The 130,933-nt window shown below is 37.6% G+C and overlaps 1 protein-coding gene across 1 annotated transcript; it reads left to right on the top strand.

Annotated features, from left to right (window-relative positions):
* The first annotated feature begins 25,900 nt into the window (after nt 1–25,900).
* On the top strand, nt 25,901–102,116 carry TWSG1 (twisted gastrulation BMP signaling modulator 1). The gene is made up of 5 exons (XM_036880701.2): nt 25,901–26,125; nt 27,789–27,943; nt 55,212–55,311; nt 95,810–96,076; nt 99,165–102,116. Exons 2-5 carry the CDS (start codon nt 27,821–27,823, stop codon nt 99,344–99,346), a joined length of 672 nt encoding a protein of 223 aa, XP_036736596.1. The 5' UTR covers nt 25,901–26,125; nt 27,789–27,820; the 3' UTR covers nt 99,347–102,116.
* The last annotated feature ends 28,817 nt before the right edge of the window (nt 102,117–130,933 follow it).

The raw sequence follows: 130,933 nt of genomic DNA, 5'->3' as shown, positions 1-130,933 counted from the left end.
CCCGAATAGCCAAAGCAATCCTGAGAAAGAAGAATAAAGTAGGGCGGATCTCACTCCCCAACTTCAAGCTCTACCAGAAAGCCATAGTAATCAAGACAATTTGGTACTGGCACAAGAGCAGAGCCACAGACCAATGGAACAGACTAGAGAATCCAGACATTAACCCAGACATATATGGTCAATTAATATTTGATAAAGGAGCCATGGACATACAATGGCGAAATGACAGTCTCTTCAACAGGTGGTGCTGGCACAACTGGACAGCTACATGTAGGAGAATGAAACTGGACCATTGTCTAACCCCATATACAAAAGTAAACTCAAAATGGATCAAAGACCTGAATGTAAGCTATGAAACCATTAAACTCTTGGAAGAAAACATAGGCGAAAACCTCTTAGACATAAACATGAGTGACCACTTCTTGAACATATCTCCCCTGGCAAGGAAAACAACAGCAAAAATGAACAAGTGGGACTATATTAAGCTGAAAAGCTTCTGTGCAGCAAAAGACACCATCAATAGAACAAGAAGGATCCCTACAGTATGGGAGAATATATTTGAAAATGACACATCCGATAAAGGCTTGATGTCCAGAATATATAAAGAGCTCACACGCCTCAACAAACAAAAAACAAATAACCCAATTAAAAAATGGGCAGAGGAACTGAACAGACAGTTCTCCAAAAAAGAAATACAGATGGCCAACAGACACATGAAAAGATGCTCCACATCGCTAATTATCAGAGAAATGCAAACTAAAACTACAATGAGGTATCACCTCACACCAGTAAGGATGGCTGCCATCCAAAAGACAAACAACAACAAATGTTGGCGAGGCTGTGGAGAAAGGGGAACCCTCCTACACTGCTGGTGGGAATGTAAGTTAGTTCAACCATTGTGGAAAGCAGTATGGAGGTACATCAAAATGCTCAAAACATACTTACCATTTGACCCAGGAATTCCACTCCTAGGAATTTACGCTAAGAATGCAGCAATCACGTTTGAGAGAGACAGATGCACCCCTATGTTTATTGCAGCACTATTTACAATAGCCAAGAATTGGAAGCAACCTAAATGTCCATCAATAGATGAATGGATAAAGAAGATGTGGTACATATAAACAATGGAATACTACTCAGCCATAAGAAAAGGGCAAATCCAATCATTTGCAGCAACATGGATGGAGCTGGAGGGTATTATGCTCAGTGAAACAAGCCAAGTGGAGAAAGAGAAATACCAAATGATTTCACTTATCTGTGGAATATAAGAACAAAGGAAAAACTGAAGGAACAAAACAGCAGCAGAATCACAGAACTCAAGAATGGACTAACAGGTACCAAAGGGAAAGGGACTGGGGAGGATGGGTGGGTAGGGAGGGATAAGGGGGGGAGAAGTAGGGGGGTATTAAGATTAACATGCATGGGGGGGTAGGAGAAAATGGAGGGCTGTACAACACAGAGAAGGCAAGTAGTGATTCTACAACATTTTGCTATGCTGATGGAGAGTGACTGTAAAGGGGTTTATAGGGGAGACCTGGTATAGAGGAGAGCCTAGTAAACATAATATTCGTCATGTAAGTGTAGATTAGTGATAAAAAAAAAAAAGGGCAGTTCCTGTGTGGTAACCTCCAATGAGTTCTACACAAGGGTATAAAGGGCATATAAAAGTGTAGGCAAAGGGTCTGTTTGCGTCTATACAGAAGATCAAAGCCTAATTTGGCTATCCCAAAAATGAACTAAGATACGATATGAAAGAGAACTTCCAACATCAGCACTCTCTGGAAGACTCATGCCAGAAGATGATCATCAAAAAACCCCAACAAAGATCCACGCACTGCTGTAGCTGTAGATGCACTCATCCCACCAGTTCCTGGACTTGCCATGGGAATGAGGAAGGAGATATCCAAGCTGGCCTGTGCATACAGTAAAAGAACAAATTTGACTGGATCTATACTGTTGGAACTCAACCAAGAATTAGGAGAAGTGCAAATTGTAGCGCTCCAAAATCTTACAACTACAGACTATTTACTGTTAAAAGAACATAAGGGATGTGAACATTCCCCAGGAATGGGTTGTTTTAATTTGTCTGATTTCTCTCAGACTGTTCAAGTTCAGTTGGACAATATCCACCATATCATAGATAAGTTTTCACAAATGCCTAAGGTGCCTAACTGGTTTTCTAGGTTTCACTGGAGATGGCTGGTAATTACAGGTATGCTTTGGTTATGTAACTATACTCCTATTATGTTAATGTGTGTGCGCAATTTAAGTAGTTGCTTAAAACCTATACATGCTGAAGTACACTACAAGAAGATATGTCAAAGAAATAATCAATCTTCCCATGTTTTCTTCCACCTGCTACTTCTATAGCTTTTCTTCTTCCTTCCTAATTACAACCCTTAAATAGAATTCATATCAAATTTACCGAGTATCATAATTCTTCCAAGTGGTAAAGATACCTCAAGAGAAATGCTGGGCATAGAAGCCACAGGGCATAAATATGCAAAGAAGTAAAAAGCTAACCTTTTCAAACAATAAGGCTTCCCTCTCACTTACCAACTTCACATTTCCCTGTATGGCCCCGGAAGATGACTGGTTAGCCAGAGACGGGTAAGATTCCTCAAGGGAGGAACAACCTAAGACAGGCACAGTCGCAGGGGGACCATCAGGTGAGAAATTGGGGATCAACAGAGGTGAGGCTTAGAACCTCACGCCCCTGTTCTGAGAGAAATCTTCTGCATACGTGGATGTTTTAATGCCCTTGTCTAGCTTGGATTAACACATAGTCTACAGGCACACACCTGATCATCTACATTTGCTCTCTTACAACACTAAACTATGTTTTCTACCTTTATCTTGTATCTACCTACCACTTCAGCATTTTATTAAAAATAATAATAATAAAGAGAGAAATGTGGTATCCACATATAAATCAAGTATCAAAACCAAATGAGTATTCATATTTGAACTGACTGTTTATAGTTCATAGTGCATGAGCAAAACCGAAAGTTTCTGTGATGACTGCCCTTGTACTGTTCACTATGTAACTTATTCATTATGTAAGAATTTGTTCTAAATGTAAGAACTTGTTTGTTATGCCTCAGAATATTGGAGACTGACGAAAATTAGGCTTGGGGTGGATTAATGATTGTGCATTGAGCATTGACTCCCCTATACAGAATTTTATTGTCGTTAACAACCATTTGATCAATAAATATGAGAGATGCCCTCACAAAAAAAAAAAAAAAAAAAGGACAGACTTCCAATGGTAAAATAAATAAGTAACCAGGATGTAATGTATAGCATAAGGAATATAGTTAAGATATTGTAACAGCTTGGTAGGGTGATAGCTGGAACCTAGAATTATGTATATAAATGTTTTATCACTGTGTTGTACACTTGAAACTAATGTAATGTAATACTGTGCGTCAACTACCCTTCAATAAAAAATAATTATTTGTAAAAAAAAAAAAAAAAAACCACAATGAGATATCACCTCACACCAGTAAGGACAGCCACCATCCAAAAGACAAACAACAACAAATGCTGGTGAGACTGTGGAGAAAGGGGAACCCTCCTGCACTGCTGGTGGGAATGTAAATTAGTTCAAACATTCTGGAAAGCTGTATGGAGGTTCCTCAGAAAACTAAAAATAGAAATACCATTTGACCCAGGAATTCCACTCCTAGGAATTTACCCTAAGAATACAGCATCCCAGATTCAAAAAGACATATGCACCCCTATGTTTATTGCAGCACTATTTACAATAGCCAAGAAATGGAAGCAACCTAAGTCTCCATCAGTAGGTGAATGGATAAAGAAGATGTGGTACATATACACAATGGAATATTATTCAGCCATAAGAAGAAAACAAATCCTACCATTTGCAGCAATATGGATGGAGATAGAGAGTATTATGCTCAGTGAAATAAGCCAGGCAGAGAAAGACAAATACCAAATGATTTCACTCATATGTGGAGTATAACAACAAAGCAAAAATTGAAGGAACAATGCAGCAGCACACTCACAGAACTCAAGAATGTACTAACAGTTACCAAAAGGAAAGGGACTGGTGAGGGTGGGTGGGACGGGAGGGATAAGGGGATTAAGGGGCATTATGATAAGCATACATAATATAGGGGGAGTATGGGGAGGGCAGTATAGCACAAGAAGTGACTATAGCATCTTACTATGCTGATAGACAGTGACTCTAATGGGGTATGTAGTGGGGACTTGATAATAGTGTTAATGTAGGAACCACAATGTTGCTCATGTGAAACTTTCATAAGATTGTATATCCATGATACCTTAATAAAAAAAAGAAAGGGAAGTATTTCAGAACTGTGAGAAATAAATGCCTTCTTTATGAGCTACTCCTTTTATATATTCTGTTATACCACTTGAGCTAAGACAATGTTCTTTAGAAGTTAAATCATCCTTTGCCTTCAGTATAGCATTATGAATAAAATATGTCTCTTTGGATCACCAAGAAAAAAGGTAAGAAAATTGAGTAAAACAAGAAGTTCCACAAGAAAATTGTGTTACAAATACTGAGAAAGCTGGTGAAACTTCAAGATGGTTGAATATAAGAAATAGTGATTTCTGAAACAAAGTCAAATCTTTTAGTCGAGTAATTAATTTGTGGAGGAAAAGAAGACAATGATTCTTCAAATTCATGAATACTCCTCTTAAAGTTTATAATATTGCTGCTTATAATTATTTGCTCTTAGTGCAATTTTTTTCTTATTTTTTCCTCATAGCAGAAGAGACAAGGAAGCTCCCTGGGACCTCTTATAAGGGAACTAATCCCATTCATGAGGGTTTTGCTATCCTGACCTAATCCCAAAGGCTGACCTCCTAATTGCACCAGAGTGGGAGTTATTTAAAACATATGAATCTTGGGAGAACACAAATATTCAGTCTATATGAGAAGTAGAAAAACAAAAACAAACTCAGGTTTATTTATGCTCATTGTCATCAGTTTGTTGCTTTTATCTCATTGACACAAAATGATTGCTGCACTCCCAGGCACTCTTTCATTTTTCTTTTGTAAAACCTTCCCAGAAGCCCAACCCAGTGACTTTTGCTTTTATTTCATTGGTCACAACTGGGTGACTTGGCACCTTAGCTGCAAGAGAGTCTGAGAAAGCACATACTTCCAGCTAAGTACCTCAAGCAACATCAAGGGTTATGTCAGTAAGAGAGTAGTGGGGAATATATGCTGGGTACTAAACTAGTAATATTTGATACACACACACACGCACACTTAACAGAATTAAATTAGAAGTAAGGAACAGAAAGAATCAAAATTCTGACAGTTGAAAACTAAACAACACTCTTCTAAATGATCCTTATGTCAGAGAAGAAATCATGAAGGGAAATTAGAAATGTGAAGTGGATGAAATGAAAGCTTGATATATCAAAATGTGAGGACAGCTAATATATTTCTTCAAGGAAAATTTATAACATTAAACATCTTATTAGAAAAGATGAAAGTACTCAAGCCAATTTTCTAAGTTTGCACCTTAAGAAACTAGGAAAACAAGAGCAAATTAAACACCAAGTAGGCAGAAGAAATGAAACAGTAAGAGCCAAGATCAATGAAAGTAGAAAACTGGAAAACAATGGAGAAAAATCAGTGAAACCAAAACGTAATTCTTTCAAAAAGATAAATGAAATTGATAAGCCTCTAGTCAGTGATCAGGGGAAAAAAATGAGAAAATATACAAATTTTTAATATTATAAATGAATGAGTAGACATGACTACAGACTACAGACATTGGAAGGCCAATGAGAGAATAATACAAATAATTTTATTCCAATAAATTCTTCAGTTTTAATTAAAAGGACAAATTCCTTGAAAGACACAATGTACAACCCCTCACTTGAGAAGAAACAGATAACCTGAATAACCCTATATATATCTAAGAAATTGCATTTCATTAATGGTCCTTCCCACAAAGAAAACTCTAGGTTCCAATAGCTTCACTGGTTAATTCTACCAAACAAAGGAAAAAATAATATCAGCTGTACATAAATTCTTTCAGAAAATAGAAGAAAAGAAAATGTTTCCCAGGTCATGTTACAAGGCCAGAAATTCTATGCAAAAAACACAATAAAACAAACAAAAAACCAAGAAAAGAACATTACAAGAAGACTGCAGACTAGCATCCTCATGAACTTATTCACAAAAATCCTTACCAAGAATTTAGGAAACCAAATCCAGCAATGCATGAAGACAATAATACATTATGACCAAGTGGGGCTTATCTCAGGAATGAAAGGCTGGTTTATCATTTGAAAGTTAATAATTGTAGTTCATCAAACTAAGAGACAAAACGATATAAATATCTCAGTAAGCGCAGGAAAGTAGGTGATAGAACATAACACTCATTTGTTGTAAAATCCTCAGCAAACTAGAAATACAAGGGAACTTCCTCAACTGACAAAAGACATCTATGAATAACTTAGTGCTAATATCATAATTGGTAGTGAACAATACTTTCCCCCTAAGATAAGAAAAAAGGCAAGGATGTCTGCACTCACAAGATCTATTCAACACCAGATTGGAGGTCTTAATCAATACATAGGCAATAGGAAGAAATAAAAGGCAGACAGATGACCTAAGTGTCCATCAGTAGATGAATGGATAAAGAAGAGGTGGTACATATACACAATGGAATACTATCCAACCATAAAAAGAAAACAAATCCTACAATTTGCAACAACATGGATGGAGCTGGAAGGTATTATGCTCAGGCAAATAAGCAAGGCAGAGAAAGACAAGTACCAAATGATTTCACTCATCTGTGGAGTATAACAACAAAGCAAAACTGAAGAAACTAAACAACAGCAGACTCACAGACTCCAAGAAGGAGCTAGTGGTTACCAAAGGGAAGGGGGTGTGGAGGGTGGGTGGGCAGGGAGGGAGAAGAGGATTAGGGGGCATTATAATTAGCACTCGCAACATAGGTAGGTCACAGGGAAGGCATTATAGCAGGAAAAGACATGTAGTGACTCTATAGCATCTTACTATACCATGGACGGTGATCACAATGGGGTTGGAGGGACTTGATAATATGGGTGAATGTTGAAACCATAATGTTGTTCATGTGAAATCTTTGTAAGATTATATTCAATGACATCTTAATTTTTTTTTAAAGAAAGGCAGATTGAAAATAAGGGAAAAAATTATATTTATTCAAAGCTAACATGATCCTCATATAGAAAATCCTAAGAAATATACCCCCAAAAAGCTACTAGAACTAATTGAGCTAAACAGGTTCACAGCATACAAGATTAACGTACAAAACTCAATTGTGTCTCTTTAATGGCAAGAAACTATTGGAAATTGAACGTGAAAATAGAATCAAGAATATGAAGGTTTAGGGATAGATTCAACAAAATTTGTGCAAGTCTTGTATGTACCTTAAAAACTACACAATATTGCTGAGAGAAATTAAGTAATTAAAGATATGTATTGTGAAAATTGATAATGGGAAACCTCACTGACATGGATCCGAAAGGCCTGCAGGGGGAGTTCTCACACCCACTACTCCTCGTCTATCGCAGACCCAGCAGAAAGAAGAGATGGATACCTTGCAAGTCATAATATTTTGACTACTTTACCACCCAGTAGGGGTAGGACAGGGTTTCTACCTCCCATAGCAACAGTGGGGCCAATGAGACTGTTACAACTCTGCCAATGAACGGACATGACACTGGGACTCCCAGTTTCCTCCAATGGACTTTTTACTTAGCACAGTCTCCCCAGCCCTCCCCACCTTTCCCGTATAAAAGAGCCTCCTTTCCCTTGTTATCCAGACAAGCCTGTGGTCTGCCGTAGCTTGTTTGTCCAGGATTGCAGCTCTCCGTTGTTCCTGAATAAACCCGTTTTGCCAGTAAAATAACTGACAATTTTACTTTTAAGGTGAACAATACTACTTGGATTTAAGTATTCATAGTAGGTATTCAGTACATTTCTAATCAGTGAAAAAACAATGGTTTGAGAAGGAACGGAAGTAAAAGATTTATCAAAGAGGAAGGAACTTAATTACATAAGGTCTTGACTTTTGCAAACATGAAATGGAGACAGAAGCAGTATTACGGTTATTAAACACTATGTACATTCATGTACATTATCTTATTGAAACCTGAGAAATCACAAAAAGAAATACTCAGAGACAGCATAACTTTTTGGTAAAAGGACTCAGTGAACACCAACACAAACATACCTTAAAATGTTGGAGTCAAGTTTTGAAAAATTTAGTGATACCTGGTGTCATTTACCTAAAAGCCAGAGAAATGGGAGTGGAGGAGAGCAGCCTCTGTGTGCGCCATACTTTACTAACTTCCATAAGAATTTAAGGGATGTATGAATATCCACACATTTAGGTTTTAGTGAAAAACAGATCAGAGGCAAAGATTCTATCGTGAACATTCTTAATATAAACAGTGTTTAATACATTATAGTAATGTATTCTTAAATGTATGTTCTAAATACTTTAATTAAACTGCTCATGTAACTGTCCTAATTGGAACATTTGGGGAATACAAAGACTGTTTTCCTGAAAGGGAAAGAGAATCACAGGAACATACTTTGTTAAATGGGAGCTGTATTTAAAAACTAAAGAGATGAATGTGACATCCACATTTTAATAAGTGTAAGAAGAAATAAAAATCTCAGAAGTTGGACATCTCACAGACAAAGACAAAAAGCTGAAGTCATTGATGAAGGGCAAAAGAATAGAAAATATAAACAGGTACAGCCTGATCAGGTATATTTAAAATGGATTTAGGCAAAAGGGAAGATGTGTTTAAACCATCAGACTTCTATATTAATGCCGCAGAAGGCTGGGGATAGCGAAAGCAGCAATTTGTCCTAAAGAAAGCCTCCAAAAGCTGAAGCTATCTGAAATAAGTTAATACCAGTGGTGAAATTTTAATGAGTAGGCATTCTGTGAGCAAAATGAAACTCTCCGCATAGAGGCAAACAGAGATTAAGTCCAAAGCAACACTTGCTACTTCAGCAGGAGCTAACAAGTGGACAAGGGCTAACAGGGAAAGTATAAACTTTCTTCCTGTGATTATTTGTTTGTAGTTTTGTTGTCTTTAGTTCTCCCAACCCAATTCTGAAATAACTCTTGCTTCAAAATTGCTCTTCTTTCTTGGAAAGACCTGTCTCCACATGAGACAAAGTATCAACACTGCTTGGCCATAGTTTCGTGTACTGGTTTAGCTGGCCTGCAGTCTCTCCCCTTTCAGTTCACACCCATGAAAGTTTATGACTGAGTGAGGAAGCCCACTCACAGGTGCATGTTCCCAGGCAGGTTTGCTTCTTAGACTTCCTAATGCCTTAGGATCTGCATGACAAAAGTTGTGCTGGACTCCACCCCTGGAGCCATCAGGCACAGACCCGGGTCTCCCAGGAGCTTCAGCCTGTGAGGACAGTGGTGTGCACCCAGAAACAGCGGCCCAGAGTAGACGTGGCAGAGGGAGCATACACAGGGTGGGAAGAACCGAACGCACACCCTGGAGTGTAGGCAGGAGATGCAGCACAGGCTTTGTGGAGGGGTGGACAGGGGTGTGGGCCCTCCAGGTGAGGTACAGAAATAAAGAGGAGACTGAGAATGGCATAGGCCCTGAGGCAGATGGGGACTCAGATCTAACTGAGCAGACGATTCATATGGGTGTGGGGGGAGCTCAGGAGGATGGGACCCAATTTCAGAAAGCTTCAAATACAAAGCAGAAAAGGATGAAGGCTTCTTAGAAAGTAACTACCACAGCTTGGATTCCTCTACCAGGTAACTTCCATGAGATCAGAAAGTTGGGTTTGCTGCTCAAACTCCATGCCCGGAACAATGCCCTCATACTCATAAAGACACTCGGCTTTATTTTTTAAATGAAGTTGATGAAAGATAAAAAGAAAGTAATGTGGCAATGTGAGATAGCTGGAACGTCTTATTTTAAATAGGTTTTTTTTTTTCCTTTTTAAAAATTTTCCTTCTTGGCCCTTATAAAGAAACCATTAAAAGTCGAGTTTTTAAAATCAGTGTATCTTGAAAGGATTAAAGAAGGCGGTGTGAGAGGTGAGACAAAGACCTACCCACAAAACAACATATACTATGAAAATATAATTAATAAAACTAATCCAAAAATAGCAACAGGAAAAAAGGCTGTGCCTGACTACATACACCTGGAGAAAAGAACAGACCTCACCGAACAGGGTAATGTACCAAAACTGTGATCTGACAGGACCCAAGCCCTTCCCCTACCCCTGCTTATGGGTGGAAGGAAGAGAAACAGAGCAGGGAGGGGGTGGAAGCCTAGAACTGCTGAACACCCAGCCATGGAGATCTGCTCTGGGAGCACGAACCTACACTGCATGGTGCTCTGTAGATTAGTGGGGTTAGAAAGCTAAGACAGGTAGAATACTTGGAGAGACTGTGATTCCAGCTGCTTATGGAAAAAAGGGATCCACATCAGGCTTCTGTGGGACAAAAGAAAGGTGGGTAGTCTGAGAGACATCCTAACAGTGATAGGGATGCTAAAGGTGCAAGGATTGCACAGAGCTTGCTGCTCAGGAGGAGAAAGGACAGGTGGGTAAAACTGTCCAAGCGTACTCTGCCCAGCAGGTTGGGAACTTTGATGACCTTCAGGTGCTCCATCCTCCTGGCTGGCTATGCAGCTCCGAGGGCCCCAATCATGATATGCAGCCTGCAATGCCATCCTCCTAGCTGGCACTGGCTAGCAAATCAGGAGCCCCTGATCTGATGTCAGGCCAGCCAGAGGGAGGCCCTGCCTACAGCAACTACAAATACAAAGCATAGAGGCTTACACCTGTGTGCTTGACCCACTGATTCTGGCAGTAAAGGCACAGCAGCCAGGAAGCAGGAAAGAGCTGCTTCCTTCCCCCAGGCACCAGCACCACTCCCCTGCAACCCCTGATATCACTTCAGGGTCGGAGCAGCTCCAGAGAGTAGAGCTTCTGGGCACTAGAGGGCGCCACCTACAAATATGAAATGCCAAAGGAACCTGGTTCAAACCAAAATCCTACAAACACCAGAAAAAGGGCCAAGTGAAACTAAACTCACCAATCTCAATCTTCCTGAAAGAGAGTTCAAAATAAAAATCATAAACATGCTCCTGGAGGTACAGAAAAATATTCAAGATTTCAGGGACGTATTCAGGGCTGAGATTCAATCATTAAGGAATTCAATATCTGAAATGAAGCATACCATGGAGGGATTTCAAAGAAAATTAGATGTAGTAGAGGAGACGATAAATGGAATAGAAATTAAAGAAGGGGAATACAAAGAAGCTGAGGCAGAGAGAGAAAAAAGGATCCCTAGGTATGAAAGAATATTCAGAGAACTGTGTGGCCAATCCAAACCAAAAGATATTTGCATTACATGGCTGCCAGGAGAAGAAGAGAGGAAAAAAAGAGATAGAAAGTGTCCTTGAGAAGGTAATTGCTGAAAAGGTCCCCAATCTGGGGAAGGAGATAATCTCTCAGGCCATGGATGTGCACAGATCACCCAACACAAGAGACCCAAGAAAGACAACACCAAGATATATAAAAACTAAAATGGCAAACATCAAGGATAAGAACAGACTATAAAAGGCAGCCAGACAGAGAAAAAAGATCACATACAAAGGAAAGCCCAAAAGGCTATCATTAGACTTCTCAACAGAAACCTTACTGGCCAGAAGGGAGTGGCATGATATATTTAATGCAATGAAGCAGAAGGGTCTTCAACCAAAAACACTGTATCCAGCAAGATTATCATTTAAATTTGAAGGAGGGATTAAACAATTTCCAGATAAGCTAAAGCTGAGAGAATTTACCTCCTAGAAACTGTTTCTACAGTGAATTTTGGACATGCTGTTATAGATGGAAGTGTTCAAAGGCTAAATAGCTGACACCAGAGGAAATAAAATCACAGTAAAGAAAATATAACACTTAATTACTAAGCAGATGCAAAATCAAATCAACTCCCCCAAAGTCAGCCAAAAAGTACAGAATATGATACCACCATAAAGAACGGAGGAGAAAGAAAAAAGAGGAAAACAAAAAAAAAGAACATTTAGATTGTATTTGTAATAGCATTCTAAGTCAGTCAAACTAGACTGTTAGATAGTAAAGAAGTTACCCTCGAAACTTTGGTAATCACAAATTCAAAGCCTGCAATTGCAATAACTACATACCTATTGATAATCATCCTAAAGGTAAATGGAATGAATGCACCAATCAAAAGACAACACAGGGATGCCCCCTCTCCCCACTTTTATTCAACATAGTACTGGAGGTCCTAGCCTTGGTAATCAGACAAAACAAAGAAATATGAGGCATCCAGATTGGTCAAGGGAAGAAGTCAAACTGTCACTGTTTGCAGAGAACATGATATTGTACATAAAAAAACCCTAAAGAATCCATTCCAAACTATTAGAACTAATATCTGAATTCAGCAAAGTTGCAGAATACAAAACTAATGCACAGAAATCTGTTGCTTTCCTATACACTAAGATGAACTAGCAGAAAGAGAAATCAGGAAAACAATTCCATTCACAACTACATCAAAAAGAATAAAATACCTAGGAATAAACCCAACCAAGGAAGTGAAAGACCTATACCCTGAAAACTACAAGATACTCTTAAGAAAAATTAAAGAGGACACTAACAAGTGGAAACTCATCCCGTGCTCTTGGCTAGGAAGAATTAATATTGTCAAAATGGCCATCCTGCCTAAATCAATCTACACATTAAATGCAATCCCTATCAAAATACCAACAGCATTCTTCAACAAACTGGAACAAATAGTTCTAAAATTCATATGGAACCACAAAAGATGCAGAGTAGCCAAAGCAATGCTGAGAATAAAGAATTAAGCAGAGAGAATCTCATTCTCCAACTTCAAGTTTTAATACAGAGCCACAGTAATCAGGAAAATTTGGTACTGACACAAAAACAGACCCATAGACGAGTGGAACAGAACAGAGTCCAGATATAAACCCAAATATATATGGTCAATTAATATACGATAAAGGAGCCATGGATATACAATGGGGAAATGACAGCCTCTTCAACAGCTGTTGTTGCCAAAACTGGACAGCTACATGTAAGAGAATGAACTGGATCACTGTCTAACCCCATAAACAAAAGTAAACTCAAAATGGATCAAAGTCCTGAATGTAAGTCATGAAACCATAAAACTCTTAGTAGAAAACATAGGCAAAAACCTCTGCAACATAAACATGAGCAACTTCTTCATGAACATATCTCCCTGGACAAGGGAGACAGAAGGAAAAAAAGAAACTATATCAAGCTGAAAAGCTACTGTATAGCAAAGGACACCATCAGTAAAGCAAAAAGCATCCTACAGTATGGGAGAATATATTCATAAATGACAGAATGGATAAAGGGCTGCCATCCAAAATATATAAAGAGCTCACCCACCTGAATAAACAAACAGCAAATAATCCATTTAAAACATGGGCAGGGGATCTGAACAGACACTTCTCCAGAGAAGAAATTCGGATGACCAAAGGCACATGAAAAGATGCTCCACATCACTATCATCAGAGAAATGTAAATTAAAACCATAATGAGATATCACCTCACACCAGTTAGGATGATCACCATCCAAAAGACAAACAACAACAAATACTGGCGAGGATGTGGAGAAAGGGCAACCCTCCTACACTGCTGGTGGGAATGTAAATTAGTTCAACCATTGTGGAAAGCAGTATGGAGGTTCCTCAGAAAATTAAAAATAGAAATACCAGTTGACCCAGGAATTCCACTCCTAGGAATTTACCCTAAGAATGCAGCAGCCCAGTTTGAAAGACATATACATCCTTATGTCCATCTCAGCACTATTTACAATAGCCAAGAAATGAAGCAACCTAAGTGTCCATCAGTAGATGAATGGAGAAAGAAGAGGTGGTACATATACACAATGGAATATTATTCAATCATAAGAAGAAAACAAATCCTACCATTTGAAACAACATGGATGGAGCTACTGGGTGTAATGCTCAGTAAAATAAGCCAGGCAGAGAAAGGCAGGTATGAAATTATTTCACTCATCTGTGGAGTATAAGAACAAAGAAAAAACTAAAGGAACAAAACAGCAGCAGACTCACAGAACCCAGGAATGGACTAACCATTACCAAAGAGAAGGGAACTGGGGAGGATGGGTAGGAAAGGAGGAATAAGGGGGAAAGGGGGGCATTAGGATTAGCACAAATAATGTAGGTGGGGCATGGTGAAATCAGTACAACACAGAAAATACAAGTAGTGATTCTATAGCATCTTACTATGCTGATGGACAGTGACTGCAATGGGGAATGTGGTGGGGACTTGATAATGGGAGTAGTCTTGAAACCATAATGTTGCTCATGTAATCGTACATTAATGATACCAAAAGAAAATAGTTGCTTATGTTTCCATTCAGGAGATTTTTGCCTATTTTGTCTTCTAAGAGTTTTATGGTTTCATGACTTACATTCAGGTCCTTGATTCATTTTGAGTTTACTTTCATATATAGGGATAGACAATAATCCAGTTTCATTCTCCTTCATGTAGCTGCCCAGCTTTTCCAACACCAGTTGTTGAAGAGGCTGTCATTTCCCCATTGTATGTCCATGGCTCCTTTATTGTATATTTATTGACCATATATGCTTGGGTTTATATCTGGACTCTCTAGTCTGTTCGATTAGTCTATGGGTCTGTTCTTGTGCCAGTACCAAATTGTCTTGATTACTGTGGCTTTGTAGAGCTTTAAGTCTGGGAGCATAATTCCCCCAGATTCATTCTCCCTTCTCAGAACTGCTTTGGCTATTCGGGCCTTTTGTGGTTCTGTATGAATTTAAGACTATTTTCTCCAGTTTGTTGAAAATTGCTGTTGGTATCTTCATAGGGATTGCATTGAATCTTAGGTGCTTCAGGCAGGATGGCCATTTTGACAATATTAATTCTTACTATCCATGAGCAGGGGATATGTTTCCGTTTAATGGTATCTTCTTCAATTTCTCTCATGAGTGTCTTGTAGTTTTCAGGGTATAGGTCTTTCACGTCCTTCGTTAGGTTTATTCCTAGGTATTTTATTCTTTTTGATGCAGTTATGTATGGAACTGTTTTCATGATTTCTCTTTCTGCTGGTTCATCGTCAGTGTATAGGAATGCAACAGATTTCTGTGTATTCATTTTGTATCCTGCAACTTTGCTGAATTCAGATATTAGTTCTAGTAGTTTTGGAGTGGATTCTTTATGGTTTTTTATGTACAATATCATGTCCTCTGCAAACAGTGACAGTTTAACTTCTTCTTTACCAATCTGGATTCCTTTTATTTCTTTGTGTTGTCTGATTGTCTTGGCTAGGACCTCCAGAACTATGTTGAATAAAAGTGGGGAGAGTAGGCATCCCTGTCTTCTTCCCCATCTTAGAGGAAAAGCATTCAGTTTCTCGCTGTTAAGTATGATGTTGGCTGTGGGTGTGTCATATATGGCCTTTACTATGTTGAGGTACTTGCCCTCTATACCCATTTTGCTGAGAGTTTTTATCATGAATGGATGTTGAATTTTGTCGAACGCTTTTCCAGCATCTATGGAGATGATCATGTGGTTTTTGTCCTTCTTTTTGTTGATGTGGTGGATGATGTTGATGGATTTTCAAATGTTGTACCATCCTTGCATCCCTGAAATGAATCCTACTTGATCATGGTGTATGATCCTCTTGATGTATTTTTGAATTCGGTTTGCTAATATTTTGTTGAGTATTTTTCCAACTATCTTCATCAGGGATATTTGTCTGTAATTTTCTTTTTTGGTGGTGTCTTTGCCTGGTTTTGGTATTAGAGTGATGCTGGCTTCATAGAATGAGTTTGGAAGTACTCTCTCCTCTTCTATTTTTTGGAAAACTTTAAGGAGAATGGATATTATGTCTTCTCTGTATGTCTGATGAAATTCTGTGGTAAATCCATCTGGCCCCAGGATTTTGCTCTTGTGTAGTTTTTTGATTACTGATTCAATTTCATTGCTAGTAATTAGTTTGTTAAGATTTTCTGTTTCTTCCTGGGTCAGTCTTGGAAGGTTGTAGTTTTCTAGGAAGTTGTCCATTTCTTCTAGGTTTTTCTGTTTGTTAGCATATAGACTTTCATAGTATACTCTAATAATTTTTTGTATTTCTGTGAGGTCCATCATGATTTTTCCTTTCTCATTTCTGGTACTGTTGATATGTGTAGATTCTCTTTTTCTCTTAATAAATCTGGCTTAGGGTTTGTCTATTTTGTTTATTTTCTTGAAGAACAAGCTCTTGGTTTCATTAATTCTTTCTATTTTATTCTTCTCAATTTTATTTATTTATTCTCTGAATTTATTATGTCCCTCCTTCTGCTGACTTTAGGCCTCATTTGTTCTTCTTTTTCCAATTTCAATAATTGTGACCTTAGACTATTCATTTGGGATTGTTCTTCCTTCTTCAAGTAGGCCTGGATTACTATATACTTTCCTCTTAGAACTGCCTTCGCTGCATCCCACAGAAGTTGGGGCTTTGTGCTGTTGTTGTCATTTGTTGCCATATATTGCTTGATCTCTATTTTAATTTGGTCATTGTTCCATTGATTATTTAGGAGCATGTTGTTAAGCCTCCATGTGTTTGTGAGCCTTTTTGTTTTCTTTGTACAATTTATTTCTAGTTTTATACCTCTGTGGTCTGAGAAGTTGGTTGGTAGAATTTCAATCTTTTTTAGTTTACTGAGGGTCTTTTTGTGGCCTAGTATGTGGTCTATTCTGGAAAATGTTCCATGTGCACTTGAGAAGAATGTGTATCCTGCTGCTTTTGGGTGTAGAGTCTGTAGATGGCTATTAGGTCCATCTGTTCTAATGTGTTGTACAGTGCCTCTGTGTCCTTACTTATTTTCTGGTGGATTTGTCCTTGGAATGGTGTGCTGAAGTCTTCTGAAATGAATACATTTCATTCTATTTCCTCCTTTAGTTCTGTTAGTATTTGTTTCACATATGTTGGTGCTCCTGTATTGGGTGCATATATATTTATAATGGTTACATCCTCTTGTTAGACTGACCCCTTTATCATTATGTAATGTTCTTCTTTATCTGTTACTTTCTTTGTTTTGAAGTCTATTTGGTCTGATACTAGTACTGCAACACCTGCTTTTTTCTCCCTATTGTTTGCATGAAATACCTTTTTCCATCCCCTCTCTTTTAGTCTGTGTATGTCTTTCGGTTTGAGGTGAGTCTCTTGTAAGCAGCATATTGATGGGTCTTGCTTTTTTGTCCATTCTATTACTCTGTGTCTTTTGATTGGTGCATTCAGTACATTTACACTTAGGGTGATTATTGAAAGACATGTACTTATTGCCATTGCAGGCTTCATATTCGTGGTTACCAAAGGTTCTAGGTAGCTTCTTTACTGTTTAACTGTCTAACTTAACTTGCTTATTACACTATTATAAACACAGTCTGATGATTCTTTATTTCTCTCCCTTCTTATTCCTCCTCCTCCATTCTTTATATGTTAGGTGTTTTATTCTGTACTCTTTTGTGTTTCCTTTCACTGCTTTTTGTGAGTAGTTGATTTTAGTTTTTGCCTTTAGTTTGTATTTGTTTGGTCTGCTTTCTTTGCTGTGATTTTATTTCCTCTCGTGACATCTATTTAGCCTTAGGAGTGCTTCCATCTAGAGTAGTTCCTTAAAAATATCCTGTAGAGGTGGTTTATGGGAGGCAAATTCCCTCAACTTTTGCTTGTCTGGGAATTGTTTAATCCCTCCTTCATATTTAAATGATAATCGTGCTGGATACAGTATTCTTGGTTCGAGGCCCTTCTGTTTCATTGCATTAAATATATCATGCCATTCTTTTCTGGCCTGTAAGGTTTCTGTTGAGAAGTCTGATGATAGCCTGATGGGTTTTCCTTTGTAGGTGGCTTTTTTTCTCTCTCTGGCTGCCTTTAATACTCTGTCCTTGTCCTTGATCTTTGCCATTTTAATTATCATGTGTCTTAGTGTTGTCCTCTTTGGGTCCCTTCTATTGAGAGTTCTGTGAGCTCCATGGTCTGAGAGAAAATTTCCTCCCCCAGTTTGGGGAAGTTTTCAGCAATTATTTCTTCAATGACACTTTCTATCCTTTTTTCTCTCTCTTCTCCTTCTGGTACCCCTATAATGTGGATATTGTTCCGTTTGGATTGGTCACTCAGTTCTTAATATTTTTTCATTCCTGGAGATCCTTTTATCTCTCTCTGCCTCAGCTTTTCTGTGTTCCTGTTTTCTGGTTTCTATTCCATTAACAGCCTCCTGTACGTCATCCAGTCTACTCTTAAGTCCTTCTAGAGATTGTTTTATTTCTGTATTCTCCCTCCCAAATTGATCCTTTAGCTCTTGCATATTTCTCTGAAGATCCATCAGCATGGTTATGACCTTCATTTTGCATTCTTTTCAGGAATATTGGTTAAATATATGTCCCCAGGCTCTGTCTCAGGGTTTCTTTGGGTAATTATGGACTGGATCAAATTCTTCTGCCTTTTCATGGCAATAGACATAGTCGTGGGCAGTTGGCGCATGTGTCAGCTGGGCGAACAACATCCCGGACACCTGGAGCAGCTTCCGGTTTTATTTCCTGAGCTACTGCAGGCGGGGCAGCCGTCAGAGCATCCCAGTGCCCTGCGGCGAGAGGCAGGCATGCCGGGTGTGCTCTCCTGTGAGATAAGCGACCCTTCACATCCTGTCCTGGCTTCCTCTGTCTGTGCTGTGCTGCCATGTGCTCGCAGAACCTCTGAGTCTAGCCTGGATGGCTGTGAAGGAGGATCTGGGCAGTTGCTGTGGGTGCAGCAGCTCTCAGGCTGCTCCCCTGCTATGGCAGGCCTGCACTGGAGGGGGAATGGACTGGAGGCTGTTTATCACCATGAGGGGCTTCAGAGATGCCCTGTCACCCAGGGGGTTAGGGCACCTGGAGTTCCCTGGGATTCCCAGCTGCTGGGCTGAGTGTGATGGGACGCTGCCATCCAGTTTTGAGACCCCTGTCCCTTTAAGACTTTCAAAAAGCCCTCACTTTTCTTTTGTCCCAGGGGCACTGGCTGCTGGGACCCGCTCGCAGATTTTAGTGTTCCATTTCCCTAATATCCAGCCCGCCACTCAATGTGTGTCTGCCCTCCCAGTGCAGATGACTAGGGCTGGGTACTTAGCAGTCCTGTGCTCTCCCTCCCTCCCTGCTCTGACTCCTCTCCTCCCACTGGTGGGCTGGGGTGGAACACTCAGGTCCCACCGGCCGTGGCTTGTATCTTACCCTCTTCATGAGGTGCTGAGTTCTCACAGATGTAGTTGTAACCTGGCCGTTGTACTGTATCTTCTGGTCTTTTAGAATTGGTTGTATTTGTTGTATTTTCAAAAATATATATGGTTTTGGGAGGAGATTTCCACTGCCCTACTTATGCTGCCATCTTGGCTCCTCCTGGGTCTTGTTTTTTAATCCATTCAGTATCTCTATGTCTTTTAATGTGCATTCATACCATTTACATTTAGTGTGATTATCGACTGGTATGTAGTTATTGCCATTACAGGTGGCTTTAGATTTGTGGTTACCAGAGGTTCAAGGGTAACTTCCTTCCTATCTAAGAGTCTACCTTAACTCTCTTAGTTTGCTATTAGAAACAGAATCTAAATGTTCTTTTTTTCCCATCCTTTTCTTCCTCTTCCATTGTTTATATATTACATATCATATTCTGTAGTCTTTTTCTATCCCTTTTTATTGCCTCAGTGACAACTATTTAACCTTAGGAATGTTTCCATCTATAGCAGTCCCTCTAAAATATACTGTAGAGATGGTTTTTGGGAGGTAAATTCTCTCAGCTTTTGCTTATCTCGAAATTGTTTAATCCCTCCTTCACATTTAAATGTAATCTTGCCATATAATTATTCATGGTTCAAGGCCCTTCTGCTCCATTGCATTACATATATCATGCCACTCCCTTCTGCCCTGTAAGGTTTCTGCTGAGAAGCCTGATGACAGCCTAATGGGCTTTCCTTTGTATGTGATCTTTTTTCTCTTTCTGTCTGCTTTTAATAGTGTATCCTTATCCTTGATGTTTGTGATTATAATTATATTATGGCTTTTTTGTCCTCCTTAGGTCCCTTGTGTTTGGAGATCTGTGCACCTCCATGACCTTAGAGACTATCTCCTTCCCCAGATTGGGGAACTTTTCAGTAATTACTTCCTCTAAGTCACTTTCTCTCTCTTTTTCTTCTCTTCATCTTCTGGTATCCCTATAATACAAATATTGTTCCACTTGGTTTGGTCACACAGTTCTCTCAGTATTATTTTATTCCTAGGGATCCATTTTTCTCTCTGTGCCTTGGCTTCTTTGTATTCCTCTTCTCTAATTTCTATTTTGTTTGTCGTCTCCTCCACCATATCTAATCTGCTTTTAATACACTCCATTTTGTTCCTCAATGATTGGATCTCTGTCCTAAATTTGTTCCTGAGTTCTTGAATATTTTTCTGTCCCTCCCAGAGCATGTTTATGATTTTTAATTGAAATCTCTTTCAGGAAGATTTATTAGTTCAGTCTCACTCAATCCTTTTTCTGTTGTTGTTGAGATTTTGCTTTGAGCCAGGTTCCTTTGATGTTTCATATTTGCTTGTGGCACACTCTAGTGCCCAGAAGCTCTACCCTGTGGAGCTGCTCAGCCCCTGTAGTGATGTTGTGGTTCACAGGGGTGTGTTGCTGGTGTCTGGAAGGAGGAAAGAGCTGTTTCCTGCTCCCTGGCTGCTATGCTTGTCTCCACTGCCAGAACTAGTGAGCCAAACATATAGGTGTAAGCTTCTGTGTTTTTCGTTTGTAGCTGCTGCAGGCAGTGCTTTCCTCTGGCTGGCCTGACGCCAGGGTAGGGTTTTCCAGTTTGCTAGCCTGGTGCAGGATGGCCAGGAGGAAGGTGTGGCAGGCTGTGTATCACAGTGAGGGGTCTTGGAGCTCTGTAGCCAGTCAGGGGGATGGAGCACCTGAAGATCTTGAAAATTCCCAACCTGCTGGGAAGAGTGCATCTGGACAATTTTGTTTACCTGTCCTTTCTCCTGAGCAGTAAGGTCTTTGCAATCCTTGCCCCTTTAGCAGCCCTCTTTCTTTTTGGAAGTCTCTCAGACTGCCTACCCAGATCAGCCAGGTATGGATCCCTGTTGTCCACAAGCAGACAGTATCTCAGTCTCTCCAGGTATTCTACCTGTTTTAGCTTTCCAACTCCACTAATCACAAGAGCACCATGCAATGTATGTTCATGCTCCCAGAACAGATCTCCAAGGCTAGTTGTTCAGCAGTCCCAGGACTCCATTCCCTCCCTGCCCCGTTTCTCTTCCTCCTGCCGGTGAGCTGGGGTGGGGGAAAGGTTTTGGTCCCACTGGGTCATGACTTTGGTATGTTACCCTGTTCCATGAGGTCTGTTCTTTCTCCAGGTGTATGCAGTCTGGCACAGCCTTTTTACTGTTGCTCTTTCAGGATTAGTTGTATTAATTATATTTTCGTATTATATGTGGTTTTAGGAGGAGGTCTGTGTCTCACCTCTCACACTGCCATCTTTAATACCTCTTCTAAATTTTCTTTTAAGCTGACTTACAACACTTTAGTAAATGACAATACCTTTTAAGCAGAATTGAAACATTTACCTTTCTCTCTACCTGATCCCTCCAAAATGTAAAAGCTCTCAGCAAGTATTTTTTTTATGGCAGTATGTTTATTTGCATAAGCTCAATAAGAATCTGCTTTCCTTGTAACAGGACCAATTAAAAACACAGGCTTTGACTGGAATGTCATACCTAAGAGTCACGTGTGTAAACTCAGATATAAAAAAGACAGCTTTAAGGAACTAAGCTTCACTTTATAGAGCCAACAAAGTCCCTTGGAAGAAGTGGCCTGGTACCTTGCTTAGAATGTTCACAGCAAACTTACCAGGTGAGTAAGGAAGGTCATTTCCTGTCAGGTATTGGAACCTCAGAATGCCTTGGGGACCTCAAGAAGAGAGGAATTCACCCAAATCCACAGGTACTGCAGGCAAAACCTGATGGCAAGTCTGGCTTGGCTTTCTGGCCTCGAGGCCTTTAAAAATCCAATCCGAAATTCTTTATAAAAAGTACCAGCAAAGCACATTTAAAAGAACCTATATAATCAATTGCTCTTCTTGCTGTACTTATGCAAATAATAAAGCCAAGAGTTAATTATTTTCTTAATCTGGATACCTATAATAAAAATGAGGGTGACTTTAGAGAAAAGAATTATTTCAATAATGCAGGCTTGTCTATACTGAATCCTAATACTAGTCATTGGGACATAGACTAGATCCAGAATTCTAGTTTCCCCAAAATATCTGGCTGTGATTCTCCAGATGTGTTAGTTTTCTCCCATCATTTTGATGCTGGGGTTCTTGTTTGCAGAGTTGAAGAATGAACTTAGTAAACACCCAATGTAGGAAAGCCAGGAAGAGGCTTTTATTGAGAGATATAGTGAGAGGACAGAGATCCTGGCTCACGCCAGGGGACAAGACAGCCCAGGGTTGTGTGTTGTCTAGGGGATTTATATGTGGTTGAGGATTTTTGGGAACTGAAAAAGGGCTTAGGGTGTGGACTTGTACCACCTGCCCTTCCCCCAAGGTGGCCTGGGTTGTTGTCTGTTTGCTAGGGCTGTTTACAGTGCAGTCCCGGGTTATGCTGAGATACCCTTCTTTATTTGTGGAATATTCACATTCTAGGCCAAGTTGTTCCTGACCTTTTGAGCTTTAACTTCTCTCTGAAGATGTCTATATTCCTAGTCTGGTATTTTTACCCTAGAGAATTAGTGTGACCTTGACTTTCCATAGACTTCTTTGTTTCCATAGAGATAGAGTTTCCATAGAGACTTCTTTGCACATTGTTACATTGTTCTGTCTGTAATTATCTTGCTTTGCTTTTTTTTCTGGAGCTCTCACCCTACTCTGACTACACCCATTAGTTAAGGTCGCACTAATTCTCCAGGGTAAAGATACCAGACTAGGAATATAGACATCTTCAGTGAGATCAGTTAAAGCCCTTTTTCAGTTCCCCAAAATCCTCAACTGCCTGTAAATCCCCTAGACAACGTACCACCTGGGCTCTCCTGTGAGCTCTGTCCTCTCACTGTATCTCTCAATAAAAGCCTCTCCCTGGCTCTTCTACCTTGGGTGTTTGCAAAGCTCATTCTTCGACTCCAGAAACAAGAACCTTGGCATCACTAACACCATGGTTCTCTTTCCAGGCCTTCTTAAATAACTGCACACAATTTTTAATATTGATCATTTGAAAAATATATACCAGTTGACCTTTGGACAACATGAATCTGAATTGCATGGGTCCACTTACATGTGGATTTTTAAAAATACATACATTACTGTAAATGTATTTTCTCTTCCTCATGATTTTCATAACATTTTCTTTTCTCTTTCTTTATTTTTAGAATACAGTATATAATTATATACATATATTATAAATTATACATATACAAGTATATATTTTATACATATACAAAATATGTGTTAATTGTTTATATTATCAGTAATGCTTCTGGTCAACAGTAGGCTATTAATAGTTAAGTTTTTGGGGAATCAAAAGTTATACTCAAATGTTCAACTGTGTAGGGGTTGGTGCCCCTAAGCCCCATGTTGTTCAAGGGTCAACTTTACACTACTTTAAAATGTTGATATATTATGAATATCTTTCCATGTCAACAATATTCATCTGTAATACTAGTTTTCAAAGTGTTGAATTGGGGACCTTAGAAGTCCTAAGACCTTTACAGCATGTTCATGATCTCAAAACTGTTTTTAGTTTAACTCTAATACATTATTTGCCTTTTTTATTCTCTTTTAACAAGTATAGAGTAGCTTCCTGGAGGCTACATATGATATTACAACACTTTGAATTCAGGAGCAGATATGAAAATCCATTTGTCATCTATTATGTTGGACAATGAAGAAAATAACACAAATGTGAAACAATGCCACACTTCTCACTAAGTTTTTTTATGTTTAGGAATATATACTTATTTTTCATAAAATAAGTTGTTTATGTTACTATATAATGGACTCATTTATTTATGTTTATTAAAGTATCATTGATAAACAATCTTATGAAGGTTTCACATGAGCAACATTGTGGTTTCAATATTCACTCATATTATCAAGTCCCTCCCAGCCCACCCCATTGCAGTCACTGTCCATCAGCATAGTAAGATGCTATAGTCATTACTTGTCTTCTCCATGCTGTACTGCCTTCCCTGTGACCTACCTATATTGTGTGTGCTAATTACAATGCCCCATAATCCCCTTCTCCCTCTCTCCCTACCAACTCTCCGCAACTCCTTCTCTTTGGTAACCACTAGTCCCTTCTCAGGTACTCTGTTATTTTTAAATGAATAATGGGTAAGTATTTCTTAAGTTTCTCTGTTTTAATTTCGAAAGTTTTGATAAATGCAGCAGTAGCACATACAAACAAACCTCTTGGGAGTAATTTTCAGGAGTATAATGAGGTCCTGAGACCAAAAAGTTTGAGAACTTTTGATCTACAATATTATTTTTTAATAACTGATTTAGTCCATTGCACTGGAGTATCATAATTCATTTAACCAGTAAATAATACCAAGAATGAGTTGCTTAAAATTAAGTTTGTGTACATTCTTAGTTATTTCTTTAGGGTAATTTTCAGGTTTGATTTTTAAAATACATACTTATTTACTGTACAACAGTGGACTAACATCAATAAAGCAATCCACCCCCTCAGCCAATCAACTTTTCCCACTCTTTCTTCCAGTCAAAGGGGAATGTAAGCATTTAAAACTTCTACCAATTTAAGGCTATCACTAGGGAAAAGTACCTTGTGGATCATTTATCCCAGTGGGCTTTATTTCCAAGGGAAAAGTACCTTGTGGATCATCTATCCCAGTGGATTTCAACCTAATCACTCTGGAATCTTTTTAAAAAGGTAAGTGTCAGGGTTGTGGGAAAGAACTGAGTGCAATTCTCAATTGCTTTTATCCACATGCTGACTGTTGGTGGAATGAATTCATTTTTCTAAAGTACAGGCTGAAATGAGAGCTGGCGTCATGCGTGCTCTGACATCCCGATCTTCCCGAGGCGTTGGCGGGACGGCGTGCGCTGTAGCCATTTGTCCGCCTTCGATCCCCTCTACTGGCCCGTAACCTGCTTCTTGGCCAGCACCCTGGCGCCTCCTCCCCGCTAACGTCATGCTAAGCGCAGAGCCAGGCCCTCACTAAGGGAGCAGCAAATTTTAGTGAACTGCTGAAGGAAGGCAGGCTCTATCTACCCTTGGAGATACTTATTCAGTAGGTTTGAGGCAGATTCTAGAAACCTGAATTTTTAATAAGTCCTGCCTCCAACGTCAGATAACAAGGTTCCAGTGTCAGCTGCACTGGGTAACGGGGCTGGGCTGTTTCACCAGTCGGTGCTACGGTCTTGCATCCCCATAACGGGCCAATAATGGCTTCCTCAGAGGCTTGTGTGAGGATTCAGTGAGCTCTACACTTCACATTCTCAGCTCCGCAACCGGTACCAGTAAGCCCAGAGAATGGGCCTGACAGAAGGGTCTGCAGGAGCGCGAGGCGGCTGACAAAGGAACTGGAGACCGCGGCCGAGAAAGCGCGCGTGGGCGCCGGGGTGGGTGTGTCCCTGAAGGCGGGACGGAGAGCGGCCAGGGGCGGGGCCTCGGTGGGTGGGACCCTGGGCGAGACGAAGCTGGTCCTGGGCGGAGCTTCGTGTGGGCGGTCCTGGGCGGGGCAATGGGCGTGGCGAGGCCGCGGTCCTGGGCGGGCATTCCGGCGGCCGGGGGCTGACAGGGTCCCCCGGGAGTGAGAGACGCCTCTTGGCAGGAGCTGGCGGCGGCGGGGAGCTGACGAGGGCGGACGAAAGGGGGAGCGGGGGACGCGGGGTGGGCTGCGGGCTGTCCTGTCTCTTTAAGCGGCCCGAGGCTCGCGGGCGCTGCGCGGAGGGACGGCACGGAGGCGCAGCCTGCCTCCCTAGCACAGCCGGCGGCGCGCCCCGGGCTCGGCGGACCTGCCGGGAACCAGGGCCAGGCGACCTCACAGCGCCGCGGCGCACGGTGAGCAGGCGCGGGATGGGGCGGCCTCTGCGGCTGTGGAGGGGCCGGGCCCCGCGCTCGGCTCTCTGCAGGCCGAGGCCGCGATGGGCTTGCTAGGGGCCGGGAGGAGCCGAGCCGCTCCCGCGCGGCCTGGGCCCCGCCTGCGCCGAGGACGGAGTGGGGGTGCGGCGGCCGGTGTATGCGGGGCGCGGCTGCCGGCGGGCGGCCCCTCCCCTGCCTCGCTCGAGGTGCCGACCTCCTGGGCGTCCCGCGGCACAAAGGCTACTGTCAGTGCCATCCCCTTTGGGGACCAAACACAGGTCGTCGAGCCTGAGAAACTGGTCACGAGGTTTGAAAACAGTTGTGATGGGGTTTGTTCCGAACTCCCTAGAAAGAAAGAAGCCCTTTAATTGTTTATGTTACCCGTTTTGTACATGCCCTTATTCACTTACTTTTTCCAGTAAAATTTTTGGGAGTAGGATGAAGACAATCGTAATAGATAAGGGTGGAAATGCCACTTTTAGTGGTTATAGGATGAAAACTAGTTCTGGAATAATGTTTTCAAATGACCTCTTTGGCCTTAAATATGTACTAGCGGTTACGGAAATCATCCGATTTGGTACGTGTTGTTAAGTTGCAAAATTGGGTTGCTAACGGTCTTCAGGAATACTTTGTGGGCCTCAGTAACAATCACCAGGGCTTTCTCTTTCAAAACGAGGCATACCGTGTGCAAAGTCCTTTATTCTTTTCGCCTTTTTACTGCTTTTGCTTTATTGTACTTAGTATAAATAAAATAAAAAACTAAAGTTTCTAACTTAATCATAAAGGCCCCATAAGTGCACCTTTATCCCTCTTACATCAGTAGTCATGTATTTTAAAATAAATGATTCTATTTTCAGGGTGTGTTATAAAGCCAAAAAGTTATATCTTCTCTTTTTTAAAGGTTTAATAGCCATGCTGATTATTATTACTGTCAATTTGAATTTGTGCTGGTCTTTTTTTCCCCCCTTTTTCTTTTTGGTCTATACTATCTTATTAATAACTTTGAAGACTGTGGTAACTGTGGTACAGAATTAAAGTAATATCTTCCCATTTTAATAAATTACTCAGTTCTTAATGCAGTTAACAATTTGCTATCCCCTTTGTTATTTACTAAATTATTAAAGGAATGACTGTCCACTCCTTCTTTGAGCTGCTTCATTCTGGCTAGTTATGTTAAAGACAAAGAGTGAGATAGTGATAAATAATCACTAGAATCCTTTGGAGTTTTAAAATTTGTTTTCTAAGAATAACATACTGTTAAGTGTTTTAAAATTATAATACAATATTAGTTTTTATATGGGCCTAATGTTGAAAAGTAACAGTGCAGTACTGAGCCTAGTTACTTGTTTTAGATATTCTCAGGTTACTTACTGATGGCTTTATAGGGTAGTTTGAGGAATTTCTGTATTCTAGGTCTTTGAAGATGGCTAACAAGACATCACTACATAAAGTTGTATTTTATTTATTTTGACTTAAGTCTTTCATTGAGAATGATCTTTAAATGATCACTCAAAAGCCTTTTAACACAAACATGAAATCTTGGTTTATTTGTTTTGTTTTTCATTTTTGTATTTATTTTTAATCTGCACTTGCCTTTGAATTAAAGTTTGGTTTCTGCCTATTTTTTTTTCTTTTTGTTTAGCTTCCTGGGAGATACTGTGTCTTTGAAGAAACATGAAGTCACCCTCTGTTGTTATGCTTACTCTAGCCATCCTTGTGTTTCTGACATGGATCCCTGTATCACTGAATTGTAACAAAGCACTCTGTGCTAGTGATGTGAGCAAATGCCTCATTCAGGTAGGACTAAGCATATTTTTTATTTATATTAAAATGTATTATAGAGCAGATACAGTACACATATATTGATGTATAGTGTATATAGTACAGTGTATGGACCTGAGGTGCTGAACCATGGCATGCTCGTCTGGGTTTTTGCCCCCATACCTCTCTTGCATACAAACAAGATCAGATTCAGAAGTTCAGTACCGAAAATAATTTCCAGCTTTTTTATAAACACACCATTACAAGGTGATGAGCACTCTGTTCAGTTGAATTAAAGGGGTCCCCTGTATAATCTAGTTTACACAGCAGAGAGGCTCAATTACTTTATTTAGAAAAAAATTTAGCTAGTCAGATAATAGACAAATTGTACCCTTAATGTAGTGTATTATCTATTCTGTGTAACAGTTTAAACCTAGTGTAGCAACTTCATGCAGTAAACATTTATTATTTCAAGCAGTTTGCAGGGTTGGAATCTGGGAGCAGTTGAGCTGCATGGTTCTGGCTCAGGGTCCCTCACAAGGTTGCCGGCACGTTGTCGGCTGGAATTGGAGAATCTGCTTCCAAGACACTTGACAGTTATCTTTTTCAGTTATTCATACAGCTAGTAAGTGGCTATGGAAGAAGGTCTGTGTTTGACTCCAAAGCCTGTGGCCTGCTAAGCATACTGCTTATTACTGTCCGTAAAGTTGCATTAATTAGTGGTGAGCTTGTCTCACAGAGCTGTTTTCTCTTTTCCCATCCTATTAGACCATCCACTGACCTTTTGTGTGTCTGTATTTATTAGCCTCCCTTCTAGTTACTGGCTGTGGGCTAAGAAATTCAGTAACCACATATATTAGAATTCTATGTAAAGTATGAGTCAGCTACCTCTTGGCTCTCGACTGTGATCCTAACATGAGAGCAATTGTGTGTATGTACTAGAAGTGATAATGACTTTTTATAGATCAGAGGCATTTTGTGCTTATTTCTGACATTTGCTCCTAGTTGAAATTCTAGGGGCCTAGCCTTTCTGTGAGTGTAGTTTGTCACCTTCTCATATTCTGTAACCCTTACATTGCATTTCAAACCAAAACATTTAACTAGAGAAGTTGGTTGGTTGTTTGGTTTTTAATTTTTTTAGTATGAATGTTTTCAAGCATAAATAGAAGAGAAGAATGTAATGAGCAGCAGTTACTATCAGCAGCCACAGCCCTCATCAACTCATGGCTATCCTTATTTCATCTGTATTCCACCCCAGCTGTTTTAATTTAAAGCAAATCCTTGATATTACTTTATCATAATTCTAATATCTATTCCCTAAAGGGAAGAACTCTTTAAAACTAGCTATTAGCAATTTAAAAATTAACAGTAATTAATATCTAATTTTATACATGTAAGTTTTGATATGGCGCATATCAAACTTAGACTTGTACTAGCAGAAAATTTTGTAGTCTGCACATGAAGTCCAGCTTTATTCTGTGATCAGATGGGAAAGCGGTGCCATTTTCCAGGGTGTTTCAGTGTAGCTTCATTATTTATTATTAGAAATAATGTAACAATTACTATATTTTAATGTTTATGGGGAAATTCATTTAAATACCCAATTATTTTTTCATCCACCAAGTCTTTAATTTCCATTCATTCAAATAATTAAAAATTGGATTATTTGAAATACCTTGCCTGGAAAGGAAGTATTTTAAAAAGAACACTTTTTGGTTAATATTGATAAACACTCTGAAAGGTTTTTTGTTTTGTTTTGCTTTTTATTAAAACATATGTAATACAAACTACTTCAAAAAAGAAAGTAAAACTGGAAAATCAAGTGAAGCTTCACCTGTTAAATATTTAATTCTAGTAAACTCATTGGAAAGAAACTAGAACTTGTTTTTTTTTACTACTAATTCACTGATGCTAACATTTCTCAGGTTCCTGTTGTTCCTTCAGAGCCAGGAATCATCAAATCTTTTTCTGGTGTAGTAGAGGCAGTGCTTCTACTGGCAGGATATTTAAAGTTAAAAGTATTGAGAATTTTCTTATTCATTTATTTAAAAACACACCTTAGACATTGAAATGAAATGTGATTAGTTCCATCATTTGACTGATTTTGTGGACTTCAGCAGATTATTTCACATTCTGAGCTTTACTTTCCTTATATTCCTCTTACTACAGCTGTGTAACAAGCAACCTGCAAAATCAGTGGCTGAACACAACATTAATTTTGCCCATCAATTTACATTCTGAGCTCAGGACAGTGGGATAACTCATCTTTACATCACACAGTGTGAGCTGGAGTGGCTTGAAAGCTGGAATTATCTGAAGCAAGTGCTGTCCGCTAGAACTTTCTACAGCGATAGAAATGGTCTACATCTGCCCTGTTGCAGTAGAAACTAGCCACTTGGAGCTATTGAGCATTTGAAATATTACTAGTGTGATTGAAAAATAAAGTTTAAAATTTTATTTAATTTTAATTAAATTTAAAAAGCTACATGTGACTAGTGACACCATATTGGACATCACAAATCTGAAGTCTAACATGTGGACTGGGAATATTGTTCAGCGGTGTTCACACTTTTTCTTTCTCACTCAGTAGTCTCTCCATATGACCTCTCAAGTGTGCTAGCTGAAGACTGGCCAGACTCACATGTTAGCTCCGGGCTTCCAAGATACATGTCTCATGGCAGAGAGCTGGGAGAAGCTGTATTGTTTTTTATGGCCTCACATGAGAGTTTACAGTGTTCCTCCCACCACAGTTAGAAGCCCACCTGGATCTAAGTGGAGGGAACATAGGCCCACCTCTGATGGAGGAGCATAAGGAGGGCATGTGGATGTGATATAGTATCATGGCCATTTTTGGAAAATATAATCTGCCCCATCATAACTGTAAAATAAATTGGCTACCTAGTGATCTTAAAGTTTCTCTCTTGTTCTAGGCAGTTCTAAAAAAAGAAACCAACTATTATGTGTTAAGTATTTTTTTTAATCAGAGTAATAAAGAACTCTGAGAAGTCACATTGTTAGAAGGATATACATAATGAGAAAAAAATCCCTTGACTAATTTTCCCTACTCCTCATCTATTATCCAGGGAGAACTACTTTTTCTAGTAACTGCTTTCATTTTTACTTTCTTTAAGTGATTTTTTTAACCATATGGCCATTTGGCTAAATAATAAACAGTTGACACTTGAACAACACGGGGATTTGGAACACTGACCCCCACCCTCAACCCTTCACAGTTGAAAATCTGTGTGTAACTTTTGACTCCCACAAAACTTAACTACTAATAGCCTACTGGGTTTTTTCATTCAAGTATAGTTGATATACAACATTATATTGGTTTCAGGTATACAATGTAGTGATTTGACAACTATATGTATTACCAAATGCTCATAACAGTAAGTGTAGTTACTGTCTGTCATCATACATAGCTATTATAATATTTTGACTGTATTCTCTCCTGTATTTTCATCCCCATGACTAATATATTTTATATGTAGAAGTTTGTACTTCTTTATTCCTTTCACCTATTTCACCCATCCCTTGTACACCTCTCTTATGACAACCCCTAGTCTGTTCTCTGTGTTTTTTAGTCTGTTTTGGTGTTGTTTGTTTGCTTGCTTTTTTAGATTCTGCATATAAGTGAAATCATATGGTATTTGTCTTTCACTCTCTGACTTTGCAGTAGCCTACTATTGATTGGAAGCCTTATTCATAATATAAACAGTTGATTAACATTTTGTATGTTATATGTATTGCATACTATATTATGGTAAAGTAAGCTAGAAAAAATGTTTTTTTCAAATTATCACAAATCTTCAAAATGTTTTCCAACATATTTATTGAGTAAAATCCACATGTAAGTGGATCCGCGCTGGTCAAACCCTTGTTCAAAGGTCAGCTATACTTCTATTTCTTAATTTGTCAATTCTGGTATTATATCTCTAAGATTAGGACATAGCTCACTTACCATCCTCTCTTCCTCCACCCATGCCCTGCCATAATTGTTTCACTGTTTTTAGTTTCTCTCTTGGGTACCCTTTCAATTTCTACAATATAGGTAAACCTTTCTGTTCTGTTCTATCAATTAGAAATACTATCTTTTAATTTGTGATATAAGAGGAGAATATTAGTAACCTTATTTCTTTTAAAATTTTTATTTTTTTAAAAAGGTTTTAGCAGTAGGTAGAATATAATTCAGTTAAGAAGAATTGTGAATTCCTTTAGGGACCTAGAAAAAGGAGGGCTCATTAGGGCTCCAAAGTCTTGGAATATCATGTGGCTCTACCACTGATCACCACACTTTCCATCACAGACAGCAGATCATGTGAATCTACCATTGTTTGCCACAGAGGCAGCAAGGAAAGCAGTTGCCTTGCATTTGTGAGTACTGCTCTTAGAATTTTCTGTTTTCAAAATCATTTCTTTGAGCTATATCAAAGTCTGTGGGAAATGGGGTATTGCCTATGCTATTGCTTCTATATGATCAAGCTTGATAACATCAATACTCTGAGGGACAGTATAGTGTAATGGTTAAGAGCATGAACTCTGGAACAAGACTGAATTTGAAGCTGGTTCTACCAAGTACTAGCTGCATGACATGGACAATTTAGTTAATCCTTCAGTGCCTCAGTTTTGTCATCTATAAAATAGGGATAATAACCATACCTACCATTTATAGTTATTGTGAGGATTAGGTATAAATACTTAGATCAGCTCCTAGCACTTAAGTGCTCTGTCAATAAATATTATTAACCTTATTTCTCTGTTTTGTAACTATATTTTAATCTTCCATGCTTTACTTACAGGTATATCCTAAAATTGAAGTAAAAAAATTATATTTATATTGTAATGATTATGTAAATATTGTTGACAGTATAGTCACATAAGGTGCTATGATTATATCTCCTCTCTTGAATGACTTTGTTTGTCTTGAGTTTCTAATTGCCTTTCTTGATTTTGCATCATCAGTCATTTACTTCTTACATTGTTTTAAATTAAGAAATTTGTTTTTCCCCCAGTGGAGCCTTCAGTCTTGTTTTGAGACTTAACTGATCGCTCAAGCTGTCATATGGTATATTCCCATTGTTGATTGATTCCTAAGTTAGTTCCACTATTTCTTTGATTCCATGTCTTATTCTTAATTTACTCTCATTTTGTTGTAATATGCCCCAAAGTATCTTCTAAAAAGAGCAGTCCTGTAAGTAAACTTTCTGGGTCCTGCGTATTTTTTTTTTATTAATTTTTTAAAATTTTGGTATCATTAATCTACAATTACATGAGGAACATTATGTTTACTAGACTCTCCCCATCACCAAGTCCCCCCCCACAAACCCCATTACAGTCACTGTCCATCAGTGTAGTAAGATGCTGTACAATCACTACTTGTCTTCTCTGTGTTGCATAGCCATCCCCGTGTACCCCACCCACACTATACATGCTAATCATAATGCCCCCTTTCTTTTTCCACCCCCCCTTATCCCTCCCTTTCCACCCATCCTCCCCAGTCCCTTTCCCTTTGGTAACTGTTAGTCCATTCTTGGTTCTGTGATTCTGCTGCTGTTTTGTTCCTTCAGTTTTTTTCTTTGTTCTTATACTCCACAGATGAGTGAAATCATTTGGTACTTGTCTTTCTCTGCCTGGCTTATTTCACTGAGCATAATACCCTCTAGCTCCATCCATGTTGTTGCAAATGGTAGGATTTGTTTTCTTCTTATGGCTGAATAATATTCCATTGTGTATATGTACCACCTCTTCTTTCTCCATTCATCTACTGATGGACACTTAGGTTGCTTCCATTTCTTGGCTATTGTAAATAGTGCTGCAATAAACATAGGGGTGCATATGTCTTTTTCAAACTGGGCTGCTGCATTCTTAGGGTAAATTCCTAGGAGTGGAATTCCTGGGTCAAATGGTATATTTTGAGCTTTTTGAGGAACCTCCATACAGCTTTCCAGAATGTTTGAACTAATTTACATTCCCACCAGCAGTGTAGGAGGGTTCCCCTTTCTCCACAACCTCGCCAACATTTGTTGTTGTTTGTCTTTTGGATGGTGGTGATGCTTACTGGTGTGAGGTGATATCTCATTGTGATTTTAATTTGCATTTCTCTGATGACTAGCAATGTGGAGCATCTTTTCCTGTGTCTGTTGGCCATGTGAATTTCTTCTTTGGAGAACTGTCTGTTTAGCTCCTCTGCCCATTTTTTCATTGGATTATTTGCTTTTTGTTTGTTGAGGTGCATGAGCATTGTTTTGGATGTCATGGGTCCTGAATATTTTGAAAATGTGTTCTAACGCTATACCTGATCAGTGATTTTCCTGAATATAGAATTCTCTGTTTTTAAATTCTTTTTCCTGGGAACTTTGAAGATATTTCTCAAATGTCTTCATGGTACTAGCATTCCATATTACTGGTAAGAAGTCTGATGCCAGTCAGTTTTTTATTCTCTGTAGATGATGGTGTTAGTTTGTTTCTTCTCTCTGGAAACTTTTAGTTTCATCTCATCTGTGGTGTGTGTCTTTTAGTGTGGGCACTGAGTTGGGCACCTTGTGACTCTTTTTTGAGAGGAGGAGGTTTATTTTGAGCTCAAGACTGGAATATTCCTTGTCTTGGATGGTGGAGCCTTACTTATATCAGACAAAATAGACTTTAAAGACAAGACTAACAAAGAAGGGCATTACATAGCAATAGTGGATCAATCCAACAAGGGATGTAACTATTGCAAATATTTATGCAACCAACATTAGATCACCTAAACATATAAAGCAAATATGAACAAAACATTAAGGGGGAACTAGTAATACATAATGGTAAGGGACTTTAACACCTCAGCTTACATCAGTGAATAGAGCATTCAACCAAAAAATCAATAAGGGCACAGTGGTCTTAACCAGCACATTATTAGACCAGATGAACTTAACAGATATATACAGAACATTATATCCAAATACAGCAGAGTGCACATTCTTTGCAGGTGCACATGGAATATTCTCCACAAAAGATTACATATTAGGCCACAAAGCAAGTCTCAATAAATTTAAGAAGACTGAATTCATGTCAAGCATGTTTTCCAACCATAACAGTATGAAACTAGAAATCATTACAAGAAAAAAATGGAAAAAACACAAACGTGTGGCAGCTAAACAACATGCTATAATCAACTAATGGGTCAGTGAAGAAATCAAAGAAGAAATAAAATACCTAAAGAAAAATGAATATGGAAATACTGTGTTCCAAAATCTATGTAACATAGCAAAAACAGTTCTGAGAAGGAAGTTTATAGTGATAAAGTCCTACTTCAAAAAACAAGAAATATCTCAAGCAATCTTACCTTATACCTAAGGAACTAGATGAATGAGAGCAAAGTCCAAAATTAGTAGAAGGAAGGACATAATGAAAGAGCAGAAACAAATGAAATAGAGACTAAAAAGAAAATGTGAAAAATCAATAAAACTAAGAGCTGGTTCTTTGAAAAGATAAACAAAAATGATAAACCTTTAGTCAGGCTCATCAAGAAAAAGAGAGGACTCAAAAATATAAAATCAGAAATGAAAGAAAATTACAAACACCCCAGAAGTACAAATGATTATAAGAAACTAGTACAGTTACACTCCAACAAATGGTACATTTCTAGAAACATACAGTCTTCTAAGACTGAATCAGGAGGAAATAGAAAATCTAAACAGACTGACTATTAATGATGAAATTGAATCAGTAATCAAAAAACTCCCCAAAAAACAAAAGTCCAGGACCAAATGGCTTCACAGGAAACCTTTAAAGAAGAGTTCATCTCTGTCCTTCTCGAACTATCCGACAAATTGAAAAGGAAGGAATGCTTCCAAATTCATTCTATGAGGCCAGATTTACACTGATATGAAAATCAAAGACACCACCATAAAAAAGAAAATTATAGGCCACTATCTCTGATGGACATAGATGCATAAATCCTCAACAAAATGTTAGCAAACCAAATTAAAAAATATATTAAAAAGATTATAACGTATAAAAAATATGTTAAAAAGATGATCAAGAGGGATTTATTCTGTGTATGCAAGGAAAGTTCAGTATCCTTAAATCAATCACTATGATGAACCACATTAACAGAAGGAGGGATAAAAATCAATTCATCTCAGTAGATGCAGGAAAAGCATTTGAGAAAACTCAACATCAATTTATGATAAAAAATCTTTACAAAGTAATATAGAAGGAATATACCTCAATGTAATAAAGGCCGTATTTGCACAACTAAAATCACAGTCAATCGTGAAAAGCTGAAAGCTTTTCCTCTAAAGGAAATAAGACAAGGAATAAGACAAGGATGCCCATTCTCACTACATTTATTCAACCCATAGTATCAGAAATTCTAGTCTTAGTGATCAGATGAAAAGAAAAGGCATTCAAATTGGTAGGAAGGAGTAAAACTATCACTATTAGTAGATGACATGACCCTGTATTCAGAAAACCCTGAAGATTGCACCAAAAAATGATCAGCACTAATAAATGAGTTCAGTAAAGTTGCAGGATAAAAGTTAAGATACAGAAATTTGTGTGCTTCTGTACACTAATAAAAAACTAGCAGAAAGAGAAATTAAGAAAATCCCATTTACAGTTGCATCAAAAAGAATAAAATACTTAGGAATACATTTAACCAAGGAGGTAAAAGACCTATACTGTGAAAACTGTAAGCACTCATGAATGAAATTGATGATACAAATAAATGAAAAGCTGTAGCATGCTCATGAATTAGAAGAATTAATATTGTTAAAATGGCCATACTACCAAAAGCAATCTACAGATTCAATGTAATCCCTATCAAAGTACCAATGACATTTTTCATAGAAGTAGAGCAAATAATTTAAAAATTTGTATGGAACCACAAAAGACCCTGAATAGCGAAAGCAATCTTGAGAAAGAAGAACAAAGCTAGAGTTATCAATTTCCCAGATTTCAAACTATATTACAAACTATAGTAATCAAAATACTATGTTATTGGCACAAAAACAGTCACATCGATCAATAGAACAGACTAGAGAGCCTAGAAATAAACTCATGCTTATATGGCCAATTAATCTACAACAAAGGAGATGAGAATAAACAATGGGGAAATGGCAGTCTCTTCAATAAATGGTGTTGGTAAAGCAGTACAGCTACATGCAAAAGAATGAAACTGGACCACTTTCTTACACTGAGTAGAAAAGTACACTCAAAATGGATTACAGTCCTAAATGTAAGACCTGAAACCATTAAACTCCTAAAAGAAAACTTAGGCAATGAACTCTTGAGCATTGGTCTTAGAAATACTTTTTATTACATTTGTCTTGTCAGTCAAGGGCAACAAAAGCAAAAATGAACAATTGGGATTCATGAAACTAATAAGCTTTTGCACAGCAAAAGAAACCAGTAAAATGAAAGGGCAACTTACTGAACGGGAGAAGATATTTGCAAACTGTATATCCAATTATCCAAAATATATAAAGAACTCATACAACTCAACACAAAAAAAAACCAATCTGATTTAAAAATGGGCAGAGGGCCTGAATAGACAATTTTCAAAGGAGACACAGAGATAGCCAAAAGATGCATGAAAAGATGTTCATCATCACTAATCATCAGGGAAATGCAAATCAAAACCAAAATGAGATATTACCTCATACCTGACAGAATAGCTACTATCAAAAAGACAGTAACAAATGTTGGTGAGAATGTAAATTGTTGCAGCCATATGGAAAACTGTGTGGAGGTTCCCAAAAAGTTAAAAAAAAGAGCTACCATACATTCTAGCGATTCCAAAGAAAATGAAAACATTAATTTGGTGTTTATCCAAAGAACGTGAAGCATTAATTCAAAAGACATCAAAAAGATGTTATGCTTCCTCATGTTTATTGAAGCAGATTTACAGTAGCCAAGTTATGGAAGTAACCCAAATGTCCATCTATTGATGACTGGATAAAGAAGATGTGGCATATATATATATATATATATACATATACATATATATATATTTATTTATTTATTCACACACACACACATATACACACACACACTGGAATATTAACCATAAAAAAAAAGAAATATCACCATATGCAACAACATGGATGGACTTGGGCAGTATTATGCTAAGTAAAATAAGTCAGAGAAAGACAAATACCTTATGATTTCACTTATATGTGGAAACAAAAACAAAAACAAGGCTGGAATATTCCCTTTTATTATTATTTTTATATGTATAATATTCTCTTTTCTGTAACTGTGTGTGTTTGTTTTGACTGGCTGATTTTCTTGCTGTGATTGGGGTGTTTGGGTGGTTGGTAGATGCCTGGTTCTTGTCTTTTTGCTCTAGGGTCTGAGGGTAGTCTGACTGGTCTGTAGAAATGAATTTTAATGCCCTCTTTTATACCTGTTCTCTTTAGTTGAAGAACAGATGGGCTATTCATGTTTCACATGCCAAGAATTGTTAATGGGTCTTTCCTTGGTCCACTTAAAAGCTTCAGAGGATCCCCAGAATTACATTCAAAATCGTATATGCACAGTTTTCTGGGAAAAAACATCTGTAGCTTTCTCAAAGTAGTTGCCCTAAAAAGGTTAAGAATTGCTGGGGCTTTGCTTTTCATTGCACATACTAAGTTATAAGTTGTTAAAATTCTGCTTTCAGTAAGATTGTATATCAATGATACCTTAATAAAAAATATAAATAAATAAAAATAATTCTGCTTTCATTTTCAAGAATGAACGAGGCACCTTGACATTTTAGATGACAATAATAGCTTTTCTTCTTAAACATACAGAAGAAGAACATGTACAGAAACGAAGGTCGGAGATAAGTACTTTAAGAAACATAGTGATACAGAAGTTTAAAAAAAGATATTACTTCCCTCTTAGAGGGAATTTAGATTTCCTTTTTGTTATTTTGGTTTGATTTAAACAACATCTGTAGTGTTGAAATGATGTACTGTGAGGATAAGTTAGAACATTTGTTTATGTTGAGCTTTCTGCAACTCATAACTAAGTAGAAAAATTTTCCCTGGAAGCTCATAGTTATGTAAATATTTTTTACCAGCATGGTCACAAGGCAGCACAGTCATCCTTGCCACTCCTACCCGTTGCTATGCATAAGGGTGGTCCCTATATAAATATTTATCTTGTGCTTCTGACAGAAAAGAAATCTAACTTTAAACATTAAAGTAAATTGTCATCCTGGTGTATTCCCTTGTTCATATAAGTGGGTTAGATGACCTTTTTCAGAAAAAAAAATGATGATATAGGATTTTGCCTCTAACAAGATCCTTACTAGTTTTTTTTCTCTTCTGTGAAAAGAAGGTTTAAAATCTGGACCAATATTATGCTCCTACCCCAAGAATCTCAAGACCCGTTTTGTATTAAGAACTGCAAAACCCCTTATTGACTTGTGAGTACTTTTGGCTAATACTTATGGGCATATTTAGGATGGTAAAAACATTATATTACATGAAAATATTCAAACTTAGATTCAAAGATCATTGATGTGTTATTTTAGCATTTACTGGTTATTTGAATATTTGCCACTTTTATGTGATAATTGAGTCTTTTTATTCTAAAAATATTGTGATTAGATTTTCTGAAATAAGTTGGGGTTTCAAAATAGATGTTATTAATAAGTCCAGTTTTTTAAAAGTATATTTTGTTTTAAGTTAGAAATATAAATAGTTCAGATGACTTCAGGGCTTTCTTAATCATAAAAAGCTAAAAAATTAACTTTCTGCTCCTTTTATATTAATCAATGCTAATTGAATTCCACATTAATCGCTTGTTATAGTTGTCTTGATATGTTACTATACTAGTAATGTTTTTGTTTACAATATACAATGTTTCTTCTTTCCTTTTGTAAACATTACCTATTTTCCTATTGTTTTTTCCCCTTCATTCTACTTCTCTGCTCTTAAAAGTTGCTCTAACCCATTTTTGTCCCTTTGTTTAGTTTATTAACAAATTAACAATTAACAAATCATCAATTAACACTTCATGAAAATAATTGAAATTCATGCCCAGAAGTAATGAGTTAGACCTGATATCATGTAAGGGCCGATAAGGCATTGTTTTCCTGCAAATGTTAAATGCAATGAGAAGAGCTGCTAAAATTTATAAGTGAGGACTAAAACTTATTTTCACTGGCTATTTCACCTGTTGAATTATTACATTAAAACAAAGATGAGGGTTTCATTGTGACACTTGAAAATTTTCAAATATATGTCATATAGGTAGAGTAGTAAAATAGCCCATTTGCCCCTCTAGGCTGCAGTTTACCACCGTGTGGCAGTCCAGTCTTACCTGTACCTACCCCACCTCATCCCACCCTGATTATTTTATGGAAATGCATTGGGGACTTCCAAAGTAAGTAGGATTAAAATTTTTTTACTAGGTTTATATAAAAAATGGGTGCCAGTTAATATATTTTGGTAGTTCATGTATAAATGTGCACTTATATGCCGATTTATTTAGCCAGAAGAGTAAATTCTGTTTTCAGTAGTGTTTCACTAAAGTTTATATTATTTTCAGGGCAAAGTTTACCAGTCAGTTAGAATTTGTAAAGGACAAGATATTAAGGTTTGATTAGGTATTCCATTTCTGAGTTTGAAGTTTGAGGTCCTTCTTAAAAAGTATTAATATGTTCAGACAAATTTGTTCTTACCTAACATAATTATAATTATGTTTATTCTTTTGAGTAAATGCAAACTGTTTAGGACATTTTCCTTCATATCTTTGTTTTTAAATACCCATTTGATTAGGTAAAGGTTGTAAAAGTAGTATCAGCAAAGGTACAATCTAATGCTCTGTTGATTACTGGTGCATAGAATATGCACTGACGGATTTAGCTTTGTTCTTATATTCCTGGGTTCTTTTTTACATCCAGATATTACAAATACTTAGAGTTTGCTTAACTTCATCTTTAAGAACCTTAGTTTCTGTTTTTATCTTACTATTATTTTTTTTTGTAGATAATTATTTTTATTGAAGGGTAGTTGACACACAGTATTACATTAGTTTCAGGTGTACAACACAATGATTCAACATTTTATACATGATAATTCTAGGTACCAGCTATCACCATACCAAGTTGTTACAATATTTTGACTATATTCCTTATGCTATACATTACATCCCGGTTACTTATTTATTTTACAATTGGAAGTGTGTACTTTTTTTTTTTTCTTCTTGTGAGGGCATCTCTCATATTTATTGATCAAATGGTTGTTAACAACAATAAAATTCTGTATAGGGGAGTCAATGCTCAATGCACAATCATTAATCCACCCCAAGCCTAATTTTCATCAGTCTCCAATCTTCTGAAGCATAACGAACAAGTTCTTACATGGAAAACAAATTCTTGCATAGTGAATAAGTTCTTACATGGTGAACAGTACAAGGGCAGTCATCACAGAAACTTTCGGTTTTGCTCATGCATTATGAACTATAAACAGTCAGTTCAAATATGAATATTCATTTGATTTTTATACTTGATTTATATGTGGATACCACATTTCTCTCTTTATTATTATTTTTAATAAAATGCTGAAGTGGTAGGTAGATACAAGATAAAGGTAGAAAACATAGTTTAGTGTTGTAAGAGAGCACATGTAGATGATCAGGTGTGTGCCTATAGACTATGTGTTAATCCAAGCTAGACCAGGGCAATAAAACATCCACGTATGCAGAAGATTTCTCTCAGAACGGGGGGGTGAGGTTCTAAGCCTCACCTCTGTTGATCCCCAATTTCTCACCTGATGGCCCCCCTGCGACTGTGCCTGTCTTAGGTTGTTCCTCCCTTGGGGAATCTTACCGTCTCTGCTAACCAGTCATCTTCCGGGGCCATACAGGGAAATGCAAAGTTGGTAAGTGAGAGAGAAGCCTTATTGTTTGAAAAGGTTAGCTTTTTACTTCTTTGCATATTTATGCCCTGTGGCTTCTATGCCCAGCATTTGTCTTGAGGTATCTTTACCACTAGGAAGAATTATGATACTCGGTAAATTCGATATGAGGCACGAATTCTATTTCAGGGTTGTAATTAGGAAGGAAGAAGAAAAATGATAGAAGTAGCAGGCGGAAGAAAACATGGGAAGATTGATTATTTCTTTGACATATCTTCTTGTAGAGTAACTTCAGCATGTATAGGTTTTAAACTACTAATTAAATTGTGCACACACAATAACATAATAGGAGTACAGTTACATAACCAAAGCACACCTGTAATTACCAGCCAACTCCAGTGAAACCAAGAAAACCAGTTAGGCACCTTAGGCATTTGTAAAAATTTATCTATGATATGGTGGCTATTGTCCAACTGAACTTGAACAGTCTGAGAGAAATCAGACAAATTAAAACAACCCATTCCTGGGGACTGTTCACATCCCATATGTTCTTTTAACAGTAAATAGTCTGTAGTTGTAAGATTTTGGAGCACTACAATTTGCACTTCTCCTAATTCTTGGTTGAGTTCCAACAGTATAGATTCAGTCAAATTTGTTGTTTTACTGTATGCACAGGCCAGCTTAGATATCTCCTCCTTCATTCCCATGGCAAGTCCAGGAACTGGTGGGATGAGTGCATCTACAGCTGTACCAGTGCGTGGATCTTTGTTGGGTTTTTTTGATGATCATCTTCTGGCATGAGTCTTCCAAAGAGTGCTGATGTTGGAAGTTCTTTTTCATATCGTATCTTAGTTCATTTTTGGGGTAGCCAAATTAGGCTTTGATCCTCTGTATAAACACAAACAGACCCTTTGCCTACACTTTTATATGCCCTTTATATCATTGTGTAGAACTCATTGGAGGTCACCACACAGGAACTGCTTTTTTTTTTGTTGTTGTTGTTATCATTAATCCACACTTACATGATGAATATTATGTTTACTAGGCTCTCCCGTATACCAGGTCCTCCCTATAAACCCCTTTACAGTTACTGTCCATCAGTATAGCAAAATGTTGTAGAATCACTACTTGTCTTCTCTGTGTTGTACAGCCGTCCCCTTTCTCCCACCCCCCCATGCATGCTGATCTTAATACCCCCCTTCTTCTCCCCCCCCTTATCCCTCCCTACCCACCCATCCTCCCCAGTCCTTTCCCTTTGGTACCTGTTAGTCCATTCTTGAGTTCTGTGATTCTGCTGCTGTTTTGTTCCTTCAGTTTTTCCTTTGTTCTTATACTCCACAGATGAGTGAAATCATTTGGTATTTCTCTTTTTCTGCTTGGCTTGTTTCACTGAGCATAATACCCTCCAGCTCCATCCAAGTTGCTGCAAATGGTAGGATTTGCCCTTTTCTTATGGCTGAGTGGTATTCCATTGTGTATATGTACCACATTTTCTTTATCCATTCATCTATCGATGGACATTTAGGTTGCTTCCAATTCTTGGCTATTGTAAATAGTGCTGCGATAAACATATGGGTGCATTGGTCTTTCCCAAACTTGATTGCTGCATTCTTAGGGTAAATTCCTAGGAGTTCAATTCCTGGTTCAAATGGTATGTCTGTTCTGAGCATTTTGATGTACCTCCATACTGCTTTCCACAGTGGTTGAACTAATTTACATTCCCACCATCAGTGTAGGAGGGTTCCCTTTTCTCCACAGCCTCACCAACATTTGTTGTTGTTTGTCTTTTGGATGGCAGCCATCCTTACTGGTGTGAGGTGATACCTCATTGTAGTTTTAATTTGCATTTCTCTGATAATTAGTGATGTGGAGCATCTTTTCATGTGTCTGTTGGCCATCTGTATTTCTTTTTTGGAGAACTGTCTGTTCAGTTCCTCTGCCCATTTTTTAATTGGGTTATTTGTTTTTTGTTTGTTGAGGCGTGTGAGCTCTTTATATATTCTGGACGTCAAGCCTTTATCGGATCTGTCATTTTCAAATATATTCTCCCATACTGTAGGGTTCCTTTTTGTTCTATTGATGGTGTCTTTTGCTGTACAGAAGCTTTTCAGCTTAATATAGTCCCACTTGTTCATTTTTGCTGTTGTTTTCCTTGCCAGGGGAGATATGTTCAAGAAGTGGTCTCTCATGTTTATGTCTAAGAGGTTTTTGCCTATGTTTTTTTCCAAGAGGTTAATGGTTTCATGACTTACATTCAGGTCTTTGATCCATTTTGAGTTTACTTTTGTATATGGGGTTAGACAATGGTCCAGTTTCATTCTCCTACATGTAGCTGTCCAGTTTTGCCAGCACCATCTGTTGAAGAGACTGTCGTTTCACCATTGTATGTCCATGGCTCCTTTATCAAATATTAATTGACCATATATGTCTGGATTAATGTCTGGATTCTCTAGTCTGTTCCATTGGTCTGTGGCTCTGTTCTTATGCCAGTACCAAATTGTCTTGATTACTATGGCTTTATAGTAGAGCTTGAAGTTGGGGAGTGAGATCCCCCCTACTTTATTCTTCTTTCTCAGGATTGCTTTGGCTATTTGGGGACTTTGGTGTTTCCATATGAATTTTTGAATTATTTGTTCCAGTTCATTGAAGAATGTTGCTGGTAGTTTCATAGGGATTGCATCAAATCTGTATATTGCTTTGGGCAGGATGGCCATTTTGACGATATTAATTCTTCCTAGCCACGAGCATGGGATAAGTTTCCATCTGTTAGTGTCCCCTTTAGTTTCTCTTAAGGGTGACTTGTAGTTTTTGGAGTATAAGTCTTTCACTTCTTTGGTTAGGTTTATTCCTAGGTTTTTTTTTTTTAATGCAATTGTGAATGGAATTGTTTTCCTGATTTCTCTTTCTATTAGTTCATTGTTAGTGTATAGGAAAGCTACAGATTTCTGTGTATTCATTTTGTATCCTGCAACTTTGCTGAATTCTGATATTAGTTCTAATAGTTTTGCAGTGGAATCTTTAGGGTTTTTTATGTACAATATCATGTCATCTGCAAATAGTGACAGTTTGACTTCTTGTTTACCAGTCTGGATTCCTTGTATTTCTTTGTTTTGTCTGAGTGCCATGGCTAGGACCTCCAGTACTATGGTGAATTAACAGTGGGGAGAGTGGGCATCCGTGTCTTGTTCCCGATCTCAGAGGAAAAGCTTTCAGCCTCTCGCTGTTCAGTATGATGTTAGCTGTGGGTTTATGATATATGGCCTTTATTATGTTGAGGTACTTCCTCTCTAAGCCCATTTTGTTGAGAGTTTTTATCATGAATGGATGTTGAATTTGTCGAATGCTTTTTCAGCATATATGGAGATTATCATTTGGTTTTTGTCCTTCTTTTTGTTGATGTGGTGGATGATGTTGATGGATTTTTGAATGTTGTACCATCCTTGCATCCCTGGGATGAATCCCACTTGGTCATTGTGTATGGTCCTCTTGATGTATTGTTGAATTCAGTTTGCTAAAATTTTGTTGAGTATTTTTGCATCTACATTCATCAGGGATATTGGTCTGTAAATTTCTTTTTTGGTGGGGTCTTTACCTGGTTTTGGTATTAGGGTGATGTTGGCTTCATGGAATGAGTTTGGGAGTATTCCCTTCTTTTCTATTTTTTGGAAAACTTTAAGGAGAATGGGTATTATGTCTTCTCTCTATGTCTGATAAAATTCTGAGGTAAATCCATCTGGCCCGGGGGTTTTGTTCTTGGGTAGTTTTTTGATTACTGATACAATTTCGTTGCTGGTAATTGGTCTGTTTAGATTTTCTGTTTCTTTCTGGGTCAGTCTTGGAAGGTTGTATTTTTCTAGGAAGTTGTCCATTTCTTCTAGGTTTTCCATCTTTTTAGCATATAGGTTTTCATAGTATTCTCTAATAATTCTTTGTATTTCTGTGGGGTCCGTCGTGATTTTTCCTTTCTCGTTTCTGATACTGTTGATTTCTGTTGACTCTCTTTTCCTCTTACTAAGTCTGGCTAGAGGCTTATCTATTTTGTTTATTTTCTCAAAGAACCAGCTCTTGGTTTCATTGATTTTTGCTATTGTTTTATTCTTCTCAATTTTATTTATTTCTTCTCTGATCTTTATTATGTCCCTCCTTCTGCTGACCTTAGGCCTCATTTGTTCTTCTTTTTCCAGTTTCGATAATTGTGACATTAGACCATTCATTTGGGATTGTTCTTCCTTTTTTAAATATGCTTGGATTGCTATATACTTTCCTCTTAAGACTACTTTTGCTGTGTGCCACAGAAGTTGGGGCTTAGTGTTGTTGTTGTCATTTGTTTCCATATATTGCTGGATCTCCGTTTTGATTTGGTCATTGATCCATTGATTATTTAGGAGCATGTTGTTAAGCCTCCATGTGTTTGTGAGCCTTTTTGCTTTCTTTGTACAGTTTATTTCTAGTTTTATGCCTTTGTGGTCTGAAAAGTTGGTTGGTAGGATTTCAATCTTTTGGAATTTTCTGAGGCTCTTTTTGTGGCCTAGTATGTGGTCTATTCTGGAGAATGTTCCATGTGCACTTGAGAAGAATGTGTATCCTGTTGCTTTTGGATGTAGAGTTCTGTAGATGTCTATTAGGTCCATCTGTTCTAGTGTGTTGTTCAGTGCCTCTGTGTCCTTACTTATTTTCTGTCTGGTGGATCTGTCCTTTGGAGTGAATGGTGTGTTGAAGTCTCCTAAAATGAATGCATTGCAGTCTATTTCCTCCTTTAGTTCTGTTAGTATTTGTTTCACATGTGTTGGTGCTCCAGTGTTGGGTGCATATATATTTATAATGGTTATATCCTCTTGTTGGACTGAGCCCTTTATGATTATGTAATGTCCTTCTTTATCTCTTGTTAGTTAGTTTCTTTGTTTTGAAGTCTATTTTGTCTGATACTAGTACTGCATCACCTGCTTTTTTATCCCTATCGTTTGCATGAAATATCTTTTTCCATCCCTTGACTTTAAGTCTGTGCATGTCTTTGGGTCTGAGGAGAGTCTCTTGTAAGTAGCATATAGATGGGTCTTGCTTTTTTGTCCATTCTATTACTCTGTGTCTTTTGATTGGTGCATTCAGTCCATTTACATCTAGGGTGATTATTGAAAGGTATGAACTTATTGCCATTGCAGGCTTTAAGTTTGTGGTTACCAAAGGTTCAGGGTTAGCTTCTTTACTATCTTACTGTCTAACTTTACTCGCTTGTTGAGCTATTATAAATGCGGTCTGGTGATTCTTTATTTCTCTCCCTTCTTATTCCTCCTTCTGCCTTCTTCATATGTTGGGTGTTTTGTTCTGTGCTCTTTTTAGGAGTGCTCCCATCTAGAGCAGTCCCTGTACAATGCCCTGTAGAGGTGGTTTGTGGGAAGTAAATTCCCTCAACTTTTGCTTGTCTGGGAATTGTTTAATCCCTCCTTCATATTTAAATGATATTCGTGCTGGATACAGTAGACTTGGTTCAAGGCCGTTCTGTTTCATTGCATTAAGTATATCATGCTATTCTCTTCTGGCCTGTAGGGTTTCTGTTGAGAAGTCTGATGATAGCCTGATGGGTTTTCCTTTGTAGGTAACCTTCTTTTTCTCTCTGGCTGCCTTTAATACTTTGTCCTTGTCTTTGATCTTTGCCATTTTAATTATTATGTGTCTTGGTGTTGCCCTCCTTGGATCCCTTGTCATGGAAGTTCTGTGTACCTCTGTGGTCTGAGAGGCTATTTCTCCCCCTAGTTTGGGGAATTTTTTGGCAATTATTTCTTCAAAGACACTTTCTATCCCTTTTTCTCTCTTCTTCTTCTTCTGGTACCCCTATAATGTGGATATTGTTCCATTTCGATTGGTCACTCAGCTCTCTTAAAATTCTTTCATTCCTGGAGATCCTTTTATCTCTCTCTGCATCAGCTTCTCTGCGTTCCTGTTCTCTATTTTCTAGTCCATTAGTGGTCTCTTGCATCTCGTCCATTCTGTTTTGAAGTCCTTCCAGAGCTTGTTTTATTTCTGTATTCTCCTTCCTTAGTTCTTGCATATTTCTCTGCAAGTCCATCAGCATGGTTATGACTTTTGTTTTGAATTCTTTTTCTGGAAGACTGGCTAAATCTATCTCCCCAGGTTCCTTCTCAGGGGAAGATGTAGCAGATGCTGAAGCTGTCTGGGTTAGTCTTGTCTGGATCATATTTTTTTGCCTTTTCATGTTGACAGGTGCTATTGACTGTCAGCTGGGAGGGCCAAAATTTTCACTTGCTACTGGCCTTTCTTTACTGGGACAACTGCAACCCCTAGTGGCTTGTGTTGGGTAATTGCATGTAGGCTGGGTCTTTGTGTCTTGCTCGGCCGATATGGAGTGATCTCCCTTTCTGTGGGCATGGTTTGCCTTAGGCTGTTTCTCTGCTTTCGCAGCGCCCGGAGGGGTAATGGACAGGAGCTGTTTGGCTGTTTACCTCCATGAGGGGTCTCAGAGCTGTTGCCCAGGGGGTTAGTGCGCCCGGTTTTCCCTGTAATTTTCAGCCACTGCTCTGTGACCTGTGTTGTTTCCATCTAGCTGTTAAGTCCCTGTCCCTTTAAGACTTTCAAAAAGCACTCGCTTTTCTTTGTCACAGGGGCATCAGCTTCGGAACCCGCTCAGAGGTCTTGCTGCCCTATTTCCCTATTTTCCTCCCTCCACGCATGCACTGTGTCTGTGCTCTGGTGCGGGTGGCTGGGTCTGGGTGTTTAGCAGTCCTGGGCTCCCTCTCCCTCCCGCCGGGAGCTTGCAGGAGGTGTGCTCGGGTCCCACCAGGCCGGGGGTTGTATCTTACCCCTTTCACCAGGCGCTGGGCTCTCGCACGTGTGGATGTAGTCTGGCTCTTGTCCTGTGTCTTCTGGTCTCTCTTTTAGGATTAGTTGTATTTGTTGTATTTTCAAAAATATATACGTTTTTGGGAGGAGATTCCCACTGTCCTACTCACGCCGCCATGTTGGCTCCACCCCCTGTTTTTATCTTATTTTTTTGAACAAATATTAAAATTGGATCTTAAGAAGTCATGCTACCCAAATAAATGTTTCTTTGATATTATAAAAATATTTCATTCAAAGGAAATTCATAAGATAGAAGTAGAATAAGGGAAGTAAATCATTCATAGTCCTCTTTTCCAAGTATGGACTACTCGGTATTTTGAGAGTCCTGTCTAGGTTTTTATTCTACGTTTAGGTGATTTTTAATAATTACATTGTATATACAAGTTTTGTGTTCTGCATTTTCCACTAGCATTGTTTTATGTTTCTATGTAAAAAAAAAGTATGTATTCATAGTTATGAGAGCTATGTTCTATGTTGCTTTCTTTAAAACCAGCTTTCATTTATATAATACTCTGTGTTTTTCAACTCAGGTTTATTAAAATAATAAGCTTATGGACCAGAATGTACCATATAGTCTTTCAAAGATGAAATAAAGGATTCCCAGATCTCCCAAAGCACTTTTCTGGGTCAGATGTATTGAAGTGTAATTAACATACAATATAGTTCACTCGTTTTTAGGTATACAGTTCTATGATTTTTGACAAGCATGCTCATGTAACCACTACCACAATCAAGACAGGGCATATTTTCATCATCTTCAAAAGTCCCCTTGTGTCCCTTTGTTGTTAAAACTAGCCTCCTCTTCTATCTTAGCACCTGTCAACCACTGATTTTTGACCCTTGATTTTGCCTTTTCCAGAATGTCTTATGAACAGACTCATGCAATATGAAGCCATTTGTGTTCGCCTGGCTTCTTTCATTAAGTGTAATGCTTTTAAGATTGATCCATGTTGTAGCATGTTATCAGGTAGTTCTTTCTTTTGTATTGCTGAATAGTATTCCATGGTGTAAAAGCTCCACATTTGTTTATCCATTTACTAGCTAATGGACATTAGGTTGTTTCCATTTCTTGGTGATTATAAATACACTTGATATTTATACTTTCATGTACAGATATTTGTGTGGACATATTTGTTTCTTTCTGTTGAGTAAATAGCTGGGAGTGGTGTTGCTAGGTCACCAAAGCATTTTGATAGCCATTATCCCAGTTGGATGCAAAAGTCTGAAAGAGAAAATAGCCTTTCAGGAATACCATCCCTGTTATGACTGAAAAACTGAGATTTGATGTTACATGCTGCAGCCTGTGGGCTAGGACTTGAATCCAGATCTTGTAAATCCAAGTCATTTGCTGTCCACTAGACTACTGTATAATGTTTTCAATGATGACGTTTCCTGTTTTAACAATGGTGCTAACAGATCTCTCAGATCGTGGCAAAATTAGAGAATGGAAATACTTATCAGTAACTGAACAGCAAAAATATAATAAGATCCTTCTTCAATTTCAAAGTTTCCTTTTCTGGCCTGGAAATTTGGAAGTCTGTAAAATAAATTTAACTCTAAAGTCTAGTTTTAGTCTTAGATGAGTAATAACCCCCCCCCCCACTTATTTCACATAGAGGATTAAGATCTCAGTTATAAAGAGAATAAGATTTTCCATTAAAGTAGATTGAATAATTACCTAAAATCTGTCTTCTGGCATTCAAAAGTTTAAAATGCTCTGTGATGTTCAAGATTTTTGCTAACATAAATGTAGCAAAACACATTTTAAATGATTAGATTCTTCCCCAAAACTTTGTCTTGCCAGGTTTTTATTTCATAAAAGCTTTTAAGCAGTTTGTCAAGTTCTCTCCAGATATCAAAGTAGGATAGCCCAAATGTTTAAAGTTTTGTTTTCCCTTTAGAATAAAGTTTCACTTTTCCATCATAAGTTTATTGAACAACATGATTAGCAAACTTTAAGAACATTTTGCATAGTACTTCATGCAGATAACAGATGTCTTATTCCTTATTATTCTGGCTCTAACATAACATGCAAGAGCATGGTGGTAGGTACAGCCTCAAGTGAGAAGACCTGATGTCAAAGTTCCAGTTTTGGGAACTGAGACGAATCATCATCTCACTCCTCAGCCTTCTTTGTACCATGAGCAACACCTACACTTTCTCTGAGACTTGCAGAGCTGGCCAAAGCAACAAAGGATTTAAGTATTAAATTCTAACTCACTGGTTTTGCAGCTCTTAGCCAATGATGCTTATTTTACCTTTACAAACAATGATTAAACTTGGGCAACAGCACTTCTAATTGTATTCAGGTACTGAGAGTGGAAGATAAAATAACGCCTTTGATCAAACAACCCAAAGGATTATCTAAATTTAATTATGGGCTCATTCTCTCTAAGAAAGTAATAACTATAATTATTGAGATCATAAGTTGTTAAGAAATGAACTTTATATTTCTCATTCTGGTGTTTAAAAAGCAGGAAAATCTAACCCAAACTGGGGTCAAATCTCTGCTACTTATTAACTCAATGATACACAAATTTCCGTAAATTTGGAATTTTATTTATGGTAACTGCTTTGATAGGGGCTTTATGAGATTGAAGATAATGCATATAAAACGCTTTACACAGTGCCTGTTAGTGTTAAATAAAACCTACTTCGGAACTTTGGAGGAGGTGGTGACAGTAAATAAGTGGAAGCATTGAATCTTGGACTTCTGTGGACTTTGTGTTCGGTTGTTATCACATGTTCCACTCAACTAAGCAGTAGTCAAGTTTAGTCATAGTGAAGTTAGTAAAATGTATAAATAGCCAGTCCAAACAGAAAATTCCACATCTTAACCCAACCGTATTTTCTATTTAAGAAATGGAGACTTCGAAATAATAGTAAAATGGAAGATAATGAAATTTTTGAAGGTGGTGTTAAAGAATGAGAAAGTAGACAAAATGTGGAAGGAATCAAGAATTTAAGGGCTATTTCTGCATTTTAGTACATAGTATATACTATTATGCAGCTATTAAATTATGTTGACAGATTTTTTACAAAAGGGAAATGCTTATTTTTTTTTAGATAAGGAGAGTATACAATCATTTTGTTAGAAATCTGTAGAAATTTGAGTATTTTTCTTTCTACTAGATATTTTTCAGTCTTTTACAATTAAAACATTATTTAAAAAAATATTAAAGCATTTATTTTATCTTGACGCTAGCCTCTTTGGCAGAGCCTTTCTGATTATAGAAGATTCATTTATGTCCTCATAACTAAAACAGCTACAGGTAAAGATCTCTTTTTAAGTGTCATGAAGAAAATGCTCTGCTCAATTTAAAAGAGCAATTTTGAAATGCTTTTTCTGTGACCTTTGATTCATCACAGAGTTACATTTGAGGGTTTTCTTCTTTTGTATTTCAATACTTAGGTTCAAAGTACTTTAGAGATGTTTTTTATACTTAGAAACATTCATAGTGAACACAGTGTGCTTGCTGTCAAATTAAGTTATACATTTCTAAATGTGTTTATGACCAAACATTGTTCAGTAATGTGATTTTGAAGGACATGGAAAGTGAATAGAAAAGAATTAATTACTTGGGGAGCTATATGTGATTGTTATTCGTAATTATTAACACATGAAAATTCATTGTTTCTAATTTTTCCTTGACTTAACAATAGTCATAAAACAAGTGATTCCCATATATTTTTGCTCTCTTGATTTGCAGTGAGGTTTTTGAGATTCTAAATGCCATGTATTAAATTTGCCTGGAATTTTTCCCTGGAAAGTGAAAAGTTAAGTGTGTTTTTGAAAATTGAGAAGGCAAAAATGCTGACTGAAAGGTTGGTTTGAGCATCTCATTTTCCTTATTTCCCAGTCTCCTGAAAAGAATAGCTGACATGAGTCATCAAAAAATAGAGATTATTCTATCTATTTTGAGGCTTATTTACTCTGTAAAATTTCTTAATTTATATGGTTAAAATCAGTTTGTTTTATTAAGACAGATATTTTTCAACGTTTTATTACTTGACATTCAACCAGTTTTAGCAGTAATTTTTACCAATAAAGTCTTAACCTGGATTTTCATCTTTAAATAGTATAGCAGTAAAGCTTGTCTTTAAGTCATTTCCCCTATGTCATGGCTTCCTGTAGCTTCTCACTTTGTGTTGTATCAGTAAATTATAAATCAGTATGTATGTTACTACAGTACATTACTCTATCACAGTGACATGTAAAAGTATAGGCATCTACTAAAAGGGTGTGAAGTAGATTTAATCTTAAGAGCTAGATAATCCAGGCAAGTTCATGCAATTTAAATAGTTTTAGGTTTAACCTTCCATTAATTAGCAGTAATCTTAGGGTATCATGTACCCTGTCATTCTAATTAAAAGCATTGTACAGACTCAGACTTTAAAGACTCAGATATCTCTAATAGAAGCACTAAATTTACATTCATTTTTAAATAATTTGTAATATACAGTAATTCATTTAACAAGCTACCATTTGGAAGCTGCAATAGACAGAAAAAGGAGAGCCATATTCTTTGAATAAATTTATTGCTTTTCTAATTTGTTTCTCCTGAGCTAAATAGTAAGTGTAAATATAAGCAACTAAGATAGGAAAGGGATATTTTCTATGTGTAATGTAAAATGTAAAAGAAGCCTTATTTCTTGTGACAAAGTGACAACCTTTAATAAACTAAAAGACTTAAAAGTATCAATATTCTTAATTCCAATGGTGTTTTAAAAAATGTGTACTCAGAAAATGTTCTCTAACTTCAGACAGGGCAGACAGGTTTTTATGGTGAAACAAGTCACAAAATATATGTTTGGCAACTCTGGTTTTCTAGATTTCCAAGTAAGTTTGAGTTTTTCTGAATCAAGCATGATAAGTTTTAGATGAAGCATCTGTATTTCTCAGGAAGTCTCCCTCTTTCTGTCAGACCTTAGCAAAGTCAACTAAGGTCTGCTTTACATGAATGCAGAATTCCACAGTACTGACATATTAAACTTGTGTATACATAGATCACAGATATATGCTAACATCAAACTAATGAATTAGTTAGAAAATAACATGTGTTGATTCTTGAAAGTGCTGTGTAATAGCTAGGAGACTTCTGAAGAAGAAAAAAACAAGGAATTAAACATTAACATTGCAAAAGGTCGTATTAGAATGATGGAGTAACTCCAGTAGTCTAGAAATCTAATGAGATGAATTGAATAGTGATAAAAATGTGCCATGTTTAAGTTTTTAAAAATATGTATGGTATCTCGTAACCTAGGGAAAGGCAAGTAGGCAATGTGGCAATAGAATTTTGCTTAAGTTGGATTTGTTTAGCAGTGGCTGCCTGGTGCTATGGGCCAAAGGAATTTACCTTGAAGCTTCAAAGCAAGCTGTGTTAGCTTTCATGGAGTAACAAACCACCCCAAAGTTGAGTAGCTTTAAACAATAACCATTTATTTAGTTCTTGTTTCTGTGCGTTGGCAATTTGGGCCTTTATCAGCTGGGTGGTTTTTCTAGGCTCATTCCTGTGTCTGTCGTCAGCAAGCATGGCTTCAGGTGGACTGCCTTGCCCACGTGGCCTTCTCCGAGGCACCTGCAGCTCCCTGGCCCAGTTCTAAGAGAAAGAGTGGAAGTCCTCAGTGCTCTTGAGACCTAGAATCAGCACCAATACAATGTTTCTTCCACTGAATTCTGCTAATCTAAGCAAGGGTGAAGATCACTGTCTTGCCAGTGGGTTTCAGCCCCAGGCAAGTTCTCTATGGATTCAATGTGACCAAAAAAATGACAGTAGAATGTTCTTGGGGTAAAAGGGTTTATTACCCGGCTTGTTCTCCTGGCGATAGGATCAAGCACTAGCATCTCTGCCTCCACCCAGAGCACTGGGCCGAGCTGTTTGCATAGTGAATAGCTTATTGCGTAGGGGTGTGGAAGCAGTAGCCTAGCAACAGGCCAATTACATCATCAAGTGCTTTAGGTTCAGTGAGGATCCTGGCCATAGGAACCCCAACTTACCCCACAATCACCCCTCAACCAGCTGGTCTAGAAATAGACCCCATCCCTTGATTGGAGGACCTGCAAAGTTATATTGTGAAGAGAGTGGACATAGGCAGGGGAATAATTGCTTCTTTCTTTGTAAACAATCTACCACACCAAGCATACTGTTTTAATATGTTATAGATCAATAAAAAGAACAGTTTTTAAAAGATGTTTTTATTCACACTCTACTTGTTGCGAAACTGTAGCTCCCACTGCAAGTTGGCTATTCATGTAGATGAATTTGGACAATGAACGTAATAGCTGAAAGGCAGATTTTCTACTTAGACTGAATTATTTTTCAAGGCGATGTGGGGGTACAGTAATGGGTTACAAAGTAAAATATTTTGTTTCAAAATAATATAAAAACATCCACAATGTGTTCACTGAATGTGTCCAAAGAAAATATAAATCTTCTTGACATTGTAGATAGTTATGTTTCTATAAATAGTTAATGATCTTTGGTAAAAAAATTGTGTTAAGAATAAATCACTATAAATGCAAACATCGTGGAGTTTTTTGCTGCAAAAAATTAACAATTTTAAAGACAGTGATTTGAAACTTCAAAGTTGAACATCTTTTTTATTTCTAGGAGCTCTGCCAGTGCCGACCTGGGGAAGGAAATTGTTCCTGTTGCAAAGAGTGTATGCTGTGTCTTGGGACCCTTTGGGATGAGTGCTGTGATTGTGTTGGTGAGTTGACAGGCAGTATAGTTTCTTAATATTTCTTATCACAGAATCCTTGACTTTAAGAGACTTTAGAGAATATAAATGTATTTTGTGCGTAGATACTACTGTGTATATAGGACATGTGTTATAACATTTGCTTGTATTGAATAATATTTACATTTTTGTGTATTTTTTTAATAGAAAAAGGTTTGGGAGGAAATTAAAAGTGCATATTCTTGGGAAGATGGAGTAGAGGAACAATGGGAAATGTACTTTTTAAATGTTTTGTACTGTTCAATTTATAATAAGCATGTATTATAGTTGCAAATAAAAAATAGGTACTTGGCATATTAAAAAATAGATTGTCTTCCTTTATGTAAGACTTCACTAAAAGTTCTTGAGAAACTAAAACTATTGTTAAGAGTTTTCTGAGGAACAGCCTCCAAGACATAGTAAGTAAAAAAAAAACAAGGTGCTGCAAAAGAATTTTATAGAATGTTACATTTGTATGTTACATTTGTGTTTTAGAAAGAAAACGTCCTAGAAGAAACACTCATTGTCCTCTGTCTGACCAGTTAACTTTTCCATCTTTTAATGCAGTTCAAGTGTCCCCTTGTCTCAGAAATCTTCCTCTTTTGACTGAGAAAGGCTCCCCAGTGCTTCAGATTGTCTGTCTCTAGGAGGTCATGTTTTACATGTTATTGTAATTGTTTTGCATGTCTCTTCCAATAGAGTTTAAACTCCTTGAGAACAAGGATGATGATAAACGACGTTAGTTTAATTTCTCTAGAATATAACCTTCTATTTAAATCTCATTTTTATCAAAGTGGTATATATATATGCACATACTTCAGTTATATGCTCACAAAGGATCTTCCCAATCCTTTGACCTTGAGACAACCACTCTCAACTCTTTGTCACTGTATTATTTCTATAATTCTAGATAATATCCTTGTACTCTTCCCCTGATTCTTTGATTTTAGAAACTATATGTTACTTCTTATATGGTAGATGATGAGTTAGCTTTCTTCTCTTATCTTCCCCATGTAGTTTTATTGCTGCTTCTAGTTTAATCAATAATTACTTTAACAATCCACTGAGTAAATTAATGTTACATACTAGTTTGATTCACAATCGTGTAAACACTAATTTATTAAATGAATAATACTATTATATGTCTTTTTGTTTTAGAGTTTGCTTCCTGAGAGATTTCCTAATCTTCTAGCCTCTATACCAATGTTTAAAGTTTTGACTTTCAATTTAATTTCCAAGAGCCTTCTCTGATTGTCCGTTTTGGGGAACACACTGTTTTTGTTTTATAAATAAAATATTTTTCTTCTCTTTCTGGGACTGTTCATTGTAGAGTTTGGTTGTTGAAGTTTTTCGTTCTGCTCTGCCCTGTTTCCATTTCCTCAAATGTCTGGTGATCCTTGGCCATCTATTCATCTGTAAAAGTTGGGCACTGACTGGGAGCCCTGTGTGTTTGGACAAGGCCTGGGATCAAGTTTGCCTCATGTGGGTGATTGGTGAGTGAACTGGCTTTTTCACTGAGGCCCTCTATCTCAGTGTCTGTAGGTCTTTCCCTTTGGTCTTGTACAGCTTTTTCAGAGAAGGATCTCTGAGTGTGTTGCCTGGGGTTGGGTAGCAGAGCTGGTTGCAGATGTTCTGAGATCCTGAGGCACAATGTCAATATCCAGTAATACTGTCACTTGCTTTCCTTGTTTCTTTCCATCTGTATCTCCATCTTTTACAGTTTTTGGTATTCCCAGCACAGGGTCTCTTCAGTTTAATTTCTCTAGAGAATAATCCTCTTGTCTCTGACAGTTGTGGAAGAAGAGAGACAGGGACCTGGAGGCATAACTATCCAATATAGCTTGCTTCTGCAATACATGGTGTCCCCACCTCTCACATCCTCCCAGATTTGGGTGGTGCACGTCTTCCTATGTGGGAGCCTGCTTAGTTGTTACATTTAGCTCTTAGCTTCTTCCAAGGTGGAGTTAGTGTTTCAGTTTCCTGCTTTTCTATATTGTTTGTAGTGAATTCTGAGAGAACCAGGACAGAAATGTCTTTCCCTCTGTCATCTTAGATATTCTTGGTATTGCTAACTGCTAGTGTAGTGTTCAGTATACAGTAGGTGCTCCAGTGTTTTATGACTGTCAAATAAATGAGTTCTTACTGCATTATTCTCCCAATGTGGATAGTTTATACCCTTGATGGCTATAATTGTTTTATTATGTCAGCTGAAATGAAAGAAGCTTTGAATTATTTTGGAGCATTAAATATAAGTTAATACATACGATGAAAGTAAAAAGAAAGTAAACATATTAACCCCTGATATACATACAAGCATGTTTCATTTAATTATGATGCCAAATACACAAATACACCTTTAGCGTTAACTAAATAATGTGTGTGTATATTCGAGTGTGTGTGTGTGTGTGTGTGTGTGTGTGTGTGTGTGTGTTCAGTATTACATGACAGTACTGTGCCATTCTGCTTCTTACAGGAAAAATTTGTGCAGTTCTTCTACTAAGAAAGAATATTTATACATGTTCATATCTCTACAATTTTAGAAGCAACTGATGTGCTTCTGGCTTGTTCCTATTTTAAAAATATATATTATTTACCTTGAGGGATTTAATCAGTTTTAAACTTTGAATTCATAATGTAACTTTATCTTTCATTTTAAATGCAGTTAATCTCTCTACTTTCTAGGATATAATTTAGATATCCCAGGTCTTTTTGTACAGCAGTACTCTTTTTTGCAGGCAGTCCTCTTTTACATTAGGTGCTCTGCACATCCTTTGGGAACATGTGGCCGCTCCTCCCCTCTAAGTTGAAACATTCCCCATACTTTTCATGGGTGGGGCACAGACCGCAGAGAGAACCCAAATTAGAGAGCAGCTTTCCCTTCCTGTTTCAGTCTGTAGACTGTTCGCACATGCTGTTTCTAGCAAGCTTTCTCTTCCAGTCACTTTGTGTAAAAGAATCGGTTTCTCTTAACTCATTTTCTCTTAGCGTAACAGTAACCACCATGACTTATTTCATCCTTGCTGTCCAAGGTGTTCCTCAAAGCCTGTGGTTTTGGATCCTAGATCCCTATCTACAGGGTTCTGTTGTTGGCTGTTTGTTTATTTTGCTTTTGTTTTTCCAAATATATGCAGAAATAGCACAGTGAATGGCTGTGTACCAGCTCTATTACATACTTGTTTTTTCCATTTGTCTGTCTTGTCTTTCTTCCCCACAACTTTTTTGTTAGAGTATTACAAAATAAATAATTTCACTACATCTCCAAAGTACCTTAGTTATACATCTCAAAAAAGAATAAATTTTCTTACATAATACAGTATCATTACCATACCTAAAATAATTAACAGTACTTCCTTAACATCTAATACCCAGTCCATCTCAGATTGCCCTCATTGGCTAAATGTTGGTTATAGCTATTATAGTCTAATCAAGATCCCACAGAGTCCACGTACTGTATTTGGGCATTAGGTTCCATAAGTTGCTTTTATTCTAAAACAATTCCTCCTCCCCTCAACACCTTTTAAAATTCCATTGACTTGTTGCAGAAATTAGTGAATTATGATGGAAAATATACCACATTCTGGATTTGGCTGATTGAGTCCTTTTTAGCTTGTTTCTCTGTCCTATTTCCTATAGACTGTAAGTTAGGTCTAAAGGCTCATTAAATTCGGATTCAGTTCTAGCGCCATGGGTACAGTGGTATAATGTACACATTAATAACATCTAGTTGTCCTGCCTTTAGTGATTCTAAATTTGATCAGTGGGTTCAGATGGTGAAAGTCTGATTCCTTTGGTGTAAATCTGGTTCCAGTCTTTCACCTGTGTGGTTTCATCCTTCATTGCTGACCATTCAATTTAATTAAATAACAATCTTCCAATTTTTATCACTCCTTCTGCATTCATAAGCGGAAATATTCTGTATAGAAGAGCTTTCCTACAGGTACTAGAGCTGTTCGGTTACCCTGAAATAAAGGATAAATAACAAGATGTAAGATAAATACTTAATTTTTTCTCTGAGTATTGACTTTATACCTTAGCAAATTCTAGTAGGGTTCAATACATTTTTACTTTGGTTTTTGGTGTATGTGTGTGTTTTAAGTACCATTGTGGACTAACAGCTTTTTTATATATTTAGTGTTTTAATCAGTTGCTGTCGTTATTCTTTTTGCTCAAATTTTCCCATCTTTGTTTCATAGAAGCCAGTTCAACTTGGCTCTTGAGTCCTTTTGACATGCCTTCTGGCATCTTTGTTAGCTTTAGACAGGTTGTCTGAGGCTCATCTTACATAGATGCCTCACATCTGGAATTAGCCGTTTCTCCAGCAAGCTTTGGTTCCCTTTAGAAGAAAATAGTGGTGAGAGACCATAATCTCTACATTAGAGGTACTTGCTGTTACTGTTGGGTTATCTTTTCTTCTAGCCCCTTTAAGTGGGCAGAACTCATAGTTACAGGGGAAGAACTTTTGAGTTTGTACTAATACTGTCGATTCAAATTTAAGGTTACAGGGTCTTTGCTCCTTTTGATTTTGTATCTGTAACTTCATTTATGCTGAAATTTTTGGTTCCTAACAACATTAATATAATTACTTACATACTTTATAATACATCAAGAAGACTATTAAATGACAGTTAAGATTGCTTTGTCTTTGAATATGTACTGAAGATGTAAGGCCAAATACTGTCTTCCAAGGTCAGTTGGAGTCATTTTCTATGAGTGGGTTATGTGATTAACGGGACATAAAATTAGGTTCACATGTGTTAGCTTGTTTCCAATTTTGGGGCATTGTTTCCTTTTTTACTTATTTTTGTGTTTTGATTATATAAAATAGTTACATGATCAGAAAGACAAATGTACATAACTATAAAGCAGATAGTTCCTTTCCATCCCTGTCACCTCTACTGTAGATAAAGTGACCATGTAAGTTATTATCTGAACTAGGACACCTGAGAGGGAAACCAGGTCAGTAGGACAGAGCTGAACCTGAACCGACTGAATTGGCTCAGAACACTGGGACAAATGGTTGCATCCTACTGATAGCCATATTTTAAAACTTTAATAAGTTTTTATATTTGTTATACAAAACATATTTGTTATGTAAAGCATTATGCCTCTTGCTTTGTCTTTCTTTTTTTTTTTTTACTTGAAAGTCCTGGAACTTCTTCCATGTTAATATTGTTTTCTTGATAGCTACATAGAAAGTCTTTGTTAGCTGTACCACTTTATGTATTCATTTATCCATAGATGGACATCTGGGTTATTTCCAATCTTTTACCATTACAAATACTACAAGAATGAATAACCTTGTGTAGATAGTCAGTTCTATGCAATATTGCTATATACTATCAAAATCTTCTCCAAAAGGGTTGCATCTCTTGCATTTCCATCAATGCAGTGTAGCAGTACCTGTTCTCCTACATTACCAAAAAATTATGTTGCCAAATTTTTGGATTTCTGTTAATCTGAAAGGTAAGAAATGGTATAGTTTTAATTTTCATTTATTTTCTTACAAGTGAGATCAAGCATCTGTTCCTATATTTAAGGACTATTTATATTTACTTTTCGTGAATTGTTTGTTTGTATCTTTTGCCCAGTTTTTTCTACTGGATTACGGTTTTTTTAATTCATTATTTAGAAGTTTAAAAATACATATATTAGGGATATAACCCCAACATCTGTGTTGTAAATTACACATCTTTTCCCAGGTGGTCATTTGTGTTTGTTATTTTTTATATTTTTTATTTTTTGGTATCATTAATCCAGAATGACAGGAGCAACATTATAGTTACTAGACTCCGACCATTATCAAGTCTCCACCACATACCCCATGACAGTCACTGTCCATCAGCGTAGTAAGATGCTACAGAATCACTACTTGTCTTCTCTGTGTTGTACAGCCTTCCCTGAGCCCCCCTCCACATTATGTCTGCTCATCATAATGCCCCCTTTTCTCCCCCTTATCCATCCCTTCCCACCCACCCTCCCCAGTCTCTTTCCCTTTGGTAACTGTTAGTCCATTCTTGGGTTCTGTGAGTCTGCTGCTGTTTTGTTCCTTCAGTTTTTTCTTTGTTCTTATACTCCATGTATGAGTGAAATCATTTGATACTTGTCTTTTTCCACCTGGCTTATTTCACTGGCTTAATACCCTCTAGCTCCGTCCATGTTGTTGCAAATGGTAGGATTTGTTTTCTTCTTATGGCTGAATAATATTCCATTGTGTATATGTACCACATCTTCTTTATCCATTCATCTACTGATGGACACTTAGGTTGCTTCCATTCCTTGGCTATTGTAAATGGTGCTGTGATAAACATAGGGGTGCATATGTCTTTTTCAAACTGAGCTACTGCATTCTTAGGGTAAATTCCTGGGAGTGGAATTCCTGGGTCAAATGGTATTTCTATTTTGAGTTTTCTGAACAACCTCCATACTGCTTTCTACAATGTTTGAACTAATTTACATTCCCACCAGCAGTGTAGGAGGATTCCCCTTTCTCCACATCCTCACCAACAATTGTTGTTTGTCTTTTGGATGGTGGCCATCCTAACTGGTGTGAAGTGATATCTCATTGTGATTTTAATTTGCATATCTCTGATAACGAGCAATGTGGAGCATCTTTTCATGTGTCTGTTGGCCATCTGAATTTCTTCCTTGGAGAACTGTCTGTTGGGATCCTCTGCCCATTTTTTAATTGGATTATTTGCTTTTTGTTTGTTGAGGTGTGTGAGCTCTTTATATATTTTGGATGTCAACCCTTTATCGGTTCTGTCATTTATGAATATATTCTCCCATATTGTAGAATGCCTTTTTGTTCTATTGATGGTGTCCTTTGCTGTACAGAAGCTTTTAGCTTGATATAGTCCCACTTGTTCATTTTTGCTTCTGTTTGCCTTGTCTGGGCGATGTGTTCATGAAGAATCTGCTCATGTTTATGTCCAAGAGATTTTTGCCTTGTTTTTTTCTAAGAGTTTTATGATTTCATGACTTACATTAAGGACTTTGATCCATTTCAAATTTACTTTTGTGTATGGGGTTAGACAATGATCCAGTTTCATTGTCTTACATGTAGCTGTTCAGTTTTACCAACACCAGCTGTTGAGGAGGATGTCATTTCCCCATTGTATATCCATGGCTCCTTTATCATATATAAATTGACGATATATGTTTGGGTTAATATCTGGACTCTCTATTCTGTTCCACTGGTCTGTGGGTCTGTTCCTGTGCCAGTACCAAATTGTCTTGATTACTGTGGCTTTGTAGTAGAGCTTGAAGTTGGGAAGCGAGATCCCCCCTGCTTTATTCTTCCTTCTCAGGATTGCTTTGGCTATTCGGCGTCTTTTGTGGTTCCATATGAATTTTAGAACCATTTGTGCTAGTTCATTGAAGAATGCTGTTGGTATTTTGATAGGGATTGCATTGAATCTGTAGATTGCTTTAGGCAGGATGGCCATTTTAACAGTATTAATTCTTCCTAGCCAAGAGCATGGGGTGAGTTTCCATTTGTTAGTGTCCTCATTAATTTCTCTTAAGAGTGTCTTGTAGTTTTCAGGGTATAGGTCTTTCACTTCCTTGGTTAGGTTTATTCCTAGGTATTTTATTCTTTTTGATGCAGTTGTGAATGGAATTGTTTCCCTGATTTCTCTTTCTGGTAGTTCATTATTAGTGTATAGGAAAGCAACAGATTTCTGTGTATTAATTTTGTATCCTGCAACTTTGATGTATTCCGATATTTGTTCTAGTAGTTTTGGAGTAGAGTCTTTAGGTTTTTTATGTACAATATCATGTCATCTGCAAATAGCAACAGATTGACTTCTTCTTTACCAATCTGGATGCCTTTTATTTCTTTGTTTTGTCTGATTGCCGAGGCTAGGACCTCTAGTACTATGTTGAATAAAAGTAGGGAGAGTGGGCATCCCTGTCTTGTTGCTGATCTTAGGTGAAAAGCTTTCAGCTTCTCGCTGTTAAGTATGATATTGGCTGTGGGTTTCTCATATATGGCCTTTATTATGTTGAGGTACTTGTACTCTATACCCATTTTGTTGAGAGTTTTTATCATGAATGGATGTTGAATTTTGTCGAATCCTTTTTCAGCATCTATGGAGATGATCTTGTGGTTTTTTCCTTCTTTTTGTTGATGTAGTGGATGATGTTGATGAATTTTCGAATATTGTACCATCCTTGCATCCCTGAGATGAATCCCACTTGATCATGGTGTATGATCCTCTTGATGTATTTTTGAATTCGGTGTGCTAATAATTTGTTGAGTATTTTTCCCTCTATGTTCATCAGGGATATTGGTCTGTAATTTTCTTTTTTTGTCATGTCTTTGCCTGGTTTTGGTATTAGAGTGATGCTGGCTTCATAGAATGAGTTTGGAAGTATTCCCTCCTCTTCTCTTTTTGGAAAACTTTAAGGAGAATGGGTATTATGTCTTCTCTAAATGTCTGATAAAACTCAGCAGTGAAACTTTCTGGTCCGGTGGTTTTGTTCTTGGGTACTTTTTTGATTACCAATTGAATTTTGTTGCTGGTAATTGGTCTGTTTAGATTTTCTCTTTCTTCCTGGGTCAGCCTTGTAAGGTTGTATTTTTCTACAAAGTTGTCCATTTCTTCTAGGTTTTCAGTTTGTTAGCATATAGATTTTCATAGTATTCTCTAATAATTCTTTGTATTTCTTTGGTGTCTGTCGTGATTTTTCCTTTCTCATTTCTGATTCTGTTTATGTGTGTAGATTCTTTTTCTCTTACGTCTGGCTAGGGGTTTATCTATTTTGTTTATTTTCTCAAAGAATCAGCTCTTGGTTTCATTGATCTTTTTCTCTTGTTTTATTCTTCCCAGTTTTATTTATTTCTTCTCTAATCTTTATTATGTCCCTCCTTCTGCTGACTTTGGGCCTCATTTGTTCTTCTTTTTCCAGTTTCAATAATTGTGACTTTAGACTATTCATTTGGGATTGTTCTTCCTTCTTCAAGTAGGCCTGGATTGCTATGTACTTTCCTCTTAGAACTGCCTTTGCTGCATCCCACAGAAGTTGGGGCATTGTGCTATTGTTGTCATTTGTTTCCATATATTGCTTGATCTCTGTTTTGATTTGGTCATTGATCCATTGATTATTTAGGAGCATGTTGTTAAGCCTCCATGTGTTTGTGAGCCTTCTTGTTTTCTTTGTACAATTTATTTCTGGTTTTATACCTTTGTGGTCTGAGAAGTTGGTAGAATTTCAATCTTTTTGAGTTTACTGAGGCTCTTTTTGTGGCCTAGTATATGGTCTATTCTGGAAAATATTCCATGTGCACTTGAGAAGAATGTGTATCCTGCTGCTTTTGGGTGTTGAGTTCTGTAGATGTCTGTTAGGTCCATCTGTTCTAGTGTGTTGTTCAGTGCCTCTGTGTCCTTACTTATTTTCTGTCTGGTTGATCTGTCCTTTGGAGTGAGTGGTGTGTTGAAGTCTCCTAAAATGAATGCATTGCATTCTATTTCCTCCTTTAATTCTGTTAGTATTTTGTTTCACATATGTTGGTGCTCCTGTGTTGGGTGTATATATATTTATAATGGTTATATCCTTTTGTTGGACTGACCCCTGTGTTTGTTATTTTTTATCCTGAAAAGTTCTTTCCATAGTCAACTTTACTAGTATTTTCTTTCATTACTTCTGGATTTCAAGTCATACCCCCAGACCCTTCCCACTCATAGATAGTACTTGTGTGGGTTTGTTTGTTTGTTTATTTGTTTATATAGTAGCTCTCCAATACATTTATAATATATTCTGGTTTATGTGTGAACTGTGAATCAATTTTTTTTGTTTTTCAAAGAACTACCACTTCTCATTTAAATATTATTTATAAAGTCCTAAAGCTATTTACAAGTCTAGCTTCCTTCACTGATTTGAAAAACTACCTTTGTCATATTCAATTTGCTTTATTTCTGGGTGCTCTTTTATATCCCATTGGTCTGTGTGTCTATTCATGTATCAATACTACAGTTTTATTTATAGAAGCCTTATAAAATTTTAATATCTAGTAGGACTTGACCTCCCCCCCACATTGCTCTTCTGCCCAGAGTATATTAATTTCAAGTGTATGTACCATAAGCACATACAAGGGTCATTAAAAGGATCCTTTTTTTTACTTTGGGTTTGCATGTGTTCTTTGTAAAGGACTTCCCAAATAGGCATAGCTCTTAAAATCTGAGCATCCTAAAAGTTGTTAGTATATTAAACAAAAAGAACACTGATTTCAGTTTTCTTAATTCAGCTGTTTTATCCTGAGATTTTCTGTCCTAAAGGACAGAAACAGACTATTGATTATGTTAAGTTTTTGTGTAATTGAAATGCTCTTTTTTGTATTCTGGGTTAAGCGTTAGACTGCACTTTTAGAGTGACACGCAACAAAAACAACTGGGCCTGACCTTTTAAAAAGAGCCCTAGCCAGAACAACGACTTGATCCACATAAACTAAACCTAACATAAACTAAACGAGCTTCCTGTTTGGCTTCCAATCTTGTTTACTTGCCTGTTTTGTAGTTTCTGGTCTTTTCCCATTTTATGACTACTGTTCTGATTTTAACCCATTAGATTAGTTTTGCCTATTCTGTAATCTCATTTAAATGGAATTATATAGCACCACATAGAGGCTTAAAATGCATTTTAGAAAAACATGAAATGATACATGATTTAATAATAGGCTCTTTACTTTAAGAAATTATAACTTTAGTACGTGTTTAATGTGCATTTAAAGCTTAAATTATGGCAAATATTAAATTATAAGAAAATATGAGTAACTTTAATGAAGGAAAAACATAGCAACAATCAACTTTTTCATCTGTGAACACTTGTTTAGTGTCTCATGGAACAGTAGAATTCAGTGGTGTACTGCTTAGATAATGATGATTTGAATGTACTAGATTCTTTCTCATACCAATATTTAATGAAGGTATTATAGGCTTCAACACTAGTCTGGGAAGCTGCTGAAAACCTGCTTAGCAACAACCTGTTGACCCATTTTGCCTCACCACCTCACAGATTGCATATCTCACCCTTTTGAGTGGAGAATAAGGGCCTATGAAAAGGGCCAAAGAAGGTGGGAGGTGTCAGGTAATGGGCAGTGGCAGTGGGCAGGAAAATAAGATCAGACAGTGATGCAAGTGGTACTTGGAACACAACCCTGAGCCTTAGATAGGCTCTGCTACCCTGTTGATCAAATGTTTTTTTCTCTAATCCTGCTCCTTTGCATTGCAAATTCCTTAAATTCTGACTTTCAATACATGGCTACAGTTCTAGTACCTTCTTGATTGACTCTTGGCATCTTCCTTTTGGGACTACCTGACTTTTTATTATGACTTTGTCCTTGTATCATAGATCATATGTGGGTATATCCATTGGTTCCTGAATAGAATTGGTTTCTTCTTACTTCATACCAGCATGTTACTTTCTAATATTTAAGGATAAATACATGCTAGGAGTTCAACCAAACGACTAGCATGGCAAATGTTTATTGTTAAGTCCTTAATGACAAATGTAATTTTCCATTTAAAATACTGGTAGTTCTTTCTTTAAGAAAACTATGCAAATTATTTGGATACATCATTGTCTCCCCCAAATTCAACCATGTTATAAATGTTGCATATGCCAGGATTGATATGCCAAAGGATATATATATGCTTTTCTTATTGGGTTTTATTTTGCTAATGATGTTTGATTGGTCCATATGTTTATAATTTTTACCTAACAAGTACTTATGGACACTGAAGACTACTTCATAAGTGCCTATTCAGAGTTCACTTTTAAAGCTGATGCATTGATTTAGAAAGCTGATAAACAAAACTGAGTTTAATTTATCCACTGGGAACCCAGTTACAATATTTTTAACAGTAGCTTCTTCTTCAGAGTGAATTTTCTTCAAAGATTGTCATTAAATACCTTTTTTCTCTTTTTTTTTCTTTGAGCCCTCTAGAATCTATTATATCAAATAAGAGTCCTAGCATAATTTTAGGGAGTAATTTCAATAACCTTTTCTTCCCCAAAATAAGCTATGTTAAGTAATTATGTTTTTTAATTAAGCTGATTTTTTTTAAGTAGCCAAAACAAAATAGGTATCACCCAACTCTGAGGTGTTTCTCTGAGAAATTGAATATCAGTACCTTTACTCCAAATTAACCTTTAAAAAGAAGGATTACCATTGGGCCATTAGATTGATTTAACTTTTCTGATTCTTAGAAATGAGTCACACACATTCCTAAAGTAAATTGTTTATTATTTAGAAGTCCTTTGAGTTGTCATAAAAACAGGATTGGGGTTTGCGTTTTAAATATTTGAAGTTATTTTGCTTTTATTTGTATGTGACTCCAAATGTAAGTCCCAGCTAAAGCAAGGGGCCTGCTTTGATAAAGGATTTGAAAAATCACTCATATGCATAGTTCATCTTCCTTATCTAAGAAAGAACTTTTGAGTTTGCTTATAGTATATATCCTATATATCTTTGGACTTTTAAAAAGACACTTTAAAAGAGATCCTACCCTAGTAACAATGAGCACACCTCACAGACCCAGATCTTGGTTTCTAATACCATTCTCCAATAAGAGGAGCCAGAGCTTCTTGGAGAAGTGGCTTGTTCTAACCATGAGGCAGGAAATATACAAAACAAGCCTGGAATATAGTAACAAAAAGTAAGGAAATGCTAAAGAAAAGGAAAGAAAACAAAAACCCTAACTTGGTGTGTGTGCGTAAAATTTACACAGGAGCCAACTGAAAGAGCTCCTAGTGGCCAAAGCTGGAAAAATTAAGCAATGAAATAAAATACTGTGATCTAAAGTATGAATGAATATTCATAAGTCCATAGTGATATAAAAAATGTATAAATAGATTAATTAGTGGAGAAGAAGAGACAAATCTCCCATGCAGAAGATTTTGAAATAGCTTATGTAGTTACTCTGCCCTTAAGGATGGGAGTATAACTCCATACTTGTTAGGTGTGGGCTGCTCTTCATGACTTTCTTCTAAAGGGTACAGTATAGAAAGGGGAGAAAAGAGTAACTTTGCAATGGAGAAATCTGACTTAAACTGTTTTAGCCAGGTGACCAAAGTTAATATCAGTAGTCATCAGTCTTATTGATAGTACCTACCCCTGATCTGATGTGATGAAAACAGCATTTCACCTTTGTGGTCTTCCTCCCAATAACCCATAACCCACATTTTATCATGAGAGAAATATCAGGCAAATTGCAAAACTGGGGCACACTACAAAAGCCTGACCATTACTATCAAAATCAACAAGGTCTTCAAAAACTAGGAAGGTTTGAGAAATTGCCACAGCCAATAGGAGCCTGAAGAATCATGACAAAATAAACACAGTGTGACATCCTAACTAGGATCCTAGAAAAGAAAAAGGAGATTAGTAAATATTATAGAAATCTGAGTAAAGTATGGACTTTAATAATAATGTTAATAACAATGTACCAGTATTGGTTCATTAATTGTAACAAATGTACCATACTATATAAGATGTTAATAATAAGGGAAACTGGGTGTTGGGGTATAGGAGAACTCTCTGTACTATCTTTCCCATTTTTCTGCAAAGGAATTATAAAAAGCCTATTAAAAATAGATTATAACTCAAATCACATAATCATCACAGTAAATGGTGAAAAACCATATGACAAAATTCAACATCCATTCATAATAAAAACTCTCAACAAAATAGCTATAGAGGGTAAGTACCTCAGCATAATAAAGGCCATATATGAGAAGCCCACAGCCAACATCATACTTAACAGCAAAATGCTGAAAGCCCTTCCTCTAAGGTTGAGATCAAGACAAAGATGCCCACTCTCCTCACTTTTATTCAACATAGTTCTGAAGGTCCTACCCATGGTAATCAGACAACACAAAGAAATAAAAAGCATGCAGATTGGTAAGGAAGAAGTTAAACTGTCCGTATTTGCAGATGACATTGTACATAAAAAACCCTAAAGAATCCACCCAAAAACTACTAGAACTAATAACTGAATTCAGCAAAATTGCAGGATACAAAATTAATACACAGAAATCTATTGCATTCCTATATACTAACAATGAACTGGCAGAAAGAAAAAAATTAAGAAAAATTACATCAAAAAGAATAAAATACCTAGGAATAAACCTAACCAACGAGGTGAAAGACCTATACTCTGAAAACTACAAGACAGTCATGAGAGAAATTAAAGAAGATACACCAATAAATGGAAATGCATCCTATGCTCATGGATAGGAAGAATTAATATTGTCACAATGGCCATCCTGCCTAAAGCAATCTACAGATTCAATGCAATCCCTTTCAAAATACAAACAGCCTTCTTCAATGAACTAGAACAAATAGTTCTAAAATTCATATGGAATGACAACTAGCAAGAAGGGACATTCTCTTAGCCAACACACGTGCCAGCTCCCCACAAATACCCTATCGCCATGAAAAGGCAGAAGAATTTGATACAGACCAAGATCACAGAGGCAAACCCTGAGAAGGAGATAGACCTAACCAATCTCCCTGAAAAAGAATTAAAAATAAAGCTCATAACCATGCTGATGGAGCTGCAGAGAAATATGCAAGAGCTAAGGGATGATGTCTGGAAGGATATTACAGAAATGAAACAATCTCTGGAAGGATTTATAAGCAGAATGGATAAGATGCAAGAGGCCATTGATGGAATAGAAACCAGAGAACAGGAACGCTTAGAAGCTGACACCGAGAGAGAGAAAAGGATCTCCAGGAATGAAACAATATTAAGAGAACTGTGTGACCAATCCAAAAGGAACAATATCTGCATTATACGGGTACCAGAAGAAGAAGAGAGAGAAAAAGGGATAGAAAGTGTATTTGAAGAAATAATTGCTGAAAACTTCCCCAAATTGGGGAAGGAAATAATCCATCAGACCATGGAAGTGCACAGAACCCACCATAGAAGGCCCCCAAGGAGGACAACACCAAGAGGCATAATAATTAAAATGGCAAAGATCAAGCACAAGGAGAGAGTTTTAAAGGCAGCCAGAGAGAGGAAAAAGGTCACCTACAAAGGAAAACCCATCAGGCTATCATCAGACTTCTCAACAGAAACATTACAAGCCATAAGAGAATGGCATGATATATTTAATGCAATGAAACAGAAGGGTCTTGAACCAAGAATACTGTATCCAGCACGATTATCATTTAAATATGTAGAAGGGATTAAACAATTCCCAGACAAGCAAAAGTTGAGGGAATTTGCCTCCCACAAACCACCTCTATAGGGTATTTTAGAGGGACTGCTCTAGATGGGAGCACTCCCAAGACTAAATAGATGTCACCAGAGAAAATAAAATCACAGCAAAGAAAGCAGACTAACCAAATACTAACTAAAGGCAAAAAATAAAATCAACTACCCACAAAAGCAGTTAAAGGAAACACAAAAGAGCACAGAATAAAACAAACAACATATAAAGAATGGAGGAGGGGGAATAAGAAGGGAGAGAAATAAAGAATCACCAGACAGTATTTAAAGTAGCTCAATAAGCGAGTTAAGTTAGACAGTAAGATACTAAAGAAGCTAACCTTGAACCTTTGGTAACCAAGAATCTAAAGCCTGCAATGGCAATAAGTACATATCTTTCAATAATCACCCTAAATGTAAATGGACTGAATGCACCAATCAAAAGACACAGTAATAGAATGGATAAAAAAGCAAGACCCATCTCTATGCTGCTTACAAGAGACTCACCTCAAACCCCAAAGACATGGACAGACTAAAAGCCAAGGGATGGAAAAAGATATTTCGTGCAAACAACAGGGAGAAAAAAGCAGGTGTTGCAGTAGTATCAGATAAAATAGACCTCAAAACACAGAAAGTAACAAAAGATAAAGAAGGACATTACATAATGATAACGGGCTCAGTCCAACAAGAGGATATAACCATTATAAATATACATGCATCCAACACAGGAGCACCAACATATGTGAAACAAATACTAACAGAACTAAAGGAGGAAAGATAATGCAATGCATTCATTTTAGGAGACTTCAACATGCCACTCACTCCAAAGGATAGATCCACCAGACAGAAAATAAGTAAGGACACAGAGGCACTGAACAACACACTAGAACAGAAAGACCTAATAGACATCTATAGAACTCTACATCCAAAAGCCTCTATTTACAATAGCCAAGAAATGGAAGCAACCTAAGTGTACATCAGTAGATGAATGGATAAATACAGAAGATATGGTACATATACACAATGGAATATTATTCAGCCATAAGAAGAAAACAAATCTTACTATTTGCAACAACATGGATGGAGCTAGAGGGTATAAATAAGCCAGGCAGAGAATGACAAACACCAAATGATTTCACTCATATGTGGAGTATAGGAACAAAGAAAGACTGAAGGAACAAAAGAGCAGCAGCAGAATCACAGAACCTAAGAATGGACTAACAGTTACCAAAGGGAAAGGGACTGGGGAGAATGGGAGGGAAGGTAGGGATAAGGGTGGGGAAGAAGAAAGGGGGTATTATGATTAGCATGTATAATGTGGGGTGAGGCATGGGGAGGGCTGTGCAACACAGGTAAGACAAGTAGTGTTTCTACAACATCTTACTACACTGATGGACAGTACTATAATGGGGTTTGTTGGGGGGGCTTGGTGAAGTGGGGACCCTAGTAAACATAATGTTTTTCATGTAATTGTAGATTAATGACAACAACAAGAACAAAAAAAAATTCATATGGAACCACAAAAGACCCCAAATAGCCAAAACAATCCTGAGAAAGAATAACTAAGCTGGGAGAATTATGCTCCTTCAAGCTCTGCTACAAACCTACAGTAATCAAAAAAAAAAGTATGGTACTGGCACAAGAACAGACCCATAGATTAATGGAACAGAATAGAGAGCCTAAATATAAACTCAGGCATCTATGGCCAATTAAAATATGATAAAGGAGCCATGAATGTACAATGGGGAAATGACAGCCTGTTCAACAAATGGTTTTGGAAAACTGGACAGCTACATGTAAGAAAATGAAACTGGATTATTGTCCAACTCCATACACAAAAGTAAACACAAAATGGATCAAAGACCTGAATGTAAGTCATGAAACCCTAAAACTTTTAGAAGAAAATATAGGCAAACATCTCTTGAATATAAACATGAGCAACTTTTTCCTGAACACATCTCCTCAGGAAGGCAAACAAAATAAAAAAATGAACAAATGGAACTACATCAAACTAAATAACTTCTGTATAGCAAAGGACACCAGCAGCAGAACCAAAAGGCATCCTATAGTATGGGAGAATATATTCTTAAATTACTTATTTGATAAGGGGTTAACATCCAAAATACATTAAGAACTCATACGCCTCAACACCCAAGAAACAAATAACCTGATTAAAAAGTGGGGGATATAAACAGACACTTCTCCAAAGAAGAAATTCAGATGACCAACAGGCACATGAAAAGATGCTCCACATCACTAATTATCAGGGAAATGCAAATTAAAACCACAATGAGATATCACTGCATACCACTTGGGATGGCCAACATGCAAAAGACTAAGAACAACAAATGCTGGTGAGGATGCGGAGAAAGGGGAACCCTCCTACACTGTTGGTGAGAATGTAAATTAGTTCAACCACTGTGGAAAACAATATGGAGGTTCCTTCAAAAAACTAAAAATAGAAATACTATTTGACCCAGGAATTCTGCTCCTAGGAATTTACCTGAAAAAAAAAACAAGATCCCTGTTTCAAAAAGGCATATGCACCCCTATGTTTATTGCAGCACTATTTACAATAGCCACGATCTGGAAGCCACCTAAGTGTCCATCAGTAAATGAATGGATAAAGAAGATGTGGTACAGATACACTGGAATATTATTCAGCCATAAAAAGAAAAATCCTACCATTTGCCACAACATGGATGGAGCTAGAGGGTATTATGCTCAGTGAAATAATCTATGCAGAGAAAGGCAAGTACCAAATGATTACACTCGTTTGTAGAGTATAACAATGAAGGAAAACTGAAGTAACAAAACAGCAGTGGACTCACAGACTCCAAGAAGGGACTAATGGTTATGAAAGGGAAGGAATTTGGGAGGGTGAGTTGGAAAGCAGGGATAAGGGGAATAAGGGACATTATAATTAGCACACACAATATATGTAGGTCACGGCAAGGCAGTATAGCAGGAAGAAGACAAATAATGCTCTATAGCATCTTACTATACTGATGGACAGTGATTGCAATGGGGTGGGTGGGTGGACTTGATAGTATGGGTGAATGTTGAAACCACAATGTTCCTCATATGAAATCTTCTTAAGATTGTAAATCAGTAATACCTTAATTTAAAAAAAGTTAACTTTGCAATTTAGTTTCAGGTACAAGAATACTCAGAACGAGACTGTATAGGAAAGGTAATTAACAAAGCCCAGAGAAGAAGACAATGACTGTTGGGACTTTGCATCTCCCAGACTTGGGGAGAGCTGGAGACTGTCTTGCTGTAGTGTGAAAGCCAGTTGCATCTTGCTGGCCAGAAGTGCACTAAAGTTTTTTGGTTGCTTTTGTCATAACAAAATTTGAATATGTGTAGAAATGAATGTATGTATGCTGATTAAACAAATGGACAGTCTGTTCCAGTTACGATGTGTTACTGTCACCCATATAAACCTTTTATATTAAACACACATCTAAACACCAAAAAAAAAAGTAGATTACAGAAGAAAAAAGTATCATGGACAGTATGATCCTATGTGAAAGAAATACCTATCCACATACCTTACTGTCAGAATAAAGAGACTTATTTGAAAGAAACCCTTAGGATTTTTATTTGAAGTACACTAAATCTACAGATAAATTTGTGGAATGTTGATATAGTTATAATATTGAATCTTCCTACCCATAAGCATGACATGGCTTTCTTTTCAATGTCTTCATGTTCTCATGTCTTTCATTAAAGATTCATCATTGTCAAAAGGAAGGAGCTTAAAATGTTTATCAATGCGTTAAACAAAGGACAATGATATTGTTGAAAGTGTAAAATGTTAGGAAATCAGATGAGACTATTGTTGAGTGAATTAATTGTAGACATTTGTAACTTCATACTTCTTTAGTTAAAGGTGTCTTGAAGAAAAAGAGGTCCTAGCTTCTTAGATCATACATTCCATATATACTATGTGAATCACTACAGAATTTTATCTAGTTGAACAATTTTTAATTCTTTAAAATGTCTGTGTAACAATGTCTAAATTGTATTAATCTAGCCAGTCAGGGAACACTTTGAGAAAATAATAATAGCTAATACTTATATAATATCTTTTATGTGTCAAGCACTTTCCATATAGTAATTCCTTTAGTCCTTGAACAGACCAAAGGCGTGTGAGGGTGTTATTATCCCTCATCTGTTTTGCAAATGAGGAAACTTGAGGCCGGAAAGTTTCAGTGATCTCCCTAAGGCCAGATGGCTATTCTGGGGGAAAGCCAGGATCCAGACTCTGGCTTTGAAGTCCATGCTCTGTGATGTGTTAGGCTACACAGCTTCTTGTATGTGATATGCTATATGTTACTCAGCTTATTGTAATGATGATGGTGAAGATGGTGTCATTCTAAAACCATATCGTAACACAATAACTTTCATTTGTAGCCATTCTAATTATCATTCTTGAACTACTAAATGATGTTGTATCTAGTGAATAAGTTACAACTACTAATTTTTCATAATCCCTATAAAGATAATTGTGTCTTGGGACAAAGCTGTATTGTGTGAACTCCAAATTTTCTCCTTGGAGTTAGCCAGATCATGAGAATTGCATGCTTAGACTGCATTGTTGTTGTGGCCCTTCGTAGCTTTGCCTGTGTCCTACTGTACTTGGCATTATGAACCGAGTCTGCATTCAGAGGCATTGTATAACTGTGACAACCCTTGAGAGGACAGATGGTGCTGAGATTTTTATGTTTATGAAAACAGGGCATAGGTTTCGAAAATTAAAGCTTCTGTAGACACTGGCATATCCTCGTTTCCCAGTTTGTCATTGTTTGTCTCAGTGGTGTCCTTTTTGCACTGCTGCATCTTCTACATATCATGTCTTTTTTTCGGTAATTTATAGTTTGAAAACAATTGAGTTGTTTTGTTTTCAGAAGAAGACAATTATAATATTAACCAGATTCTTTTTAAAACTGTATGTACCCACTGGATGTTCTGATTTACTTTCTATATTCATGCTGAGGAAACTAAGAGACACAGATGAAAACTTCTTTCCACTCTCATACCCCTCTCAAAATGAAGTCTGTTTGATCAGATGCTCTGCATTCCACTGCCCTGTCTGGGACACAGGGGCACAAGTCTGCCTTAGGGTTCTAGCTACAGTGGTTGCAATCTCTTACCATCTGTTCTTCTAATGTAGCTGTTCTCAAACTTTTTCTTTAACTTTCAGAACCACTTTATACACTGAAAACTTAATCTTTAGTGATATATTGCTATGGTTAAGTATATAAAGAAAATCTTCACACAGCTATGTTATTGGAAATGAGAAGATCATTTTAACATCTTTTTCAGATAATTGTGTATATTCTTTGATACTACACCAAAACTGGACAAGTGCTAATTTCTTAAAGGTTAGACACAAAGTAGAATCTAAACCAGATTCTTAAATTCTTCATACTTTGTTATATTAGAATCCATTGGTCTATCTTGAACGTTGAATAGCTTTTACTCATGCATAGTTATGTAACATCATACATGGGTCATTTGGAAATTATGAGTTCACTAGTTAACTAGTTATACAGATCCTCCAAATACTGACACATTCATTATGCAATATATAAAAAAGTCACGTTAGTTAATTTTACCATCAATCTCAGTTTAATTGGTGGGAAACTGTCAAGTTATGGTGGCAGCTAAAAGTTTTCCAAAATTCTAACTTTTGCTTGAAAACTTGCATTTTATTACCAAAAACAAGTACTGTGAGTTGTATCCTTGAAGTAACATATGCACTTCATTCATTTTTAATAAAATGTCTGCCAGATTCACAGCTTTATAATCATAGCTTGTCTGGTAGTCATTTTTCTTAAGTACAAATAGTGTTCTAGGAAAAAGTGGCTAGGTCAGCTTATAACTCAGTAAGTGATTTTCTTGAGAAAAGCATTGTACTTAAGTAGGCAGCAAGTACTTTCTGTGTACTTTCCAGTTCATCAAACAATATTAAAGTTTATGTGTTCAAGAGTCCCTATTAATGAAACTAGTAATTGTTATTGTTTAAACATCTTAAGTGAAACTGGCCTTTTTTTAAAAACTGTATTTGGTGTCGAAGAATACAATGCCTTCAAGTACAGTTGGGGACCACTGCCTTGATTCAAGCTAAGTTTTTCCCATCTAGTACACAATCAAATATTAGAACGTTCAAACAAACAAACAACAAAAAAAGTCTTTTGAAAAATATTTTGACTATATGAACTCTGAAAGTCTTGGAGACTCCAAGGAGTTCATAGACTACAACTTGGAAACTGCAGTTCAAATGGATCCTTTTTTGAATATCTGGAGTGTTAATATATTCAGTATTTTAAGAAAACTACTAATGAATTAATAATTTTACACAAATAAGTAGGTTATTTAAATACAGAAAGTATTGTGTTGAATTTTAGAAAGAATAGAAAAGAAGTGCCTCCAATATCTGCTACTATTAACACATACATATTTTCCTTTATAATAGAATTTGAAATTAAAGTTACTACTTACATGCAATAAATTCAGATAATCCAAGAAGCTATATATAATGAAATGTCTCCCTTCTTTATTCTCCCAGGCGCTTTCCCTAAAGTTAAATGTTTCTCACAAATACTTCCAGTAAAGGAGCAAATCTTTTTCACATTTGTATTGTATAAAAGGTATAATAGAGAGGTGGAGCCAAGATGGCAGCGTGAGTAGAGCAGCGGAAATCTCCTCCCAAAACCACATAAATCTATGAACATATAACAAAGACAACTCTTCCTAGAATAAAGAACAGAGGACACAGGACAACATCCAGACCACATCCACACCTGCGAGAACCCAGCGCCTCACGAAGGGGGTAAGATACAAGCTCCGGCCCCGTGGGACCCAAGTGCCCCTCCCCCCAGCTCCCAGCAGGAGAAGAGCAGGCAGAGTGGGAGGGAGAGGGAGCCCAGGACTGCTGAACACCCAGCCCCAGCCACCAGGACCAGAGCGCAGACACAGTGCGTGCGTGGGGCCCTGGATACCAGGGAAACAGGGCAGCAAGAACGGTGAGCAGGTACTGGAGGCCTGGTGCTGGAGGACAAAAGAAAAGCGAGTGGCCATTTTTTTTTTTTTTTGCTGTTTTGTTTTGGCGAGCGCTTTTTGGAAGTCTTAAAGGGATAGGGACCCCAATACTAGGGAAACAGGGCAGCAAGACCGGTGAGCAGATGACTGAGGCTGGCGCCAGAGAATAAAGAAAAATGAGCGGCCATTTTTTATTTATTTTTATTTCTTTATTAAAAAAATTATTTTTTGTGTGGTCGTTTTGTTTTGGCGGGTGCTTTTTGGAAGTCTTAAAGGGTCAGGGCAGGACACTTAATCCAGAGGTAGGGAATCTGGGGATCTCTGGGCACCCTAATCCCCTGGGCTGCAGGGAGCACGGAGGCCCCTTACACATATAAATAGCCTCCCGGCCGCTCCCCATCCAAGGCGACTACACCACTTTGGAGCAGCAGCCAGAGCCAGGCCACGCCCACAGCAACAGCAAAGATAAACTCCATAGCATCTGGGCAGGAAGCAGAAGCCCTGTCTGCACGCAGCTACTCATCACAAGCCACTAGAGGTCACTGTTCTCCCAGGAGAGGAGGGCCACAAACCAACAAGAAGAGAAGTTCTTCCAGCCGTCACTCGTCCCAGCTCTGAAAACTATACCTTCACCATGAAAAGGCAAAACTACAGGCAGACAAATATCACAGAGACAACACCAGAGAAGGAGACAGACGTAACCAGTCTTCCTGACAAAGAATTCAAAATAAAAATCATAAACATGCTGACAGAGATGCAGAGAAATATGCAAGAGATATGGGATGAAGTCCGGAGGGAGATCACAGATGCCAGAAAGGAGATTACAGAAATGAAACAAACTCTGGAAGGGTTTATAAGCAGAATGCATAGGATGCAAGTGGCCATTGATGGAATTGAAACCAGAGAACAGGAATGCATAGAAGCTGACAGAGAGAGAGATAAAAGGATCTCCAGGAATGAAACAATATTAAGAGAACTGTGTGACCAATCCAAAAGGAACAATATCCGTATTATAGGAGTACCAGAAGAAGAAGAGAGAGGAAAAGGGATGGAAAGTATCTTGAAAGAAATAATTGCTGAAAACGCCCACAAACTGGGGGAGGAAATAATCACACAGACCACAGAAATACACAGAACCCTCAACAGAAAGGATCCAAGGAGGACAACACCAAGACACATAATAATTAAAATGGCAAAGATCAAGGACAAGGAAAGAGTTTTAAAGGCAGCTAGAGAGAAAAAGGTCGCCTATAAAGGAAAACCCATCAGCCTAACATCAGACTTCTCGACAGAAACCCTACAGGCCAGAAGAGAATGGCATGATATATTTAATGCAATGAAACAGAAGGGCCTTGAACCAAGGATACTGTATCCAGCACGACTATCATTTAAATATGATGGAGGGATTAAACAATTCCCAGACAAACAAAAGCTGAGGGAATTTGCTTCCCACAAACCACCTCTACAGAACATCTTACAGGGACTGCTCTAGATGGGAGCACTCCTAGAAAGAGCACAGAACAAAACACCCAACATATGAAGAATGGAGGAGAAGGAATAAGAAGAGAGAGAAGAAAAGAATCTCCAGACAGTGTATATAACAGCTCAATAAGCGAGCTAAGTTAGGCAGTAAGATACTAAAGAGGCTAACCTTGAACCTTTGGTAACCACGAATTTAAAGCCTGCAATGGCAATAAGTACATATCTTTCAATAGTCACCCTAAATGTTAATGGGCTGAATGCACCAATCAAAAGACACAGAGTAATAGAATGGATAAAAAAGCAAGACCCATCTATATGCTGCTTACAAGAAACTCACCTCAAATCCAAAGACATGTACAGACTAAAAGTCAAGGGATGGAAAAACATATTTCAGGCAAACAACAGCGAGAAGAAAGCAGGGGTTGCAGTACTAATATCAGACAAAATAGACTTCAAAACAAAGAAAGTAACAAGAGATAAAGAAGGACACTACATAATGATAAAGGGCTCAGTCCAACAAGCGGATATAACCATTCTAAATATATATGCACCCAACACAGGAGCACCAGCATATGTGAAACAAATACTAACAGAACTAAAGGGGGAAATAGACTGCAATGCATTCATTCTAGGAGACTTCAACACACCACTCACCCCAAAGGATAGATCCACTGGGCAGAAAATAAGTAAGGACACGGAAGCACTGAACAACACAGTAGAGCACATGGACCTAATAGACATCTACAGAACTCTACATCCAAAAGCAACAAGATATACATTCTTCTCAAGTGCACATGGAACATTCTCCAGAATAGACCACATACTAGCCCACAAAAAGAGCCTCAGCAAAATCCAAAATATTGAAATTCTACCAACCAACTTTTCAGACCACAAAGGTATAAAACTAGAAATAAATTCTACAAAGAAAACAAAAAGGCTCACAAACACATGGAGGCTTAACAACATGCTCCTAAATAATCAATGGATCAACGAACAAATTAAAATAGAGATCAAGGAATATATAGAAACAAATGACAACAATAACACAAAGCCCCAACTTCTGTGGGACGCAGCGAAAGCAGTCTTAAGAGGAAAGTATATAGCGATCCAGACACACTTGAAGAAACAAGAACAATCCCAAATGAATAGTCTAACATCACAATTATCGAAATTGGAAAAAGAAGAACAAATGAGGCCTAAAGTCAGCAGAGGGACATAATAAAGATCAGAGAAGAAATAAACAAAATTGAGAAGAATAAAACACTAGCAAAAATCAATGGAACCAAGAGCTGGTTCTTTGAGAAAATAAACAAAATAGATAAGCCTCTAGCCAAACTTATTAAGAGAAAAAGAGAATCAACACAAATCAAAAGAATCACAAATGAGAACGGAAAAATCACGACAGACTCCACAGAAATACAAAGAATTATTAAAGACTACTATGAAAACCTATATGCCAACAAGCTGGAAAACCTAGAAGAAATGGACAACTTCCTAGAAAAATACAACCTTCCAAGACTGACCAAGGAAGAAACACAAAAGTTAAACCAATTACGAGCAAAGAAATTGAAACAGTAATCAAAAACCTATCCAAGAACAAAACACCCAGGACAGACGGATTTACCTCGGACTTTTATCAGACACACAGAGAAGACATAATACCCATTCTCCTTAAAGTTTTCCAAAAAATAGAAGAGGAGGGAATACTCCCAAACTCATTCTATGAAGCCAACATCACCCTAATACCAAAACCAGGCAAAGACCCCGCCAAAAAAGAAAATTACAGACCAATATCCCTGATGAATGTAGATGCAAAAATACTTAAAATATTAGCAAACTGAGTACAAAAGTATACCAAAGGATCATACACCATGACCAAGTGGGATTCATCCCAGGGATGCAAGGATGGTACAACATTCGAAAATCCATCAACATCATCCACCACATCAACAAAAAGAAAGACAAAAACCACATGATCATCTCCATAGATGCTGAAAAAGCATTTGACAAAATTCAACATCCATTCATGATAAAAACTCTCAGCAAAATGGGAATAGAGGGCAAGTACCTCAACATAATAAAGGCCATATATCATAAACCCACAGCCAACATTATACTGAACAGCGAGAAGCTGAAAGCTTTTCCTCTGAGATCAGGAACTAGACAGGGATGCCCACTCTCCCCACTGCTATTTAACATAGTACTGGAGGTCCTAGCCACGGCAATCAGACAAAACAAAGAAATACAAGGAATCCAGATTGGTAAAGAAGAAGTTAAACTGTCACTATTTGCAGATGACATGATATTGTACATAAAAAACCCCAAAGACTCCACCCCAAAACTACTAGAACTGATATCGGAATACAGCAAAGTTGCAGGATACAAAATTAACACACAGAAATCTGTAGCTTTCCTATACACTAACAATGAACCAATAGAAAGAGAAATCAGGAAAACAGTTCCATTCACAATTGCATCAAAAAGAATAAAATACCTAGGAATAAATCTAACCAAAGAAGTGAATGACCTATACTCTGAAAACTACAAGTCACTCTTAAGAGAAATTAAAGGGGACACTAATAGATGGAAACTCATCCCATGCTTGTGGCTAGGAAGATTTAATATCGTCAAAATGGCCATCCTGCCCAAAGCAATATACAGATTTGATGTAATCCCTATCAAATTACCAGCAACATTCTTCAATGATCTGGAAAAAATAATTCAAAAATTCATAAGGAAACACCAAAGTCCCCGAATAGCCAAAGCAATCCTGAGAAAGAAGAATAAAGTAGGGGGGATCTCACTCCCCAATTTCAAGCTCTACTATAAAGCCATAGTAATCAAGACAATTTGGTACTCACACAAGAACAGAGCCACAGACCAGTGGAACAGACTAGAGACTCCAGACATTAACCCAAACATATATGGTCAATTAATATTTGATAAAGGAGCCATGGACATACAATGGTGAAATGACAGTCTCTTCAACAGATGGTGCTGGCAAAACTAGACAGCTACATGTAGGAGAATGAAACTGGACCATTGTCTAACCCCATATACAAAAGTAAATTCAAACTGGATCAAAGACCTGAATGTAAGCCATGAAACCATTAAACTCATGGAATAAAACATAGGCAAAAACCTCTTAGACATAAACATGAGTGACCTCTTCTTGAACATATCTCCCCGGGCAAGGAAAACAACAGCAAAAATGAACAAGTGGGATTATATTAAGCTGAAAAGCTTCTGTACAGCAAAAGACACTATCAATAGAACAAAAAGGAACCCTACAGTATGGGAGAATATATTTGAAAATGACACATCCAATAAAGGCTTGACGTCCAGAATATATAACGAGCTCACACACCTCAACAAACAAAAATCAAATAATCCAATTAAAAAATGGGCAGAGGAACTGAACAGACAGTTCTCCAAAAAAGAAATACAGATGGCCAACAGACACATGAAAAGATGCTCCACATCGCTAATTATCAGAGAAATGCAAATTAAAACTACAATGAGGTATCACCTCACACCAGTAAGGATGGCTGCCATCCAAAAGACAAACAACAACAAATGTTGGCGAGGCTGTGGAGAAAGGGGAACCCTCCTACACTGCTGGTGGGAATGTAAACTAGTTCAACCATTGTGGAAAGCAGTATGGAGGTATATCAAAATGCTCAAAACAGACTTACCATTTGACCCAGGAATTCCACTCCTAGGAATTTACCCTAAGAATGCAGCAATCAAGTTTGAGAAAGACCAATGCACCCCTATGTTTATCGCAGCACTATTTACAATAGCCAAGAATTGGAAGCAACCTAAATGTCCATCGGTAGATGAATGGATAAAGAAGATGTGGTAATGGAATACTACTCAGCCATAAGAAGAGGGCAAATCCTACCATTTGCAGCAACATGGATGGAGCTGGAGGGTATTATGCTCAGTGAAATAAGCCAAGTGGAGAAAGAGAAATACCAAATGATTTCACTCATCTGTGGAGTATAAGAACAAAAGGAAAAACTAAAGGAACAAAACAGCAGCGGAATCACAGAACCCAAGAATGGACTAACAGGTACCAAAGGGAAAGGGACTGGGGAGGATGGGTGGGTAGGGAGGGATAAGAGGGGGAGAGGAAGAAGGGGGGTATTAAGATCAGCATGCATGGGGGGGTAGGAGAAAGGGGAGGGCTGTACAACACAGAGAAGACAAGTAGTGATTCTACAACATTTAGCTATGCTGATGGACAGTGACTGTAAAGGGGTTTATAGCGGGGACCTGGTATAGGGGAGAGCCTAGTAAACATAATATTCTTCATGTAAGTGTAGATTAAAGATAACAACAACAACAAAAAAAAGCAGTTCCTGTGTGGTGACCTCCAATGAGTTCTACACAATGGTATAAAGGGCAGATCAAAGTGTGGGCAAAGGGTCTGTTTGTGTTTATACAGAGGATCAAAGCCTAATTTGGCTACCCAGAAAATGAACTAAGATACGATATGAAGAAGAACTTCCAACATCAGCACTCTCTGGAAGAGTCATACCAGAAGATGATCAACAAAAAACCTCAACAAAGATCCAGGCGATGCTGCAGTTGTAGCTGCATTCATCCCACCGGTTCCTGGACTTGCCAAGGGAATGAAGAAGGAGATATCTAAGCTGGCCTGTGGATACAGTAAAACAACAAATTTGACTGGATCTATACTGTTGGAACTCAACCAAGAATTAGGAGAAGTGCAAGTTGTAGCACTCCAAAATCTTACAACTACAGACTATCTACTGTTAAAAGAACATATGGGATGTGAACAGCTCCCAGGAATGGGCTGTTTTAATTTGTCTGATTTCTCTCAGACTGTTCAAGTACAGTCGGACAATATCCATCATATCATAGACAAATTTTCACAAATGCCTAGGGTGCCTAACTGGTTTTCTTGGCCTCACTGGAGATGGCTAGTAATTACAGATATGCTTTGGTTATGTAACTATACTCCTATTATGTTAATGTGTGTGTGCAATTTAATTAGTAGTTTAAAACCTATACATGCTTAAATTACTCTACAAGAAGATATGTCAAAGAAATAATCAATCTTCCCATGTTTTCTTCTGTCTGCTACCTCTATAGCTTTTCTTCTTCCTTCCTAATTACAACCCTTAAATAGAATTCGTGCCTCATATCGAATTTACCGAGTATCATAATTCCTCCAAGTGCTAAAGATACCTCAAGACAAATGCTAGGCATAGAAGCCACAGGGCATAAATCTGCAAAGAAGTAAAATGCTTACCTTTTCAAACAATATGGCTTCTCTCTCACTTACCAACTTTACATCTCCCTGTATGGCCCCGGAAGATGACTGGTTAGCCAGAGACAGGTGAGATTCCTCAAGGGAGGAACAACCTAAGACAGGCACAGTCGTAGGGGGGCCATCAGGTGAGAAATTGGGGATCAACAGAGGTGAGGCTTAGAACCTCTCCCCCTCTGTTTTGAGAGAAATCTTCTGCATCCGTGGATATTTTATTGCCCTTGTCTAGCTTGGATTAACACATAGTCTACAGGCACACACCTGATCATCTACATTTGCTCTCTTACAACACTAAACTAAGTTTTCTACCTCTATCTTACATCTACCTACCACTTCAGCATTTTATTAAAAATAATAATAATAATAATAAAGGGAGAAATGTGGGATCCACATATAAATCAAGTATAAAAATCAAACGAATATTCATATTTGACCTGATTGTTTATGGTTCATAATGCATCATCAAAACCGAAAGTTTCTGTGATGACTGCCCTTGCACTGTTCACCATGTAAGAACTTATTCACTATGTAAGAATTTGTTCACCGTGTAAGAACTTTTTCGTTATACTTTAGGAGATTGGAGACTGTTGAGAATTAGACTTGGGTTGATTAATGATTGTGCACTGAGTCCCCTATACAGAATTTTGTTGTTGTTAACAACCATTTGATCAATAAATATAAGATATGCCCTCTCAAAAAAATAAAAAAGGTATAATAAATGGACTCCAAAATACCTTTAGAATAACTTTATTCTTACTTAGATCACAAGGTATCTTTTAATAGTTTTGGTCATTTATTTCCTTCACTTAGAGAAAACTCTTATGCAAACCATGCATCTCAAAGAGCTTTTTGTTCCTTCTGTTGTGAGCACCGCAAAGTTATTACTTTTGGAAGATTTAACAAGAGTGTCTCCAGCACACTCTAGAACCAGTAAGTTTAGTTAACAATCACCAACAAAAGATTGATGTGAACCACTTAATATCAAAATATAAAAGCTTAAGTACAATGGCTAAAGATCCACATTTGAAGAATAGAGAGATTGGTGCATCTAGATGCTAGCAAACAAGAGGAAGGGTAGAGAAAGCTGAGTAGAGGTGGGTGCGGGCCATGTCTTGGAGTCTGTGGAAAAGAGTTTGGCTTGTATCCTGAGTGTAATGGAAGCCTACTGAAGAGTGTGCACAGTGATATCTGAATTTTAAATGATCATTCTGGCTATTGCTACTTTATGGAGGATGTACTTTGGAGATAAGCAGGGGAGAGATGGGGATTAGTTAGGAGGTACTGGCAGTAGTTCAAGTAAAAGATGATGGTAGATGAGACTGGGATTACTGATAGTAGTAGAAATGGTGCAGCTCATTCTAAAATTCATTTGGAACCACAAAAGACTCTGAATAGCCAAAGCAATCCTGAGAAGGAAGAATAAAGCTGGGGGGACTATGCTACTGAACTTCAAGCCCTTCTACAAAGCCACAGTATTCAAGACAATTTGGTACTGGCACAAGAACAGAACATTAGACTAGAGAGCCCAGATATAAACCCAAGCATATATGGTCAGTTAATATACAATAAAGGAGCCATGGACATACAATGGGGAAATGACAGCCTCTTCAACAACTGGTGTTGGCAAAACTGGAAAGCTACACCCAAGAAAATGAAACTGGATTATTGTTTAACCCCACACACAAAAGTAAACTTGAAATGGATCAAAGACCTGAATGTAAGTCATGAAACCATAAACTCTTAGAAGACAACATAGGCAAAAGTCTCCTGAATATAAGCATGAGCAACTTCTTGCTGAACGCATCTCCTTGAGCAAGGGAAATAAAAGCAAAAATGAACACATGGAAATACATCAAACTAAAAAGTTTCTGTACGGCAAAGGACACCATCAACAGAACAAAAAGGCATCCTACAGTATGGGAGAATATATTTGTAAATTACATATCTGACAAGGGGTTAACATCCAAAGTATATAAAGAACTCACATGCCTCAACACCCAAAAAGCAAATAACCCTATTAAAAAATGGGCAGAGGATATGAAGAGACAGTTCTCCAAAGAAGAAATTCAGATGGCCAACAGACACATGAAAAGATGGCTCCACATCACTAATCAGGGAAATGCAAATTAAAACCACAATGAGATATCACCTCACACCAGTAAGGATGACCAACATCAAAAAGACTAAGAACAACAAATGCTGGCCAGGATGCAGAGAAAGAGGAACCCTCCTACACTGCTGGTGGGAATCTAAGCTAGTTCAACCATTGTGGAAAGCAATATGGAGGTTCCTCAAAAAACTAAAAATAGAAATACCATTTGACTCGGGAATCCCACTGCTTGGAATTTACCTAAAGAATACAACTTCTTAAACTCAGAAAGCCAAATGCACCCCTATGTTTATAGCAGCACTATTTATAGTAGCCAAGATATGGAAGCAAGCTAAGTGTCCATCAGTAGATGAATGAATAAAGAAGATGTGGTACATATACACAATGGAATACTATTCAGCCATAAGAAAGAAACAAATCCTACCATTTGCAACAACATGGATGGAGCTGGAGGATATTATGCTCAGTGAATTAATCCACGTGGAGAAAGACAAGTGCCAAATGATTCCCCCATTTGTGGAGTATAACAATGAAGCAAAACTGAAGGAACAAAATAGCAGCAGACTCACAGACTCCAAGAAGGGAATAGTGGTTACCAAATGGGAGGGGTGTGGGAGGGCGGGTCGGGAGGGAGGGAGATGGGGATTGAGGGGTATTATCTTTAGTACACATGGTGTGGGGGGGGTCATGGGGAAAACAGTGTAGCACAGAGAAGACAAACAGTGAATCTGTGGCATCTTACTACACTGATGGACAGTGACTGCATTGGGGTATGGGTGGGGACTTGATAATACTGGTAAATGTGGTAACCACATTGTTTTTTCATGTGAAACCTTCATAAGAGTGTATATCAATAATACCTTAATAAAAAATTTAAATAATAAACAAAAAAAGAAATGGTGCAGCTCAGATTCAGAGAATATTTGGGAGGCAAATTGTCAGAGTTTGTCTTGAATTGGATGTAGGATAAGAGAAAAGAGGGGAATTAATGATTGACCTATAAGTTGGGTGACTGAAGTGGGGTGATTTAAAAATCATTCTCACTAAAGTGGTCTAGGAACAAAAGACCAGGGTGTGAGGTAGGTCGTCCGTGTGAATACTGAATTGTCAAGAGTGACAGTGTGTCTAGTGGTAGAAATGGGAAGGTGATCCAGGTACTGAAGTTGTGGTGAATGAAGGAGAAATGACTGAGTGTATAAAGGTCATAGTCAAAAGGAGGGAAAAGGTAGTAAAATCCAGTTACATGTGTTTTAAAGGATCTGGAGTCTCTGAAAGAGAATGGGAGATAGAATTTAAGATCCATCAAAATATCGTGTTTCTAAGTCCAATCAAAATTTGATGGGGTCTTAGTCTAGGGTGATAGCAGAGGGGATGAAGAGATATGGCCTCATTGGAAAAATACTTAGAAGGTTAAATTTGACCAGATTTGATGATACTTTGGAAGTGAGAATTGAGGGGAGGTGGAAGCCAAAAATAGCCTCTGGGTTTCTGACTTGTGTGACTGGATAAATTGTGATAGGAGAACAAGATAGGGACCTGCTGATAGAAGGCCCATGTATGTTAAGGAAGATGACTTGGGCAATGGAATTGAGGAGAATGTGAGGTTTTGTAGGGGAGATGTCTTGTGAGAAGTTGGATACAAGTATCTGGGGAAAAAATATGGCTGTGGGGGAAGGAATGAGAGAGAAAGAATATGATTCACCATATTTTCCACCTCCTTAAAGTAAATGTGACTTCTGGTTCAACACAATGATCTGAGTTCACACATTTTCTCCCTTGTACTTTAGACACAAGTAAAATGAAATAAAGGAATATAATTGGAAGTAAACTTTAACAAAGAAAGAAAAGGATGAATTATAATTGGAGAAATCTCTAAAAGGAAAGATGGAGAAACTTGCCTTGCTATTTAGAACACACATTGAAAGAATATTTTCTTTCACACAATAATTTTCATCTTTCATTCTTTCATCACAATAATTTGCAAAAAAGAGGGGATTATGGTAGGATTAGGAGTGACCTTCCCAACTAAACCCCCCAATAGTCTCCAGGCTCAACTTTGGCTTTTGTGGAATTTAGGAGTGAAAAATAGAACTGAAAATAGCAAGACTGTTTGAAGACTTGTCTATAACAGCTGCATAATTTGATACCCTAGCCCCTCCCTAATTCTTTAGAAAAAGCTCCAAATAATCTAGGGGGAAAGAATGGAGAATTCCGTCTATGAAATCAAAGGAATTAACCAGAAAGGACTAGGGCCCTTGCTGTGTTGTTGGTACTCCAGCCAAGGGCTGCTCATACAGGTTTTGCGGAGGAGGGAGGTATCTCCATCCTAATAACCAGACATACAAGAAAAATAGAATAAGTTCATTGAAAGAAAGAACAAGGTAAAACAGCAGATCAACTGACCATGGAGGAAATCTTTAAGAAAACTGATTGTTGTATTTTAAAGGAATTTAAGAAAACATTTTATATATGTATTATGGAAGTCAGAGCAAGAAAGTATTTGCAAATTTAAAATTTAAATTATAAATTAAGAGGGGCTGAAAATAATATTGGAATGTCATTGAATAGAGAGCAAACAGGCAGATGGAAAGTATAACAGGAAATAGATATTCCAGAAAAGAATAAAAATAAGAAGGAAGAAATTATCAAAGGAGTAACAGAAGAAAATTTCCCAATGCTGAGAAACAAAATAAGTCCTTAGATTGAAAGAGTCTACAGAATGCTGAGCAAAATGGATGGAAAAAGTCTACATCTAGACACATTCTCATAAAATTTTACAACTGCCAAGTTAAAGAATATTCCAAAAGATTTCAGAAAGAACAGAGTTCATGTACAGGGAGTAAGAATCACACTGCCATCAGATTCTTACAAGTGTCACTGAACCAACACTTTAAAAAGTGGTCAGTAGGAAAATTCAGACCTGACAAATTATTGCTCAAGAATGTGAATGTAAAAACATTTTTAGACAGCAAGCACTCAAAGTTTACTTCTCACACACTATTATTTAAAAGTGTAATAGAAGATCAAAAAAGCAAAATAGGGCAGAAAAGCAAGAAAGAGGATAAACATGGAAATGATCAAAAGAAATGATAGCTTTAACCAGGAGTTAAGTACAGTTGTAAGATGATAATTACACAAGAGGCTGTTCTGTGTTCTTTTATTTGGTGGTTAGTCAGGTGCGGCCACAGAGGAGACACAGAAGAGACTCAGGAGACAGAGTTCATTATTCTTACAGGTCTCAGAGAAGGGGTCGCTGCATGCCACGCAGTTACAGGAGAAGCACAAGTTGTGGTCAAGGGACAAAAGACAGGAACAAAGGAAAGTTTGGGCCAGGGCCTTCAAAGGGGTTGTGGCAGGGCAGAGCTAACAGCTTAATAATTCCCATGGGCTTAGATACTACAGTATCTAGTTGCCTGGTACGGAGCCCTGGGATGATTAAGTCAGAGGTATTTTCCTTCCTGGGGTGCATTGGCTGATAGGGGAGGTTTGGCTCTGGATGGTCAGCTTGCATATCAAAGGCATACTTCAGATAGCTCCAAGAATTGACTAGCCCAGTGATGAAAAGTCTTTCCCCAGCTGGAAGAGTTCTTACAAGATGTTGAAACATTGTAATATACAGAAAATTAAAAATATAAGTAATATAGAGGCATAGGACACAACTAGTTTGACTGAAGCAACAAATGAGGGCTCTGAGAAGCATATCTCTGAGAAGAGAGTGAGTTCTGTGGGACATCAAGCATATAACTGAGAGGCAGAGTAATTTTTCAAGACTTACTATAAGCTTGTGGTTCACAAAAAAAAATTTACAAGAAAATTCCAAGCATAAAAATTGCAACAAAAAACGAAAGTGAGCTTGTATGTGGATTCTAAAAAATGAACAAACACAAAAGTAATGAAGACTCATAAACACAGAGAACAGACTCGTGGTTGCCATGGGGGTTGTGGAAATGAGTGAAATAGGTGCAGAGAAAAAAAATTAGAGTATCTGATGTCTTGATCTGGGCAGTGGTTTACATGAGTGTATACTCATGTCAGAATTCATCAGGCTATACAGTAAGATTTGTGCATTTTATTGTCTACCTCAATATTAAAATTAAGCAACAGAAGTTCAACAAGAAAGTATTAGTCCATAAAGGAATTAAATGTAGCAGTTGATTTGCTATATTTCCATATTTTTACATATACACAGAAGTGGAGCAAATAGCATAATGAATTACTGTATACCTACTACCAGATTCAGCAGTTGTCAGATTATGCCACATTTGTTTCATCTGTCCTATTTTTTTTTCATTTTCTTTCTTTGATGGAAGTATTCAAGAGCAAGTTACAGATAGCAAATCATTTTTACCCCTGCATTCTTCAGTATCAGTATCTAAAAATGTATACACATTTACTTTTTAAATCATAATGCCATTTTAACACCTGCAAAATTAACAATAATGTCTTGGTATAATCTTAACATTCAGCTCATTATCAGGTTTCTTCAGATATTTCAAAATGTGTTTTTATTGTTGATTTTTCAAACTGATCCAAACAAGATTCTTGAATCTGGTTATTGTGTCTCTGGGTTCTCCTTAAATCCAGAGTGACCCCTCCTGTTTTTCTTCACATCATTTGACATATTGAAGAAATGGTATCAGTTTTCCAATAAAATATCCTACTTTCAGGATTTGATTGTTTACTTCCTTGAGGTATCATTTAACTTGTACCTCTATCCGTCTGTATTTACAGTACTTTGAAGCTTATTTTAAAAGTTTGATTTGATTCAGGTTGAATATTTTTTGGCAGGAAAACCTAACAAATAATGATGTGTGAAATGTAGCATGGCTTTCAATATTTTATGGAAAAGTTCATTTTATCTTGAAATTAGGAATAGTTTCCTTTGATAATATGATATTAGACAAAGAAATCCTATCATATTGTCTGTTGTACAGTGAAAACTATTCATGGGGTCATGTTAAGATAACTGCTGTTTAGAAGGAACAAAACAGTAGTAGACTCATAGACACTGAGAAGTGACTAGTGGTTACCAAGGAGAAGGGTGAGGGGGTTAAAGAGGCACAGTAATTCACAATCACATATATAAGTTGGTCACAGGGATGTATTACAGCATGGAGAATATAATCAATGATTCTGTAACATCTTTCTACATTGATAGATAGTAACCACATTAGAGCAGGTGAGGATTTAATAATATTGGTAACTGTTGAACCACTGTGTTGTACATTTGAAACCAATATAAGATGTATATCAATGATACTTAAATTAAAAAAAAATCCCCCTCCAAAAGTCATATAACATCAGAACCAAATACTTAACAGCCTGAAATAGATGTATACTCGTATGTGAAATGTCAGTTACATTATCATTTTCAACAAATTAGCATTGATTTAAAGTTAAAAAAAGAAAAAAGATAACTGCCATTTACTGTTTTTCACCTTTTAGAATCCAAGTAGAGTAAGACAAGATTTCGTTGTGCACAGTCAACAGAATGTAGTTATCAAGTTTGTCAACATAAAAGTTAGGAGAACTTGGAGGGGGAAAGTGGGAAAGGTGCCAACAACCGAGGGAATTAAGAATGTGGATAAAAATTAGAAGTATATTTAAGATTGCAAAAGAACCAAATTGGAGTATTAGAGTAATATGATTGTTAGAAATATGGGAGAGAGGCTTAGTATAAATGAACTTAATCTTTTTTCATATAAAAGAGTTCGTAGATAATGTCTAAAGATGTTCTTACTGCTACTGGTAAATTAGTCATTAAAAAAAAATTCTTGTAGAGGCAACCACCAGAGAAACTGAAGAACAGACTTTTACAGTAGTTGTGTCTGGGGAGTGGAATTGGGAGTGGAAAGAGGGGAAAGGAATGTTGCTTTTCATTATAAACTCTTTCGGACTAGTTGTTGTGTATGTACATTCATTAAAGAAAGTAATAACTTTCTTATCCCTTAGTTTTAATTTCTACCCTAAAATGTGGTTTCATTGAGTGAACTTAACATATCCTTAGTTTTCTTTAGGTGACTATATATAGAATTTGTTTTTGGAGCTCTCATCATCATTTTCTTGAGACAGTTTGTTACTTTGTGGCATTCTTTTACAACATGGAAATTTAGATAATAATTATATTAAATTATTTCAAAAAGTATGATAATAACAGGTCAAATACATAAAAGAATTAAGCATAGATCAGAAGATTTCTTTGTATTTAAATGGTGACTTGCTGGAAGAAATAGTATGAAAATTATATGCCCTTAAAGATTTGAAATGCTTACCTTTTCAGTTGTTGCCATTTGTCTCTCTCTTCTTGGCCTCCCTGAATCATGTGCAGAGCCATTCTCTAAAGTTTTTAATATAATTATTATTTAAATTTCCATGTTGTAAAAGAATGCCACAAAGTAAAAAACTGTCTCAAGAAAATGATGATGAGAGCTCCAAAAATAAATTCTATATATAGTCACCTAAAGAAAAGTTCTCTAACAATAATAAACTTCAGGACAGTGGTGAGACTGCTTCCCAGAAGAGTTGACTGTTTTAAATTGCCAGGTGGTTAGTAACTCTCCAACTAGAAATTGATCCATTGTACATAATCAATATGGACAACTATAGAATTTCCAGAAGTTTCAAAAGATTACTTTTCCTGAGCTGGATAGCTCCCACACATCATTGGAAAATCAAATTTCATAGCTAACCATTCTTGAAAGAATGCAGAATTTGAAGAGTACTTAAGGCAGGAAATGAAGGTCAAAATCAGCATTGCCTAAGAAAAGTCTTGTGTGATGTTCTCTTTGGATATAATCCTAATTAAAAAGAGAAGATAGATGAAAATTTTGTAACAATGCCATGGAAGAATATTACATAGAAAGCATTTATTTCATGCTTATTGGTTAAAACCAGTGTATTGAGATTTAAATTACAAATATTTTTGGCCTAAGTTTGTTAAATGCACAAAACTCCAAAAAAGATATTTTTTTTAGTGTAATGAGATCTCTGGTAATGAGCCCTGTAGTTTCTTTAAAGTTGTGGTAGATGTTGAGTTTAGCTCTTTTAACTATTGAACTCAGTTTTTTACCTTTTCATCTCTGATTACCAATTTTCATTCATTATAGAACCTGGCAGAAGAATATATTATGTATATTTGTATAATACAAGTATTCTAAGTATTATTTGCATTTCAATTTAAAAGATTATTTATAGAATGTGGTTGTTAGAGCAGTAGACATGAAATCAAATCCTAGATTTGGCTCTAATCCTAGATTATATGATAATGGACAAATCACTTAATTTATCTGGATGTATTTCATCTTTTATGAACAAAGGAGTAAGATTTGATCATTTATTTAATCCATGATTCTGTCACACAGTCTGTCATTAAAGTTCATACATGTTAAAAGATTTTATGAAGAGCATGCACAACCTTGTTATCCTCAGTTCTTACTATGGAAAACATGAGATGCTTTTTCCTTCTCCTTAAATTTATAAAACATAGGAATTTATCAATTTGGTTTAACTTTTCAAACTTTTAATCTGAGGAAAAAGAAAAATTCCATATTAGACCTAATAAATGCTAAACAAAAATACAGCATAATTTAGCTTTTTAAAGTATAATGCTCACAAAAGGAAATCCAGAGGGCTCTGTTCCAGTTATTATTGCTGCTAAATAACCTACCCCAAAACTTTGTGGTTTAAAACAATAATAATCATTTAATCAGTCATGAACCTGCATTTCATGTAGCATTTTTTGAGGGGGTAGCTCCCCTTGTGCTCCATATAGCATCAGCTGGAATAGCCCAATGACAGGCTGACTAAACATTTTCTCAGCTCTCTTCTTATAACCAAACACCTTGAAAAAGTTTTCTCTAGTTATTCTTGGTATCTCTAGTTCTCTTCTGCCATTTTCCCTTATTACAATTATTTTTTAATAGTACATTTTGAAATAATTTCAAATATGGAGAAAATTTGTGAGAAAGGTAAAAAGACTCATGTATCCTCTCACCCAGATTCCCCCATTATTAACATTTTATTGAATTTGCTGTATTATCAGGACACTGCTCCCTCTCTCCCTTCACACATACACACACAAACATGCATGACCATTCATCTTGTTTTTAACCTTTAGAAAGCAAGCTTTACACACTATGTCCCATCATTACTAAATATCCCAACAAGGACATTCTCCTATATAATTAGCAAACAAATCGGGAAGCCAGCATTGATTCAACACTGCCACCCAATCCAGAAACACCATTCATATTTCACCAAGTTTCTCAACAGTATCTCTTGTTCCTTTTGTGTCCAGGCTCCCATCCAGAAAAAATTAAGTATTTAGTTGTCATGTCTCTTCAGACTCATTCATTCTGGAACAGTCCCTTAGTCCTTCACTGGACTGTTTTAATGAGTGCAGACCTTACATTATGTAGGGTGACCCTAACCTTGATTCACCTGATGTTGACTGGTAACTGTACTTATGTCACACATTGTTGACAGAAAATCACTGAAATGAAGTTGTGCATTACATCAAGTGACACACAACATCAACTTGTTCTATCACTGGCAACCTTGATCTCCTGGTCACATTTGGAGTCTGACAGATTTTTCCACATTAAAGTCACCATTAAACCTTTTGTAATTGATTTGTATTTTGTACAGAATTTTTCAAGAATAAATTACTATGTTCCTCATCAAACCTCCATGAACCAGCTTTAGCATCCGTTGATGATTCCCATCTGAATGAAACCTCTCTGATGGTTGCCAAATGCTGATTTTCCATTTCCTTCATTCCTTCTACCTTTATCAGTTGTCACTCTAGTGAAAGCAAGAGCTTCAGCTTTTCCATGTATTTATTTATTTATAATATATGGACTCATCAATTCCTATTCTATTTACAGGGTGGTAGTCTGTTACTATCATTATTTATTTTAATGTTAAAATTATTGATTTGGCCAGTGGGAGCCTCTGCAGGTTTTTTTCAATGTGTCCCATCATTCATCAAGCACTATTTTACTTTCCGGTACTGAAGAGGTTTCAGGGTCATTCTGTACTTTGCTTGACCCAGCCCTGGAATCAGTCTTTTCTCCAAGTAGCTCTGTTTCCTCTTAGCAAAGGATAGATACTTAGGAAACAAGATCTGAGCACTTACTGTGCTTGATGCCCCTGGGTTATCATCACTTCTAGGCCCTTTCAGCAAAGAAAGCTTGGAAATATCTACATACAGTGTTAGCAGTTACATAGTTTTAATATGCTGGAGCTTTGATTGCAGAGCAGAAACTAACAATATTACTTGATGTTATAATCAGTGAGAAAAATAAACTTTTCTTCTCTTTTCTCCTCTTCCCCCAGGTATGTGCAATCCTCGAAACTATAGTGACACACCTCCAACTTCAAAGAGCACGGTGGAGGAGCTTCACGAGCCAATCCCTTCTCTCTTCCGAGCACTCACAGAAGGAGACACTCAGTTGAACTGGAACATCGTTTCCTTCCCTGTTGCAGAAGAACTCTCACATCATGAGAATCTGGTTTCATTTTTAGAAACTGTAAACCAGCCACACCACCAAAATGTGTCTGTTCCCAGCAATAATGTTCACGCACCTTACTCCAATGACAAAGGTAACTTGTTCCATCCTGCCTCATTTCTATTTTGTCTCTGAAACCTTTGTTAAGCTTACATTGCAGAGGAACTTTTTAGTTTTGAGTTTGTATAGTCTTAAGCAAAGTCTGGATTTTTGTAACTCCAATCCCTAGGTAGGTAAGGAGGATCACAACTCTGTCATACTCTCAGTGATAGAGGTGATATTGGAAGATAAACTGGTCCTAATTTTGATATTTATTTGCACTAGGCTTTATTTGTTCTTTTCATAAGATAGCAACAGTGCTGCTTACCTACTATAGTATTACTTACTGTCAAGGTGTCCTAGGAAGTCAGGTTTTTATAAGAGCATTGGTACCACAAATGATGCCAAGGTCATCAGCTAAATTTCTTTATGAGCAATTTGGTATTATGGACATCTAATTTCCAGGTATAAACTAACCCCAGCCAGGTCTCTAAATGAGTATTGTTGGTCAGAAAGGGGAACTAAATGAGAGACTGACTTGTACAACTTTGAAAAACATTTTATTTATTTATTTTTATGAATTTGGTTTTGTTTATTCATTTGTTTTATTTTTTAGATTCCACATAGTGAAACCATATGGTATTTATCTTTGTCTGACTTATATCACTTAGCATAGTACCCTCTAGGTCCATCCATATTATTGCAAATGGCAAGATTTCCTTCTTTTTTTACAGTTGAGTAGTATTCCATTGCATGTGTATATATCTATATCTGTCATCTGTCATCTATCCATCTACATAGTTATCTACCTACCACATCTTCTTCATCCATTCACCCATTGATGAACACTTAGGTTTCTATATCTAGGCTATTGTAAATAATGGTGCAGTGAACATAGGGCGCATATATTTTCAAATTAGTGTTTTTGTTTCCTTCAGCTACATATCCAGAAGTAGATACTGTATCATATAGTAGTTCTATTTTTAATTTTTTGAGAAACTTCCATATTGGTTTCCATAGTGGCTACAACTATTTTTACCTTCCCACCAACAGTGCACAAGGGTTCCCTTTTATCCATATCTTCATGAACAATTGTTATTTCTTTTAGAATTATTTGTTCTAGTTCTGTGAAAAAATACAATTTTGGTCGGATTACACTGAATCTGTATATTGCTTTGGGTAGTATGGCTATTTTCACAATATTAATTCTTCCAAACTATGAACACAGAAAATCTTTCCATTTATTTGTGTTGTCTTCAATTTCTTTCATAAATGTCTTATAGTTTTCAGTGTATAAGCCTTTTTACCTCCGTGATTAAATTTATTCCTAAGTATCTTATTATTTTTGATACAATTGTAAGTAAGATTGTTTTCTTGAAAAACATTTTAAAGAACATTTATGAATGAGGATGAGTCATTCCTTAATCTTACAATGTAAAAGCCTTGTAACTTTTATAAAGTCTTCAATATTTTCAAATAAAAGACTTCATACAATTTTACTGTGGAAGAATAAGGCAGTTGTGAAAACTGCAGTTATTTCCTAGAATATGGATAAATTATGCACAGATAGTATAATTTGTACTTTCTTATTTGGCATTTTGTTGTGTCGCCCTTTACAATCCTACTATCTGAACTGGTATGAACTTTGGATGTCAATAGTAAGAATAAAACAGCTTTTTTTAATGATACTCAAGAATAAGAATTCTTATTTCCTTTCAGGTTAAAGTACTCAGAATACAAATTCTAGATTTTGGAAAATGTCAGAAATATATAAAATGTGTCTTTATAATATATTTTGCTACCATTTACCCATTACAAAAATGTAAATAACATAATGACATTAAACAATAATTAATAAATTTTGCTCAAATATTACTTAAATTCATGCAATAATTAGCAGGAAATTAATTCCTGGAAACACCATCTGTCCTTCAAGGCAGAGCCAGAGTTTCTCCTCTGTGACACCTTCCCTGGATGCCTCTTCTCCTAATCCTCTCATTTGTGATTCAGTTTGTTGTCTGTTTCTAATTTATAGGTTTACCATTTCCTACTTAGTTCCTTGGATTTTCTGGTTACTCTTTGAGTCCCTAGTGGCTATTCCATAGTAAGTGTTCAATAAATGTTTGAATAAATAAACAAAGTGAATTTTGTAGGTGCCATTCACTTGGAGATTCAGTGCTCCCCCATCCTGCTCTGCCAGTTCCCCTAGTCCGCCTGGTCTAGTGCTGCGCCAGCCTCCTTGATTCTTTCTTAACCAGATCCCATCTTCTATACCCAACCCAATGTCAGCCATTCACTGCCGTCAGCCGTGCCTCTACTCTGTTCCCCATGTGCACTGCCCCATCTCCTTGTGACACTTTCCTTATTTTGTTACCTAGTAGCTATGATTTAGTTCTTCCTAATAAAAATCCACTTTTTTTCCATTAAGCCTTTCCTTACTATTTCAGACCCTTTGACTTATCAGTTCTATAAATAACTATAAAATAATTTAGCCTTTAATCACACACTCTCTATTAATGATTTTTATTGTCCTTTGTTTATTCCATGTACCCTGTCATCCGAGATAGGTAGTCATATGGGGTTAACTACAGGAGAATTAGAAATTGAAACAATCAAAAATGGTTGTCTTGGAAAACAGGACTAGACATTACTATTAATCAGAAGAATATTTTCTAATAGCTAATACTGAATTGTGCAAAACATTGCTAACCACTTGCATCATTTGAATTATTTAAGTTTGTTTTATTGTAAGTTCTCAGTTTAACTTTAGCACAGTATTTTTTCAAACTTTTTTTAATTGGAGAATTCTCTCCTCATAGAAAAATCTTATCAGAAATGCTTAGTTTAAAAAGCACAGCTCTGAAGCATAGCAAATGTTAAGCCCAGTTACTTTCAGATCAAAGTCTGAAATCTGATAAAGTCATTAAGGAAGCCCTTTGCTTCTTCAGCTGGAGTGGGAGACTCCAGCTTCCTTCTCAATATAATTAACAAATGTGGTCTTTTTTCCTCTACCTCATCCATGTCTTATTGCAGACTAGCAGTAAGAAAACTAAAGTAAATAATTTAATAATATTCATCATGGTATTAAGGTATTTCCTACTTTTCCTCTTTCTTGCTCTGAAATCTTACTTTTTTTTTTTCAGAACACATGTGTACTGTGGTTTATTTTGATGACTGCATGTCCATACATCAGTGTAAAATATCCTGTGAGTCCATGGGCGCATCCAAATATCGCTGGTTCCATAACGCCTGCTGTGAGTGCATTGGTCCAGAGTGTATCGACTATGGTAGTAAAACTGTCAAATGTATGAACTGCATGTTTTAAAGAAGGAAAAGAATGTAAACCAAAGCAATTTAGTAAAAAAGAAAGGTATCAAAAGCTGTTCAGTGAAGTCTACTGATTGTACCAGAATACCAGGAGATTAAAAAGATGTAAAGAATTCGGACTGAGTTATTTTAAAAGGATGACAAATCTAGTAATGTGTTAAATTATGATTTAACTGCTCTTCTGATATTGCTGCCAGCTAGAAATAAGCCCTTTCCTCTAAATACACATACAACTTTGGTCATATGAGAAGCAAGTGTACAGATACGAGGTTTCTAGCATCAGGTCTGATTCATTTTCTTCTAGTCCAGAAGCCTTTGGTTTTGAAAGTGTTAGAGCGTGTTCATGTAAGTTGTTATTCATGTGCTACTCCTAGGACACTGAGGTTTTATAGTGTGTACCATTCTTCACTATGCCTTGTACTATTATCTGTTCTGTAACTAGGGTAGATTTTCAACTATATCACCCTGAGAACTCACATACAGTCACCATTAAAAGTTTAATTTCAGACCTTTTTATGTTGGTTTTAGAAAGTTACTGCTTTTATAACTTAAACCTCTTCCATAGTAGAATCCATCCTATAATACACATGCTGAGAAAGCTTTAGGGAAAGCTTCTGCTTCTCTTCCATCTGCCTGCCCAAGGTGCTTGGGGGGTGGTGAAGGGTCTTCACCAGGAGTATGAGGGCAGCCCATGCCTCTCAGTGTTCTGCTAGGACAAGTAATTAGGAAGAAAGTCAGAGTATTCCTGTGACTCAAGGTACCAGCCTAAAGAGTGGGAAACAACTGCCGAATCCCACTCCACTTAGGGTGCCAGGAGAAAAGCCCTGTCTCTGGTCCCAAAATGGGGAAGCTGGAGGTGCAGCTGCACCGGCTGGGCTCAGAGAAGGAGCCGCGCAGCCTCGGCAGGAGCAGCCGCGTTCTCCGTGGATGCTGCTGGGAGGGGACGAGGAGGAGGATTACAGGCAGGAGCAAGGAAGGTAGAAAAGGCCGGAAGGTCTTATGGGAAACAAAACTACATTAATTATTTTGCCATTTTTAAATCTTTTCTTAGGCTTATATCTGGATCAAATGTTCTTATCAAACAAGTATAATAATACAGTGGGAAGTTAAGATTATGAAATTTTTAAGAATCTCTGTTCAAGATGATGGTAACTCCAAGTAGACTACAGAATATTTTGTGATCTTTTTATATAATGTTCCAGTAAAGAGAAGGAACTCACAGTAATAAAATCCCAATCTTAAAGCATTAACCTAAAACAAATATTTATATTACAGAGACTTAACTTTACAAAATTATTCATTTCTCAAGTACATATTTGAATTACAAGTAACTTTTTAGGAATACCTCTTTATATGTCTAAATATTTTAGTATACAAAAATAGATAATGCCCCTAGACATTTTGTATTCATTATCAGAACAGTAGTTAGAGACCCTGTGTAATAATACTATGATTACTATCATAAAATTTAAAGCCTTGTTACCTCTTCTGTTCTTTCAGATAAGTTTGATGAATACTCAAGGTACATTCACCTTTTAAAAAGGCTTTGGTCTGTTTTAAAAAGTTGAAGTTTAGCTCATGTGTGTATCTTTTGAAATAGGAAAACATTAGGATGTCCTTTTCTTACTTTGTGCCTGGAATACCTTAGCTTCCCTTCTGCATTAATACCTATTAATTGAAGGTTTTCTCAAACTTAAGAAAGAGAAAGTTTCGCAGCAATCTATGGCCAGCTACTTTATTTCAGTCATATTTAGGGATAGAAGAATGCTTTTGTGTGACAACATGCTTAATTTTCCTTAAATATGGTAACAAACATTTTTTAACTGCATCTATCATCTTTTTAAGGTATTCATTATTGTTTTTAAAGGTAATGTCTCTTCTGCCCCTATACTGGGAGAATAATTTCTTGAACCATGTTATGTTTGAACTGATTTTTCTTACCTCTATTTCTTCCAGTAGAAATTATTCCTAAATGTGATGGTGAATTTTAATTTCAAATTTTGCTTAGTTTTCTGGTTTATGAAGGGATTGAAAGAAAGTTTCCATTTCCAGTTCTATAATGTATTTTAGGTTTTGAATAGTAGTGTTTTCCAAATTAAATGTATGATGTTCAGGAAGCCAGAAGCCGCACTAAAACTGATGCCTTTTATCACCATTCTAAGCACAAGCCACTTCTGTATTGATGCTGTGGTAAAAAAAATTTTTTTTAATAAAAAATTAGGTCAACATTTTTATAACTAGATCAAAGGAACACTAAAATTTAAATCAGTAGGTCTTACAAAGCCATATAGAAAAGGTTCTTTCCTATAGTGAGACATGTCTTTCTGAAGCCTGTTGTTCTCTGTCCATCCTGTCCTATAACATCTAATATTTACTGAAACTGTACTCAAAATAGTGGCACCAAATCAAATGATAATTCAAATAAAATGAGTCTTTGTTTACATAGAATGCTTTAAAAGATTTTCATTTAGAAATATAATTTCTAAAGCTTCAGGAAATGATGATAGAATATTTGAATATTTATAAATCATAGATGCATCAAAATGGAGAAAAAAATACAACTTATGAAAAATGGGGCAAATATAAATTAGCCACGTATTTAAAGTTTGTTTTCTTGACAGCTTCTCTGAAGATTTAAAAAATCTATTCTACATTCCTAAAAATCTATGTTACTGTATTTTACATGATCTACAACATATAAAATTATGTATATTTTCTTTGGTTGTCCCTTTGAGCAAAAAAGTATTTTAATAAAAAACCGAAATGAGTGTGTCATGTGTTTTGTTAATGTCAGCATAGAATACCAAAATAACTTGGACATTCTGCCTAGTGAAGTTATTATTTAAGGGATCAGCTGAAGCACGTCTCCTCTCTGGATGTTCTTACAGATTCTGTTAAAAATACATCTTTAGCAGTTTGCTCTCTGCCTTTGCATGTGCTTTATTCCAATATGGGAGAACCAGCTGCAGTGAAGTATGTAACATTCTGATATGTAAGTATCTGATGGCTGGAAGGAGATACAAAAGATCAAGCTGAGAAAATCATTACCTGCTCCCCAGCAGGGATCCTTACAGGATGACATTATTAGAATTGAAAGCCACAGGCTGTACACTCAGGGCAAAATCAACATTATCTCATGGAATCTACACTTTGACAGCTGGTGGATGGGGGATGTAGAGAGAGGAAAAATTCAAGAGAACAGGTTGCTAAACTGAGTGACTTAAGGGAATGATGCGAGTCTGAGGAATTCCGGTGGGGCAGAAGTCATTTCAAGACAGTACATTTGATTAGGAGAGTTGTTCTTTTGCTGAAGTCCAGTGGCAGTCAGTCGTGTGGAGCTAAAGGCCGAGAGGGTAATGTGAAACTAGAGTTGGGAGGGACTATCTCAGCTTGAGAAGTCAGCAGGCAGCTGACTGGGGCTGCTGGGGCGAGGCTGCAAAAGGCTGCCCCACACCTCACACAACTGGAGTTCATGAAGCCGTCAGGTATGCCATTGGCTTGTAGGTCTTAGGAGTTATGACTCTTGGACCTTTTAGGTTTTTCCTAATCGATTAAATTCATTTAACATCCTTGTATTTTGAAGTTGCTCTGAAAGGATGGAGTCAGCAATAACTTCAAGGTCTAGCTTTTGAGATGAGAATTCTCAGTGCAGAAGCAGAGAAAAGACTTCTGTCTCCCTCAGTGGTGCTATGACTCCCAGAGTAAAGCCTGGAAAAGTGCTGGTCCATTGCCCCTCAGGGTGACAGCAGTTCCCTCATTGATTAAAGGTAGCCACTGAGGTTAGACAGTCACCACTGAAATATCTTTCTGGCAAAAGACTGTTTCTGGCCTCCCAACTCTTTTGCATGCCACAGCCAGTGAGCCTCCAAAATACATGTGCAAGTAATTATGGCCGGGACCTCAGGTCCAGCTTCCAGTAAATAGCAAGGCCTTTGTGTTCCTTTGCCTCAGAGGGTTTGATTTACCCAGCAGGAAGTAGGAGCAAGGCAGATAACCTGCCTTTTGTTTTCCATAAGCTGCCTCTGCCCAGACAGAAGGTGGGGAGAGGCTGGGCCTGCATGTGCTGTGAACCAGGCTAGAGCTCTAGGACTGGCCCTGAGTCCCCCTCCAGAGGCCTGGCCTGGCTCCGGAGTCTGCAGGTGCCTCTTTCTAGAGGTTTCCACATAGGGGTAACAGCAGCCAGCCCAGCCCTCACTGTCCAGGGCTCTTGCAAACTAGCTCTCAGGATCCTGTGAGCTCCAGGACAGGTAACAGAGCCACTCTCCTGGCAGATGTTGGATGGGATGGGGCTCAGAGTTCAATTTTATTTGATTTAAGGAAAATAGTGAGATGTGACATGTGGCATCCTGGTTTGCAGGATGGCATTTTAATTTCCCAGCCTCACTGACTGGAGGCCTCAGCAGCCTTCCCAACAGCTCAGCCTGTCTTACACCACTTCTCTCTTCTTCCCTCCATTCCCGTCCTGCTGAGTCCTTAGGTAAATAATAAATCACTTACTAACTATGTGAACATCTTGAAAGTTCCTGTATTCCAATTCAGCACATAAACTTAGATATCAATTTAAGTCTAATTGAATTTCTCAATTGCACTCTTTAAGTTGGATTTATGAGACTATGCTCTAATAAGCCGATCCTCTACAACATTCAAATATGCTAATTCTTAACACAAAAACCCTGATAATATGGTACTGATTCTTATATCCTAGATCTTATAAATCACTCCAAGGCTGAAAAATAGGTTCCTATTAAAGACAGTTAACAGGTTTCCTGTGACCTCCACTTTTACTGAAAACTGATAGAGGCCAGATTAGAAGACAAGACTTGAGCCAAGATTTAGTAGGACATGGCCTCAAGGAGGGTCTGCCACTGGAAGAGCAGGGCAAAATATTATGTGTTCTTTGTGGACGACTCACTACCGAGGGAAAGACCATGGTAAACTTTTCCCCCTCATTTGCCAAACAAATTATTCCCTTACCCAGGAGCAGAATGAATGTAGGAGCAGAGAAAGGCCCAGAGGTACACTAAATGATTTCCTACCCAGGAAGGAAACATCAGGGATGGGAAAGAGTGTTTCCCAAAAAGTAGCCCCATAACCCAAGTACTGTAGGTCCAAAAACCATGCATGACTTATATCTGCCCAACTTCTCAGAGAAATCTGCACTTCCCACCTGTTAGACAGGAAAATAAGTATGAGCAGGGTGGAAAGAGAATAAGGCCAGTAAAGCCCACTAGAAGGGACTCAGAGTTAACCAGTTAAAACTAGAAAGCCAGAAAAGATTCAGGGTTAATAAGTCAGTCAATAAAGCTCAGAAGGCCAAGAGCAACATGACTTGGAAGGTTGAATACTCCCAAATAAAAGTATCTCAGCATAGCCTATGTTTTCATTGTATCAATTAGCACCTAGTAAAAGGCCCAGCTTATTCAAAAAGAATTCTGTCTTAAAGCTAAGATTGCATTTTAATCAAACAGCCAATAACTCAGCCCACTTTGGAGGCAGGGCAGACAGTCTTGATTGATCTGCTTCCAGGCAGAAACTGCTATCCTGGGTAGGAATCAGAGCAGTAAATTTGTTATGTTAAGTTAAAAGAAGAAACTTAATGCCTTATCAAAGATGAACATTCTGGGACCATTTAGCAGGTCTGCACCTGGCCCTCTGTTGCTTTCCCAAAAATCCTTAACTGCCTATAAAACCCCAGACCCTAAACCCTTAGGTGCGCTCCTCTCTCTGAGGTCGCCTGCACTTTCTAAGTGCGTAGCCTTTTCCCAATCTTCCAGTGCCTTTTCTATGAGGTAACTCAACACTCCCTTTTCTCGGAGCATGCAACTTTTTGCTTTAAATAAACTCACTGCCCGACTTACAATGTTTTATCGCTGTGCTTTCCAGTGGTAAGTGTCTTTATTACTTTGCTTTGTCATTCTGATCATCCAGATTTAAGCTCAAATCTTCACTCCCTCTGTCCTAAGTAAGGAGGGGCTGCTGAGAGCTCAGATCTGGGCTTGCAGATTACCATTGCCTGGGTGACCTGGACAGAAATGGTCATGCTCTTTAGTAGCCTGCCTGAAAGTCTCCTTTCTTTGTCTGTAGGTTGTTCACAGAACATAATTTCATTCCATCCAGTGCTCTGCAGCTCCCCCAAATCCTGGGGTGGTAGGGACTCAGTTCCCATGCCGTGCAGATCCAACTGGACACTGGATACCAGGTGACACTGGCTTAAGGAGTTAGCAGGGGATGTGCCCCATGCTGAGTAGCTGTTCAATGAACTTCCCTTATTATTCTAATCTGTCATTCCCTAACACTGTCTCTTCAATAAATTCCTTCCTCACCTTGTCCTCTGATTTCCCTGAGTCTCCGAACCAACATCCCCCCTAACATCTCCTCCCTGAGGTCACCTGTATTTTCTCTCTTTAAGGGTGTAACTTTAAATAAAACTTTTACTCTGCTTCACTACTATGTCTCTGCCCTTTAATTCTTTGTTGCAGCGGGGACAAGGACTGAGGAAAATACATGAAGCTCCCCTAACACACCTATGTCCATGATTGAGTTGGACTGCATATATTTGGCTCAAAAGATTTGTTTCTGTCTTTTTCTCTAAATACCCTATGATGAAATGCTCCAATATGGGAATATCTTTTGGAATAAGTCTCAAGAATGTTGAACCTGATGGAATCTTACTTTTTTTCATGTTCCAAAGATCATACAAGTAATACCTGTGGGTAAAATTGTAATATTTCCATAATATCTCACCTGGCTTTGGTGCATCTTCATATCAACAGGCATCCCTCAGAGGTGGAGAGAAGTTCATCTCCATATCAATGGGGGTAATTACCTGGGCAACCGAGGGCTTATCTGAACCTGACAGATACGGGGAGTGCTGGTTTGCTTCTGCTGGAGCAGGAAAGAGAGCCAGCCCCAGACTGCAGTTTGTAAATAATAAACAGGTTTAAATTTTTTATTTCTCCCTTTGACTGATTTCAGTTGTAGAGGTATTTTGGTCCTGGGATTTCCTTTCCCTGGAGTTAAAACACCATATGGAATTTGGGTTATCTCAGATGGCTTTACCTAACTAGTGGCACAACTTTTAAGGTCTTTCTATAGAAAACAGCTATCATTGGAGATTTCCAGGGACTTAATTCTCAGGAGTTTGTCATGGCTGACCACAGATCCACCATTACTAATCTCACCCTTTCATCCCTGTTTAGGACCTCTCTTATTATTTTACCAGCTACTAATAGATACCTGAAGTAATTGTAGTTTAGACAACTTTGGTTTGTTTTTTGTTTTTTTATTTTTCTCACATAACATGAAGTCTGAAAACAGGTACACTAGTATGGAAAATAGGTATACCAGGGGGCTCCACATCGTCACGAGGAAATAGGCTCCTTCTTTTTGCTCTGTCATCTTGTCAAATGTGTCTCTTGGTTTCAAGATGCCTTCTGGGTCTCCAACCATCATATATATACTTCTCAAAAAATAGGAAGCCAATTAATACAAAAAATCTACATTTCCAAGCCAAGTTAACATTTAAGAAACCCATCCAACAACTTCTGCTTACATCTCATTGGCAAGCACTAATTGCAAGAGTGATAAGGAATATTTGAATAAAAATCAGAAGTCTGTTGGTAAGGAGAGAATGAAGATTGGGAGACTGATAGGCACCACGTAGTACTGTTATGTATGTGCGCCTATAGCATCCTAAACACTTCCAGTCCATAATATTTTCCATTCTCTGTTGTAGTTGCCTGTTTACTTGGCTGTATTCACCCCTCACCAGAAGAAAACTGTGTGTCTAGCTTGAAAAGTCAAAACCAGCCCCTGGCCCAGTTAGGAACTCACTGGTTCTACACTGAGTGGCAGGTGAAGAAGGATGAGGTTTTTATGATTATTAACCAAAGGGGCATGACTTAAAATGATCTAGCTCAAGCTAGCTGATTAACAGCAATTTCTCTGTAGGTTGGTTTTGAAGTATATATGAGTTGGATAATTTTCTTCAAGTGGTTTTATAAATGGAGTTTCTTATCTAAATACAATCACATTTTTCTGTGGCTGCATTTCTCTAGAAAAGATTCATGTTCTCTCATTTTCTCTGATTTATTTGGAGGTGAAATAAATTACTTCTTTTAAGCCAAAAAGCATATGTAATCCATAATTATACAGCTTAATAAAGCTTCACCATTAGTCCACAGTGACTTTTATCCTTGAACAAGAGTGCCCAGCCTTGAGATTTTTCCATGTTAAAATCATGGGCCAAGAACTCTTCACTTTGGTTTCTAAAACAGTCATATAGGAAGGAAGAACTATGTAGAGCAGTACTGTCCAATAGAAATATAATGCAAGACACAAATGTAAATCACATATGTATATATATATATATATATATATATATATATATATATGTAAGTTTTCTGGTAGCCACACTAAAAAAAGTAAAAAGAAACAGGTAAGAATATTTTAATAACGCTTTTTTAACCAGGATATCCAAATTAGCATTGCAACATGGAATTCATAAAAAATTATTAATGGTATATTTTACATTCTTTTTTTTATATTAAGTCCTTGAGATCCAAAATGTGCTTTCCATTTATAACAAATCCCGATTTGGGCTAGCCACATTTCTAGTGCTTGATAGCAGTCACATGTGGCCAGTGCCTACTAGAATGAACAGCACAGATCTGAAAAACTTACACTATATTAATAATTCTGTCACAAGTAGTGACTGTGTCATCTTACTACACTGATGGACAGTGACTTCAAATGGGATATGGGGGGAGAATTGATAATATGGGTGAATGTAGTAACCACAATGTTTTTCATGTGAAACCTTCCTAAGAGTGTATATCAATGATACCTTAATAAAAAATATGAATCCTTTAAAAAAATAGTAACAGTTCCATCACTTATTATCTTGTTGACCTTCTCTCCAGTTTTTTGCTATACATTCTTGAAAATTTGGTATTGAAGTCTCTAACTGTTATTGTTGTATTATCTATTTTTTCAATTCTGTCAGCTTTTTCTTAATGTATTTGAGGCTCTGTTGTTAGATGCATATATGTATATAACTGTTATTATCTTCTTGGTGGTCAGACCTTTTATCATTGTAAAATGTCCTTCTTTGTCTCTAGTAGCAATTTTTGTCTTCAAGATTATTTTGAATGATAATGGTATAGCTATTTCATCTCTCTTTTGGTTATTGTTTGCATGGTATATCTTTTTCCATCATTTTGCTTTCAGTCCATTTATGTCTTTGAATCTAAGTGTGTCTCTTGCAGACATTATATGGTTGGAACATGGATTTTTTATCCATGCTATCTCTACAGTTTAATTGGAATATTTAATCTATTAATTATTAATGTAATTACTGATAAGGACTTATGTCTGCCATTTTGCTATTTTCTATACTTATGCATTTTTTCCTTCCTTTATTCCTTCATTACTGTCTTTTTCTGACATTACATATTTATTTTCTAGTCTCTCAGTTTTTCTGTCATTTTTTTTACTGTGTATTCTTCTGAATTATTTTTGTAGGGGAAGACAGATTTCCCCTTCTTCCCTTCTAGGTTCTTTGGTTGGTCTAATGATAAAATTGATATAAAACAGATTAACAAGAAAAAACAAATAGAAGTTTAATAACATGCACACTTCCTATATACATGGGAGAGGCCCAGGGAAATTGAATAACTCTCCAAAATGGCTGAAGCCCTTCACCTTAAATAACATTTTCAGCTAAGGAAGATGTTGGGGATGAGGGAAGCAGTTTTGACAGGTTACTAGGTAAAGCACAGTAAACAAGGGTAAAGTTGTACAGATATAAGTCCTTGCCTTCTGCATTAACAAGAATTTCTAGATATTTAGTTGTCACCCTCTTCCTGGTACAGAGAAGCAGATGACCTTACAAATGGAGAATCCCATCATAAATGGAAATGTCTCTAACAGAAAGAATAACCTCTACTTAGTTTTTAAAGCTTTTCTCATGTCTGCTGTTTCATAAAAATACTAAGCCTAAAATAATCAATATGCCAAAGAAGGATCTTGTGGTGTGATAAATTCTACTCCCCTTCATTTTCTTATATTTATTTATTTTTTTATTAAGGTATTATTGATATACAATCTTATGAAGGTTTCACATGAATAACATTGTGATTACTACATTCACCCATATTATCGAGTCCCCACACACACACCCTACTGCAGTCACTGTCCATCAGTGTAGTAAGATGCCAGAGTCACTACACTACCTTCCCTGTGACTCCCAAACATACACCATGTGTGCCAATCATAATGCCCCTCAATCCCCTTCTCCCTCCCTCTCACCGGCCCTCTCACACACCTCCCCTTTGGTAACCACTAGTCCCTCCTTGGAGTCTCTGAGTCTGCTGCTGTTTTGTTACTTCAGTTTTCTTGTTATACTCCACAAAAGAGTGAAGTCATTTGGAACTTGCCTTTCTCCACCTGGATTATTTCACTGAGCATAATACCCTCTAGCTCCAACCATGTTGTTGAAAATGGTGAGATTTGTTTTCTTTTTATGGCTGAATAATATTCCATTGTGTATGTACCACCTCTTCTTTATCCATTCATCTACTGATGGACACTTAAGTTGTTTCCATGTCTTAGATATTGTAAATAGTGCTGCAGTATACAAAAGGGTACATATGTCTTTTTGAATCTTGGATCTTGTTTTCTTTGGGTAAATTCCTAGCAGTGGAATTCCTGGGTCAAATGGTATTTCCATTTTTACTTTTTTGAGGAACTTCCATACTGCTTTTCACAAGGTTCAACTAATTTTCATTCCCACCAACAGTATAGGAGGGTTCCCCTTCCTCCACATCCTCACCAGCATTTGTTATTCCTTGTCTTTTGAATGTTGGCCATCCTAACTGGTGTGAGGTGATATCTCATTGCGGTTTTAACTTGCATTACCCTGATGATTAGCAATATGAAGCATGTTTTCATGTGCTGTTGGCCATCTGAATTTCTTCTTTGGAGAAGTATCTGTTCAGATACCCTGCCCATTTTTTAATTGGGTTATTTGCTTTTTGGATATTTAGGTGTATGAGTTCTTTATATATATTTGATATTAACCCTTGTTGGATATGTCATTCACGAATATATTCTCCCATACTGTAGGATGCCTTTTTGTTCTTCTGATGGTGTCCTTTGCTGTACAGAAGCTTTTCAGTTTAATGTCATCCCATTTGTTCATTTTTGCTTTTGTTTCTCTTGCCTGAGGTGATATGTTCAGAAAAAAAGTTGCTCATATTTATATACAAGAGATTTTTGTCTGTGTTTTCTTCTAAGTGTTTTATGGTTTCATGACTTACATTCAGGTCTTTGATCCATTTTGTATTTACTTTTGTGTATGGGGTTAGACACTGATCCAGTTTCATTCCCTTACATGTAGCTGTCCAGTTTTGCCAACACCAGTTGTTGAAGAGGCTGTCATTTCCCCATTGCATATCCATGGTTCCTTTATCATATATTAATTGACCATATATGCTTGGGTTTATATCTGGGTTATCTATTCTGTTAATTGATCTATGGGTCTGTTCTTTCACCATACCAAATTGTCTTGATTACTGTGGCTTTGTAGTAGAGGTTGAAGTTGGGCAGCATAATCCCCCCAGTTTTATTCTTCCTTTTCAGGATTCTTTTGGCTCTTCAGGGTCTTTTGTGGTTCCATATGAAATTTAGAACTATTTGTTCTAGTTTGTTGAATAATACTGTTGGTATTTTGAAAGGGATTGCATCAATCTGCAGATTGCTTTTGGCAGGATGGCCATTTTGACAATATTCTTCCTATCCATGAGCACAGGATGTATTTCCATTTATTGGTGTTTAATTTCTCTCATGAGTGTCTTATAGTTTTCAGGGTATAGGTCTTTCATCTCCTTGGCTAGGTTTATTCATAGTTATTTTATTCTTTTGATGCAATTGTGATGGAATTGTTTTCCTGATTTCTGTTTCTCCTAGTTCATCGTTAGTATATAGGAATGGAACAGATTTCTGTGTATATTAATTTTGTATCCTGCAACTTTGATGAATTCAATTAGTCTAGTAGTTTTTGGGTGGATTCTTTAGGGTTTCTTGTACAATATGGTGTCATCTGTAAACAGTGAGAGTTTAACTTGTTTCTTGCTGATCTGGATGCCTTTCATTTCTTTATGTTGTCTGAATGCCATGGTGAGGACCTCCAGTACTAAGTTGAATTAAAGTGGGGAGAGCGGGCATCCTTGTCTTGTTTCCGATCTTAGAGGAAAAGTGTTCAGCTTCTTGCTGTTAAGTCTGATGTTGGCTGTGGGTTTGTCATATATGGCCTTTATTAAGCTGAGGTACTTGTACTCTATACCCATTTTGTTAAGAGTTTTTATCATGAATGGATGTTGTATTTTGTCAAATGCTTTTTCAGCATCTATGGAGATGATCATGTGGTTTTTGTCCTTTCTGTTGATGGATTTTTGAATATTGTACCATCCTTGCATCTCTGGGATAAGTCCTACTTGATCATGATGGGTGATCTTTTTGATGGATTTTTGAATTCAGTTTGCTAATATTTTGTTGAATATTTTTGCATCTATGTTCATCAGGGATATTGGTCTGTAATTTTCTTTTTTTGTAGTGTCTTTGCCTGGTTTTGGTATTAAAGTGATGTTGACCTTGTAGAATGACTTTGGGAGTATTCCCTCCTCTTCTACTTTTTGGAAAACTTTAAGGAGGATGGTATTAGGTCTTCACTAAATCTTTGATAAAATTCAGCGGTGAAGCCATCTGGTCTGGGCGTTTTGTTCTTCTATAGTTTTTTGATTACCAATTCAATTTCATTGCTGGTAATTGGTCTGTTCAGATTCTGTTTCTTCCTGGTCAGCTTGGAAGGTTGTATTTTTCTAGAAAGTTGTCCATTTCTTCTAGGTTATCCAATTTGTTAGCATATAATTTTTCAAGTACTCTCTAATAATTCTTTGTGTTTCTGTGGTCTCTGTAGTGATTTTTCAGTTCTCATTTCTGATTCTGTTTATGTGTATAGACTCTCCTTTTTTCTTGATGAGTCTGGCTAAGGGTTTATCTATTTTGTCTATTTTCTCAAAGAACCAGCTCCTGGTTTCATTGATTCTTTCCATTGTTTTATTCATCTCGATTTTATTTATTTCTGCTCTAATCTTTATTATGTCTCTCCTTCTACTGACTTTGGGCCTCATTTGTTCTTCTTTTCCTAGTTTCATTAATGGTGAGTTTAGATTGTTCATTTCGGATTGTTCTTCTTTCTTGAGGTAAGCCTGTATTGCAATATAGTCCCTCCTAGCATGGCTTTGGCTGTGTCACACAGATTTTGTGGTGTTGAATTATTGTTTTCATTTGTATTCATGTATTGCTTGATCTCTTTTTTTTTATTGGGTCATTGATTCATTGATTATTTAAGAACATGTTGTTAAGCCTCCATGTGTTTGTGGGTTTTTTGTTTTCTATGCATAATTTATTTTAGTTTCAAACCTTTGTGGTCTGAGAAGCTGTTTTGTACAATTTCAATCCTGAATTTGCTGTAGTCTTTTTGTGGCCTAGTATATGATCTATTCTGGAAAATGTTCCATGTGCACGTGAGAAGAAGGTCTATCCTGTTGTTTTTGGATGGAGTATTCTGTAGATGTGTCTTAGGTCCATCTGTTCTAATGTGTTGTTCAGTACCTCTGTGTCCTTACTTATTTTTTGTCTGGTTGATCTGTCCTTTGGAGTGAGTGGTGTGCTGAAGTCTCATAAAATGAATGTATTGCATTCTATTTTCTCCTTTAATTCTGTTAGTATTTGTTTCACATATGTAGGTGCTCCTGTTTTGTGTGTATAGATATTTATAATGGTTATATCCTCTTGTTGGACTGTGACCCCTTTATCATTATGTAATGTCCTTCTTAGTCTCTTGTTACTTTCTTTCTTTGGAAGTCTATTTTGTCTGGTAGAAGTACTGCAACTCCTGATTGATTTTTTCTCCCTTTGTTTGCATGAAATATCTTTTTCCATCCTTTCACTTTTAGTCTGTGTATGTCTTTGGGTTTGAAGTGAGTCTCTTGTAGCCAGCATATAGATGGGTCTTGCTTTTTATCCATTCTGTAACTCTGTGTGTTTTGATTGGTGCTTTCATTCCATTTACATTTAGGGTGATTATTGATAGATATATACTTATTGCCATTGCAGGCTTTTAGATTTGTGGTTACCAAAGGTTCAAGGGTAGCTTCTTTACTATCTAACAGTCTAACTTAACTCACTTCATTCACTATTTCAAGTACAATCTAAAGGTTCTTTATTTTTCTTCCCTTCTTTTTTCTTCCTTCTCCTCTCTTTGTATATTAGGTGTCGTATTCTGTACTGTTTGTACAGTGGTAGCTGATTTAATTTTGCATTTGCTTAGTAACTGGTCTACTTCCTTTACTGTGGTTTATTTTCTCTGGTGACAGCTGTTTACCCTTAGGAGCACTTCTATCTATAGCAATCCCTCCAAAATACAAGGTAGAGGTAGTTTATGGGAGGTAAATTCCCTCAACTTTTGCTTATATGGAAATTTTTCAGTCTCTACTTCAAATTTAAATGATAATCTTGCCAGGTAGAGTATTCTTGGTTTGTGGCCCTTCCGTTTTATTACATTAAATATATCATACCACTTTCTTCTAGCCTGTAAGGTTTCTGCTGATAAGTCTGATGATAGCCTGATGAGTTTTCCTTTGTACATGATCTTTTTTCTCTGTCTGGCTGCTTTCAATACTCTGTCCTTGTCCTTGATCTTTGCTGTTTTAATTATTATATGTCTTGGTGTTGTCTTCCTTGGGTCCCTTGTGTTGGGACATCTGTGCACTTCCATGGCCTTAGAAACTGTTTCCTTCCCCATCTGGGGAAGTTTTCAGCAATTATTTCTTCACAGACACTTTCTATCCCTTTTTCTCTCTCTTCTGGTACCACTATAATGTGACTATTGTTCCATTTGGATTGGTCACACAGTTCTTTTAATATTCTTTCATTCCTACAGATCTCTTTTTGTCTGTGCCTCAGGTTTGTTGTATTCCTGTTCTCTAATTTCTATTTCATTTATTGTCTTCTCTAGCTCATCTAATCTGCTTTTAAATCCCTCCATTGTATGGTTCATTTTCAATACTGTACTTTTCAAAGTTTCTATCTCTTTCTTCAAGTCATCCCCGAGGTCTTGAAAATTTTTCTGTAGCTCCATGAGCATGTCTGTGATTTTTATTTTGAAACCTTTATCAGGAATATTGATGATTTCATTTTCACTTAGCCATCTTTCTGATATCTGTGGGATTTTGGTTTGTATTAGGTTCTTTTGCCCTTTCATATTTGTAATGATTACTATAGAATAATATCTTTGTGTAAGAGGTGCCCTCTAGTGCCCAGAAGCTCTATGCTCTGAAGCTTCTCAGCCCCTCCTCTGGTGGAGGTCGCAGGCAAGTGGCACTGGTGCCTGCTGGGAGGAAAGAGCTCTTTCTTGCTTCCTGGTTGCAGTGCTTGCCTGCACTGCCAAGGCCAGTGGACTGAGCACACAGGGAGGAGCCTCTGCATTACACCTCTGTAGCTTCCATAGGTGTGGCCACCATCTGGCTGGCCTCATGCGATTGCAGGGGCAGCAGGTTTGCAAACTGATGCCAGCCTGGAGGAAGAACCAGCAGGCTGTGTATTGTGGTAGGGAGCCTCAGCGCACATGGCTGGCAAGGGGGATGGAGCACCTGAAGCTCCTGAAAGTTCCCAACCTGCTGGGCTGAGTGTGCCAGGATGATTTTTTTCCACCTGTCCCTTTTCCTGAACAGCAAGCTCTGTGTAATCCTTGCACCTTCAGCAGCCCTCTCCCTGTTGGGAAGTCTTTTAATGTGCCCACCTTTCTTTTGTCCCTGAGCAACTGGTTTTGGGTACCTGTTCTCCACAAGCAGCTGGAATCTCGGTCTCTCTGAGTATTCCACCTGTCTCTGCTTTCCAACCCCACTAATCTCCAGAGCACCTGTAATGTAGGTTCATGCTGTCAGAACAGATCTCCATGGCTGGATATTCAGCAGCCCTAAGTGTCTTCCCCTCCACACTCAATTTCTCTTCCTCCTGGGTGAGCTGGGGTGGGTGATGGGTTTAGGTCCCATGGGATTGCTACTTTACCCTATTATGTGAGGTCTTCTCTTTTCCCCAGATGTAGGCAGTCTTTCACAGTCTTCTTTCTACCCACTTTTCCAGGATTGGTTGTATTTGCTGTATTTTCATATTATATGTGGTTTTGGGAGGAGGTTTGTGTCTCACTTCTCACACCACCATCTTCAAGCATCTTCCTTTTTTAAAAAAATTTATGTTCACCCCAATAAGATTAGTTACTATCTAACAACATAGAAAGGTATTGCAATATTGACTATATTCTCTATACTGTACTCTAATCCCCATGACTAATTTATTTTACAATTGAGATTTTAGGTCCTCTTTATTCCCTTAATCTATTTCACCTACCCACTCCACCCTCTCTGCATGGTAGCCACCAGTGTCTTCTGTGTGTCTATGTGTCTCTTTCTGTTTTGTTCATTTGTTTTGTATTTTTAGATTCCACATATAGGTGAAATCATACTGCATTTGTCTTTTTTTGCTTGACTTATTTCACTTAGCATAAAGTCCTCTAGGCCCATCTGTGTTGTTGCAAATGGTAATATTTCTTTTTTTTATGGTAGAATAATATTCTTTTGTATATCTGTATCATACCTTTATCATCTACTGGATATGTAGGTTGCTTCCATATCTTGGCTATTTGCAAATAATGTGGTAACAAACATAGGAGTGCATATATCTTTTTGAATCAGTGATTTTGCTTTTCTTCAAGTAAATTCCCAGAAGTGGAATTGCTGGTTCTTACGCTATTTCTATTTTTCATTTTTTAAGGAAACTCCATACTGCTTTCCACAGTGGCTGCACCAATTTACATCCCTTCCAGTGGTGTAGGAGGGTTCACTTTTCTTAACATCCTATCCAACACTCGTTATTTTTTCCCTTTTGGATAGTAGCCATTCTGACTTGTGTAAGATGATATCTCATTGTGGTTTTGATTTGCATTTCCCTGATGATTAATGATGTTGTGCATCTTTTCATGTGCCTGTTGAGCATCTGTATGTCTTCTTTCATAAAATGTCTATTGAGGACTTCCACCCATGTTTTAATTGGATTATTATTTTTTCAGTGTTGAGTTATATGAGTTCTTTATATATTTTGGACATTCACCCCTCATTGGCTATATCATTGCAAATATATTCTCCCACTTGGTAGATTGCCTTTCATTTTGTTGATGACTTATTTTGCTCTGCAGAAGCTTTTTGACTTAATGTGGTCCCACTTGTTAATGTTTGCTTTTGTTTCCCTTGCCTGGGGAGACATATCCAGAAAAAAATTACTCATGCTCACGTTCAAGAGATTCCTGCCTATGTTTTCTTCTAAGAGTTTTATGGTTTCATGTCTTAAGTTTAGATCTTTAATCCATTTTGAGTTTACTTTTGTGTATGGTGTTAGACATTAATCCAGTTTCATTCTCTTGCATGTAGCTGCTTTTTCCCAACACCACTTACTGAAGGGACTGTCTTTTCCCCATGGTATATTCTTGCCTTCTTTGTCATATGTTAATTGACCATATATGCATGGGCTTATTTCAGGGCTCTCTGTTCTGTTCCATTGATCTATGGGTCTGTTCTTGTGCCAGTGCCATAGTGTTTTGATTATTGTAGATTTTTTTGTATAGCTTGTAGTCAGGGAGAGTAATCCCCCAAGGTTTGTTCTTCTTTCTCAAGATTGCTTTGGCTATTCAGGGTTTTTTGTGGTTCCATATGAATTTTAAGATTATTTTCTCTGTTCACTGTAAGATATCATTAGTATTTTGATGGGGATTGCACTGAATCTATAAGTTGCCTTGGGCAGTATGTCAATTTTGACAATATTAATTATTTCTTCCTATCCATGAACATGGGATAGAGATAGATTTTCATTTATTTCTGTCTTCTTCAATTTCTTTCATCAGTGTCTTCTAGTTTTCAGTAATCTTGGTTAGGTTTAGTCCTAGTTATTTTATTCTTTTTGATAGGTAAATGGAATTATGTTCTTTATTTCTCTTTTTGCTGGTTATTAGTATATAGAAATACAACAATTGCTGTATTTGGATTTTATATCCAGTGACTGCTAAATTCATTTATTAGCTCTAATAGTTTTTTGGTGGAGTCTTTGGGGTTTTCTGTATATAGTATTATGTCCTCTGCAGATAGTGACAGTTTTATTTATTTTTTTACCAATTTGGATGCCTTTGATTTATTTTTCTTGTCTGATTGATGTGGCTAAGCCTTTCAGTACTATGTTGAGTAAAAGTGATGAGAGTGGGTTCTTGTCTTGTTCCTCATCTTAGAGGAAAAGTACTTACCTTTTCACCATTGAGTATGATGTTAGCTGTGGGTTTGTCATATATGGCCTTTATTATTTTGAGATATGTCTATACCCACTCCCTTCATTTTCTTAATGTTTGTCCTGGGCATTACAATTAATTATAACAATTTAGTTCATCTAGTCACCAATTTAATTTCAATAGTATGCAAGAACTTTGTTTCTACATAACTCCACCATCCTTCCCCATTCTGCCTCCAGAAAACACTTGGTTTCCTTTACTGACAACTGTACATCACTTTCAGTCCTTTACTTTTGATACCAGATGTGCAGACTTTTTCCCCACCCTCCAAGTAATTCTCCAAGTCTCTGGTGAATACTGACTGGGTATCCTACAATTCAACTCAATTCTGACACTGTCTACCTGGAGATAGCATCAGATCCCACAGGTTAAGGGCTGAGTCCTACAAGATTGATCCCATTTCAAGTCCAGTCCTGTGCTGCTGACTGGCTATGAATTGGAGGGTCCCACTACCCCCTTGATTTGATTAATTTGCTAGAGCAGCTGACAAAACTCAGGAAAAAAGCTTACCTACTAGATTACTGGTTTATTACAAAGGTTAGAGGATATGAATGAACAGCCAGATGAAGAGGTGTTTTGGATGAGGTCCATAAGGTCCCAAGTGGTGCATCGAGGCATTCTTCTTCACCAGCCTGCAGCTCTCTGTCCTTTTGCCCTTTTATAGAGGCTTCTATACATAGGCATGATTGATGAAATCATTGGTCATTGGTGATTGAAGTTAATCTCCAGTCCTCCTACCCTCTCCAGAGTTTGGGGGTTGCAGCTGCAAGTTCCAACCTTCCAATCATAGGGTTGGTGTCCTCAGCAACCAGCCTCTATCCTTATGTGTATTCTACAATTACATTATTAACATAAATTCTCATGTGGTTGACAGAGGCTTGTTATAAATAGCGAAAGACACCTTTTTTAGTCTTATCATTTAGGAAATCCAAGAGTTTTATGACCAAATACATATTTCTTATAGATCACAGTATCACACCCCTTCTTTGTGATGTTATTGTCATACAATGTCTTTATACTTTATATGCCCATCAACACAGATTTATAATTATTCCTTTTGCAGTTGTCTTTTAAATCAGATAGGAGAAAAAAAGTTACAAACAAAAAACATATTTACACTGTTTTTTTTATTTACTCTTTAGGACTTTTACTGGCGTCCTTTATGTCTTCATGTGGATTCAAGTTACTGGCTAGTGTTCTTTCATTTCAACCTAAAGGACTCCCTTTAGTATTTCTTATAGGGCAGGTTTGGTTGCAAATGGCAGAAATGAAATTTAAAACAGCTCAAAGGTGGGGTTTGGGAGAGGTGAGAGAGCTCACATACCTGAAAAGCTCAGGGATGCCATTGCTTAAGGAGTGGCTGAATACAGGAAGCAGTCTTTCTCACCTGCAGCTCTGTGGTAACCTGCTGGGCTAGCACTTCCCCAGAAGCCTTCCCCCGCAGCTGGCTTACTCCTCTGGTGGGCAGTGCCAGCAGGAGGAGCTCATTGCTATGCAGACAGCTCCAGAAGAGGTCCCAGCAAGTTCTCACACTGGTCCAGGGAAGCCCTCCCAAATCACATGGATGGAGCTGGGGAATGGTGGGTCTCCAGAGAAATATAGATAATTCTCCAAAAAAGGGGCTTGGGTAAAGCACAAGTAGAAACTAAAGGTTTCTACTTGGTCAGCTTTAGGAAAAGTCTCAGCTTTATTAAGTTGCTCTCTTGACAAAGCCACTTTTACAGAGGGCAGTCTTTAGAACAACTGGAAGTCACATAATAAAAGTATTTCAACATCTGTATTTTTCCATTTGCAACATGGCAATTGATTTTTTTTCCTTGCTTAACATGCTAAAAATTCTTCCTAGTGTAATCTAGTAAATCAGTTGAGAAGTACTTCTTTAGCTAAAGTATGAAGGAACTATGAAAGCCAATTTGAATCTCAAGTATGTGATGTATTTTCTGAGGATAAAAAAATGCATTTTGAGTTATAATAAATGGCATTATAAAAACCCATAAGCAATGACATATTCCTCAATTGCTACATGTTGTCCAGTCTATTATTTTAAGCTTAGTTATAATTCATAGAGAGGTAATGCAGTAATAATTTATTATAATTTTTATTTATCCAGGTACATAGTAGGTACTAAAAATGGCCAGCCAGAAAATTTTAGAACTTTATCACAGCCAGTGGTTCAGCTGCAGGGAACCCAGGAAACCAGGTTACTTATTTTTAGGTCTTTATTGTAGAGCATAAGCACTGTGATGAGTGTTTCTTCCATCTGATGGGAGTCTCAACATATATTCACTGCCTTTGAATAAAGCCCACGATCATATTCTGTATTTTCTTAACTATTTGGATTTGCCTCTTCTTTAAGTGGCTTTTCTCCCTGGATTGTTGCTGATTTTCTTCTGGATACTGCTACGAGAATTTTTTTTTAAAGAGTATAAATTGGTAATTAAAATATTATTGGTGATCAAACTTTTAAAACTCATGCCTGTTGGTAACTGGGGAATAAAGCACATATTGGCAGAATCAATGTCTGAACTCGTTCTGGGGTACAATTACTGACAAGAAGGTGTAGGTGTTTCCGAATGTTTTGGTAGTGGGACAGTTTTATTGTGAGGCTCTCTCAGCATGTGAAGTGTGTGTTTATGAGTTGCATGGTCAACGGATATAGGCAGTCAGTCAGACAGCAGCGATACCCACAGATGGCAGCTGCCAAAGCGGCATTCTGATGTGTTTCATCCCAATGGCCAAGCTTTCTGTGTCTAGTTCACTCATGGGGGCCCATTTCTACATACATTTTATACTTTGGGAGAGTAAACTGTATTCAACAGGGCTTTGATGGTGTTATTCCTAGAAGACCTAGGTTGTGGATATATACTTTCTGGAAAGATTTTTATTCACTTCTGCAGCTGCTGGAGGGAGTTACCAATGCAGAGACCCTTGATGTGAATTTCTTGGCTCACAGGAGTCAGCATAGGTTGGCAGCAGACATTCGAACTCTAGAGTAGCATGAAGGCATGCTCGTGGCCATGAACTCTCAGGGAGACATTTTCCATCCAGAGCCCAGGCCAGCCCAGATGGTTGTTCTGCTGTCTCTTGTTCTTCTATTGTCAGAGGGAGAATTTCTTCCAGTCCACACTTTTCTAAGGATTCTTGAAATTTCCCTGGGCAGTGGGAGAGGGCCTCCAGGCTACAATCCCTACTTGATCTGGGCATATGCCTTCTGTCTTCTTCTTGCCCCATTAAAGCTCAAGTCTTCTGGTTGCTGCAATCAGCTAACCTGTATGGCAGGGGTAACAAAAGTGCCAGTTTTAGCTTTACCATCAGGTTTTTCTTCTTTCTTTTTTTTTAATTTGGGAGATTTCCTCAAATTTTCACAAGTTCAGTGATGCATTTAAAAAAAGATTGGTTATGTTTTATCAGCATTTCTTAATTTTTGTCTGCAATTTTTTCCAGGCTTCTCAACTGCTGGGGATAGAAGTCTGAGTGTTTCCTTCTCAATATAAAAGTGTATTAAGTTAGCAACGTCAAGGATTCAGAGAAGGGAGGCGTCAAGAATTCACATGTGGAGCAGACATTAACTAGGGTAACTTCCTTCTCACACGACCTCTCAGTGGTCTCTTCAGTGTGATAGTCACCCTGCATCCCAGTCACAGCTGATTGATCCTGGGGCCAAGACACCTGATCTAAGCTAGAACAGCCCACGTCTAATTCAAGAATTTGAAACTTGAAGATACTGACCCACAAACCCAGTAGTCACAGTAATGGCACCACTCTGGAAAGAAGCTCTACCAAAGGAATTCTCCAAAGTTGATTTAATTCCCAATTTGATTATGTTGATTCTGAGAGCTACCCCAAGAATCTTCCAGTTAAATGCTATTTCTTTTTTTTTTTTTTTTTTTTAATTTTTTCCAGCTTTATTGAGATATAATTGACCTATAACATTGGTAAGTTTAAGGCATACAATATGTTGATTGGGTACATTTATGTATTGCAAGATGACTACCACGACAGCACTAACACCTCCGTCCCATCACATAATTACCATTTCTTTTCTGTGGTGAGAACATTTAAGATCTACTGTCTTAGCAGCTTTCAGTATATGATACCATATTAGTAGCTATAGTTACCATGCTGTGCATCAGCTCCCTGGCACTTATTTACCTTGTAACTGGAAGTTAATACCTTTAACCACCTCCCTTCAATCCTCCCTACCCCCACCCACTGCCTCTGGTAACCACAAGTCTCATCTTTTTCTACAAGTTTTGGCTTTTCTTTTCATTTTGTTTTTAGAGTTCGCATACAAGTGAGATAACACAGTATTTGTCTTTCTTTGTCTAACTTACTTCACTCAGTGTAGTGCCCTCTAGGTCCATCCATGCCGTTGCAAATGGCAGGAATTCCTTTTTATGGCTGAGTAATATTCCATTGTGTCTATGTACCACAACTTCTTTAACCATTCATCTGTCCATGGATACTCAGGCTGTTTCCATGTCTTGGCTGTGGTACATAATGCTGCTGTGAACATAGGGGTATAGATGTCTTTTCATGTTAGTGTTTCCTTTGGATATATTCCTAGAAGTGGAATTGCTGGGTCATATGGTAGTTCTGTCTTGAATTTTTTGAGACTCCCCCATACAGCTTTCCATAGTGGCTTTACCATCCCACCAGCAGTGCACAGGCTCCCCTTTTCTCCACATCCATGCCAGCATTTGTTATCTCTTGCCTTTTGGATGGTGGCCATTCTAACAGGCATGAGGTGACATCTCATTACAATTTAGATTTGCATTTCCCTAATGACCGGTGATGCTAAACATCTTTTCATGTACCTGTTGTCTTTTCATATATCTTTTTTTTTTTTTTTTTTTTTTTTTTTAGATAATTATTTTTTATTGAAGGGTAGTTGACACACAGTATTACATTACATTAGTTTCAGGTGTACAACACAGTGATTCAACATTTATATACATGATAATTCTAGGTACCAGCTATCACCATACCAAGTTGTTACAATATTTTGACTATATTCCTTATGCTATACATTACATCCCGGTTACTTATTTATTTTACAATTGGAAGTGTGTACTTTTTTTTGGTTGTTGTTGTTAGGGCATCTCTCATATTTATTGATCAAATGGTTGTTAACAACAATAAAATTCTGTATAGGGGAGTCAATGCTCAATGCACAATCATTAATCCACCCCAAGCCTAATTTTCGTCAGTCTCCAATCTTCTGAAGCATAACGAACAAGTTCTTACATGGAGAACAAATTCTTACATAGTGAATAAGTTACATGGTGAACAGTACCAGGGCAGTCATCACAGAAACTTTTGGTTTTGCTCATGCATTATGAACTATAAACAGTCAGTTCAAATATGAATACACATTTGATTTTTATACTTGATTTATGTGTGGATACCACATTTCTCTCTTTATTATTTTTAATAAAATGCTGAAGTGGTAGGTAGATACAACATAAAGGTAGAAAACATAGTTTAGTGTTGTAAGAGAGCAAATGTAGATGATCAGGTGTGTGCCTGTAGACTATGTGTTAATCCAAGCTAGACAAGGGCAATAAAACATCCACATATGCAGAAGATTTCTCTCAGAACAGGGAGGGTGAGGTTCTAAGCCTCACCTCTGTTGATCCCCAATTTCTCACCTGATGACCCCCCTGCGACTGTGCCTGTCTTAGGTTGTTGCTCCCTTGAGGAATCTTACCCGTCTCTGGCTAACCAGTCATCTTCCGGGGCCATACAGGGAAATGTGAAGTTGGTAAGTGAGAGAGAAGCCTTATTGTTTGAAATGGTTAGCTTTGTATTTCTTTGCATATTTATGCCCTGTGGCTTCTATGCCCAGCATTTGTCTTGAGGTATCTTTACCACTTGGAGGAGTTATGATACTCGGTAAATTTGATATGAGGCACGAATTCTATTTAAGAATTCGTTGTAATTAGGAAGGAAGAAGAAAAGCTATAGAAGTAGCAGGCGGGAGAAAACATGGGAAGATTGATTATTTCTTTGACATATCTTCTTGTAGAGTAACTTCAGCATGTATAGATTTTAAGCTACTACTTAAATTGCGCACACACATTAACATAATAGGAGTATAGTTACATAACCAAAGCATACCTGTAATTACCAGCCATCTCCAGTGAAACCAAGAAAACCAGTTAGGCACCCTAGGCATTTGTGAAAACTTATCAATGATATGATGGTTATTATCTAACTGAATTTGAATAGTTTGAGAAAAATCAGACAAATTAAAACAACCCATTCCTGGGCACTGTTCACATCCCATATGTTCTTTTAACAGTAAATAGTCTGTAGTTGTAAGATTTTGGAGCGCTACAATTTGCACTTCTCCTAATTCTTGGTTGAGTTCCAACAGTATAGATCCAGTCAAATTTGTTGTTTTACTGTATGCACAGGCCAGCTTAGATATCTCCTTCATTCCCATGGCAAGTCCTAAATGCTATTTCTTAAGAATCTATTTCTGTTGATGGCATCAAAAGAACACCAGTACTAAATCACTTACAAAATGCATTTAAAATCAGGTAAGGGATTTTAAAACATGTTATAAATGGTAAAGTAATTACAGCAGCGCAGATACTGGCATATTAACAGCCATACATGTGGTATGTGCAAATCCAGAAATAGTTCCAAATACATAAAATGTGCATATAGGGTAAAGGTGCAGTTACTCACTGGTGGGGAATTATTATTAAATAAATTGGGAGACACTGGATAACTGTCCCAGTCAGCTCAGCTGCTAGAATAAATACCAGACTACATGGCATAAACAGCATACATTTTCTCACAGTTCTGGAGGCTGGAAGTTTCAGATCAGGGGCCAGATGGTGGGGTTTTTGGTGAGAGCTGTCTTGCTAGTTATGTGCTCAGATGGTCTTTCCTTGGTGCGTACACACAGAGAGAGAGCTCTCCTGTCTCTTTCTTGCCCTTATAACAGCATCAGCCTCATCATAGGGGCTCTACCTCATGATCTCATCTAAACACAATCACCTCCCAAAGGTCACCTCCAACACCCCGTCACATTGGGGACTAGGGCTCCCACACGTGAACTTTCAGTCCATAGTATCAACCAGCTGAAGGAGAATAAAACAAATCCCACCACACACCTTATTCCAAAATAAATTCCATATCAATCAAAGATTTAGATACAAAAAATTAAACCACAAAAATACCCCCCAAGATATAGTTTTTAATCTTAGTGTGGGAAAGGTCTTTCTAATTACAATTTAAAGTTTTAAAGTCAGTAAAGAGAAAATCGATACATTTTACCACAAAGCCACAATTTGAATTTGGGAATTAAGAAAAAATCATATACAGTGAAAAAGACATGACCAATTGGGAAATTTTATTTGATAAATTAGTAAGAAAAAGAATAATGACCCGACTAAAAAAAAAGAAAGTATATAAATGGACTATTCAAAGAAGAGGAAATGCCAATGACTATAAAGATTCTCAATCTCTCTCATAATTTGAGAAATTAGAATATAAGCACATAAATGAAAACATGGAAATGCCATTTTTCATCCATCAAACTGACAACAATCAACTTTTTTTCTGAAGGTCCAACAGCAGTGGTAGATTAAATGATGGTACACTCCTATAATGGAATACTCTGCAGAACAGGATAACCTCTAAGATATACTGTTAATAGACAAAGGCAAAGTGTAGAAAAAAAGTGTATAATAGTCTACAATTTGTTTAAAGCAGAGAAAAATTATGCACATACGTGCTTGTATATCAATGAAATATCTGGAAGGAGTCACAGGTACATGAAAACAATGGCTGCCTCTGGAGAGGGGGAATGAGAGGTTGAGAAAGAAAAGGAAGGAGCATTCACTCTGTGTCCTTTTGTAGCTTTGAATTGTGAGTCAAGAGAATGTATTATGTTTTCAAAAAGTAACTAAAATTTTTAAATGTTAAAGACATGAACAAATATTTTTTCTAAAAAATACCAATTTTGTAGAACCCAAACAATGGGTCCCTATGATGAGTGGCTAGATCCCCACAGTCTCTAGTAAAAATGCTAATGTATGATGGAGACAAAATGCTCACCCGGAGTCTTGATTATAACCAATAATTCCCATGCTATTGATATAATCATGTTTTTGATGGATAATAACATATGTTTGGTTCTCAAATTCTAATAAATAGTTCCCAAACAGGATCTAAGATTTGAGTGATAAGATTTTAGGACAGATAATCCTGTGGTTTATATCTTTTACTACTATGGGATTTACTTCTTTGTCCAAGAGAATAATTCAGTCCATAGTATTCATTTAAAGAGCTGTGTTCCACTAATCTGTACACTAATCCGTAAACTAATCCAAACCTATAAAGACACCAGCGAGAAACCCCAAACCTTGATTTTAAAACTCCGTAAGAATGATCTTCAGAAGTGTATTTGTGATCACATAAAGATACTAACCAAGGGCTTGCAGCTGTTGCTGGGTTTATAATCTGAGAAACTACTGCCTTTCACAGCTTTTTCATATCCCTGTTCCTCCTACCCTGATAAGGGGCCTCCATTACCTTCTTGACTTGGAATTTCCTTGCTGTTGCCGGTTTTATAAAGAGCTCAGTACATTTGGCAGGATCGGTGCTCCAAGGGTGGGGAGGAGGAAGCACTCGGGTGTAATCATTTCAGGGTAATTGTTAATTTATTGAAGCAAACCTTGTCTATCAGAGTGTTTACAACTCTCCCTTTTGTGAGTTGTTCTGAATAGACAAACCTGATTTCCTCCGAGGGACCTTTCCACACAAGTACAGAACTCAGAACAAAGAGTTCATTCCAGAAGCTCCCAGAGCACAGACTCTCAAGTGAGAGACGGATCTGACCTCCTGAAAGAACACATTCTCTACTGATTAGGAATCTTGAACAAGGTTCAAGACATGCAGGTGTTCGGCAATTCTGGAGACGAAATTCAAACAGCAGGGCCCCTGCCTTCCCCGGTCACTGCCCAGAGGAGGTGTTGGCCGAATAAAGGGTGCCCCCGCCTTCACAGAGGGGCGTGTCTCCTGCACACGGTCACCTAACACCCCATTTTTTTCTCTCTTAGATAGCTAAATAAAAAGAAAAATAAACATCCAATGTAAGTAGGGGAAAAGAAAAAATTATTTTTCATTTAATGCTTGATTTTTCCTAATAATGCTTTTATTAAACAGATTGAAAAACAAGTCATAATTCAATCAGATTCAGATATTTCTGCTGGAAAACAGGAACACTGAAACAGACAAGCCTGGCAGTCTGGGCTGGGGTTCAGCTCTGGATGCTCCAGCCCAAACAAAACATGGAGAGTGACAGCAGCGAGGAGGACGCAGCCGCTGCTTATTCGGCCAGACGTGAGGCATCTCCCAGAGGGAGAGGGGGTGAGTGATGGCCGTGCTCCACCAATGGCTGCCGCTACCAGTGTGGGATTGCATCCTTCCCTTTCATTCATATTTTAGGTAGGTTAACATGTTGTGTATATTGTCTCATGACCTCTTCAATTGCCCCACTAAGGAGCTAGGTCAAAGTGACCCATGTCACCAGCGTCCCTTGCTAATTGGACCAGGCAGCACAGGTATCCCAAAGCAGCCTAATTTCCATCTGCTGGGCTGATGATGAGGCTGGGCACAAACCAAGTGGAATATGGATGTTCCCTCCCGCATGTTAGAACCAGGAGCTGCTGAGAGAATGGTGGCAGTAGTTGGGACCTGGCTGAAAGAATGACTTTAGGAGGACCGGCTCAGTCCTGCTGGGTCCTCCACAAGCCACAAGTGTGAAGGGGCAGAAATCTAAGTAGAAGCTGTGAGAAAGAGAGAATATACAGAAAGGGAGTGAGGAAGCGAGTCTCACGATGCTGGAGTCACAGTGGCAGAAGGAAACCCCAGTACTGCAGGCTTGCACTCCTGAGGCCTCTAGACCTGCCTCGATTCCAGAATAATCCTCAGTCCTGATGGTTCCGGCTTTTCCTGTGTCCTTGAGCATGTGGTTCTTTGCAGTGAACCTCCCTTTTCTTGAGAAATTTCAGTGAGTCTCTACTCTTTACAGCCCTAAAACCTAAGCAATACAGTGTCCTCCTAATGGCTTTTTCTTTACACCAATTAACCTATCTACTTTTTCTTACAAAACTGGATCAGTGTGAAAAGCTAACTTTTTAAACTTGAACAGCACATTGTGAGAATTCTCCTAAATCTCACTAAAACTTTATAGAATTTCCTTGCAACGTACCCAAACTTCTGAGTAGCTGTCATCACAAACCAAGGGCCAATTTGCTGCCATCCTACTGAAAAAAAAAGCCTGGCACAGAAATCCACGAAGTTGAGTAAAATTCTTCCCAGGTCTGTCCTCCTCGTGGCCCCTCCAGCTCCAGCCGTAGGTCCTTATTGCCTTTCCTGCAAGTCCCCAGTGAGTTCTAGCAAGTTAGCACTTTCTCAGTCCAAAACCAGTCTTTCATGAGCAGAAACATATTGGAACTGTCCAAAGAGCATGAGCCTCAAAAAAGCAGGAAGCATAACTTACAGTTCTATGTGTTCTGTTTGAAAATTTTTAAAAAGAGCCAATCTGTCAGAAAAAAGGAACAAAAACTTTGAGCACTCAGGGGAAGACGACCCTGCAGTTGACCCATTTCAGGGCTAAGAAATATGGGCCTTTCGAACAACATTTAGTTACCTTATGCCTACAACTTTCATGCCGGTGATTTAAAAAATCTGCTTCTGAAGCACTTTTCAGTGGCAGCTAAACCGGGAGGTACATTAGTGGCAGTGCAGCCTGGGACCCAAGGGCCCTTACTCAAGGAACTTCAGGCCCTCTGGGTCCCATGTGGAGGCACCAGCTGTCCCTCGAGCCCTCTAGGACTCAGCGGCATTCCTCACATGAGCTGCACGGTGGCCTCTCCCTCTGGCTATTGCTGACCTGAGTGGAGCTCCATCCTGACCTCTGCACTTATGGGGTGTGATGAGCATTGTTGCTCTGTCACTATTTCAGAGGTCTTGCCTAAAGCGCTCATGGGTGAACAGTGTGAAATGGGGGATTCTAAGAAATGTGCATTGTGTCCAACCTCCAGCTATTCACTCTTGGCTGCTCAGGAACACTTCTTCCTTTGCTTCACCTAACAACACAGACAGCCTCCAAGGTGCAATTTCTCCATCATTCCTATTTCTCAGTTTGGTGGTGAGACTCACTGGGAAGGTTAATGCCATGATTCTGTCACCACCCGGCATGCAGTTTACACTGTGCTCAACTGGGGTTCGTTCCTGTCCCTTCTCCCTTTGTAATTTCTCTAGGTCATACAGAAGATTGGAGATAAAGTAATCAGAGGGCTGCAATGCTAGTGTCATTCCATGGCAGTGGAACTTCTCACAGTGTCTGCACCTGGAGTTACCTGTCAGCCACTATCCTGGTGGGCATACCAGTTGTACAATTGTCAAAACTCATAGGGCTGAACATTTAATACCTGTGCATTGTATGTTCATTATGTCTTACATTTTTTCAATAAATGTTAAACCAGAGAACAATGCCACATCCTGCATTGTAACATTAGTAGAAGAAGTCAATAATTAAACTTCACTATGGGTTCTTGATATGGACCTCAGGGCCACCAAGTGTTCCTTCTCTCCCCACTCCCAGCCCCACCTTCTCACCCTCTCTCACTTGGCCGATGTGCAGCCTGCCAGCTGGTCCTTCTGCCTCTGGTCCTGGCATCTTCAATTCATTCTCCTTTTGGCAACCCAAATAACCCTTGTAAAATACAAACATTTCCATGTTACTTCTTGCTTAAAATCCTCGGTCACTTCCCATGGTATACAAAGCCCTTCTCCGTAAGCTGACGGCTGCCCACCTCTCCAGTTCCTGTTTCCACTGCCTGACTCCCGTTTCATGCTTCAGAAGCAAAAACTGCTTATAATTCCACACACACCCAGTTTGCCCCCTGCTGGGAATGCCCTTTCCGAAACTGCTAAATTAAAATTGGTGCCAAGACAAACACATACTTGTGCTTTTGGGTTTTCAAGATAGTGGTCAAGTTTTACATATTCTCATTAAATAGAGACATTGACCCAGCTTTGTATTTACAGCTGCTATGAACATGGAGCACTGGGCTGGGGGCCACAGATCAATCATTTGAGCCTTGGCTTGTCCCCTTTCTGACTGTATGTCCTTGGGCTGGCCACTTAGGATGTCTGAATCTCATTTTCTTTTATATAAAACCAAGGTTATAATTCTTTGCCTTAAAGGAGGGGGGACACACAAATTGTGGGATGTAAAGGAGCTTTTTAAACCCTTCAGAACTGCACAAATGCATGCTTAAGGTGACCTGCATGCAGTGAGCAGAGGAGCAGAGTTCATGGTGGGACCCTGGCAATGTTTTGTTGAGAGTGTCTTGAATCCTGGTAAGAGTTTTCTATGGGCAGCTCTGGCATGTAAAACACACTTTTGGCTGCTCCATCAAACACCCTAAGGATTCCTTCTCCAGGGGCAAATTTAAGAGCATGCAGCATCTGCCCTCAACTGTGGGTAATGGCATGCACCTAACATGCTCTTCCCATGGCAGGCTGGGAAGAATTCAGGAGACAGAGTGAGTGGACAGAGTGCTGGACTCAGAACCAGATGCTCATCTCTTCTCTGCCATCAGCTTGGCTTCCCTGGTCTCACTCAATTCCCTTGCCTCCCAGGGCTCAGCTAAATCAGTACTAAGGGCCCTGCTAGGTCTTACATCCTATGTATGGCCAAGGCTGTGGGTGCTTTAAAAAACTGAGTTTTGAGTAACATTCATCTTTAGGTAGCTTGAAGATCAATCAAGCCGTGGATACTAATTAACCTACACGGTGTTCAATAGAGTCCAATCCGACCATGCTCACCAGGGTGCCATCAAAAAGACACGCTGAAGAACAGCTCAGGCCTATTCAGGGGCTGATTTCTTACAACAAATCTTTTTGTGGGACTAAGTGGTGCCTCCGCTTAGAAGAACTAGTTAGAAACTAGTTTATAGCCATTGCCTCTGGGGAGCAGGGTTTGACTCCAGTGGGACAGGGAAGCCTCATGACTTCTTAACTTTGCTTTCTACCTTTCAGATGTTGTATTTTCTGTTTACATTAACTATTCTTTAAAATAACCATGTAAGTGTTTACTGATGA

This window comes from Manis pentadactyla, chromosome 6 (genome assembly GCF_030020395.1).
Source record: "Manis pentadactyla isolate mManPen7 chromosome 6, mManPen7.hap1, whole genome shotgun sequence".
NCBI lineage: Eukaryota > Metazoa > Chordata > Mammalia > Pholidota > Manidae > Manis > Manis pentadactyla.
Note: the sequence above shows the minus strand (reverse complement) of the source record. Positions and strands in the feature narration are given on the sequence as shown.

What these genes read in the sequence shown, in the direction of transcription:
- TWSG1 (XM_036880701.2), top strand. Translation starts at nt 27,821, where the DNA reads ATGAAGTCACCCTCTGTTGTTATGCTTACTCTAGCCATCCTTGTGTTT. An exon ending in TGAGCAAATGCCTCATTCAG is followed by an intron (nt 27,944 to 55,211) that starts GTAGGACTAAGC and finishes TTTTATTTCTAG; the next exon opens with GAGCTCTGCCAGTGCCGACC. An exon ending in ACCTTACTCCAATGACAAAG is followed by an intron (nt 96,077 to 99,164) that starts GTAACTTGTTCC and finishes TTTTTTTTTCAG; the next exon opens with AACACATGTGTACTGTGGTT.